The 104,062-nt window shown below is 38.6% G+C and overlaps 2 protein-coding genes and 1 non-coding gene across 4 annotated transcripts; 2 read left to right on the top strand and 1 right to left on the bottom strand.

The window, feature by feature from the left end:
• The first annotated feature begins 34,958 nt into the window (after positions 1-34,958).
• On the top strand, positions 34,959-76,868 carry LOC117301670 (adhesion G protein-coupled receptor L3-like). 2 transcript variants are annotated; one of them, XM_033785701.1, is made up of 19 exons: positions 34,959-34,990; positions 39,464-39,583; positions 40,541-40,638; positions 46,117-46,314; positions 47,611-47,682; positions 52,497-52,626; positions 58,068-58,181; positions 61,965-62,049; positions 64,124-64,285; positions 64,849-64,957; positions 69,784-69,884; positions 70,824-70,926; positions 71,652-71,744; positions 72,354-72,478; positions 73,369-73,435; positions 73,896-73,987; positions 75,016-75,142; positions 75,868-76,218; positions 76,768-76,868. In XM_033785701.1, exons 1-19 carry the CDS (start codon positions 34,960-34,962, stop codon positions 76,846-76,848), a joined length of 2,259 nt encoding a protein of 752 aa, XP_033641592.1. In that variant the 5' UTR covers position 34,959; the 3' UTR covers positions 76,849-76,868. The 2 variants fall into 2 exon arrangements, with proteins under 2 accessions (XP_033641592.1, XP_033641591.1); XM_033785700.1 differs by having other exon boundaries at positions 40,535-40,638.
• On the top strand, positions 41,998-42,070 carry Trnas-gga. The gene has a single exon. It is a non-coding gene; the product is annotated as a tRNA-Ser (tRNA).
• An 8,123-nt stretch (positions 76,869-84,991) lies between the features above and the next one.
• Positions 84,992-103,528, bottom strand: LOC117301706 (double-strand break repair protein MRE11-like). Its single transcript, XM_033785731.1, has 18 exons — positions 103,458-103,528; positions 101,952-102,089; positions 101,483-101,526; positions 100,591-100,691; positions 98,555-98,715; positions 96,596-96,683; positions 96,291-96,432; positions 95,106-95,220; positions 94,051-94,236; positions 92,354-92,519; positions 91,132-91,212; positions 90,829-90,955; positions 89,469-89,575; positions 88,248-88,415; positions 86,915-86,980; positions 86,460-86,742; positions 85,482-85,510; positions 84,992-85,042 (listed from the first exon to the last, which is right to left on the bottom strand). The coding sequence occupies exons 2-18, from the start codon at positions 101,993-101,995 to the stop codon at positions 84,992-84,994; spliced, it is 1,959 nt and encodes a 652-aa protein (XP_033641622.1). The 5' UTR covers positions 101,996-102,089; positions 103,458-103,528.
• Between the last annotated feature and the right edge of the window lie 534 nt (positions 103,529-104,062).

Genomic DNA, 104,062 nt, shown 5'->3' with positions numbered 1-104,062 from the left:
TACAGAAGCACGAACAATCCATTTTGCTTCTAGCGTGATGACTAAGTGACGACCGGTTGGTGTCCAAGAAAGTATCGTTTATGTTTCTGCTGTCCCTTTTAGCAAGAATGTTTACTGCTTTTTGTACATAGGGGCAATCTCCCATTTAAGAACATTACTATACAGTATGCGAGAACACAACCTTTTAGCTTCAAGCGTATGACGACCGGACTCGAATTGGTGTCCAAGAAAGTATTGTCTATGTTTGTACTGTCCCTTTTAGCTTCAAGCGTCTTGGGTCCAAGAAAGTGTTTGTACGCTGTCCCTTTTAGAAAGACATTTTAATTCCTTTCTGAAAGGGACATTAACATGTTTACTATTTTTGTACATAATTATAAGCAATCTTCCATTTAGGAATATTATAATAAAGTAAAGCGCGAAAACAAGCTTTTAGTTTCTAAGCGTAATGACGTCGTGTACTTTTTGCTTTAGTCGTCTGAGAATACATCGAATATACTGTACTTTTACTACACCCAAAGTACCGTGACCTCGACATTTGATGCCATTTTGTTTCAACGGTGTACCTTGAAATACAATAAACACTCGTGCTTCACGGATGATTTCTGGCTATAGATGGAAATAACTTGCCTCCAAGATTGCTCCTTGCTCCATGCAAAGACGATTTGGTTGACACTATAGACCTTTATCACGGTACAGCATATTGGATGTCTACCATTGATACCATAGTAACCAAACCGAGGCTGGAAGAACAAAATAGCATGGTTCCTAAATGCAAGATGATTATTAGCATCCATTATTGTTACTGTTACGAGGAAAATGACCAAGATGGAGGCAGCATAATAAATGTCTTTAGTAATTATAAGATGAGCGAGATAAGGGTTTATTTTATAGTGGCTCAGAACAGTGTGGGCAGTGAAGGGGCCCGTAAAAAAAAGGGGGGGCGAGGTGCACAGCAAGCAACACACGAACAACAAGTGATTTTTTTTGCCAGCATGCATTGAGGGGATGGTGTGTAATATTCCAGAAACCTGCACCATCATTAGATCAAATCTTGATGTGAAAAGAATAAACGTTAGTCAACTTGCGGGTATTAATAACCCGTTTTAATACAGCGCTTTCCAACTCGGAGGGCGTCCCACAGCGCTTCACATTATTACCCCTGGTCACTGGGCCTTAATTCACTCCCTAAACCATCTCATCTCCCTGGTGGGGAGTATGCAGCCCTGTGCAGCATTAATATGCGCTACTCGGCTAAACCAATCACAAGAACCATCTCTGCACTCCCATGTACCCATTTACCCCTGCGTGGAAAGAAGCTTGCTCAGGGAAACAAGTGTCACAACCGGGATTCGAACCCACACTCATTAGGCTACAACAATCTCTTTTGATTTTGTTTAGTGTCTGACAACCAGAGACTTTATCCCAAAGTTCCAACCTGCCTCTAACTCTGTAAACAGAATTGTTAACCACTGGCGAAATGAAAGTAAGATTCACAACTGGATATGAAGAAAGATGGTGGGGTGCTGCTGTGCCTCAAACCATAGAGAAAGGTCATTTCTCTACGCTCAAACCAAACACAATTCTTTCCCAGGGTCCTGTGTTTTGTCAACTGAACAATAAGCTAAGTAAAGTGAAACTGGAAACAAATTTACCATTTACATTTATAAAACAATAATTACCATGTATAGGGTGTGGTTACCTCAATGACAGCCCCCATCTCAGTATCCCCACCCGACATAGACTTGACTCAAGTCCAAATCCCGTGCCAATCTCAGAGAAATATTTTGTTGTTGGTGATGTTCTGCATTCTCGGGACCACGAAAGCTACATTTTGACGGCGGCAGATATGCTCATGGACCTACCGCACGAGAACGGGACTTGAATCAAGTCTACACCCTATGCACGCCGTCATTATGGGTGCGTTCGTTTAGCTTCCCTGGGTCGACCCCTGTGTGTGGCGGTTTTTTTTCTAGGACGAATGTTGGTAATTATCTGCACACGTTCGTCCTGGGAAAAAAACCCACCACACACCGGGGTCGACCTAGGGAAGCTAAACGAACGCACCCTACAATAGCATGGTAATTTTCGGTGTGAAGCGAAGGCACAAAATAGCCACAAAAAAAGTTGATTCTTGGTTGCAGGGATATGCCAGAAGAGTCAGGTCTCTCTGGCCCTGCCTATAGTTCAGGAGTTATTGTCAAACATACCGCAAAATTGATTTCAAGCCATTATTCGGCGGCTTGCTGTAGGTTCACAAGACTACGAGGTGCCCATCTCGGGTCCACATTTTGAGTTTACTGTACTATAACAGCCTTGATCGACGACCAAATTAATAACATGGCAACTTTGCCGTTTATTTAAACATAGGCCCTGAACTCAAACATGACATTATTATCTGACTGTAAGATCTGTTGCTGTTTTTTTTCCACTTTCATTTTGATTGATGTATGTTGCTTCGGTCGTAACTTTCCCCCTGTAGCTAAAGTGCACAGCGAACCTTTGCCCAAAATAAATGGGTTTTTAGTGATTTATTACAGATTAATCAATGACATTAAGAGGGGATGGAGCAGTGCTACATGATGTTTGAGGAAAACAAAATCAAAGTCTATAAAAATAATATATTTGAAGGGAGTGCTTTGTAGAAAGACCATGTGGACTATTGCCCTCTTCAAAACCACGGCTTCGGGTTTGGATTCGGCTCAGGCTAGCTAAGCCCCGCGGTTGTTTTGACGTCTGTGCGTGCTTTGCTTACGCGCTCAGGGCTTCAGACAGGAGAACGGCGCCTGAAGCCGAATCTAATGCTGAAGCCGTGGTTTCGAAAATGGCCTATGTTATCACACTGCATAAAAATTATGGTCGTCACGCAATAAATTAAAGGAGTCTGGGTGAAATCCGAGTCCACAGACAACACCGGCAACCATCATGACTTGCTGGTGTTGAAGCATGCGTATCCAACTGTAAAAAGCATATACTAACATTTACACTACAGGATGGCGTTTTTTTCGGCAGCTTGGTTTAATAATTGGACTCAGTTTCCCCACGATGCATTGCGGCAAGTTTTCAAGATGGCGCTTCCAACATTTTCGCTGCGTTCTATTGGTGTAACGTCAAATGACTTGGGTCTGGGACCAGCCTATTCTGCCGGTCCAGTCAGCCGCACGTTTTGTTGCATTATTTGAAATGGAAAGATATATTAAGATCTGACCATGAAAACAATAATAATTGACTATATCATGCACATGACGTCATAGAAATAGTGAACCCTTACATGGAGGTCAACGGGCAGTGCTCACAGCTGTCAATCATGTGCAATTAGCGCGCGAAAATAGTCACGTCATCGACCAGGGGCCTTCCTCTAATGGCGGCGGATGATTATCTCAATGGAGGTATGCATTCTCAAAGTGCATTTTTAACCTTATTTAGACACTATTGGTAATTGTCAAAGACTAGCCTTCACAGTTGATGTATCTCAACATATGCATAAAATAACTAACCTGTGAACATTTTTGCTCAATCGGTCATCGAAGTTGCGAGATAATAATGAAAGAAGAAAACACCCTGGTCACACGGAGTTGTGTGCGTTTAGATGGTTGATTTCGAGACCTCAAGTATTAAATCTGAGGTCTCGAAATCAAATTCGTTGAAAATTACTTCGTTCTCGAAAACTATGGCGCTTCAGAGGGAGCCGTTTCTCACAATGTTTTATACCATCAACCTCTCCCCATTACTCGTCACCAAGTAAGGTTTTATGCTAATAATTATTTTGACTAATTACCAATAGTGTCCACTGCCTTTAAGATGTTAATACATTGGAAATGGTATTGTGGTGCCGTTTTCAATATACTGTCATCGCGTGTGTATATCGAATAATGTTTCACTCAAATAATTAGTAGTGCAGAGATGGAACATGCAATGTAGGCGTCGATCGATTCATCTAAATTAGTGCGAGTGTGCAAACGGCAGGCGTAATTAATTATCCCGCAAGGCTCTGTTTTGGGACCGTTGTGCAACAATGCTCTCTATATTATTATATTGATGGGATCTTGTGGCTTTATTATAGTGGAGACAGACGGTGATTAAACAATGGATTACTGTTCTGTATGGAGATCAGCTTGGAATGCATTTACCCAAGCGAGGTGCCACTAAGGTATTGTAGTTTGCTGGGCACCTCGAACACCCCCCCCCCAGTGTTTCGCTACGAGGTCTCTCAGGAAAAATAAATAAATAAATGATCAAACAAATAAATGAATGCACGACTTTCAGATTATTTTGATATTTTGTCGTGTTTGATTTCACACTCTAAAAGTATCCGGGCCACGAATTGACCTGGATTTAGATCCCCTGGTGCCTGGCCCTTTATCTGGGCATAATGGCCCGAAATCTGTGACAAGATTACAAAGAAAAGAGTCGAAATAACGCAAAATCTAAGTTAACATTACATTCTAAAGAAAAACAATTTCCAGGTCAGCTTGACCCGGAAGAACAGGTCAGCGTGGCCCGGAAATAGGTCAGGTCCCTGGGAACAGGAATCCGTGTCTGGCCCCGAAGTTGTTACAGAGTGCACTCATCATGCAGTCTTAAAAGACCCCGTACATATAGTTGCTAGCGAGATGCGCAATCTTTTAATAAGTTAATTTAAGTTTGACTTAGATAATAATTTGTTCTTTTTTGGAAAAACAAAATTTGTTTTGAAGACCACACTCTTGATAAATTAACTCCATTAAAACCAGGAGCTCCAAAATGAAATCCACAGCCTACAAATTGCACTGATGGCTTTATAGTCCTATAAAAGCGGACGCATTTCCAGTGTGGAAATAAAGGTAGACGTAGTGGTTGCAACTGATCTGTTATTATTCTCCTGTGTAGTTTGTGAAAAAAGGCGCTGAATCCTTTGTCTTTATGATTTATTTTGACTTATTAACATCATTTCAAGGACAACAACGCAACGCATTATAATAATGTAGCGAACTCTGTACCAACAATCCGCATAATATTTACACATTACCTCTTTGAAACCTTTGTTTGTATTCATCACGCCATGGAGGAAGAAAAAAGATTTCTTCCTCCATGATCACGCCAACCTGTTTAATTCTCTTATAATTATGCAACATCGCCAACACTTATCAGTAACAATGTTTGTATGCGCCATAATAGACTGGCTTCATTGAATCAAGCTGGTGTTTCTCCGTTATGTTGTCTTTTCATCAAGAGCCAATTTGGAGCAGGTGGTTCTTAGTGTTTTGTCTATTGTACATGTCGTGTTGAGACAGGTGAAATTATGCAGGATTAAACGTGCTTCCCATCAATAACAATATACACTTCAATTTTAAAGTGGAACCTTGCGTACGAGGTTAGTATGTTTTTAGCTTTTAAAGGGAAGGAGTACGTTTGGCACTCAATCTTATGGCAATGGTTATGGCCTACACCGTTTGATTGTATAAAGCATTTTGAGAGGCATTTCACCTGGAAGTAGTGTGGTTATGAAACGAAAAGATGACAGTTTTTATGTTCTAATGAGGATAAAGCATCTTTGTTGAAGGGGAAGGCATACGTTTGGTAACCACTCTTAAAGGCAGTGGACACTATTGATAATTACTCAAAATAATTATTAGCATAAAACCTTACTTCGGTAACGAGTAATGGAGAGCTGTTGATGGTATAAAACATTGAGAGAAACGGCTCCCTCTGAAGTAATGTAGTTTTCGAGAAAAAATGTTCCACTAATATTTGAATTTGAGTTCGAGACCTAAGAATTAGATTTTGAGGTCCATACGTTTAAAGACATTGGACACTATTGGTAATTTTACAAAGACCAGTCTTCTTATCTCAACATTTGCATAAAATAACGAACCTGTGAACATTTGAGCTCAATTGGTCGTCCGGCCATTTTATGGAAAGAAAAGGCATATCATTCATAATTCAGGTCATATACCATATTGATCTGTTCGTATGTTTTATTTGTTTTTAATACTGCATGCGTTCTCAAAGCAATCATCATAAAAAAATTATGGTTTTGAAATTATTGCTGGTCGTACTAAACTCGTGATTAGTATCATATCAAGTTGGAAACCACCAGGAACACTGACTGGGTAATTTGCAAATAACTCGAGGTTGAACAAACGACAAAACGCTGAAAGGCAGTGGCCACTATTGGTAATTACTCAAAATAATTATAAAACCTTACTTGGTAACGAGTAAGAGGGAGAGGTTGACAGTATAACACAATGTGAGATGCACCAAGTGAGAAGACTGGTCTTTGACAATATTACCAATAGTGTCCAGTGTCTTAAAAACAACAAATACATGTACACATGCAATTATATGAAGCAGATGGGTTCAAAACTACAGAACATTTTATGATGCAGCAAGATGGTTTAAAACAACCAGATAATGAGAGATGGGGCTTCCCTGATCAAAACCGTAAAAAGCAGGGCCGCCTCCGCGTCTCCCGCGCTTTAAACTCTTCAATTATTGGTGAATCAATAATTATGGTCATTTTCGGTTTTGCTAGGAATGGCAGGGTTTTTGTTGAGTTTTACTATATGACTGCTGTGATCAAAAGTTGGGTCTGAGCTGGATCAAGAACGATAATAGCGTTATCTGTGGTGGTAAACAAAATGTCGGATCTCAATCCACCTTCGTGTGTGATAAACGAGGTATCAGGCTCGAAAGGTTGGTGTGTTCCTAGACTTGATTCAAGTCCCGTTCTCTGGCGGAAGATCCCTAAGCATACCCGCCGCCGTCAATGTAGCTATTGTGCGGAACAGGTTGGTGAATGCAGAACATCACAAAGCAATAGTTTCCTGAGATTGGGACTCGAGTCAAGTCTAGTGTGTTCCATGTAGTGTGGACGACGAATGATATACCCGTGTTTTCTGCTGGAAATTTTTCGGCAATTTGTATGAATTTGGGAAAACTGGTTCTATAATTGATTAACAACAGGTTTGCTGACGTGGTTCCTACTATAATGGTGTCACTAGGGCATGTTCCCTGTTCGCAATGTGACGGGATGCTCCGTCATTATAGGGCTCCTCGCTAGAGCAACCAGTCGATCGATGCAACACTTTTATAGCCTACTCATGACGTAGGAACAACATTGGCTCAGCTGAAATAATTTGTACCAACTGACATGCTATGTTAATAAGTGAGATTTTTAAGTGATCTAAATTGCATGTAAATGTTTGTTCTAAACCTCGTCTTTGGACTAAGTATGTGCATTTGTTTGTTGTTTTGTCTGGATCACTTTTAAGAGAGTGATTTTTTTTCTGGTTTGAAAGAGGTCAATAATGAAAACCCCCTCTATATTTAATCATTTTAATCATCACTATAATCTCGAATCAGGTATAATATAGAGTTAATACAGTTCAAATGTAGCACGAAGGCGAGGCTCTACTCGCATGACAGATCCGTGCACAGAGCAAATACTGTTTGGTTTGGTTGTACACGGACACATTTTTACCGAAAACCCTCGTGTATAATTAGCATGGTATTCGCAAAAAAACTTAAAATGCTCATGGTATATACAATCTGCAAACTGCGAACAGTAGAACAAGGGAAGTTATTTGTGTACTAAAAACAGTTGTATAATACATTCATTGACTCAATTATTACATGACTGACCAATACTGTCTTGGCTCATCAGCACCTATTATTCAATTAAGATGCAGCCAAAGAGTTTTGTAGACAAGGATGCGACAAATATACTCCTTAAATTCTTGGAAATTTATATGTCGTTATGGCACGACAGCTCGTCAAGGTCACAGTCGAGGCGGCAGCTAATTGTAGTGCCATGGAGATGAATTAATACAATTTGCACCGTGTGGGAATCTAAATGACTTCTGATATAGCTATTTGAAGACTATATAGGCATTTTAAAGTAAGCTTGCGGGTGGCTCTGGTATTGACGTTTCAAACAGTATACGATCTGCTCGTCTCATAGGCCCCTTTCGAAACCACGGCTTCGGCTTTGGATTCTGCCTCAGGCTCCGTTCCGCAATTGTTAAAACAACCGCGGGACCAAGCTAGCCTGAGCCAACCAAAGCCGAAGCCGTGGTTAACTTTTTTTTATTTTTTATTAAGGAGGAGTAAACGGGACACTTTGGAAAACAGCATACAAATCATAGTTAAAGGCAGTGGACACTATTGGCAACTGTCTAAGACCAGTCTTCTCACTTGGTGTATCTCAACATATGCATAAAATAACAAACCTGTGGAAATTTGAGCTCAATTGGTAGTCGGAGTTGCGAGATAACTATGAAAGAAAAAACACCCTTGTCACACGAAGTTGTGTGCTTTCAGATGCTTGATTTCGAGACCTCAAGTTCTAAACTTTAAGGTCTCGAAATCAAATTCGTGGAAAATTACCTCTTTCTCGAAAACTATGTTACTTCAGAGGGAGCCGTTTCTCACAATGTTTTATACCACCAACCTCTCCCCACTACTCGTTACCAAATGAGGTTTTATGCTAATAATTATTTTGAGTAATCACCAATAGTGTCCACTGCCTTTAAGACTTGCCTCTCATAATTATATTAGATCCGAGCACAATTCCAAGTCAGAATTATGACTTGTGCAATATAAGTCATATTAATGTTAGAGACAATGTTCTAAGGCCGTGTCTTCACCAAGCAATCACCATTTAGAAAGTTCGTTCACATTTCTCCTCATTATTTTCCCTTCGAATAGTGAGTTACAGTCTTATGTGTAGCTTCATTGTTCTTATATAGTACACCGTGCAGTTGGTTGCTTGCAAGTTGCCTGAATGATTTGCCCTGCAGTGCATGTCATGACATGACTTATCCATGTGACTTCATGTCATAATTACTGTTATTTTTTTGTCTTCCAATTTAGATAGTGAGTGCTATAGAAGTATAATGTGCTGCCCTATAGTATTTCTGTTGTGCATGCAGTGCAGGTGGTTCTTCCAAGATACCTTAATGATTTGCCCTGCAGTGCATGTCATGATATGACTTATCCATGTGACTTCATGTCATAATGATATTATGACATGAAATTTCCTTTCTCTTGCAATGTAGATAGTGAGTTAATGCTATATAAGTATACTGTGCTGCCCCATAGACCGTTATCACGCTGTCACCATCTTGGAAATGTTCCTTGTTTCCAATAACAGTATGCTACCATTCAATGTACAAACATGGCACCAGACTAATATTTCGTCCAGCCTCAGTTTGGTTACAATGAGTTGGAATGGAGTAAAATCAAGATGGCCACACAATGATAAAGGTATATAGTGTTTCTATTGTGCAAGTGTAGTTGGTTGCCTCCAAATTGCCTGGAGGAAATTGCCCTGCAGTGCGTGTCGTGACATGGCTTAACCATTATTATTATGACTTTATGTAATAATATTACTATAATTTGTTATTCCTACAATGTACTACTTGAAGAATATTGTGCTGCCCTATAGTGTTTCTCTTGTGCATACAGTGTAGTTGGTTGCTTTTGAATTGCATGAAGGATTTTCACTGTGTGACATGACACGGCCTTTAAAGGCAGTGGACACTATTGGTAATTACTAAAAATAATTGTTAGCATATAAACTTACTTGGTAATAAGCAATGGAGACCTGCTGATAGTATAAAACATTGTGAGAAACGGCTCCCTATATGAAGTAACGTATTTTTCGACAACGAAGTAATTTTCCACTTATTCGATTTTGAGACCTCAGAATTAGATATTGCGGTCTCGAAATCGGGCATTTGAAAGCACACAACTTCGTGTGACAAGGGAGTTTTTTCTTTCATTATCTCGCAACTTTGACGACCAACTGAGTTCAAATTTTCACAGGTTTGTTATTTTGTGCATAGTTTGTTGAGATACACCAAGTGACAGAAGACTGGTCTTTGACAATTTCCAATAGTGTCCAGGGGTCGATTTCACAAAGAGTTAGGACTCGTCTTATCTCGAGTTAGGACGAGTAACTCGTCTTAACTTAGGATTATTAATCTTAAGGATACGCATGCTACAGTGCAGGGTTGGGACTCGTCCTAAGTCCTAAGATTAGTCTTAAGTTAGGAAGAGTTTTGTGAAATCGACGGCAGTGTCTTTAATCCATAGTTATGGTAGTCATGGTTTACACGATTAGTCATAATATGAGATGTAATTTCCTCTCCCTAGAATGCTCACCAACGTCTCCGTGTTTATGTTGGGCCTATATATCCACTGCCGAAGCTGTCAGTTCGCAAAGGCTCGCTACATATAAAAAAAAAAAAAAAAACACCATGTTTTACGCCATATCTGCTTCCCCTATCTATTTTAAAGGAAGGTTACAGAATTGGTAAGAAACAAAAATCGTGAAGATTACAGATTCACATCAAACTTTCACGGTCTAATGATGATGATAGTAGAAAATACCCCTTGAAATATTGCTGTCTGAAACGCCATATTTGATGAGAAATAAATATTCTAGTTTCGCGTTTGGAGTTTATCGCTCAGTGAGCATATATTCATTTTTGTTTGGCCACGATGCAATGCAAAATTTGTAATCGGTTTTTCACCATTCTCTCGTGACCCAAATGGCCGATCGATCTCGAACTTCTACAGGTTTGTCAGTTTATGTAAATGGTGGTTTACGTGCTTACACTGCGAGCAACTTTTTTGATAGCAAAACCAATTCCGTAATATTCCTTCAAAAACATAAATGTTCATTATCATAACTAAACAAGGTTTGCGGTGACGTAAAAATCTCGCTGTGCATAGTGGTTGCTATTGAAACACATTCAAATGTAGCGTTCACGGTGGCGTGAAACTCATTATTAATTTATTCTGTGCGCAACCCTGAGTGATTTTCGAGACAATAGATGATATAACGATAAACGCGAGATGTTAAAGGCACTGGACACTATTGGAAATTACTCAAATTAATTTTTAACATGTACAAACTTACTTGGTATTTTACGAGCAATGGAGATAGCTGTTGATAGTAAAAAATATTTCGAGAAACGGCTCTCTCTTGAGAAAGAGGTAGTTTCTCACTCAAATGATAAAATACTTAAGCTGAAGTAGTTTATTGTGCGTCTGAAAGCACACAAAATAATGCAATTACCAGGGTGTTTTTTCTTTCATTGTTCTCTTGTAAACTCGATGACCAATTGAGCCCAAATATTCACAGGTTTGTTATTTAATGCATAAAAATGTTGGGATTCACAAATGAGAATACTGGTCCTTGACAATAATATTTCCAGACGTGTCCAGTGCCTTTAAGTGATGCAGTATTTGTTGAATCTTATATAAACAATACTGGCTCTGTAAAATCAGCCATAATACGCGAGAGGCAATGTTGTCGTGCTTGTCTGGGCTTGGTGCCCCCCGTGGCCCCTCGTACCCGATGGATTATACTGTCCTTGGACTTCCCTCGTTCATTAGCAGTATAACCTATCGATGTAGAGGAGGCATGATGGATCTCACCAAGGACTTAATCATAGGATCCAGTCACAATGTGACAAACATTCTGGTTGAGTCTGAGGGTAGTGTTTGTGCACGTGACGACCGAGGGATTAATCGGGAAGGGAGAGAGAGAGAGAGGCGGGGGGGGGGGGGGGTTGATGGGTGGGTGGTGTGGGGGGGGGGGGTAATTGATGGAGGCTGCAAGCTAAGTCGGGCAGGGTGATATTAAAGCTGGCTATGTTGTAATCAACATTTTAGATCTCAGTATTGTGCATTTTGCGCTATAGAACAACAGGTTGACTGTAATAGCTTTAATTAACGATGTGTGGTATTTCTGATATTGCATTCATTACAATAAATATTTTGCAGACATACTTTGAGGCATCAGAGGTAAGCTGTTATGGTAGTATAAAGCATTGTGAGAAACGACTCCTATTTAAGTAACGTTGTTTTCGAGGAAGAAGATATTTTTCACTAAAATGTTTGAATTTGATTTCGAGACATCAGAATTAGATGTTGAGGTCCCAAAAGCACTTCGTGTAACAAGGGTGTCTTGTCTTCCATTATTATCTCGCAACTTCGACGACCAAGAGTTCAAGCTTTCAAAGGTTTGTTGGTCTAAGTGCTCATGTTGAGATACACCAAGTGAGAAGACTGGTCTTTGACAATTACCAATGGTGTCCAGTTTCTATAAACATTCTATGGCGTTTAATTTGTACTCGTTGGTAACTGTATAGCTCAATAAGAACAAACTATCCGGCATGTATCGATCCTACACTGAAATGTCCTTACAACAGATCGAGCGAGTTTCTTTACAATATTATATTATTTCAAATTGGGAGAAATGAATGAAAAATATGCCCACCCCTCCGAATCAAATTACATTTAATGGATTTCATGGCGGGTGTATGTCCAACAGTGACCCCACCCTACATCGGTCAATGTTCCTTCCACCATATTGTCATGTCCCCTGACTGCACTGTAAGCAATGATTCCCGCTTTAGCACCGAAGGGACAAGACTACTTTTAAAAATAGTCACGCATGTTAAAGTTGTCACGTTTCTTCCACCATTTTGCCATGTTCCCTGTCTTCAATGAACATTGAGTCCCGCTTCAGCACTGAAGGGATCAGACTACTTCAACATTTTAACGCATGTTTGAAGGGAATGTATACGTTTGGTAATCACTCTTAAAGTTAACGGCAATTAAACTCTTTGGTTAGAAGCATACACAAGTTTTTAAACAGATAACAGTCTTTATGCCTCAAAATTTGATTCTGAGAACCGTGAAGGTCTGGCACCTTGCCTCAGTGTCATGCAAATCAATCTTCTTAATAAATTAGTCTGGATGAACAGTAGCAGTAATGCGAAATAATTTGATGGATTAGCCTGAAGTTTAGATTTGCCGTGTTAGCCACACACATCGCATAGCCCTCACCCGTGCATAAAGAATGCATTCAAATTAATTCTTATTGAATTAAACTCTCTAGTCCTTAAAGGCACTGGACACTATTGGTATCTTAGAATAATTGTTAGCATAAAAACTTACTTTGTAACGAGTAATGAAGAGCTTTCGATAGTATACAACAATGTGAGAAACGGCTCCCTCTGAAGTAACGTAGTTTTTGAGAAAGAGGTAATTTCTCTCTCAAATTAATAGTAAAACTTCACCTGAAGCCTTTTAATATGCATCTAAAAGCACACAACAGCAAGCAGCAAGGGTGTCTCCATGCCGAGACTAGTTCGATGACCAATATTGAGCCCAAATTTTCACATGTTTGTTAATTTATGCATATGTTGGGATACACCAAGTGAGAATACTGGTCTTTGACATTTATTACCAAAAGTGTCAATAACAAAAGTGTCAAAGTGTCTTTAACCAAAGCTTCTCAAAGCACTGAACTATGCAATATTATAGAACACACCACTAGAGATTTGTAATAAAGGAATAAGTTAATTTACTGGGTGGCTAAAATGAGTTTTCCCCGGGCTTTAAGTCGCCACATACCTCGATCAATTTGTCCTTACAAATTATAAACCGTCCAAATCAAACTGTGTAGGGGTGGTTGCTGTATATATCACGATTGTAATTTCTGCCTGTTACTATACGTACGGATGCAGACAATAAAACTGGCCTCGAAAATTAAATTAAAATTGCCCGCGGCTGGCCAGTATACTCTGTGTACAGTCTGGTTTAAGAAAACACAGTGGTCAGCAGTCAGTGTAGGTCGGTTATGTTGATTATAATTAACAAGTCAGCATTGTTGTTTAAAGGCAATGGACACTATTGGTATTTACTCAACACAATTATTAGCATAAAACCTAACTTGGTAACGAGTAGTGGGGAGAGGTTGATAGTATAAAACATTGTGAGAAACGGATCCCTCTGAAGTAACGTTTGTTTTCGAGAAAGAAGTAATTTTCCAGCATTTTGATTTCGAGTGCTCAGAATTAGATTTTGAGGTCTCGAAATCAAGCATCTGAAAGCACACAACTTCGTGTGACAAGGGTGTCTTTCTCTCTCATTTTTATCTCGCAACTTCATATGTTGAGATACACCAAGTGAGAAGATTGGTCTTTGACAGTTACCAATGGTGTCAGTGTCTTTAAATGCAAAGTATACCTTTGGGGTTTTTAAACTGTTTGATTGTTTTTATTTTATAGGGAGATATACAATAGAATTAACGTGTGAAAACTTCAAATCAAAACGTGGAAGTGTGCCTTTTTTGGTGTTTTTTTTGTCAGATATTGCCGACAATCTAAAGCGGTTATGACCACGCAGGACAAATTGACTACAAGATGTAAATTGACTACAAGATGTCAGAAATATTTCACGCAAAAACCTTTCTCTTTCTCCTTAGAGCCACATTCTTTTCAAGTAAAATGTTGCACATAATCAACAGCTGCAGAGTTTTTATTTTTATTTTGAAGTAGGCTTTATGTGGCTTTTGAGCCTTTAAATTATATTTTAACATGTTTTTGGTGGTTATAATATTGTTATTCAAATTCAATTCGACCTCTGGTCTTGACTTGCGCATTATAATATTTCTCAATTTATTGTCCCATTTTATAAAGAGAAACAAAAATATTTCCCACGAGTTCCAGGTTTCTTTTCTTGAATGGTTAACTTTCTGGAGCGCCGTTCAAATTGATTTGACGCTTCATTTGCCAACTAGGCTCAAAGTGACGATTTGCCGAGAATAAGCAAATAATGGTCGGGGACGAAGGGAACGTTCTACGGTAAGGATAGCGCGCTCGAATTGGCAAAACATTATATAGGCCTACAACATCTGTGACAAAACATGGAACTGTAACACGATGTTTTCGTGGAAACTTGATCAGCTATTTGCAGTGACATTTTAAAGGGTTGTCTGAACCGGGAGGTAGATTCTTTAAGGAATGAATTGAATTTCCCCCTAAAGGAATTTGTTTCTCCCGCCATAATTGCTATTCTCTGAAACTGTGTTGAAAACAAAATACCGTTAACTGGGTAAGGGATACAAAATCTTCAAAAGATAAGATTGGCATGACAAATCAAGCATGATTTTTGTGTGTTGTAAAAAGCATCATTTTAAAAGGAAGGAATTTGTCTCTCTTGCCATAATTACTATTCTCTGAAACTGGTTTGGAAACAAAATACAGTATTCTTAGCTGGGAAAGGGACACATAAGAAACGTGACAAATTAAGCATGAATTGTCGTGTTTATTTGGGTGCACGCTGAAAGCATAATGCATAAAGTCTGAGAGAAGTTTCTGACAAAGCGTTCCTCAGATTAAAACTTTGGGCGAAATAATGATCTACTTTTACATAACTTTGATTCTTACATGTAAACAAAAAAGTAATTTTTTTCTTCTTCTGTTGTTACGGGTCTTATTAAACAAGTTTCATCCAAATTTGGTTAAGCAAAGCATTGTCAAGTCTTGTCCCCGACTCCTAAATCTATTTTAATCAGCCTCGACACAAACTAATTTCCATAATAGGTCCTTTTATGAATAATACAGAATATTGTAAATGCGAGCACCCCTCATGATAATATCTGAAACTATGTCTTCTCTCCCGTCGGGTAAAATCAAGTTAAACGTTTTCTAAAACGTCCTTAATGTAATAATAATTTTAACCAACCGCGAGGCCACTTCTGTCCTCGTAAATTAGTTTCGAAGAAATAGATGTCAGAAGAAAAAAAAACCTTCATAATTGAGACATAAATAGCATGTGGCAATTTAAAGATTGAAGAACTAGGAATGGGCTTTGGATATTAAAGGAACATTACAGGTTTGGTTTTTGCTAACAAAACAGTTGCTGGCAGTGTAAGCACTTTAGGTAATCCACCATAAACAAAAACTGACAAACCTGTAGAAGTTTGAGATCGATCGGCCATCTGGGTCACGAGAAAATAGTGACAAAAACGATTACACATTAATTTTTGCACGACATCGTTGCAAAAAAAAAATCAGAAAAAAAAAACCGCTCACATCAAATGACATTTCAGACAGAAACATTTCAAGGGATTTTTCTACTATCGTAATCATTAGACAGTGTAAGTTTGATGTAAATCTGTGATCTTCACGATGTTTGTTCTTACTAATTCTGTAATGGTCTTTTAAAGGCACTGTCAATCACGTTTGGTAGTTACTCAAAATATATATTTGCATACAAACTTGCAACGGAGAGCTGTTGATAGTATAACACATTGTGAGAAACGACTTCCTCTGAAATTATAGTTTTGAGGAAGAGGTAATTTCTCACCAAAAATATTAAAAGACTTCTTACTAGAAGCCTTTTATTCCTACTGAAAGCACACTAGTTTGTACAAAACAGGTGATTTTTTTTCTTGCAATTTCAATAACAAATTGAGACTAAATTTTCGCAGGCTCGTTGATGTATGCACATGTTGGAATCCACCAAGTGAAAAGACTGGTTTTTGACAATTACCAATAGTGTCCAGTGTCTTTAAAGGAACACGTTGCCTTGGATCGGTCGAGTTGGTCTTTGAAAAGCGTTTGTGATCGTTTGTCATAAAATGCATATGGGTAAAAAGATGTTGTAAAAGTAGAATACAATTTGATCCACACAAACATGCTTCGAAATTGTACGGTTTTCCTTTTACCTCGTCGACAAACACGGTCGGCCATTTATGGGAGTCAAATGTTTGACTCCCATAAATGGCCGACCGTGTTAGTTCGCAACGTAAAAGGAAAACCACGCAATTTCGAGGCAATAATGTGTGGATCATTGTATTCTACTTTTAAAACATCTTTCCAACCATATGCATTTTATAACAAACGGTTATAAAGGCAACGTATCCCTTTAAGCAGAGAGCGATCGGTGAGGCTAGCTGATGATTATGAAGTCGAAGGCTAATTCGAGTCGATACCAATTTCAAGGGTATTTCAGCCATGCCCCGGGTGGCTGATCCATCTTTATATTCTTGTCAGATTCTTTTACGATTAACCTTCGGACTTCATCATCAGCATCCGTTGAATGAACTCCTCTCGATGCGGGATGAGTTGTTTTTGGCGTGGTTCTAAAGTTACTTCTTAAACACAGAAACAACCCGTCATCTATTGCAGATTATTGTTCTGTACGTAAGTTCGCCCCAAACAAGACTGAGAGCCGCTCTTGGTAAGGGGGTACAAAAAGAAAGCATTTAAGACAACAACATAACTCGGGGTGCTGAAGGTAGATATTGACTTTCGACGCATGATTTGTTTTGGGCGTGGTATACTGAAGTTACTTCTGCAACAACTATCGTAGATTACATTTGTTTATTTTGTATTTAGGTTTGCCCTAAACAAGGCTAAAAGGCACTCTTGGTTGATAGGGGGGCTACAAGTAGAATACATGAGCCTAATTTAGGGGTTGCTGAAGGTAGGAATTGATATTCCTCTTAAAATGGTCTAGGTTGCAGGCGTAGAGAAACATCAATTGCTGACTATGCCACAAAACAAGGCTAAAAGGCACTCTTGATAAAGTGCTACACGAAGAGCCCATTATTAGGATAATAAAAAACGTGGGTGCTGAAGGTATATATTGATATTCGACACAGGACGATTTGTTTTGGGCGTGGTTAAGTTACTTCAGAAACACTTATCTATGTATTTATTGTGTTTGCAAGTTTGCCCCAAACAAGGCTAAGAAGGCCACAACAAGAAAAAAAAACATTTAAGATGACAACACCCCGGGGTGCTGAATGTATGAATTGATGTTCGACACTGGTTTGTTTTAGGCGTGTACTGAAGTTACTTCAGAAAACAAACCCGTCATCTATCGCAAATTATATGTTTGTTTATTTTGTATACAATGTCGCCCCAAACAATACATAGTGCTCGTGGTTGGGGTTCAAGAAGAAGACATTAAAGATGACACTTGGGGGTGCTTAAGGTACGAATTGATATTCGACGCGGGATGATTTGTTTTGGGCGTGGTACTGAAGTTACTACAGAAACAACTATCACATAATATTATGTGTGCAAGTTTGCCACAAACAAGGCCAGAAGACACTCTTGGTTGGGGACTACAAGAAGAAAACATTTAAGATGAAAGTAACTCGGGGGAGTTGATTGAAGGTGGGAATTGATATTCCTTTTAAGATGGTCTAAATTGTAGAAAGGATGTAGGATGGAGGGAAACATGCATCAGACGATGACTTCATGAAGAAATGTCCGTGGATAAAGCTGCTGGGGTGGGTCTTGTTCTACTTCTCAGCAAAGTATGGTTGAGAAGAAGCAGAAGGCCGGAATTCAGTGAAACTTTGTGTCAGTGACATTCGCCATAAGACTTATTGTCTATCAAAGGCCACACGGTAAACAAAAAGTGCAGTTTTTGAGACAGTTTTACTTCAAAACTCAATGTCTGATTAAAAAAGCTATTTTAACATCGACAAACCAATACTGTCCAATGATTGAGCATTGCAACTCCCGAGACAATAAACACATAGGGCCTACATACGCAATAGAAATACATCATACAATGTTATAGTGTATCATTACCCAATCAACTTATAAAACCCTAACCTTTCACCTTTTATTTAAACGAAACCCAACCTGATACCGTCGCTAGTCTGTGTGTTCTACCAGTGTCGTTTTTCAAATTAAATACACCTGATATTTAAACCTATCCTAATTGAAATCGAGAACCTTGCCACATGGTCTCTTGTATAATATCCTGAAACATACACCTTTCATCTATGGCGTGATGAATCAAAGATGGTAAGACTAGAAAATGAGGAGTACGCTACGGAAACTTGAAAGAATGTTATCTTAGCGTGACGGGCGCGCCGCGTGGTGTCGGAATTAGAAGGTGTTAACTGAAACATAGCAGAAACGGGAATAAAATGTTGTTTTCTGTACACTGTCGTAGTGCTTTTCAATGGGGGAATTTTTTCTTTTCTTCTGAATCAATTCAAAAAGAGGGAATCCTATACAACATAAAACATCAGGAACATTTTTGAGGATGGCAATTTTGATTTACAGCAAAACAAAAATGCTGTCGGGATGCTCCATTGCGAATTTATTAGAAAAAATAAACAACGTACTCTCCTGGGCCCAATCATTCATGGCTCTGGTTACCGTAACCACAGAATCGGCGCTTACGGAAGCAGGGAATTATGTGCTTACGGCAAGCGTATTTCAAGGGTTAGCGGCAAATTTGGGCTTCTGCGCGTGCGTACTTCACATTACTAGGTAGTCCACGCTTACAAGGCTAGCGCAGAAATTCGGCGCTTGCACGTAAGCGGGGAATCGTGTTCGTAAGCGCAGAATTCGGCGGTAAGCAGAGCCTTGAAATTGGGCCCTGGTTTGTTGCCTATTATGTCGAGAGAGACGAGAAGATACGCAGTTGTATTTGTATAATCCACAATGAAAGGGTTGTAATTATCTTCCATGGAATGGAAACATACTATGTTACATTGATTTGGTCAATTGTAGATGGGCAGAAAAGCAAAGGTCTGCACCATTTTCAAATTGTTTAGTCCATTAGTTTGCCTTTCTGAGGTTGACTTACTTATTTTGTCAATGGTGTATTCTTTCAAACAACACAAATTTGGCAAAGACCGGCATTCTCACTTGGTGTATCTCAACATGTACATACAATAACAACTGTGAATTTCTCTAACTCAATTGGTCATTGAAGTTGCAAGGGAATAATGAAAAAAGAAAATGCACAATGTAGATGCCTAAAAAGGGGTTCAGGCCTGAAGTCTGTTATTATTTGAGTGAGAAATTACATCTTTCTAAAAAAAAAACTACGTTACTTCAGAAGGATCCTTTTTCTCACAATGTTTTATGTTACCAACATCTCTCCATATTGCTCGTTACCAAGTAAGTTTTTTATGCTAACAATGATTTTGAGTAATTATAAATAGTGTCCACTGCCTTTAACGAAAACCAAAACCGGAAACAACAACAACCGACCCACTATCTATTCATCGTGTTTATTACTACTCACTGTGGAAACGAACATACATGACGTCATAGGAATGACGCAGAGTGGTCTATGTGTATTAGTTTGATCCAATTAAATGGCGCCGATTTGGAAACGAGTGGGGGGGGGATGTGTGGATTGTGTGTTCTTTACTTTCTGATACATTAATGAATGTATTAACTGGGTCGATTATGGCGTCAGGATAGGGGTCAAGGTTCAAGTTTATAGACCTTTTTATTGCAATTGCCCGAGTTGAGGAGTTTTGGGTACGAGTCGGGATGATGCAGCAGAATGGTCGTGCTTTATTTTGAAGAGTTTTTATGGGTTTTGAGACGTGGAGTGCTTTGAAGACGTTAGGGCAGGTGGACAAATATTAGGGCGTAGCAAAATGTGCAAATATATTCAACACGAGCAGGATACCAGACTTCCAAGAAAGAATTTCCGGGAAGAATTGAGTGCTAAATTGCAATTATGAAGTATTGTATCCAAAGCAAAAGAGAAACTATAAAATATTCTGAGATTGCTCTGGTTGTGATACGACAAAACTCAAATCAGCAGCACTGGAAATATTGGCTGTGATGGGTGTGCTACCAGTGAGTCAAGCGGGTTACAATTTGATGAGGAGGCCATGGGCAAATGCCTAGCTCCACTAGAGAGGGAGAGAGAGAGAGGGAGGGGAGGAATGCATTTATTGTATCAAAGTACAATTAGAAAAGAAAGGTCATCCAAAAAGCCGTGGGTTGGATGTTCCCCCACCAATAAATTCTGAACAACAGCTACACTTTAACAAATTACTGTGAATGGGAGCTTTTTACATCTACGGTCGTTTGATAATTTATTGCTCGCTTGGTTAAAATTGATCATATAAATATTTTGACCGGTTGCCATGGGCACGTAAATTCAATCAGTAATGTAGTAGATGATTTTCTTCAGGTAAAAACAAAAAAGGCGAAGTCGTGCATCCGCGCCAATTATTGTATTTACCCCTCGACAACGGTCTTCTAAATTGCCTTGACAAATTTCAAATTTCCACCTCTCTGCTGACAAAGATGTTCTTGACTTCGTAATAAATTGTTTTTATTTCGAGTTTAGAGGAAGAGGCAAGGCCGCGATGAATAATGGACAATGTATGATGTATGCCGTCCGTGTGCCAGTTGTAAAGGAACAGGACCCTGTTGGTAATTACTCAAAATAATTGTTAGCATAAACTTACTTGGTAACGAGTAATAGAGAGCTTTTGGTAGTATACAACATTGTGAGAAACGGCTCCCTCTGAAGTAACGTAGTTTTTGAGAAATAAGTAATTTGTCACTAAAATATATGAATTGATTTCGAGACCTGCGCTGAGGTTTCGAATTTCAGGCATCTTATAAAAGAACACAACTTGCGCGACACAGGTGTTTTTCTTCCTTAATTCTCTCGCAACTTCGAAAAACAATTGAGTTCAAATTTGCACAGCTGTAGACTGGTCTTTGACAATACTACAAAAGGTGTCAAGTGCCTTTAAGCTCTCGTATAAAATAGTCCCCCCCCCCCTCTTAACATAGCCTTTGCTCTCATTCACTTCTTATCTATTTACTTTTGTCGTCTACAGTAAGCCTGGTACTTTATTTTATTGTATTTTGTAGCCATCATTTTCTAATGTCATTGTTCGTCTTGTCTGTCTTGTCCTTGTTTCGTAATTCGCTGATTGTTTGTTTGTTTGTTTGTTTGTTTGTTTGTTTGTTTGTATAAAGGCTGTTCTTCTACACCAAACCTAGGCCTACTCTAACAGCCGCATGCCTTCGCTCATCCCTTGTACATAATTCCTATCTATTTATTTATTATTTGCTTTAATAATTAATATTACTTTAGTAAACTTGATGCGCTTTTGATTTTTCATTAGGTCATTCATCATCCTTTTATTTTATTACTGCCCTTAATTTTTCACATTTTAACAAAGTTTGTCAAATAATATCATTCAAACTATAAGTAGTACACAGTAATACGTTAGTTAAATAAGATAATACAAGATTGATATTCACAATGATTTAGATAACTATAAATACGAAGTTTAAAACAGGACAACAATTGTGTCACCTTTGTAGTACTGATAAATTCTCATGTTGAACTATTTTCCCCAAAAGATTATATAATAAAATCTAATTGAATTGAATTGAATACATGACTTAGGCATAACAAATAATGTTATGTTGGCGTAACCCGACCTACCCTAAAAATACGGCCGACCCTGGATATTTTCATTTTTTGTTTTCAAGGAATGAAATTTAATGATTTAAATCTATTAAAGATATTAACATAAAATAATTATCATCAAGCGTTTAAAAGTATGGCCTTGTTTTCTTTTGTTATCGTGTATACTACCGGTTTAAACAATTAGAAAACATGTCATTTTCGTTGGGGAGGGGGAAAAAGAAAATAATAAAAATCCCTACCTACCTACCCTATTTTTGGGGCCCGTTACGCCATTTTGTTATGGCTTAGCACGTCACAGCGTGTCCATATCGTATGGGTATTAAACCTAGGCTAGGTGGTGCTCTATTTCTTGGGGCGGAACTTAAATGAACCCCGACTGTCAAAGATGGTATCTCTTTAGTAGTTTATCATCGTGGTCGCTCCAAGTTCATTTGTCATAATTCTGCTTGACGGCTGGAAAGCAATTTTGAATTATTTTTATCCGTTTTATTGTGAGTTAAAGCGCGCGGCCAAAGTTGGTTATAATGTCAAAGACCAGTGAGCACTTGTTTGTGACCCAACATATTTGAGGGCCTATATGAAATAACAAGCCTGTGAAAGTTTAAAGGCGAAGAATACCTTTGTCCTTGGAACCGTTTGATTGTTGTAATCCTACCAAATATAGATACAAACACAGTAGGCCTTATTAACACGTGAACATTTCGTTTCAAAGGGTGGTAGCGTTTTTGAAACAATTTTAATGTGCACGCCCAGGGTACAGGGAGATCAATTTCTAGGGAACTGTTCCATCTTGACCATCTATATACCATGTGTATAATCTCTGGATATTATGTTCATCCTTCTCAGATGCAAGGACCGAGGGTTTGTGTTTCTTCAACCGTGCGCAAGGCTGGTGCGTGCCTCTCGGTGCATGTAAAGGATTTTAAACGGCAAATCAGTCACTTATTTATTGGGGGAAATCTTTAAAGCCTACTGGCAAAGCAATTTACCAAGCACAATTTGGCTTCTTGGTCGGCAAAGGTGTACATATGGTGCACGAACAAATTTGACATTAAAGGCAGCGGACACTATTGGTAATTGTCAAAGAGCAGTCTTCTCAATTGGTGTATCTCAACGTATGCATAAAATAACAGACCTGTGAAAATTTGAGCTCATTTGGTCATTGAAGTTGCGAGATAATAATGAAAGAAAAAACACCCTTGTCACACGAAGTAATTGTGTGCTTTCACATGCTTGATTTCGAGACTTCAAATTCTAAACTTGAGGTCTCGAAATCAAATTCGTGGAAAATTACTTCTTTCTCGAAAACTACCTTACTTCAGAGGGAGCCGTTTCTCACAGTGTTTTATACTATCAACCTCCCCCCATTACTCGTTATCAAATCAGGTTTTCTGATAATAATTATTTTGAGTAATTACAAATAGTGTCCACTGCCTTTAAATGGCAAAAAAATATTGCTGAACAAATTACTGCCAAGTCACAGACGGTGTACAAGTGTTTTGGCTGGTATTACGTAAAGGATATTTTGTTGTGCTTGGTTACGTTGTGCTTATAAGCAACTGTATAAAATTGGGCAAGATTATTTTAAGAAAGCATTTTGACCGGAAAACAAGCTCACATATACGACTATCATTTGTAGTTAAATATGTGACATGTGACTGCCTCCAAACTTTGTAAAACGATCGAATGCATTTGATTAAAAGTCTTGGAGATAGACCTCCTTTAAACGAATGGGAATTATAAATCCATCTACCACACCTCGATGGATTAGACAGTCTAGATCCTAGCCCAATTAAAAGCAAGCTCACATACCTGAATATCATTATTATAGTTAGTGACAGGTCACTGCCTTGAAATAAAGACTTGTGGGTCTCCTTTACCTCAATGGATTATAGACCGTCTAGAGCCTCACCTAATGAGAGTTGTTTAAGCACTGCATATATGACACCCGAAGGCTCGTGGCTTGCAACTTCAAACCCTAACCCAAATCAAATAATGTTACTTTGAGGCTCGTGAATACCGCCAGAGAGTGGCCTCTGGTGTAGGTCAAACCTTTTCCATCTTCACCTTTCACCTAGATTCATATGCAGGTGACCGCAAGTGCAGCTGACAAACGCAACTCTGACCATTACGTCACGGCACGTTTATCCAATGAAATTATTGTATCCAATAAAATCTCTGGGTCTGAGAAGCAAGTGCCTATTTACATATAAATGAACACGTGTACGAGGTTGATGATATGCTCGCGTGCAGAAATCCATTAAACGGGATAATATGAGATGGTGTCTTTCGTTCACAGTGATTTAGCGTGATCGATCCCCCGGCATTGCAGCTCGAACACGGTTTTAATTATGGCCCAAGCCCAAGTCCAATGAGGTAAAGGTCTTTCGAAATTTGGCGCTCGGCTTTAACAGGCTCCACAGCCGGTTTGATGCCTATGGTGGAGCAAAAGCCCGAGGTGAGTCGGAGCCGGTGTTTGGCAAAAGACCCAAAGACCCCGAACAACCTGTGTGCGAAGATGGTGAATATTTTGTTCATAAATATTTAACTGGTGTATAAATATGAGTTATTATCTCAAGGTCTCAGGCAAAATCGTTTGAGAGGACAAGACAGTGTGCCTGCTGTTTTGTTCTTACCCTAATAAACTAAAAAGTAACTTATCATTATCAACCGCCATGGATAAACGATATTAACAAACATTCATCTGCAATCAAGACCATCCGAATCTCATCTCTCCAACAAACTGATTGCATATCCCCGCTACCCGATTCACAGAGCGGAAATTACCATTCCACTTGCATAGTTTGTTCGTTTGGCCGTCCGGGAAGGCTTTGTCGTTTTGCATTTTCTAGAAGATTCAGTTACAACGCATAAAGACCCCTTCATCAGTGCATCCTCGTGTATAGCCAAGGTCCTACATAGTCTCCAATTCCAGACGTTGGCGGCTTTGATACTCTGTCGGGGCATCGTGTTTCATTGTAATGTGCTGAAAGGTTTATGCTGTTAGCTGTTAACACGGTCTCAAATAGGGATTGATATTCAACGATTTGCTTTCCAGATCGGATTTATTCGTAATAGACCCTTTGCATTAGCCGCCCATCGCTCTGAGGTCAACTGATGGGACGGAAACGTGCACGTGCCACGCACAACTCTCAGCCAACGATAGGTCTTCCTTTGACATCGATGAGGGCGCTGTTTGGGCTTGTGTGACGTCATAATTATGCAAAGTGTCCATTGGATTATTTAACTTTGTTCTCTTGCAACTCAGATGACCAAATGAGCCCAAATTTTCAGGTTTATTTATGCTTGTATAGTGTGTACACCAAGTGAGGATAGTCTTTGACAATCGCCATATGTAAATTGTACCTTTAAGAATTTTTATTAAATAATAAACCACAAGGGCAACTGCCGTCGATTTCACCAAACTCTTCCTAACTTAAGACTAATCTTAGGACTTAGGACGAGTCCCAACCCTGCGCTGTAGCATGCAGACCTTAAGATTAATCCTAAGCTAGGACGAGTTACTCGTCCTAACTCGAGATAGGATTAATCATAGCGTTTCGTGAAATCGGCTGCTGATTGGGTAATTTGCTAATTACTTGGGGTAAAAGAAGACAAATTTACTTGAGCGAGATTAGACCCCCGGATCATCGTACTGGTGCTCTGCCAAAATGAGATATATATAACCGCATGTTGGCGGTCTCCCCATCTTTTTGTAAATCTTTGTTCGGGGTACCAGTCCGAAGCGGTACAACCTAATTGTAACGGTCGTGTAGCCAGGGATCACACCCACGTTTACGATATAACATGAGAAGCGGCAGCCAGGGGAACATCTTAGGGAGAAACGGTAGCCCTGATGTACACGTACACTTTAATTTTTCGAAAGTTTGTTGGCTTCGGATTGACATTCATCCGTAGCGATTAAATAATGACATGCAACTCTTCTTGATTTTATGGAGACTGCATTGACATCATCTATCTCTGGATTGACTTAACAAGATTATCTCAACCCTACACTGAGTACCCATCACTGCATATTACATGATCCTATCCCCACACTTCATGCATTTTCATGAAAGCTCGTCACCTCTAGACGGGTTGAGGGTTCGACGCAGTCTGTCAAACTCGACATGATGCAAAGCGCTCGCGGCGTGTCCCTACTTTGGGAGCGTATCGCCCCTTGCTTTCCTCCCCGGTCATTGGCTGCTTTTCCCGGCCCCGTGAACTGCGTTCTCACACCACTCTTAACCAGGGTGACAAGTCACTTCGCAAACGTTGACCCTTCGAAGAGAAGGAAGGCGTCATGGCAAATAAGTGCTATCGTTTTGACTCTTGAGTTTGACTCGTTAGACAACTTCGAATTTTATTTTGTTTTATATTTGAAAACAGACACAATGGATTATTATGTCTGACAGCGAATGTCACAGTTTCTTTTTCGATATTGGATATTGAACATTCACTTATTGTTTGTACAGAGAATACCAATGGTGCTTTTTCGATATTGGATACTGGACATTCACGTAGGTTTTTACAGTGAATGTCTACAATGTCTACCTTGTACATCGATATTGGATATTGGACCTTGGCAATATTGTTTCAATTCATGCACGGCTTCAAGTGGAGTTTTAATGTTTGTAATGTTTTCAATGACAACAGGGGGACGGTAACATTTCTAGTTGCTAAAGCACTGGTACAGTATTCTAGGGACTGCGGGTTCGCTGCGGCGCAGCAGACATCCACATTAAAGCCATTGGCCCCTTTCGGTAAACAGTATTGTCCAAGGCCCACACTTCGTGTATCACAACTTAAATATAACATTACAAACCTGTGAACATTTAGGCTCAATTGGTCATCGGAGTCGGGAGAAAATAACGGGAAAACCCACCCTTGTATCCGCGCGTTTCGCCGTGTCATGACATGTGATGTTTATAGGTTCTCGCTATCAAGAATTGATATTGTTTTATTGTTTTCTCAAAAAGTAAAGCATTTCATGAAATAATATTTCAAGAGAAGTCTTTCACCACTACCTTCTGTAAACCCTGTAAGTTATTTTTAAATCTGTGAACTTTTTTTTTCTGTACCGAAAGAGTATAATGGCTCTAACTTTCCCACTACCCGTTTTTCGTAGGGCATTATTCGCATTGTCATTATATAGCCGTCCAGAGATAATATATTGTCTTTTATGTAACACATCCATCATCAAGTTTCATTACAGTCGTAAGAACCTCATTAAAGATTTAAACGAATAGGCGAATAGTGTCACCTCGGTGTGCTTTGGATGTCTTTTTTTTAGCTACCGGGGTCCCGTGAACTCTGAATAAATTTCAAACCAAGACTCGTTTAGAGGCTTGTCACCGTTAGAGACCCCAGTACACGTCCGACGAAACACCACATAATTCAATAACACCCTTAGATTACCCGCAATGCGAAGCAACTGAAATACATACTGATGTATCCAGGGCTCACGTAGAAGTGACTCAAGTCCCAATCCCGTGAGGGTTATTTTATTCTCAGTCCCATCGCCTAGCATCAGAAAACTCCCCAAACCTGTGCCGCGCTCGGGACCACGGTAGCTACAACTTGACGGCTGATACGCTTAGGGACGTCTTACACGAGAACGGGACTTGAATCAAGTCTAGGGCTCGCGTGAAATATTGATTGCGTTATCACATTTTAGGCTTGGCGAGAAGCGCCGGTGCTCAAGGGAGCGTGAGGCTAATCGTCCCAGTGGGGGCCAGCAAGGCAATGCACGATGCATGACTTCTGGCAAGGTGACGGTAAGAATTCACAGGTGGCCGGAGGTGACGGTCATTCGACACGCGTTCGCGTTTTCGTCAGGATGATGATCATTATTTCTTTTTGTCAAGTGAGAAAACTCATCAGATATGGCTAATAATCTTTGAAATGGTGACGATTTATGTAATGGAATTTGCAACGGTGGAATTAGACCGGGTCAATGTAGGCAGGGAAAGACAGTTGTGACTTTCTGGCTTCTGGCTTCTTGCTGTAGCTTTCTGGTGTTGCAGTCAGAACCACCCTTTCCATCAAACCAATTCAAGACGGATATTGCGTGTGTTGCGCTTATAACGGTAGCATGTCCAGAAAGTAGCCCATACCACGTATTTTATTTGTACCTATAAATGTATAGTCAGAAACTTAGACCCTACTTTGATACCCACTATCCAATGCCTTGCCCGATACGCTCGAGCGTATCCAAATCCCTGTACCTATACGCGGCCCCAAAACGCACCTGCACTTTTAAAGGAATGCCTAATATCAAATACCAATGTATAAGGTAGACATTCACCGTATACGTGAATGTTCAATGTCCAGTATCGAAAAAAGCAACATTGATATTTATTGTACAAACATGAAATGTAACGCGCCCCCAAAACGCGCCTGCACTTTTAAAGGAATGCCTAATATCCAATATCAATGTACAAGGTAGACGCTACGTGAATGTTCAATGTTCAGTATCGAAAAGCAACATTGATATTCACTGTACAAACATAATGTGAATGCCCAATATCCAATATCAAACCAATATTACTATCATTAATTAGGAAAGGATGCGGCCTAAATCTTTTGATTCGAATGCCCAATATCCAATATCGATTTATAAGGTAAACATTCACTGTACAAACCTACGTGAATGTCTTATGTCCAATATCGAGAAAAGCAACATTGATTGATATTCGCTGTGCAAACATAATGTCAATGTCAAATTGTCCAATGTCAAACCAACTTAACTGTCATAAGAAAGGGACGTCTATAAGGGGAAGGTCTATATTATGTTTTGATTGAAAATACTATAAATATATTTTCAAGAACGAACAAATGCATGGGTTAATAAAAACAACACTACATTTCTTGAATTGCTCTTTCCGTTTACGAGTGGCCATGAGACAAATCCAAATAAACACAAGGTAATTGTATCGGTTGAGCCAGCGTAGGACGTTGCTTTCAGGAAAAAAAAGTAAAAGTAAATGGAAATTGAATTTCGATGAAATAGTTTCTTGGATTTAATCGGCTTAATGGCGAGCTAGTTACTACTACGTGATGCACGTAAACCCAGTGCAGTTTATGGACGAATTTTTGTATTGAGGTATTATTGGAATTTAATTGAAGGATGACATTAAGTGGATATGATCGGAGGGGGTGGGTTGGGGGATGTTTTTTTTCCGCAGGACTCCGGAAAGTATTGAGCATACATATGTTAACACACATCGGTGTAAGGTAAAACAAACGCAAAAGTATTTAAACCCTTTGGCTAATTCAAATTTTAAACCGACATAAAACAAATGGTGACTGACCAGAGTCCTCATTAGTGTCTCCCAAAAATGCACACAACAACACTGTGAAATTTGGGGCTCAATCGTTCATAGAAGTTGCAAGAAAATGATGATAGAAAAATAAAACACCCTTTTTGTACAGAATTGTGGTTTCAGCTTCCGTATGAAAGACTTTAAGCCTGAAGCCTTTATCAGATTCAAATGTTTGGGTAAAAATTACCCCTTTTTCTTAAAACTACATTACTTTAAGGGAGGTCGTCTTTTCTAACACTGTTTATATTATCAACATCTCTCAAGTGCTCTTAAACAAGTTTTTATATAGTCCATTATTTGAGTAGTGACCTAAGGTTTACCCTTACTTTAAAGGCACTGGACACTATTGGTAACTACTCAAAATAATTATTAGCATAAAACCTTACTTGGTAACGAGTAATGGGGAGCTGTTGATAGTATAAAACAATGTGAGAAACGGCTCCCTCTAAAGTAACGTAGTTTTCGAGAAAGAAGTTATTTTCCACGAGTTTGATTTCGAGAACTCACATTAGAGGTATCGAAATCAAGCATCTGAAAGCAAATAACTTAGTGTGACAAGGGTGTTTTTTTTTCCAATGTCGCAATTTCGACGACCAGTTGAGTTCAAATTTTCACAGGTTTGTTATTATGTGCATTTGTTTAGATACACCTAGTGAGAAGACCGGTCTTTAACAAATACAAAAAGTGCCCAGTGTCTTTACAAATTTAAGCGAGGTATCATTGCCAATATGAGACTTATAAGTAAACAAACACAAATCCTGCATGTAATCTCCAAGCATAATAATGTAGAAATGTTCATCATAGTATTAACATATTCTGGCAAATATTGAAGTAGAAACATCTAGAATCTATTATTAATGGTACGTGAGGTACGTGTGCAACTCTGTAAGTTCTCTTCATTGGTTGTGACGCAGCTAAAATTCGATTGTCTAAGACCGTTTGTCGGCCCATTCAAGGTTGCATCATGATACTTGCGCTCGATACCATCGGAGGCCATGGCCAAGGGTTAAACATTCCTTCCAGGAATTATACACTTCAAATGGTGAGGAGCAACATACTGAAAAAAAGAGGTATAAAGGGTCCCCATTTAGTGGGCCTGCGTGCCTAGTCGGGGTTTCCCTTTAGCACCGATGTCATGTTTTATGTGTTTGTGTAACGAAGGTAATAAAATGAAATAAAATAAAACATAAAATGAAAATAAACAACTGCCGAATCTCAGATACGAAGGACTTGATTAATGGGTAGCCTGAGCGCTAAATAAAGACTCACATTATGTTAATTATGAACCAATATTTACTTTGCACATTGATTCAGATTCATTCAGAACTTAATGTAGTCTCAGACTAAGAAGCTCATCATTGCTACACAAAGTTCACACACTGCAAACATTAACACCATGGCCGTTGTTGGATATTACATACATCTACCGAAGAGATAATCAAATAATGTTGGTAATTGTCAAAGACTAGTCTTCTCACTTGGTGTACCTCAACATATGCAAAAAATAACAAACCTGTGAAAATATGAGCTCAATTGGTAGTCGAAGTTGCGAGATAATATTGAAAGAGAAAACACCCTTATCACACGAAGTTGTGTGCTTTCAGATGCTTGATTTCGAGACCTCAAAATTCAAATCTAATCCCGAGGTCTCAAAATCAAATTAAAACATTTTAGTGGAAAAATACTTCTTTCTCGAAAACTACGTTACTTTAGAGGGAGCCATTTCTCACACTGTTTTATACTATCAAAAACTCTCCATTGATCGTAAACAAGTAAATTTCTATGCTAACAGTGATTATATAGTGTCCAGTGCCTTTAAAATAACACAAATATAATTGTTTTTTAGTTAATAAATTAATGTTATTTGAACAAGTGTTATTTCATCTTGGGAGTGCCTGGCACTGGATGCCTGTAAAATGCCGAATATGACATGTCCTATTGCATAGTCACCATAACCCACCCTTGATGCAATATGATTCTAAATGACAATTTTGCATAACAAACGTTCACCATCTGATCTATGATCCAAGCCACTGTCTATTTTCGACCTCTTTTCCCGCGTTTCAGAAGAGTGTCAAATTTACCCCAAAGTGACTGCATGAAAAGAATTAGGTCGCGATGAAAATTCGATTTGTTTTGGTGGTTATTTCCCACCACTTCATTCTCCCGCCATGAAATAGAAATTAATGCCACATTTGATGGAGGACTACGTTGGCGGGATGTGTTGCTTAGCAACGGGGGTAAACCAATGCTCAGTAAAACCTCGGGGCTGTCAGGGTGTGATGGCGGTGCGGGCGATTGCGCTTCAATAGCAAAGGTTGGGGATGTACATAAAGCGCAACGAGATGTTGATAAAATACAATCATAGATGAAGCGTCTTGGTTGCCCTAGCAACGCTGCCGTTGAATGTTGTCCGCTTAAAGGGATACGTTGCCTTGGGCTGGGCGAGTTGGTCCATGAAAAGCGTTTGAAATCGTTTGTTATAATATGCATATTGTTAGAAATTTAAAGGTGTTTTAAAAGAATATCACAATGATTAACACAAATGTCTCAAATATGCTTGGTTGTCCCTTTAAAAACCACATGGTAGGCAAAACAAAAATGTTAACATAATTATCTCTAGGACTCGAGCCAATGTTGTTTTTCAGCGTGGAGGATTTTTGAAGCGTGGGTTTGTTTTGCGGATGTGATCGTCAAGGTGAATTTGGCTGAGTTTTTCCTCCGTCGAGTGGCGGTCTTATCACCGAAGGCTGGTTAGCCGTCACATTGCCAACGGGCTCAATATTGATTTCCCGCCAATTCAACAGAAGTTATCGTCTGCTACAGCCTCTCGTACGCAGCCGTGAACTGAACACGTTTAGGCATACCACATCAATATTATTATTATTATTATTCATGGTTTATTTATTAAAACACTGCAATACAGCGGCTAAAAAGCCGAAATGCACAGTTTACAAAAAAGTCATTGAAAAACATTACTATTATATATAAATAAAAGATATAAATGTATAAACTTAAAAAGAGCACAAAAACAATTTGCCAGTTTGGTAAAGAAGAAATGAGAAAAAAAGGTCTGGTGACACTGGGTCTTTTCTACAAGTAAACATTTAAATTTAAATTCCTCTCTTCAATCCAACTCTAAAACAAAAATGTATTGTTTTTCCTTCGAGAAAGACTCCACGCTAAGGTCGAAACGTCAAGTTTCCCAAAAGGTGCTGACAACAAGCACACACAGACTAACCGTTGTGGGGGTGGGTGTGTGTGTGTGTGAGGTTTTGGTTCGTGTTTAAAACTTGCAAGAGTGCGTGCCATTTTGACTGCGACAGTCACGTTTGTGTAGTTAACGGATGGTATCCTGTTTGCCAATGGTAGAACGCACCGACCGTAACGCAGAAAAACAAACCAAGCACCTGGGACAGGCACTTAGGGGCGTGGCAGGACAAAAATAAAAAAATAAACTCGGGAAAATTAAAAGAAAATATAAAGATATAAAAGGCTCTTATGTGCAATGGTTTGCTGTCACAGATTCACAGGATAACTCATAAAACAAACCAAGCAGATGGGACTAGCACTTAGGGGTGTGGCAGGCGAAAGAAGAAAATGCGGGAAAATGAAGCAGAAACCCAAGATAAATAAGAGGGTGTTGTGGGCAATGGTTTGTGTCACAGTTTCACAGTACCTATAAAACAAACCAATTACCTTGGGCAAGCACTTGTGGGGTGTGACAGGAACAAAAATGAAATAAACGCAGGTAAAATGACGCAGACACAAGAAAGGCTGTGACGTGAATGGTTTGTGTCACTAATTCACAGTGATAATTCATATAACAGACCAAGCACCCGAGACAAATAGAAATAAACGCGGGAATAGAGTATAAAGCAGAACAAAGAAAAGGAATAAAGTTGTGTTCCGTGCATCGGATTGCATCACTCATTACGTCCCCCCCCCCCCAATAACAATCCTTGACTAGCGAAAAACAAAAACAAAGCAAATTAAACGCGGGAAAACAAATTCTGAAGAGAAAAAATAAAACAGAAGAAAATAAAAGGGTGTTACCTGCGACGAATATTGTGTCACAGGTTCATAGTGGTAACTCATTATTTTCCCGCTCGAATAATATACCTTGACTATATAGAAAACAAAACAAAATAAGCGCGGGAAAAATGCTGGAAAAAATAAAAAAAATAAAATGGTGTTACCCATGACGGTTTGTGTCACAGGTTTACAGTGGTAACTCATTATTTTCCCGCTCGAATAGCATACCTTGACTTGCGTTGAAATAACACCAATGATTAGTTTGACCCTTTTGCGTTGTGTGCCCTTTGCAATTAAGGGGTATTTCTGGCTTAGCACCGTTGCAAGTGGATATCACACCCGGTGTTTCTGTAACACCTAACGTTTTTATTGTGGTGTTATGGTTTCTTAGTGTCAAATTATACATGGAAAATTGCATCGATGTAAGGCACTTACTCTAAAGTTAAGTATGATGAATGAGGGAACCTTTAAAGGCACTGTACACGTTTGGTAATATTGTCAAAGACGTGTATCCCAACATAAGCATAAAGCATAAAATAACTAACCCTCATATTGCTGAGATGTTGAACAACGAGCCCTTCCAACATTTTTATTCCACGTACTGCATTTCTTTGGAACTCCGTGCATATTTTCCTCTATCTACAATTCAACACGGACCCAATAGTTCTATCTGTGGTCTTTGTTATGCGAGCAGTACTAAACTCTGCGCAGTTGAAATTGATTACAGCCCACATTGTATTTATGGGGGAAAAATACATCAGAGTCCGGTAATTGAAATAGAAAACTTCACAAGTTGATTTATGACATCCTTTTATGAAAGCTTTGAGTACTGCATGGATTCATGTCTCCCTCGTAAAAGCAGTACACAGGACAACGTTTTTAACAAGGTTCCACCATTAACAATGCACTGGGCAGCAACTTTAAAGGCACTGTACATGTTTGGTAATTGTCAAAGACCAGTGTTCTCACTTGGTGTATCCCATCATAAGCATAAAATAACAAGCCTGTGAAAATTTTGGCTCAATTGGTCATCAAAGTTGCGAGAAAATGATGAAAGAAAAACACCCTTGTTGGACGAATTTGTGTGCTTTCAGATAGGAATAAAAGACTTCTAGCTAGAAGTCTTTTATTATTTCAGTGAGAAAATACCTCTTTCTCTAAAACTACGTTATTTCAGAGGGAGTCGTTTCCCACAATGTTTTATACTAGCAACAGCTCTCCAATGCTCGTTACCAAGTCAGTTTTTAAGTTAATATTTGTTTAGAGTAACCAAACGTGTACCTTCCCTTTAAAGGTTGTTTTGTGTTTGATCGGAAAGGGCATCTTTTTTGGCTAAAATTTAAATTTTTAAAAAAAGACTCTCCAATGGACGAAATGTTATACCACACGTCATCTTGGTTCGTACAGATTGCAAGTGCTAGTTAATGCTTTCTTTCGCAAAGAAATATTTAAACAAAAACAGATTTCGAGGCTATTGGGTGATGAAGAAACAAAAGGAGACACACACCTTAACTGCTTTTGTAAAACTATTTAAATTAAAACTGTTTTCTTCTTTCCTTTGTTTTGTTTACAGATGCGCATGATTGTCATAAAGCCAGTGTGGTTTATTGGTGAGTAATTTTTTGATATTTTGTTTTACCAAATAATATTTTTGTAAGGTTAAAAATATCACAATAACAAAGACCAAATAGAAACAAAACCGACAACTGTTATAGCATTAACAACAAAAGGAACAACAACAACAACAACAACAACAATAACAGCATCATCAACAGCAGCAACATGAGCAGCAGCAGCACTAACAGCAACAAAAACCACAAAAACACAAAAACAACAACATCATAAACAACAACAGCAGCCAAAACATTTTGTTTCAAATAAGACCACCAAATTCTGTAAATAATCTGTCAGACTATTAGTTTACTTCTCAAGGCGTCGTCATGCGAGACAGCTTTAAAACTAGCAAGTTTCATGAATTAGCCAAGAACCAATCAAAATCATATTTCAAACTTCACACATTTTTCTTTGGGGTTTTAGGATACACGCAGGGAAAGATATCCTGTAACTAAATGCATCCATCTTCTCCCCAAACTGTGCTGTTGGCTGCCTTCAAGTGTGCCTTTTAAATATTGCCTCGTGGGACATGGGCCCGACTGAAATTGAACATTGAGCGTGTCTATGCCAAAGTGATCATCAATCCAAGCTCGGTCTCGTCTTGTGGACTGCTCCAGGCAGATACTTTGATATTCGTTTGCTCAGGATGGCAAGCAAACAAATTGGCAGATTCGCCCATAAAAAACCCAGCAAACAGGCTTGAAGGGGGAAGATGTAGTCTTAAAAATCAAGTCGGTATTAAGTGCGGTGTGGCTACACGGGGACGGTACACTCATCCTCGATCCCAGTATGTGTGTAAGTTAGTGAGAGCTGCCACGCGCTACCTACGTCTGTTGCATGAATGAATCGCACTCTGACTGTTGTATGAATGGCAGAATGTATGTTTGTTACAAATAGGCAGCGCATAACGACTTGCCATCAAGTCTATAGGGAAGATGCTGAATATTCTTGTAATAATCAGTTTGACAATTCCTTCGGAGTAATCCTATTCCAACTGACGTCATCAGAATCTACCAATACATTACATACTTTTATGTGGTATAATAAACTGCATAATTTCTCAGATTATAGCATATTCCATTCGAATCAATTCATTCAATAATAGTAAAGTGAGGGCTCAAACGGATCTGTTCCCAGGCTCTGTAAAATGATATCCATTCCTCCAATCAATTTTAATCCGATATCATCTGGTTTTACACGACCCCCTTCGTTTTCCAACCGACACTATCCAACGAAATCCCCTGCCATAACTCCAACCGATTGAACTTCACCAAATGAAACCAAAGTCGTATGAATTATACCATACTTATAACGTTGAGGTACCAGACTCATTACTCGGGAGATACCAGACTCATTACTCTTGGATATGAGACACGTAGAGATACAAGACGTATTACTCAGGATACCAGACTAATATTACCATGGATACTAGACTCATTATTCGGGGATACCAGACTAATTACTCGGTGATATGAGACACTCGGAGATACCAGACGTATTATTACTCAAGACACCAGACGTATTGCTCAGAGATACTAGACCTATTTCTCCGATAGGCCTAACGACCTTTCTTTTGCAACGTCGCAGCCCGAGTTTTTGGGCCTGGTTGGAAAACTATGGAAAGCCATAAATGCAAATCAAAAACAGATCGCTACTGTTTGTAACAATGTTTCAAATATACTCAAACATTGTGTTGATTTTGCTGAAAACAAAACAACTAATTTTGGAAGGTATTTTATTTAATTGAACGTTTGCAAAACATATTACTCAAACTATTTATTAGCATAAAACCTCACTTGGTGACGAGTAATGTGGAGAGGTTGATAGTGTAAACAATGTGAGAAACGGCTCCTTCTGAAAAGTCGTAGTTTTATTTCCATGAATTTGATTTCGAGACCTCAGATTTAGAATTTGAGGTCTCAAAATCAAGCATCTGAAAGCAGACAATATCGTGTGACAAGGGTGTTTTTTCTTTCATTATTATCTCGCAACTTCGATGACCAATTGAGCTTATATTTTCACAGGTTTGTTATTTTATGCAAATGTTGAGGTACAACAAGTGAGAAGACTAGTCTTTGACAATCACCAATAGTGTCCAGTTAGGCGGTTTGTTTATCAACAAAAGAAAAGTCTATACCCTACTTCCAGTCAGCAGCCAGTCGCCACGGATATCATTTTAAATGATATAGTTTTGTCCTCCAGCGAAATGACCGTTAACTTAATTGCGTCTTCAAGCCCTTCAGGTTAATGACTAATGGCTTTGTAAGCAACGATAAAAATGCTACCCAATAGCAGGGTTCCAGAATAAATGTCAAGTTATGTTGGCCATGATCTGACAAAAGTTGAGTGATTAATAGTGTGTCAATAAATATTTACGTTATAATTAAACCCTAACCAACAGCCGTCGTTATTGGCTGATGAGGTCATGTCAAGAATGGTTCGAGCGCCTGGTATCCTTTAAAAATAAGAAAACACCACTTTGCATTAGAACAAAAAAAAGGGACTCGCCCCCCCAAAAAAAAAAAAAAAACAAAAACAAAAACCCGGGAAAACACAAAGCTAAACTTCCATGCTATGCACAACATAGTACTGAACCATTTTCAGTAATTTTGATAACCTGTTCCCTGAGTGTTTGCCATGTTTAGCAACTTATGCATAATTCGCTTAGCGTTATAGTGTGTGTAAGACAGGACAGTAAGTTATGACCATCAATATTTATTGTCTATCATTATGAAACCACCGAAGCATGCAATGTGATCCCTCGTGCTTAAGCTTCGCATGGCTGACAGACCTTCAGAAGTTGGCGACAACAGTTTTTAATCAGTAGGCCTATAATATTCATGTTAAAAATAGTACGAGACATTTACATAAGTCAGTTATGAACATTATCATTCTAATAACACAGTCACAAAAGGGGCCTTGCTTTTCTTCTTTCATCACTTTAGTAAAGTCTGTCCCGAGCCATTTTGGTTCATCAGGCCGGTGCAGATAACCGGTTTCCATGGCATTAAATCCATTGGACGCTTTCGGTAAACCGTATTGTCCAAAGGCCCACACTTTGTGTATCACAACTTATATATAAAATAACAAACCTGTGAAAATTTAGGCTCAATCGGTCATCGGAGTCGGGAGAAAATAACGGGGAAACCCCAACCTTGTTTCCGCACGTTTCGCCGTGTCATGACATGTGTTTAAAATAAGTCCATAATTCTCGACAACGAGAATTGATAATTGTTTTAATGTTTTCTCGAAAAGTAAAGCATTTCATGGAATAATATTTCAATAGAAGTCTTTCACCATTACCTTCAGTAAACCCTGTAAGTTATTTGTAAATCTGTGAACTTTTATTTTTGTTTCTGTGCCGAAAGTGTATAAAGGCTTTTAAACGACTGAGACTATTTCTATTCCCCCTGGACAGGACGCCAGTCCATCGCAGGTTAATCCCCAGCTACCGCTGGTACCCATTTGTACTCCTGGGTGGAGAGAAGCAATTATGGTAAAGTGCCTCTCCCAATGACACAGATGCCGCGATTGATCAGACCAGGAGTCGAACCTTCACTCTGTACATCCCAATTTCATATAGGTGCTTAAGCACACAAAACTAGCTCTAGCTAAGCACAACAAAATTGTACTTACCAGAACTTAAGGTTACCGGCCATACAACCATGTTACCTGTACAACCTGTGACTTGTATCCTGCTCATTTCAGTTAAGCAAAAAATGTTAAGCTTAATTGTTTACAAAATTTTCTCACGTGAGAAAATTTGGTTGTAAAAGTCTCACGTTTTAAGCATGTACGTGAAGTTACCACTTTTCATGCAGGAATAACGTGCAGACGCCATGCGTGAGCATGCAATAAGCACAAAGTGGTGACGTCAACTAGGAACGGCACAATTTTCTAACGTTCACGTTCACGTTTTTGCTCCCGTAACGTGCAGCTAAACCTCCCTAAATTGCGCGTGCTTTGCGTGCGCGCTCAAGGCTTCAGACAAAAGGACGAAGCCTGAAACCGAATCCAAACCCGAAGCCGTGGTTTCGAAAAGGCCATAGACACCATCAAAACAACCTTGCAAACCATGCGCGACTTCCACTAAATCTATTTATAGCCGGACGTGTCAGCCTCGTCACCCATCTGATATCGTCGCCTTCGGGCGGTAATAATTGCAAATATATAACGTGTAATACCCTGGTCTTATATATTTGGATAGCTTCTTGAGACGTGGTTCTTGTCAGTGCAGGCATCTTGTATAAGGGACGTTCAGGTGATCTTATTACATAAATGATGGATTTAGTGATTGGCTTAGGGTGTCACTTATCAACATCAATGTTTGTATGGTAGGGTATGATCGGACGTCGGTAGCTTTAAGATGCTTCATGCGTGCTGGCGCATAACAATAGCATGGAGGGATCTTGATAACCGAAACTTGCCCAATATGTTTTCACATTGGCCATTATTGTTTTATATTGCAGCGTTACTACAGACTGTACACCAAGCGACTTGTCAGCAGTGTCAACAGGAGACGGTTGGAGACCTGACATGGCCTAAGGCGAGTGGGGGAGAAAACGTCACCGTGCAATGCGGTGGAACAGGTAAATAACCATCAGAGGCGTTTGCACCACTCACAATGCAAGCAGGTTTACTTTTTGCATCTAAAATTACAATTTTCTTTTTAAAGTAATTTGGTTTGACCAAAATATACAACAATGAGGCATATCACTCGGTGGGATTATAACCCACGACCTTTGCAATTCTAGAGCAGTGTCTGACCAACTGACCACCAAGATTGCCCTGTAGCAAATGTTTTGTCGAACTAGCTTTGGTAGCATTTGAGAAAAAAAAAAACACCTCCCTGTGGAGTGGGACACCTTGGTTTGTATTTTACAGCCTCCCTCTGTAATGGGAAAAGGCGTACACCTTCGTGTGTATGTGGTTGACTTATTACAAGTTGGGTACAACCGCCCTGATAAAATGTCTTCGAAAGTCCGAAAATAGATCGTCGTTTGAAACACATACCGAGATGATATTGTGTCAAAAGAGCATGACCCAAAAAACCCACCCTAAAACAAAACAATCAATCTTCTTAAAGCCATTCGACACTTTCGGTACATAAAAATAAAGTTACAGATTTACAAATAATTTACAGGGTTTTACAGAAGGTAATGGTGAAAGACTTCTCTTGAAAAATTAGTCCATGAAATGCTTTACTTTTTGAGAACACATTAAAACAATATAAATTCTCGATAGGAAGAATTACGGATTTATTTTAAACGTCATGACACGGCGAAATGTGCGGAAACCAAGGGTGGGTTTTCCCGTTATTTTCTCCCGACTCCGATGACCGATTGAGCTTAATTTTCACAGGTTTGTTATTTTATATATAAGTTGTGATTCACGAAGTGTGGGACTTGGACAATACTGTTTACCGAAAGTGTCAAATGGCTTTAAGACTAATCCAGTTCAGTGTTTGAAACGTCGAGAGAATCACCACGCTTCTCCCGGAAGAGTTTGACTATCTTATGCTTGTTTCTATATGCATTTAGGAGAAGGAGAAGCTATCCGACTTTGTAAAAGTTCTGGGATATGGCATTCCGATATAAACTACACTGGCTGCACTTCACAGGTGCTAGAAGACCTATACATAAGGGTATGTATGATCATTTCTTTCTTGAGTGTTTTATTATCTTACTTAGAGGTTCAATTACAGATTACGCTTTGTCAATGTAGTGCTGATGTGTGGGCAATATATTAAAGGCAGTGGACACTATTGGTAATTACTCAAAATAATTATCAGCATAAAACCTTACTCGGTCACGAGTAATGGGGAGAGGTTGAAAGTATAAAACAATGTGAGAAACGGCTCCCTCCGAAGTAACGTAGTTTCCGAGAAAGAAGTTATTTTCCACAAATTTGGTTTCGATGAGGTATCAAAATCAAGCATCTGAAAGCACACAACTTCGTTTGACAAGGGTGTTTTTTTCTTTCATATTATCTCGCAACTTCGATGACCAATTGAGCTAAAATTTTTACAGGTTTGTTATTTTATACATCAAATGAGAAGACTGGTCTTTGACAATTACCAACAGTGTCCAGTGTCTTTAAAAGTGCTGAAAGGACATCCTTTGCCTTGAAAACGACTAGTAGTCATGCCTACAATCAAAACTCCTTCTCCTGAATGTAACCCTGTGGAGATTTCTGTTAATTTTCCCCTCCTGCGAACCTCCATTAGACTTTCGTAATACACAATTCCCATTGGAGCAGCATGCCCCTCGGTTGTTTACAAGTCCGTATGTTACGAGGAAGTCTTTTTATCCGATCATATGCGATCCCTCAGCCGTTAAATTGATAACGCACGATTTCTGTTGTTAGACTCGTCTCAGGGTGATAATGCAAGGTTTAATTTGCTAGTCTTCTCTCAAGACCACCTTCTCCTCAGCGTTGTAATCGTTCCATTGTTGCGGTTGAAATTATTTACAGGGGGAAAGTCGACTTGAACCCTTCACCTTAGTTATCTTTAATGGAATATCCTTTGTCTGCATACAAAACGGTGCCGACAATTATTACAAACAATGGTTTCACAATTGAGAAAAATCTCGTTGAATTGAAAACATTTTTGTAATTTGTGGGTTTTGTTCTCAAAGATGAAATCGTAAAAGGATCGCAGGAACAGAGAGTCAGATATCAAAACATCTTCAAAAAGAAATTATGATATTATGGTTTTAAACATTTATTTTCCCCCTTTTAAGGGCCCTGCCTTTAAAAGGCACTGGACACTATTGGTACTTCTCAACATAAGAGCTGGTAACATATAACAATTTTACCCAGTCAGTTTCCCTTGTGGTTTATATTGAATATAAAACATTGTGAGAAATGGCTCCCTCTGAAGTAACGTAGTTTTTGAGAAAGAGGTAATTTCTTTATCCCTGATGCAAATTTAACATATATTATATCGTTGCGGTGCCCGCTGCCGAAACGTGGGATTTGAACTGCCTCTAGCTGCCGGGCAACCTCGGTAGTCTAGTTGGTAGGACACTGCTCTGGAATTGCAAGGGTCGTGGGTTCGAGTCCCACCCGAGTAACATGCCTGTGATATGTTTTCACATGACTCGGGAAAGTACTGAGTATACAGTGCTAACACACATCGGTGTATGGGTAAAAACCAAAATTAATAGGTAATTTCTCACTCAAAATACTACTAGACTTCAGCTGAATCCGTCTATTATCCATCTGAAATCACACATAGCAAGGCAACAAGGGTGTTTTTTATTTCTTTAATTATTCTCTTACAATTAATTCGATGACCATGAATTCAGCCCAAATTTCCACAGGTTTATGCATAAGTTGGGATACACATAAAGTGAGGATACTGTTCTTTGACAATTACCAAAGATGTACAGGGGTCGATTTCACAAAGAGTTAGGACTCGTCTAATCTCGAGTTAGGACGAGTAACTCTTCCTAACTTAGGATTAATCTTAAGGTCTGCATGCTACAGTGCAGGGTTGGGACTCGTCCTAAGTCCTAAGATTAATCTTAAGTTAGGAAGAGTTTTGTGAAATCGACGGCAGTGCCATTAAATGCGCACCAACATAGGCCTGTCCACAGGGGGAGTGTGTAATGTAGATGTAAGTGTCTTTGTGTACGCCCATGAGTGGCTCAGAGACTTCATCTCTTGTCACTGTTTGGTCGGATCGATGCGACCTTTGCGCAATCAGTATCTTTCGCGGCTTTTTCCCTGCGTGAATTACAAAATGAATTCCAAGATGTTTAGAGTAAAAGGCAAAGTGCATGACCACTGTCAAGGGACGAACACATTTGCCGAGTCTGATGTGTCATTGTTGCTTTTGTGCCTTCGGTTTTTATTTGAGTCCTTTCTTAAAGGCACTGAACACGTTTGGTAATTACTCAAAAACTTAAACAAATAAAACTTACATGGTGACGAGCAAAGGAGAGCTGTTGATATTATAAAACATTGTGACAAACAACAGTTCTCTCTGAAGTAACGTAGTTCCTGAGAACGAGGTAATTGTCCACTGAAATGATTAAATCTGAGAAAGACTGGGCCTGAAGCCTATCTAGTAAACACATTTTGTGCAAAAAGGTGTGTTTTCTTTCATTATTCTCTTGCAACTTCGATGACCAATATTGAGCCCAAATTTTTCACAGAGTTGTCATTGTATGCATATGGTGGGATAAACAAAGTGAGACAAATTGTCTTTGACAATATTACCAAAGGGGTCCAGTGTCTTTAATGGCTTATGATCTTCCGTTAAAAGTGCATAAACTACCGTTGCCAAGAAGCGGACTATGACCGCTTGGAGCAGTGGGGCTCTAGATCAAATACTGCCCGTACTTGGCTGAGCTATTAACGCGTTTTCGTTACGGGCATTTTGATCCGTTATCTGGGAGTTTTAAGGCTGGATGTGTTAGAGTTTATCAATCATTAAGTGGTTTTTAAAATGTCAAGGAAACAATTAAATAAAGTGCTGGGAGCACTGAAGGACTGTGACCGATGACCATAATGATTGTAAAAGAAATCAGGCTTTTGGTTTGTTTGATTTTTTTTCTTGACTGATTGATTTCTGATCAAACCGGGACTTTCTGTCACAAATGGGATTGTAAAAGATCAATATTAATTTTTTAAATGAGCAGGCTCTTGATCTTTTTTGATGACAGATTTGTTATCCTTGCTCGTAATTTTGCCCCCCCCCCCGAAAAAAAAAAAATGAAGATAATTGTCTAAATATATATGTATAAGAGAGGTTTCTGCTTAAAAGGCGCACTAATCTAAAAATTGATCAGTATATTTTATTGGATTTTCTGATACCCTTCTGTTGCATTAAGGTTGGGTTTTTTTATTTAAAAAAGAAAAGAAAAAAAGGAGTATATTATTAGCAAACAAAATAGTATCTTACATTAAAAAACTACGTTTTTAGACACATAACCTATTTTGGAAAGGAGGAAAAAAGAGGAAATTACACATTTCAGATGTAACTGAGGCAAAGCAGATTAAAATAACAGTGTCTGAATGTCCCTCCCCTAAACAACAACGACACATTATTACAAATATAAGTACATAATATAAAAAAAACAAAAAAAAAAAAACATCCCGACCTTAACTCTAAAACAAAATGAAAATATTATATGATTTGATGCAATGAGGAATTGCATCAATATACATTTGGTTTTCGTAAACACCTTGCGTATATCTACCAGCCAGGTAGAGTTTGTTCTTAGAGAACTGTCTTGTGTTCTAATCACAAATGGTATTTAACATAATGGTTAAAAGCCCACAAAACGAACTTCGCACAGACGAAGTAAATTATTTTTTACCCTCATCTTAAATCAGTTATACGGTCCTAGTTTGAAATTTAATTATAACTCCAGACTCGAGGTTTCCCTCAAAAAAATTCCAATTAATCAAGAATCAAATCCAAAATCAAATAGCACACAAGAAAGCCAAGATAATGAACACGCTCTTAGCCTTTGTGCTGGAAAATGCGAAGGACGCATTGGCCCCCAGAATAAAAGAAAATGTAGTAGGAATTAGAAGAGAAGCCGCTTTTGTTCCTTGCCCTTTGGTTTTATGAGTCGCTAGGCACTGCACAATGGATCTCTAGCGACGAACATGTCGGTTAAGAGGCATAACGTGCACCACTAATGGACCTTCGTGGACAATATTTGGTTACAATCCATCTTGTCATGTTTCATTTTTTTATGACTTGTTCCAGCTGTTCTCTTTGAAAAGAAACAAAGGTCGCTACAAATTAATTGCAAGAGCGGCTGTTTTTGTCCTGTTTTTTTTTTTATGGGAAAAAGAGATGATTACACAGACTGTGTGCAATTGCGTAACCATGGCAACGTGACCAGCCTTTAGGGATCAAACTCGGTGTGTTGGTATTACATTGATGACGTCATTTAAACCAAACCCTTGTTTCATTGTATTATAGTTTGTATTCAACCCCCAATTTTTTGGGGGAGGTGTTGCAGGGATCACATTAATTAATGCAGTAGGATATCATCAATAAAACAATGTCATCAAATATTCGCAACATCCAAGTAATAATTAAACACAAACATTGGCCACGCAGTGGGGAAAAGGGTTATGCAGTTTTAAGTCTTATAAGACTGATTGAATAAGATTAATTGATTGATTTAGGACATAATGACAGAACAAATTAACAACTTGATGGTCTCCTGACGATGACTAGAGCAAGCTAGTCAAAACGTTGAGACCTATGCAAGAACTGGCGATCTGCGGTAGTGCAGTTAATTACGATCCTTTAAGCTGAAGTTTTCTATACCTTCCGCCCGGGTAGTAGTTAAAGACACTGGACACTATACTATATTGGCTATTGTCAAATACCAGTCTTCGAACTTGGTGTATATCAACATATGCGTAAAATAACAAACCTGTGAAAATTTGAGCTCGATTGGTCGTAGGAGTTGCGAGATAACTATGAAAGAAAAACACACCATTGTCACACGAAGTTGTGTACTTTTAGATGGTTGATTTCGAGACCTCAAATTCTAAACTTGAGGTCTCGAATTCAAATTCGTGGAAAATTACTTCTTTCTCGTAAACTATGTCACTTCAGAGGAAGCTGTTTCTCACAATGTTTTATGCTATCCACCTATCCCCATTACTCGTTACCAAGTGAGGTTTTATGATAATAATTGTTTTGAGTAATTACCAATATAGTTGTCCACTGCCTTTAAAAAGCAAGACAGTTCCTTTCAGAACTGAGAAGTCTCCCGAACATTAGCCTTGATCAAGGCGCTCGAACATCTGATAAATCTACTCCGAGGCGAGGTAGTAGAATAAAGCAAGACAGTTCTCTAAGAACAAACTCTACCTGGCAAGTAGATACACACATGGTGTTACCACAAACCAAATATAAAGCAAGACAGTTCTCTTAGAACAAACTCTACCTGGCAAGTAGATACACACATGGTGTTACCGCATACCAAATATAAAGCAAGACAGTTCTCTAAGAACAAACTCTACCTGGCAAGTAGATACACACATGGTGTTACCGCATACCAGCTGTAGATGCGTCCCTAAAGCAATTATCCACAACAGTATCTAATGACAAATTGTTGTATACTAAAATGTTTAATTACAGACGTGGAACGCAAGCTCTAACGTCACTACCCTTGAGGAAATCTCGCGAGAGTTGGAGGTTGAGACCAATGGCGGGGGTAACTTCTATTCCGGGCAGCTTGCACAGTGTGTGCAGATTTTACAGGTTATTCTTAATGCTGGTGCATTGAATACGCTGTCCGGGACAGTGGATACTACAGTAGCTGATAGCCTCATCAAGGTTAGAAACATTTAGTTTGGAGAAGAAATCTAGATTATTACCACCAAAGTATCACTTAGGTTTTGCGCATGTTGGGAAAGAGGTGCTGTGTGACTTTGGAAGTTGGTAGAAGAAATCTAGATCGTTACCACCAAAATATCACTTACGAGGTTTTACGCATGTTGGGAAAGAGTTGCTGTGTGATTTCGGAAGTTGGTCGAAGAAATCTAGATCATTACCACCAAAGTATCACTTAGGTTTTGCGCATGTTGGGAAAGAGTTGCTGTGTGACTTCGGAAGTTGGTAGAAGAAATCTAGATCATTACCACCAAAGTATCACTTACGAGGTTTTACGCATGTTGGGAAAGAGGTGTGTGACTTCGGAAGTAAAGATTTGCATCAGTCGAGAGTATGACTGGGGTTAGCGAACTTTCTCATTCGTGTGAATCATGGACCGAGCACTTTGATGTACACTCATTATTCACTGTACAAAGTGGATGCCTATAAATGCCAATATCAAACTAACTTTACTGTCATTTGGGACATTAGTGTTGCAGTTTCAAAGATCTCTTTGTGGAATAAAACAGCTCTGAAGCTGGCACGTGTTGGTAAAATCATCGAAAACAGTTTCATTAAAGGAAAACGTTGCCTTGGATCGGTCGAGTTGGTCTTTGAAAAGCGTTTTGTAACCGTTTTTTATGAAATGCACATGGGTAGAAAGATGTTGTAAAAGTAGAATACAATGATCCACACAAACATGTTTCAAAATTGCACGGTTTTCCTTTTCCGTCGACTAAAAGGGTCGGCCATAAATGGCCGACCGTGTTAGTTCGCACAACAAAAAGAAACCCGTGCAATTTCGAGGCATGTGTGTGTGAATCATTGTATTCTACTTTTAAAACCATAAACTTTTTCCAACCATATGCATTTTATAAACAACGCTTACAAACGCTTTTAATAGACCAACTCGTCCGATCCTAGGCAACGTGTTCCTTTAATTGTGAAAGACCATTAAATATTTTGTTCATACATAAATCGTCTTTGACAGGCAAGCTAAAAGCTAAAACATGTTATCAAATAATATTGAACACAATCATGTTCTAAATGTATGTACTATATTGTGAGCGGCCAACAATTATTTTGTTGACACATAAATCTTCTATGACAGGCAGGCAAGCTCAAAGCATTTCCTATGTGCTTCTAGTAATAGTTCGAGACACAATGTCTATTGGGGGCGAGGCTTGCAGTGTAATTACGTCACACTTACGTATGAGACATGAATACTTATGTAAATTATGTTGTTCTATTTCACTGCAGAATGTACTGGACGCAGCTGATAATCTTTTAAATGCAGAATTATTTGCCTCAATGTGGAGCAACATCCATCAGGTAAGATGGTTCTGTTTTATCAAACTCCCATTGTTTACATTTTTGTCTTTCTATTCTGGTTTTGTTGTTGCTCTGTTAACGTATTGTTATTATTGGCCGGAGCTTTTGCCTGCCATTTATCTTTGAAAGGATAGAGTTCAGAAGCATATTGTTAATCTTGGTATTGGAAAGTTAGAATCAACTGAATACTGTAAAAACTGGAGTTGTTAATTGAGACCATGAGTGTTGTCACATATACAAAATAATAATAATAATAATAATAATAATAATAATAATAATAATAATAATAATAATAATAATAATAATAATAATAATAATAATAATAATAATAATAATAATAATATAATAATAATAATAATAATAATAATAATAATAATAATAATATAATAATATAATAATAATAATAATAATAATAATAATAATAATAATAATAATAATAATAATAATAATAATAATAATAATAATAATAATAATAATAATAATAATAATAATAATAATAATAATAATAATAATAATAATAATAATAATAATAATAATAATAATAATAATAATAATAATAATAATAATAATAATAATAATAATAATAATAATAATAATAATAATAATAATTATTCTTCATAGAGGGTGTTTGAGCGTGAAACCAGGCTTTCTGCTTGTGCCTGTTTCCACCCATCTTTGCTGAGATGTAGAACAAAGAGCCATTCTAACAGTTTTATTCCACGTGCTGCATCTCGTTGGAACTCTTTGCCTGGTGTATATTTTCCTCTATCAACAATTCAACACGGACCAACCTGTGGTCTTTGTTATGCGAGCAGTACTAAACTCTGCGCAGTTGAAATTGATTACAACCCACATTTTATTTATGGGGGAAAAATACAACAGAGTCCGGTAATTGAAATGGAAAACTTCACAAGTTGATTTGTGACATCCTTTCATAAAAGCTTTGAGTACTGTATTGATTCATGTCCCCCTCGTAAAAGCAGTAAATAAATGAGGATTTGTTTTTAACCAACCACATAGGCCTACGTTTGTACAAGGTTCCACCATTAACAATGCACTGGGCAGCAACTTTAAGGGGATACCGTTGGTTTCTAGAAGAATAAATGGTAGTCATTTTTGTTACAATGGGGGCCGTCTGGGTAAAAATTGGGGAATTGTGCATTTGAAGATACAAGCATGGCATTTGACACACACAGTCAGAGTGTGTAACGAGAAAGAAGATAATTAACTAATAAAGGGCTATTTGTTATGAAAACACAAAAATAAACAAAGCTAGTCACATTTTGATATTTTGTCACAATTGAAAATATCTGGTGGTCGGCTTGTATAAAAAGCTCAGATACATGGGCAAGGACACTTGAAGAGGAATTGGATTAGGACACTCTTACAGAAACACCAAATAACCTGTCTCTCAACTGATCACCTGGTCACCAAAACATGAACGGAGAAGACAAAAGCCAGGATATTTTACAGGGGGTGTAGTTGCCAGGGACATCGGGGTGCTTTCAACTGATCCTCTTAACTTAATAAGGGATATACAAGAATGGCCATTTCTCAACATGATTCCAAACTCGTTCGACTAGAAAGATATAAGAGTGCGTTGGTGAGAGGGGGATATAAAAACACTTTGCAATGGGCGGTCTTTTAGTTTAGGCTGATACATTTCGTTACCAGTAAAAATTGGGTGTTTCCAAGCTGATCCTACAATAAAATAAAGTGTATAAGGGATAAACATGAATGAGCAAATCTCAACATTATTCAAAACTCGGTCGACTATTACAGAGAGAAAGTGCATGAGAGCTGAGGGATAGAGAAAGATAAGTATTAAAGCTTTGCATTAAGCGGGCTTTCAGTATTAGAAAAACCGTAATTGGTAACGAGTATTGGGGATAGGTTGATGGTATAAAACATTGTGAGAAACGGCTCCCTCTGAAGTGACGTAGTTTTCGAGAAAGAAGTAATTTGATCTCGAGACCTCAGATCTAGAATTTGAGGTCTCGAAATCAAGCATCTGAAAGCACACAACTTCGTGTGAAAAGGGTGTTTGTTGTTATGCATATGTTGAGATACATCTGTGAAGACTGGTCTTTGACAATTACCAATAGTGTCCAATGTCTTTAAAGCTTTGCAATGAGAGGGCTTTCAGTTTAAACGACACATCACATCAAAAGAGAGAACCAAAAACTCGAGAGAGAGAAAGGCATTAACAATGATTGACGACCCTGTGACCTAGTTTACCCATAGGTCTCTGTCCTTACTCTATGGTTTACCCATCAGTCAAAATGTAAATCTTCAAGGATGTTGAAACACGGGCCATTTTTTGATGACACTTGACGCCCTCTTGAACGAAAGTCATGAATATAATAGTGTGTTTAGTGTCGCTGACTGCAGCCATAACAGATTGAAAAAAACCCTAGGCGAGGAGGGTACTGGTATTAGATTATTCCAGCGATCAAATTACAACATGGTATAAATAAATGTTCTTCAAGTAGAGGAGACTCGTGGACGATTAAAGGGGATGTAAGGTTTGGAATATCATTCGTAAATTTAATGGCGATACAACTTTTGGTTACACAGAAGCAAACAGCAGCGAAGCGCTTAGCAAAACTCTTCTGTGAAGTCAAAAGAAAAAAAGTGAATGAAGGCCTATTATTCTAACTCTAGAGGTATACAAGGATCTTTTCTTCCAGAATATGCCTCCGGTAAACAAGAAATTTAACAAGTTTAATTTATCAACACTAGTCTGTGGAGAAAAACTTAGGAAACAAAGTGTATTTAAATGTCTGTGTCTTATCTAGTTAAAGGTAAAAGGTTGTTTTTCTTTTAGAATGCACCTAGGTAAACAACAATGATTTCCATTACGGAAATTTTGACGAAAATATAATTAACAAACACAAACAAAACAATTGAAGGAATTTACTCAATTTAGTTTATCAAAACTATTCTGTGAAGTCAAAAAATGTATGTATATATCACATCTTATTTAGAGGTAACGGTATGTTTTTTTTCTTCAAGAATGTACCTAGTAAACAGAAGATTGAAATATCAAAACTATTTTGTGATGAAAACTATAGGAAACCAAATTTTATTTATACCGCTGCAGTGTCTTATTCTAATTTTATAGATAATGACATCCTGTTTAAAAAAAAAAAAACAAAAAAAAAAAGGAAGAAAAATCATTAATTTAAGAATGCTGTCCCTTTTAATACCATATCCTCGAAATAAGCATCATGTACGGTCGTTAATAAGAAAAAATATTATAATTTAAATGAGAATTGGTAATTGCTTCGCTGCTCATTACACTCTATTCCTTCTCATGACTAAGCTATTGTATTATTTAACGATGATGTAAAACTTCCCTGTGGCTGAATGGGCTGGGTGTGTGCAAGGCTACAGATACAGATATGGATACGGATACGTCAGCATTTTATGTGTACTACGTCATCACTCTGTGTGTAAGTTCATGTGACGCGTAACCGCGGCTTTTGTGTTTTTGAAAACTGTTTCAGAAAATATTCACCTCAACGCAAACAGCCGAGTTTGGTTGCTACACCAAAATTAAGGAAAGTGTGATGCGAGTTGGAAATTGTGCATGGTTTTTCACTATTTGCTCCTGACTAAAACAACAGATTAAGCCCAATTTTTCACAGGTTTGTTATTCCATTTGCATGGTTGATCACACAACACATGAACTGATGTCTGTGACTGTTTTGTCAGCTCTACGAATCCTTACCTTTCAGCCACTTGCGTTATCGCAAACACACATTCTTTGCAATACAGAATAATGTTTGAAACATAAGATTTGTATCTTTCTAGCCACGGAAAAGATACTCACACTACATTAAAAAAAAAAAAAAAAAAGAGAGTGTAAAACAGAAATTACTATTAATAGTGCTCCTAGAAGAATGCATTTTTTGCTCATAAAATCGAAACCCGATATCTGTGCTCTTACACAATCTAAATCTAAACTAGACTAGAAACACTTTACACCATACCATCAAGATACGTTTACAAGATACCATCAACATTTAACGGAGATGGAGGAGGGGAGTGTTCTCTCGGCCCCAACCAAAAACACCCGATCAGAAGCTCAAGTATCCCCGAAGAGTCTTGCGGAGGAAGTACGAGTCTTTCCCGCTCTCACACCGCAGGCTGTTATGTATTCTTATCGGATGTCCCCGGATTCCCAATCGGGAAAGATGAGATATCTCACGGGATTGTTTTAACGCTCGAGAGGCTTGCGGCATTTCTCCATACTATTTATTATACTAGCTATTGCTGTTACATTACACTACTAAGACTCTTTGAAGCATATTTTTTGGGGGTTCTTTTCTTCAAAGGGGGAGACATGTAAAGATTGGATGGGGGTATTTGGTGCCTGGGTTGCAAATCGTGAAAAATACCATTTAAGTATAAGAGATGGAATCGGTTAAAGTTGAGTTAAATCAAAATTGAAACGTACATTTAAATTTTTGTTTTCACTTCTTATTTTACAACATGGTTATGTAAAGAGTATGCCTTGTTTGGAATTTTAAACTGAGTGTATGAGTTGCAAATCGTAAAATATGCCATTGGGTTGTGAAATGGACTAATGGTATATGCTACCCATCCTTACCACTGAAAACTGAAATTTATCGGGGAGATAACGAGAGAGGGTTGTCATTTTGGCAGTTATTACAATAAATGCCTATCATAAAAGAGTTCGCGTTGGTCACATAAGCGTTACAAAACCTATTTTGTCCGACTTGTCCTTATTTATTTTAGCAATAACTCAATAACTAATGATGTATCTTTTATTTGTCATATTTTCTTAGTACAAAGACGGCGAATTGTTTCTGACATTCTTACAAGATCTGGAAGGATTTGGTGAGAATGTTACGTCATACCTAATCAGGGTGAACCATCAACCTCTGAAGCTGTCGTTCATGCAAACCACACACTTTAGTAAGTCTTTCAAAGTTACATTTCTTTTTAAAATATTAATGATTTTGTCTAAGTGTTCCTTGATTTAAATTCATTTTCTTTTATTTTAATTCAAATTCAATTCGGCCTCTGGCAATGACTTTTGATCTGTTTTACGCCTTTAATAAACCAATAAACAATTTAAGGATTGGGTACTTTGTGTAACACAAAACACAATGTCCACAGATTTACATTAAACGTACACCGTGAGTCAGCAAGTCATATTTTCGGGGAAGCGATCTACTATTTGGTAAACCTTAAATGCAATTTTCATTGCATTCGCTACTTCTGTCTACTATGGAGCAAGTTAGTTTGGGCATGGGATCTATCCTGGAATGACATCACACTGCATAGTTGCTGTAGTGTATGCAGACTCAGTGATCTATTTATAGAATAGGATGTCATTGTTTCACGCGAGATCTCGTTGTACGAGAGCTCCGTTGTTTTGCTTGTTGTTTACCACGTGACAATGTTTTTGACTGAGCGCCTGACAGCAGCCACTCAAATCAGCTCTGTGTTTGTTTGCTAATTTCTTAGTATATTGCTCAATTTGTGTTTTTATTCTTATACAACTGAATTTGTTACTACACCTGGAATCTACAGGACTTTTTCTGTGTATCCTGGAGTCATCTGAATTGTGAAAATAGTGTTTTTCTGTTGGAAATTTTCACTGTCTCAGCTGAGAATTCTGGTGTATAAAGCTTACACACACTTAGGTGGCTGCATCCTATGCAGTCATCCACCTAGTCCATGGACATTGTTCGCCCATCTGGGGACAATGGAGGTAAGTATCCTTTTCATTCTTTCTCTGCTTGCTAGACCATTGTACTGTACTGACTCATCTGTGGTCAGCTTTGTTCCATCAGCATCAATTGTGTCTGGTGCTTGCATCCTGCCAAAGACACATCTAGGCCTCATCCACCATCGAAGATATCTGAAATGCCCTGTTTCTTACTATGACAACTCCCCAGCCACTTTTCATTTGGAAATTGTGATGTTTGGTGACATTGCTGTAAATCCCGGCCCTGAAGGTGTAAATAACTCAAACTCAGCAGAAGCTAGTCCAAACTCTGCAAATTCCTACTCGCGGAACAAGCTTCTAAGTCTCCGCTATGCCCCATCCACACGTGCTACAACTCTGCTGCCTTCCTGTATGTTATCATTACAGAACCTTGGCCTTTTTGTAAATCCCAGCACTGTTTACCGACCTACACATCGTGGTAAAAAAGCTGGTCGCCGTAGAACTGTTCATAAACCCCCTGTACCCGAAGTTACACTCCCTTCTGTTCCAGTACCAGTGACTACAGCCAAATCTCAACTCAGCCTTTGTGTTCTAAACACACAGTCCATCTGTAACAAGTATGACGATTTTGCTGATTTTGTTCTGCAAAAAGATCTGGACCTTGTTGCCGTTTCAGAAACATGGCTTAGACCAGACGACAACTTAACATGTCGTCAATGTACGCCTGCTGGCTACTACTTTCATCACATCCCAAGACCTCACAAGACTGGTGGAGGAGTTGCAATACTGTACAGATCTACTTTATCTGTCTCTGTGAAAAGTAATGACGTCCAGTACACAACTTTTGAATCTCTTCATGCTGAAGTTTCCGGAAACTCTAAATCTGTTCGACTTGTCATTGTATACAGACCTGAAAGGGATTCAAACGGCCAACATGTGACTTTCTCAAGTTTTCTAAGGGAGTTTGAGAATTTGATTTTGGAATATCTGCTTCATCCATCGGAAATCATTATCACCGGCGACTTTAACATTCATGTTGATGACGTCCACAACACCAATGCAAACCAGTTTAAGCATCTACTTCAAGCTTTTGGTCTTACCCAGCATATCAAGGAGCCAACTCATCGTCTCGGTCATTGCTTGGATCTTGTCATAACTCGTGATATCTCCCCACCAATTGCCTCAAACTTTATTATTCTACCTGGATTATCTGACCATTATGCAGTCATGTGTAACTTGAGTCTGTGCAAGCCCAAAGTCCCAACCGTCACTATAAAGAGCCGACAATGGAAACATGTGAATTCTCCCGAAGTGTTCCACGACATAGGCACTCATTTAGCAAATCTAGAAGTTGATCATGACTGCTTGGATTCCTATGTCAGCCAATATGAGAGTACAGTCAGTGACATCTTGGATAAATACGCACCTTGGAAAACGAGATCAGTCAAGGTCCGAACTGAAGTCTCCTGGTTCAATGATGATATTCGTACAGCGAGAAAGATCTGTCGTCAACTGGAGCGGAAGTGGCGGAAAAATGGCAAATTGGCAACACAACGACAAGAATATCGCAACCAATGTAAAGTAGTTAGGAATTTGATCAACCAGGCAAAGATCATCCATTATTCATCTCAAGTACAAGAATCCTCAGGAGATCAAAAGAAGCTCTTCAAGATAATTGGTAAGTTGTTGCTCAAACCCAAAACCCCTGTCCTTCCATCCACCTACAATAACCAGGACTTAGCAAACGAGTTCCAGAAATTCTTTGTCACCAAGATTTCAGACATCCGCTCATCATTTTCATCAGTCCCTTACAACGTGCCGCAGACATTGCCACATCTTCAACCAGAGTGTAGACTATCTGTGTTTGAGCCTGCCACTGTTGCTGAGATTCAAAGGGTTATTATGAAATCTCCTTCAAAATCCTGTGAGCTGGATCCAGTATCAACATCCATGATAAAGCAAAACATTGGTATATTTGTACCCTACATCACTAAGCTTGTAAACGAATCTCTCAGTTCCGGTTGTTTCCCCGATAGCCTCAAAGTTTCCTACATCAGGCCGCTCATCAAGAAACCAAACCTGGACAAGGAGATATTTAAAAACTACAGACCGGTTGCAAACTTAAAATATCTTGGAAAAGTCATCGAACGAGTAGTGTCATCACGTATTTCTGATCACATTCATACTTTCAACCTGTCCGACGTGTTCCAGTCAGCATACAAGCCTTTCCATGGGACCGAGGCTGCACTAGTCCGTGTGAGCAACGATATTCTCTCTTCTATGGACAATGGTAACCTTACAGCACTAGTCCTGCTAGACCTGAGTGCTGCTTTTGACACTGTTGATCATAACATCCTTCTCTCTCGGCTCCAGAATCACCTTGGCATAGAGGACACAGCCCTAGCATGGTGCAAATCGTATCTCCACAATAGAACTCAGCATGTATGTATTGGCACTGCGATATCCGACCCTGTTGTTTTGAACTACTCTGTGCCACAGGGGTCGGTACTCGGCCCGCAGTGGTTTACGCTGTACACTTTACCGATTCGTGACATCATCCTCAAATTTAATCTGAATTACCATGTGTACGCAGACGACACTCAGCTATACATCACGTTTAAATCTTCTCAAGAAAACGCCAATGCATCTATCGCAAGACTTGAGAAATGCATCCAAGAGATTCGACGTTGGACACAACAAAACTTCCTGAAGTTAAATGATGATAAGACAGAGTTCCTTTTATTTGGGTCACGTCAACAGTTAACTAAGGTTTCAGTGCCATACATCTCCATCGGTGATGCTCGGATAGCTCCCTCGCTAAAAGCTCGGAACTTGGGGGTTATTTTTGATTCATCGATGACACTTCAGCCACACATCAACAATATTGTTCGTTTATCATCATATCACATCAGGAATATAGGTAAGATTCGCAAGTACTTGGATAAAAGTGCCACTGAAAAGGTCATTCACGCATTTGTTACTTCTCGTCTTGACAACGGCAATGCTCTTCTATACAGTCTACCTAACAACCAGATTTCCCGACTTCAACGGCTCCAAAATACTGCTGCCCGCATTGTGACACTGTCTAGAAAATCCTGTTCTATCACCCCCATTCTGAAACAACTACACTGGCTCCCTATCTCTCAACGAATCATCTTCAAGCTGATGCTCATTGTCCACAAAGCTCTAAATGGCAAGGCTCCCCACTATATTTCTGAACTGCTTCAAGTTTACACTCCATCAAGGAATCTTCGATCAAGTTCCATGCTTCTCCTCATTGAACCCAAGTCTCGACACTCATGGGGTGACAGGTCTTTTTCTTCAGCCGCGCCACGCATCTGGAACTCTCTACCACTTAATCTTCGATCTTGTGTTTGTACCGCAAAATTCAAGTCTCTTCTCAAAACTTATCTTATGTCACAGGTTTTCAATGACTAATTTTGTTGTGTCTGTTTTTCTTTGTGTTTTGTTTTTGTTTTTGTTTTGGTTTTACTGCGCCTTGAACACCCAGCAGGGTGGATATGTGCGCATTACAAGTCTTATTATTATTATTATTATTATTGAATAGAACCCGAGTATTGACGCAACGTTACACCCGTTTCCTTGTCTGTTATTCGGGACTTTTCGTTTTCGACGACGGATGGTTCTGCGACGGTTGTTCAGCTAAACGTTGTCGTTTTCAGCACAACGAAGATTCATCCCAAGTACTGTTGTAGAAATTGAGGGACGACCATCCTCAAAGCCGACGCATGCGCAGATGACGCCAAATGTCATATTTACCGTCGCAGAACTATCCGTCGTCGAAAACGAAAAGTCCCTATTACCTATATTGACGACGTAAGAACACAGCAGTTGCTGTAATGACAAAATCTAAAATTAGCCCACTTAAATTTTCGTCCGTCTATTCCACCAACAATAGTTAGTCGTGATGGCTCAAACAAAAAATAGATAAAATGAGAAAACCGGTAAGCTTGAAAGTGCACAAACCACTTGCTTTTTGCTATATTTGGTAAAAGGTTCATTTATGGTGGCAGATGATCTGTTTAACACCCTTGAAAACATTTCCATTTCAGAAGATTAATTAGTAACTTAGACAACTTTTTAGTCTCCCTTAAATACCCTAATGGTCTAAACGAACCTGAACTGCTCAATTGATCCGGAAATAGTTTTGTTTGCTTTTTTCCCCCGAACTTGATGACGCTCTTTTAAAGGCAGTTACTAATAATACATTGTATACTCAAACAAATTGTTAGCATGAAATCTTACTTGGTAACAAGCAATGGAGAGCTGTTGGTAGTATAAAACATTGTAAGAAACGGCCCCATCTGAAGAAATGCAGTTTTTGAGAAAGAAGTACTTTCCACGAATTTGATTTATAGACCCCAAAATTATATTTTGAGGCCCGAAATCAAGGTGTGAAAATTTGAGCTCAATATTGGTCGAAGTTGCGAGATAATAATGAAGAAAAAAACACCCTTGTCACAGTAAGTTGTGTGCTTTCAGATGCTTGATTTCGGGACCTCAAATTCTAAACCTCAGAGGGAGCTGTTTCTCACGATGTTTTATACTATCAACAGCTCTCCATTGCTCGTTACAAATTTACAAAGCGCCATATGAAGCGTGAAGAATATTGAATTTAGAAACTTTCCATTTTAACCCAATAATCATGATTTACTTTCAGAGTCCATTTACGAGGTTCTCCTTGATACAAGCATCGATGTATCACATGGATTCCCATCACCCTTCACGACAAACGTCACTATTCCACGTAGCGTTCTCCCCTCCTCACCATCAGGTAATCCGATTAAAAAAAATATACACACAAAAATGGGTTAAATTTTCTATAATTTTTCTCTTTTGAGTGATGCACGTTTCCACAACAAAAGACCGAGACTTTTTAAAAGCTTGAAGTGGGTCGTGATGACAATCCATTGTTTTGTTAAACAAAAACGTGAAAGCATTAAAATGTTGCAGTACAAAAGACGCACGTATACAGACTGTGTTCAAACAACCTCAAAGGTATAACTGTATTCCTTTTTTGATGATGTGTATGTTTAATCAAAACGTGAAAGCATTAAGATGTTGCAATACATAAGACACATGTATACAGACTATGTTCAAACAACCTTAAAGGTATAACTGTATTCCTTTTTGATGATTTGTATGTTTAACAAAAACCTGAAAGCATTGAGATGTTGCAATACATAGACACACGTATACAGACTGAGTTCAAACAACCTTAAAGGTATAACTGTATTCCTTTTTTTATTTGTATGTTAAACCAACGAAATGTTTGCAAGCTTTAGATGCTGTATTACAAAAGACACACATAAAGACTGTATACAAACTACCTTATAATTTTATAAAGGTAACTGAGTTCCTTTTTGGTGATTTGTATGTTAAAGCAACGAATAGTTTGCAAGCTTTAGCTGTTGTAGTATGATAAAAGACGCACATAAAGCATGCTTGGAAACATCCGTATAAGTAACTGAGCTCCTTTTTGATGATTTGTATGTTAAAGGAACACGTTGCCTTGGATCGGACGAGTTGGTCTATAAAAAGCATTTGTAACCGTTTGTTATAAAATGCATATGGTTAGAAAGATGTTTTAAAAGTAGAATACAACGATCCACACACACATTTGCCTCGAAATTGCGTGGTTTTCCTTTTACTGTGCGAACTAATTACATGGGAGTCAAAAATGTGACTCCCGTAAATGGCGGACCGTGTTATCCGACGATGTTAAAGGAAAACCGTGCAATTTCGAGGCATGTTTGTGTGGATCATTGTATTCTACTTTTAAAACATCTTTCAACTCGACCGATCCAAGGCAACTAAACCAACGTGCGGTTTAGAAGCTTATCGCAGACTGTGTACAAACAACCTTATTAGGGTAACTGTGTGTTCCTTTTTTGGTGCTTGGTACAGTAAACCAACCGACGGTTGTTAACATCCTTTGAACGTATCAATTATACATTAAAAGTAAGTAACGCGGAACATAACTACAGAACTTGACGAAACTCCTGAGCTCGTAGTTTCTAAACCAGTATTCGACTCATGCATGACTACCTTTCATCAGTTTGAACCACTTTCACAGAACTCAGTGAGAAACATCATTGCTGCTTCCCCCTCTTCTACATCCAGGCTTGATCCGATTCCCACATGGATTTTGAAGATGTGTTTAGACGAGCTCGTTCCTATCATCACGAATATCGTCAATCATTCTCTGCTGCATGGTCATTTCCCAGAAGCAATGAAACATGCCCACATCACTCCCTTGCTTAAGAAACCTAACCTGGACACAGAACAACTCAAGAACTACAGGCCCATTGCAAACCTGTCGTTTCTTTCAAAGACAATAGAACGTGCAGCCGCTGCCCAACTTCAAAATTACCTCACTGACAACAATCTTCATGGACACTTCCAGTCCGCTTACAGAAAACATCATAGTGTTGAGACTGCCCTTCTACGTGTTCAAAACGACCTACTCCTATCAGCCGATAAGGGGCAAGAAGCTATTCTTGTCCTCCTTGATTATTCATCTGCCTTCGACACGATCGACCATAACATCATGCTTCAGCGTCTTACGAACAGATACGGCGTGTCCGGTCAGGCTATCGGTTGGTTTGAATCCTATCTAGAAAATCGCACCCAGAGTGTCGTCATCAATGGTGCTCTTTCGAACCCTCAAGTGCCATTCTGCGTTGTTCCTCAAGGATCTGCTTTGGGACCGTTATGTTTCACTCTCTACACATCCCCCCTCGAAGACATCATCGAGGGCCATGATATCAATAGAATGTTGTACGCCGACGACACCCAGGTATACGTCATCACTAACGAGCAAGATCGCCCAACTACCATCTCACAGCTAGAACACTGCCTTAATGACGTACGAGCATGGTCTGTCGCCAACAAACTAAAATTGAATGAAGAGAAGACCGAGGTCATTCACAGTACATCTCGCTTCAGAAGCTCTACCACACTTTCACCTATCTCAGTCGGCAGTTTTCCAATAGAACCGGTTCAGAGAGTACGAGATCTCGGTGTCACTTTTCAGAACGATCTTCGAACGGACATCCATGTGAAAAATATCTGCAAATCCTCGTACCTCGCATTACACAAAATTGGACAAATTCGCAATCTTTTTGACAAATCAACCACGGAAAAACTGGTTCACGCCTTCATTACATCCCGCCTTGATTTTTGTAATAGTCTTCTTCTCGGTCTACCTGACTCCGGAATCTCCAAACTTCAGCGAGTTCAGAACTCAGCAGCCAGATTGGTCACACGATCCAAAACCTGTGACCACATTTCACCTATTTTCTCGGACTTGCACTGGCTTCCGGTTAGACAACGGATTGCTTACAACCCTTCTTCTGACATACAGCTGTATCCATGGCCACGCACCTACATACTTGCAAGAACTTGTTCACAAATACCAGCCTTCTCGAAATCTCCGCTCTCAATCACAATCTCTACTTGCCTGTTCATCCGCTTCTACTAAGTCTTACGGCCAGCGTGCATTTTCTACGTCTTCTCCTACTCTTTGGAACAAACTCCCCCGCAACATCAAAGACGCTAAAACTCTGGATAAATTCAAACGCCTTCTCAAAACTCACTTGTTAAACTCCAACTAGTTTTGTCTGTTTTTTCTTTCTGACTTTGTACAGCGCATTGGGACTCCGTGTGTAATGCGCTTTATAAGAACGGTTTATTATTATTATTTTGATGATTTGAATGTAAAACCAACGAAGGGTTTGTAAACGTGTTGTAGTACAAAAGACACACATAAAGACTGTATACAAACAACCTTATAATAAAGGTTTTTGGTGATTTTTACTGTTAAACAATCGGACGATTTGTATAGCTCCATTTACTTTAAAAGTAATTGTGTTCCTTTTTATGTTTTGTATTATTAAAGTAACGGACGGTTTGTAATATCCTTTGTGCGAATCAATACCTTAAAAGTAACTGTGTTCCTTTTTGATGCTTTGTATTGTTTATACAAACGAACTGCTTGTATAAACTTCTGTGTCCGAATCAATATAATATCTGGATTCAACAATGCATTAAAGTTAATCATGGTTATATCCTAGCAGTTTGACCTGCCGTCAATTTCACAAAGAGTTAGGACTCGTCTTATCTCGAGTTAAGACGAGTAACTCGTCCTAACTTAGGATTAATCTTAAGGTCTGCATGCTACAGTGCAGGGTTGGGACTCGTCCTAAGTCCTAAGATAAGTCTTAAGTTAGGAAGGGTTTTGTGAAATCTTCGGCAGGGTAACAGGTCAATTCGACCCGGAAAAGGGTCTGACTCACTGAACCTTTATTAAGGTTACCTTTGACTCAGAAATAGTCAAATCTTCTCATGCACAACGTTGGTTTATAAAAGCTGTAGTTCGGGCATTGTACTGATGTTTTAACAAATGTGAACAATTATTGTTGTTTTTCAGCAATTTTTCCTTTTTTATTCAAGTGTATTTAAATTAAACAATTTTTATATCAAGGTTGCAAATAAATTCTACTCTTGTACACGTAGCAGAATACTGAACTAAAATTTCCCCTACGACTGTTTGCAGATCCTGCGAAGAACATTAGCATTGCCACCCTTGTGTTTGCATCCACTGTTCGAGAGCTCTTCCCAAATCAAACACATAATAGCCGGTGAGTACAAAGTGTGTGTCCAACGTGTCTATTGTAATTATCTTTTATGAAATATGGGGGGGGGGGGGAATTAGTATGACACTTATGACTTACTACGTTTGGGTAAAATGTGTATGTGTACTTCATCAACATGTCCACGACAGTGCTCTTCTCGACCACAGTGGCCAACATACTTACAAAATTACAAATGGCTTACTTGGCTTAAAAATTCAGAATGTAGACAGTGTGGCATGGACAAGTTTTTTACTGCGATTCTGATTCGTGGGTGATGAGTAAAAGGATGTGGCGATTGAAATGACCATAGTCTGTTTTTGAAGATTTATGTATTGTATACATTTTGTATTTACATAGCATCATGTAATGGTTTACAAGGTACTGTGGCGCAATATGCTGCCAATTAAAACAGGAACACCGGGGCAAACTCCTTCTCTTTACGATTCGACACGGAACCAACGGAAGGATGGGGCAGTAAAGGTTAAGTGTCTTACTTAGAACACGTCAACATGGCCGGTATTCGAACCCAAACTCTGCTGATCAGAAACACCAGAGCTTGAATCATGTGCTCTGATCCACTCGGCCACAACACGCCATACATGTATTGATTCAAATTCCCAAACAAACACTTGTTATCCTTCTTCTTCTTCGTCCTTTCAAGTGCTGCTTCATTAATTAAAGACTACCGCATGCAAATAGGTTTTCCGTCTGTCAAAACTACTTCCTATGAAAGGAAATCTATTATCAACTACGGTTGCGGTTCCCTTTTTGAGTCACGAATTTGAAGGACCTTATCATAAAATAATAATAATAACAACAAAGGATGATGGTTCACGGAGTGGTTGCCATGACATTTGCGAAATGAAAAATCTAACTTATGAACGGATGAATTGATCTAATATGAAACCTACGGGAAATATTATCTGCGGAAAGGTCAGGTTAGGATTGGAGAAAAGTAACATTGAAGAGAACAGCTACAATTATGATACTTTGTTTATAATGTTAAAAAAATCAAGCAAGCCTCGTTTTCAATAGCATAATTGCTCAGCAAAAGAATAATTTGCTAAGTAGAAACAGGCATTCAGCCAATAAAAAAAATATGTAGTTGACAGTGCTCGTCACTGGTCTCCTTCTAATTTTTGTTTAGCAGGATAATTTGCCAGGTACTATTTTCGCCTTATACAGCTTAAAATGACTAAATTGTGCCGTGCCTGATGCACTAACCTACACGCAAAATATAAGTTTATATATTTTAAAGAATAAATAAGGGATAATAAAAAAATAAAAAACGGAGACGTCTCACCCATCAGTTGTCGCAAAGGTGAAGGTTGCATCACCTACACAATCTAAGTGATTTTTATACACTCGACTTAACACTTGAACAGCTTTAAAGAGAATCCTAAATCTGAATTTTAATCAAACAAGCGGTTGTGAAAACCTGCTTTGTTTTGCACTAAGAATTTGTTACGTACCTCAAAGCATCCCCTCCGATTGCATCAAGACAGAAAAAAATAATAATAATCCCAACAATGAATAAATGAAATATATTAAATAATGTGTTAAAGGGAATTTAGAAAACACCTGTGGAAAAAAATCATTTCAAAAAGTGGTAGTGTTTTTTAGATCTCTAAATATTATTTTTAATGAAAAATTAACCCCTTTCTTTAAATATACATTACTTCAAATGGTGTTATTTCTAGCAATGTTTGATATTGTCAACAGGGCCAAATTCATAGAGCTGCTAAGCACAACAATGTGCTTAGCATAAAATTGTTGTCTTGATAAAAACAGGAATACATTCAAACTAAATTTCTATTTGTTGCATGTTGCTTGTTACTGGTGTTCAGCTGTTGTTTGCTTAACCTGATATTCACGTCGAAATTTGGTTGGTTACCCTGTTTTTATCAAGGCAAAATGTTTATGCTAAGCAATTTCTTTTGCTTAGCAGCTCTATGAAATTGGGCCCAGCTCTCCAGTGCTCTTTACCAGGTAAATTTCCAAGGTGAGTATTATTTTGGAGTAATGACTAAAAGGTGTATTCCTCCCTTTATATAAAAATCTTAATTTTATTTCTTTTTAGGATCCTAGTTGATGACCGAAACATCTCGTCACTCTTTGTGTCTTGTAACATTTACCCACAACCCACGACGCCTTTCCAGGATTTTGTGGAGATACGAACGCCAAATAAAAATGTTTTACCCAATTCTACTTGCTCTTATCTGCAATACAACGACACAGAAAGGTGATAATTTACATCATTAAAGGCACTGCCGTCGATTTCACAAAGAGTTGGGACTCGTCTTATCTCGAGTTAGGACGAGTAACTCGTCATAACTTAGGATTAATCTTAAGGTCTGCATGCTACCGTGCGGGGTTGGGACTTGCCTAAGTCCTAAGATTAGTCTTAAGTTAGGAAGAGTTTTGTGAAATCGACGGCACTTTTTTTAATAATGGTCAAATATCAGTCTTCTAACTTGGTGTATCTCAACGTAATATGCACAAAATAACAAACCTGTGAAATAATTTGGTCGTCAAAGTGCCGAGATAATAATGGAAGAACAAAACAGATGCTTGATTTCGAGACCTCAAATTCTACATTTGAGGTCTCGAAACAATTCGTGGGAAATTACTCCAGAGGGAGCCGTTTCTCACAATGTTTTATAGTATCAACCTCTCCCCATTACTAGTTACCAAGTAAGGTTTTATGCTGATAATTATTTTGAGTAATTACCAATTGTGTCAACTGCCTTCAAGAGTGATTAACAAATGTTTATCATTCCCTTTATGTTCTTTTTGTTGTAACAGTGTATGGAAGAAGGATCTTAAACTTTGCGAAAAGCCCGTTTTCCACATCGAGGATAATACAGTCACGTGCAAATGCAAACACCTTACTACATTTGCTGTCATTGGGTCGGTAAGTGAGCAATTTACTGCAATTGTTTAAAGTTATTTGTTAATTTAAACTACTAAATGATTATTTTGTAATCTTTATAGAATACAAACATCTTGTCCATGGATACAACAGACTGGTAGGTTAAGGAAAACGACCCCGGTCTTACATTTCTCAAAATAACCAACAGTGTTTTACTTAAAGTTGTTGAATTTGCGTTCCATAAATACCTCAGTTTCGCTATTCCTATTGGTGGAGATCGCGTCACCTGGGGTGTTTAAACGGTTGATAATGACCAGTTGGAGCTCTGATTATAACCACTAGTCTTGGTGCAAGACGTGTCTTGTTACATGCGATGAGGGCGCTGTCGGTGAGTTGGCCGTCGCTACCATTTTATTCCCATTTTTTTTCCAGAAAGATACCCAAACTCACCCCACCCTTAATGGTTAATTTGTTGTTTTAAAGTTAACTACACAAATAAATAAAATACAATACAAAATATGAACAAATAAATTAATAGGTAAAACAAAACAAATGATATATTTTAATAAACGAATAGACGAATAGACGAGTAGAAATTTAAATGCACCCCACCAAAAAAATCCCACCAAAACAGAAGGCAAAGGGTTAACCTCCCGACAGGGTTATTGCATGAACAAGCTCATTGGGTCGAGTGAAAATTGCTTTGTTAAATAATTTCTGTTATTTTATTGCATTAAAACTGTGGCAGTTTTATTATATCTACAGATGCTTTTATTTAATCACCTGTTAATAATATAAAACATTGTGGCTCGCTTTTGTCCAATATATTTCATTTCCTGAGATAAATAAATAAATCGAAAAAGAAAACAAAAACATGAATAAAAAAATCGACAGAACAAAAAAAAAATCATCGTCTTCTAACCTTGAACTTGTTACTCCTTCTTAATTTATTCAATTGCCATTGATCACGTGTTATGATATTGTCAAGAGCGATCGTTCTGACGTTTCCATAGCAACGCTGGAAATGCTATAACGCTAGCTTTTATCAAAACAAACCGATTGGGCAATGGTTAGGTAATACGTGCGTATGGTTCGAAATGACATTGAAAGAAGATTGTCAATGGTCTATGCGATAGGATTGAGGGATAATAGGCTGGAAGAAAAATAAAACATGTTCCTGTCAAAAGGGGAACGTTCTCTACTCAAGTTTGCACAGGCAATGAATATTGACTTTTTTCACAGAAAAACGAGCTGTAAATGTCTTGTTCTTAAAGGCAGTGGACACTATTGGTAATTACTCAAAATAATCACTAGTATAAAACCTTACTTGGTAATAAGCAATGGGGAGAGGTTGATGGTATAAAACATTGTGAGAAATGACTCCCTCCGAAGTGACGTATAGTTTTCCAGAAAGAAGTAATTTTCCACGAATTTAATTTCGAGACCTAAAGTTTAGAATTTGATGTCTCGAAATCAAGCATCTGAAAGCACACAACTTCGTGTGACAAGGGTGTTTTTTCTTTCATTATTATCTCGCAATTTCGATGACCAATTGAGCTCAAATTTTCACAAGTGTGTTATTTTATGCATATGTTGAGATACACCAAGTGAGAAGACTGGGCCCAATTTCATAGACCTGCTTAAGCACAAAATTTTGCTTAAGCAAAACAAATCCTTGCTTAGTAAAATCAGATTACCAGCCAAGACTCCACTCAATTTTTATGCTAAGTAAACACCAGCTAAATACCAGTCACAAGCAATGTATACGGCTAGAATTTTTGCCAGTAACATGTGTAAAATAAGCAAGCTAACTTCGTGCTTAAGCAAATTTTTTGCTTAAGCAGCTCTATGAAATTGGCCCCTGGTCTTTGACAGGTACCAATAGTGTCCAGTGCCTTTACGACGTTTTGAGCTATACGACGTTTTTTTTTTTTTTTTTTTTTGTATCGTTACCTTAAAAACATTTCATATTTTCTTATTGCAGTAACATGCATGTGTAATACATTTAAAGCAGGGTAACTTACGGATATGACAAAGACCAGTATTCTCACAAGGGATATCCCAACATAAGCAAAATAAAATCAACAAAGCTCCATATTATTCTCTTGCAACTTCGATGACAAATTGAGTCAAATTTCCGCAGATTTATTATTGTACACATATGTTGGGTACACCAACTGCGAATTACTGTCTTTGACATCTACCAAAGGTGTCCAGTGCCTTTAAATATATTAGTATGTCCTTCCTCTCCTGTACGATAATGCCTGATTAGGCTACCTCGTTGCCAATGAACCCTTGACTGGTTTTGTTGCAGCTATGATTGCTAGAGACCATCCATCATGCAATGTCTACAAACAATGATAAATCTGCCCCTGCTTGGCATTGAGAAGCCAGTATGTTTTATCTAATTAGCGGGCAATACTCAGTCTTCTTTAAAATCGCTGTGGTGGACTACAAAATTACATCACCGACCCTTGAACAAAAATTTCTCTTTTGGATACAATCAATAGTGTGATGCATTTCTTTATTGAAATGAGATGCAAATTGGGAATTGTGGAAAGATTGCTCGATGTTGAACACAATCGTTATGAAGAAGCCAAGGGTGAAATTTGTTCAATTTGAATTCTAACATGCTTGTAGATTAGTATAAGGAAGAACAGAAATAATTAAATTTAGAAATTGGAGGTTTGGTCCTATACTACAATATATAAGAAGTCCTCAATTAGAAAAAAAATGTACGTCGAATTTAGCTGCGAATCTCAAGAACATGAAGGCCATGTGAAACGATGTGGGGTCAAAGTTGCTTATATAACTGTGCTCAACAGCAAATCTCTGGCGTAATTCAGCTGAGGTCTCGAATTAAATTCAAATATGTTAGTGAGAAATTACTTCTTTTGCAAAATACTATCTTAGCTTCAGAGAGAGCTGTTTCTCATTGTGTTTATATACTGTACAGCTTTCCGTTGCGCGTTACTAAGTCAGTGTTTATTCTAAAACATATTTGGAGTGATAATACTACCAATGAGTGTCGACGGCCTTGAAAGCAAAGGAAAGACAACTATGAAATGATGAAATGAAAGGCCGTATTGTTATTGGTGTTAGCAATAGCAAGACAAACTGAAGTGTGACGTCACATGTTCAGACTAGACGATATTAGAAGATTTCCCATGAGATCCACTCCGTGCAATTTCATGCTTGATTAGAAATACATCTCACAGACTGCATACATTGAAATAAATTATTTAAAAGATGAAGGGCTAAACTAAACACTCTTCTTTTTTAACTTTCCCTCTTGTGTCCGAATTTAAATGGATGGGAATTATTTTGACTTTCTTTTCTTAGTTGCCAAATTGACAATACCATGGCAGGACGGTGTTTGCAGAAAACTGTTTTCTTTAAAAACCTATTGACACCCCTCAAAATCCAATGATAAAGAAGGTTCACTTCCAGCCCGTCTTATGATTAATGTGCACTGGATACAACATCTTAAGAGTCTCAAATGTTAAAAGTTCAAGTCTTTTAGGAGTTAATCATGCTGCTGGGTTGTTCGTCTTGACATACCTGACGGCATTGATAATACCTCCAGACAGAATGGAAGGGATGTTGGTGGGTGTTGTTGTTGTTGTTGTTGTTGTTGTTGTTGTTGTTGTTGTTGTTGTTGTTGTTGTTGTTGTTGTTGTGCCCCCATAATGTCGACACGAAGCGATTATAATGGCATTGGACAATTAGGGGAAGTGTAAACCATGCGTGCCTTTAACACTGGCTAATATTAAAAGGCAACACTTACTCAAGTGTTGTGGCCGCCTAGCAGAATGACAGCTCGCTGAACCGGCACAGAGTACTGACATGGCAATGTAATTAATCCTACTCAATGCTATCATCGGTCAAATATAATTAAGTGTTATTGACCCCTAGATAATATACAGTGCCCTCTGTTGAAAGTGCTCTTTCCATGACTATCGTCTTAATTTGGCCGGAATAATAGCAGAAGTGGCTTGTTATATTATTGCGCGCATATTCGTCACTCAGTGAACTTTAACTTAACCTTGCAGGGTCGTTGCCGTGCGATAAAGGCCAATTCTCCTTCGGCTCGGGCCTTTATCACACGGCAAAGACCCTGCCGGTGTTAAACCGCCGTTTAAGAACTCGTCGCTACCCTTTTATTCCCTTGGCAGGGTTACAAACCAAATTTACATTTATTGCATATTGCTTGATACTGGTATTCAGCTGTAACATTTGGTTGCTTATTGTGAAAATAACGTGGAAATTTGGTTGGTTATCCTGTTTTTATCAAGGAAGAAATTTCATGCAAAGCAAATTTTGTGCTTCCAGGCTTTATGAAATTGGGGCCTGGTCACATTTCTTTTAAATTTGAAATCGTTGAGCAATTATTGTTTGCCTAAACAGCTCAATGACATATAGAGCCCGGCTTATCCACCGAATTATACTCTTAGCAGCCCCGGTTACTGTTCTACGGGTTTTAGCAGAGTTTGACGGTAGTCATTGCAATGACCATGGCCTGTGGCCAATTTCATAGAGCTGCTTAAGCAAAACAAATTGCTTAAGCACGAAAATAGCTCGCTTATTTTACACACGTTACTGGCCAATATACATTGCTTGTGACTGGTATTATTTTAGCTGTAGCTTACTTAGCATAACAATTGAGTGGAGTCTTGGCCAGTAATCTGATTTTATTAAGCCAGGATTTTTTTGCTTAAGCAAAATTTTGTGCTTAAGCAGCTCTATGAAATTGGGCCCAGGTGTCAAGAGAAAAGCTCTCAGCAGATATGACTATTTATAGGTAAAACAATTGGATTTATTAAAAAAAAATCTTAAATATTGGTTTTTCTTTCTTTCTTGTTTTTCAGTATAACACTCGAGGGGTGCTACCGAATGGCATCTTGGTATCCATGGTTTTTTATCTGGTCATCACAGCAGCAACCTTTTGCCTTGTACTCTATGCAAATAGGTAAGATACCATTCAATGCATTGTTAAGTTAGACCTGACAAGTCCCGTGCGTATTCGAGAACATTTGGACCAGCCGTCGGTTTCATCAAACTCTTCCTAACTTAGGATTAATCTTAAGGGCTTAGGACGGGTTCAGTTCCGTATCTGAAGACGTTAGGAAGCATTGAACTCATCCTAAGTTAGGACGGGTTACTCGTCCTAACTCCAGTTAGGATTAATCCTAGCTTTTCGTGAATTAAAGCAATGTAGGCCCTAAACGTGGGACCACAGTGATACAAAGATTTTCAATATCATTAGATGCGCGAGACTTTCTTAGCTCATGGACTATAACATTTTTCTTTTGCAACACTCCATAAATGTGCCCAAACGAAGGTTGACCGACACTGCATGTGCAAACTCTGTCCAACGGAGAGTGGCAAATAAATGTTAAGAAACATCATCATTAATCAAACTATACTGACGATTTGCAATAAATAAGGGGGAAAAATCCCCAGTGTAAACATGAAGTACACAAATCGCAATTCAAATAAAAAGTTCAGAAGAGTTGCTACACAGTTATCCTCTTATGCAAAATGTTTACACGTGAAGTAAAAACTGGGAACCTGTGGCTATATAAAGTATAGGGTCTCGGTTGGGTGAATGTCCCAATTGGAAAATATATACCAAACTAATGATAGCTTTTCCCAAAAATATTACGTTATAATAACATGAACCTTAATCACTACACAAAGAAAGGCTACTTTCCTATAATAATTAAAAAAATCACATGACCCCCCCCCCCACCCGCCAAGTAAACTACTAATAATATTACACATGCAATTCAGCGCTGCACGGCCGGTGTGGGATAATAATAGCTTACACATAGTCATCTAAAAAACATTGGCAATATTCTACTTATTATTATCTAATTGTGTCTTCTTTTTATACCCCCCCCCACAGAAACTTTGATTCTGATCGTGCCTCATTAGTGCTGTGTTTCCTAGCAACCCTTTTTACCGGTCACCTGACTTTAGTGACGGGAATTTACGCAATAGATAACAAGGTGAGAGGATAATAACAGTCAATTCGGTGTTTTCACTGATCAATCGTAGCTCCAGGAAATATTATTCAAGCCCTGAAATCCAAAATTCGTTTACGCAACAGACAAGGTGAGTGGAGAATATTACGGCTAATTTGGTGTTTTCACTGACCAATCGTAGCACCTGGATTTTACGCAACGAGCCTTGAGGTCTACAACAGAAATATATTTTTATTTTCTAATCATCGAGAAAGGGTCTCAAGCTATTAATGTGTGACGCTTTTCATAGCGGTTAAAATGTTCAGTGGTATAACTGCAACAAAATGTCATGGGAGATGAGGGAAAAGATCGAGGACAAATTAAAAAGAGGGGACGGACTTCTATCAAGACTAGGGTGCCCCATGAGGAGTTTTGTGTTCCAAGTATCTTCGAGGATATTAAGAACAGAAACAAAGTAAAGAACAAAATATGTTTCCACCGGGATGTATAAGCATTAGAAAGATTGTGTCTGTGTATGGGAGCAAGGAATCAAAGTGTTGCTGCGGGGGACTTGAGACCCCCGCCCCAGCCCCGACCCCTCCCTGGTTACACAACTAGGTATGTTAATTTTGCTTACCAATGTGAAACCTAAGAGAGTACATTTAAAGAACACAACATTAAAATAGAAGTTTGGGGTTTAACAAACGGCTTTAAAACGAGGCGTGTGTTTAATTAAAGTATTTTCTTTGGTGTGTATTTTGTTTTACCAGGATGCCTGCCGTGCCGTAGCCTTACTTCTTTATTACTTTCAGTTGTCTTACTCCTTCTGGATGTTGGCACAATCGGTGCAACTAGTCCTGAAGGTAAACTTAAGTCGAATGTTTGTTATCATGTTTATTTTTACAATATTCTGTGCATGTTTTTCTCGCGTCTTTTGTTTTTCTTTCTCGAAATCAAGCATCTGAAAGTACACAACTTCGTGGGACAAGGGTGTTTTTCTTTCATTGTTATCTCACAACTTCGATGACCAATTGAGTGAAAATTTTCACGGGTTTGTTATTTTATGCATAATGTTGAGATACACCAAGTGAGAAGACTGGTCTTCGACAATTACCAAATGTGTCCAGTGTCTTTGAGTCAAAGGGAAGTATTTCACAGAAAATGGTTAAAGTTTAACTTCACAATCTAAAAGTTTTCAGACTATAAAGTGATAATTATTCCTGTATAATATTTGTAATCTATCATTATACAAGTAATTTCTTTTGCGGGTGGAGGTGGTCTGGGTTGAGGTCGATTTGAGATAAGTAGGATTTAAAACTTTGCATGGTGCAAATACGATATATAAAGGTTTGCGGTAACACAATGTAATGACTATCTCTAATGATTGGGGTGTTCTGAAAAGCTGAGATTATTTGAGATAATTAAAAGCCCATATTTCAGTTCATATTTGCTTTGTGTATTTGGACACTTAGGTAACCTATAAAACAGTAGAGACAGGCACAGTGGCTCAGTTCTGTGCATTGGGTTGGATCACGCCGTTGTTCGTTGTGGCAAGCATGGCTGGCCTCGACCTCGAACCCTATGGCAGAGGGAACCAGTAAGTGATATATTCATTGTTTTATTTAAAGTTTTGTTAAATTTGTAGTTGGTAAATAAAAGCTAAGCTTAGGCAAAATACATTAGCCTTTTTGAGGTATGTTGGAAACTATAGACCTTTATTATGCTGCCTCCATCTTGGTCTTGTTCTTCGTATCGAATAACGAAAATGAATGTTAATAATCATTTTTTAAATAGGAACCAGACTATTTATTTCTTCCAGCCTCGTTTTGGTAAGTATCAATGGGAGAAATTCAAGATGGCTGCACCATGATAAAGGTCAAAAAGAGTGCACAGTTTGGTTTGGGTGTATATAAAGATGTTTAGTAGTCTAGAGCGACACTGTGGGCTTTCCCCATGCATTGTCTACGATCCGTTTTCTTAAATCTTTCCCGTTAAAAACATTTTTTGGGTTCACCCCACAATGGGTGCGTTCGATTAGCGTGTCATCCCCGGTGCTCATTCGGGTGTGCCCCTCACAAGAGCTAATCGAACGATCACTCGCCCTCTCGTGGTGACGTCATGCACCTGGGGCCAGCCCCAAGTGACCCGTTCCACAAGATGGACACTAGGGGATGACCCGGTGAGCCCCTGGAATGACGTCAAAACCATCTGAACGTACCGGGCAGACCGGGGCCGACCCGGAGAAGCTAATCGAACGCACCCATAGTCAAATCACCCTATAAGTACAGTTGTTTTACCTTTGACAACCAATTGCTTTTTTGTGTATATACAGACAGATCCACCGAAACCTAATGTCATATTATCAAACGTTTGTACTATCTAAACATGCTTATGGAGTTAATTTACGGAATACATAAGTGTGCATCCGACTTGTGAATTATTCATGACTATTGACTAATATTATGCATACATAATGTATTTTTTCAGCTGTGCCATTCCTCTGAGCAACGGCGTTATATTCGCCCTCATCGTTCCAATAACATTGATTGGATGCGTAAGTATTTTGTTTGAAATAATTTGCCGCAATATGTTTGTTACAACAATTGAGTTCAAACACACAAAAGTGTGTAAACACCTGCAACTGGAACCATCTATAGTCCCCGATCCTTTGTTTTGTACTCTAACTTCAAGGCAACAGCTCACTAGTACATTCTCTTCAACTGTGACATTTCCCCAACTGTAGACCCTTTTGTCAACTGTGTTGTGGTCAGCTATTTCTGTGTTTGAGCACCTCTATGGATTTTGGCCTAGGTCTTTTAATTTGTAGAATAATAAATAAAGAATCGCAATGGTACCAAAAGATATACATTTTGCATAATCGACAGGCAAGTATCACTTTTGAAAGAATTATTTTAAGTTTTCATTTTCCCTCAGCACAAAGATACGTAACAACTGTTTTTGATCGATTTTCCCCTGCTATTTAAATCACATGTTGTTTTCTTTTTATTTTGCAGACAAATTTTGTATGCTTATTCTATGCCTTCTACTGTATTTACCGTTTAAAGAAAACTGACAGAAAGTGCCTTGCTCAAATGAATATAATCTTGTGAGTATTTTTTCGTTAATTTTCAAATTTGTTGAACTTTCCGAAATTTTACAAGTTTTCTTTAAAGCTTAGTATGCCTATAGCATGCATAAGCAGGTGCAAGTTTACATAAAATATATTTATACGATTGCACTACCAATTATTGTCATTCACTTGGACACTATCGGTAAACTCTCAAAATAATTATTAGCATAAAACCTTACTTGGTAACGAGTAATGGGGAGAGGTTGATAGTATAAAACATTGTGAGAAACGGCTCCCTCATACCGTGACGCAGTTTTCGAGAAAGAAGTAATTTTCGACGAACTTGATTTCGAGACCTCAGATTTAGAGTTTGAGGTCACGAAATCAAGCATCTGAAAGCACACAACTTCGTGTGAAAGGGTGGTTTTTTCTTTCATTATTATCTCACAACTTCTACGACCAATTGAGCTCAAGTTTTCACAGGTTTGTTATTTTATGCATATGTTGAGATACACCATTCCAAGTGAGAAGACTGGTCTTTAAAGCTTAGTATGCATAATAGCACAAGCAGGTGCAAGTTTACATAAAACATATTTATACGATTGCACTACAAATTATTGTCATTCAATTTAAATACTGCATTGTACGAAACAAAAAGGCCCCAATATACTTGGATTTTTATTTCGGCTTGCCAGACCAAGTAAGTAAGGTAGAGAAATTTACCCCCCCCCCCCCCAAAAAAAAAAAAAAAAAAAAAAAAATATCCCTCGCAAGAACAAGCAGCACCGCCCGGAAAGACGCAGTGATTCCTTGGACTTTTGTAAGTCAGATAATTAAGAGGCGTCTTATACGCAAGAAATCATCGGTATGATTTGGGGGGTTGGAAGAAAACAAAAATTACTAGAGCTGGATTTTAACCAACTGAGTTATATAGCGCCATGTTGGCGGTCTCCCTATCTGGTCAATAACTATGGTATATTATTATCATCTGTCATGGATTTTGTTCTGATTTTTGTTTGTTAATTCTAACTGAAAATCCTGATTCTCGGGTTCCTCTTTTCCAGACCCAATATCCGCGCATGCCTAATAATCATTCCATTGGAGATCATAGAATGGGCTTTCACGTCGCTCTCAATCGACTTTGAATTCACAGTCTTCGATGTTCTTTGGGCGCTGTCAGTTGTTATCATGGTAGGTTTTTATCTTACATATTTCAGTTCGAGATATGGACTTTAGATTAGAATGTCACAGTTTGTTACCCAAATCACCAGTGGGAGATGACACCCACTCTGCAGAAGAATCCCCCACTCCCTCCAAACTGCAGTTTCCACACGAAAAGACCAATAAACATGGTTCCTTTTAACCACGTGTGAAAGAGGTTAACAAGCGTCAATGTGTAGCTAACAAGCGTCAATGTAAGCTTGCCAGTTATGACAGTCTGACGAACTCGACGTACTATTTATGCACATTTTTAAGATTAGGAGTATACATTAGCAGAAGAAAACAAGGTAATTGTATTAAAGATCCAGCGCAGTGTGTCCGTTTTTTTATCCTGGTGCTGCAACGCGTTTTTGCAAGTTGTCGCAATTTATTGTCATGAAAGCACAAATGTGTCATAACGGGCATGCATCACCTAATCATGGCGGTAAACAAAAATATTTAAAAATATGACGTCATCACTGTACTGGAGTGTCTGAAACACCGAACCTTGGGGGACTTTCGGGACGCTTGGTGGCAGCAGACTTACTAGGTAAAATCCATCGTCTCGGTTGCGCGCATGCTCAGAACTGTAAACAATGACCATTTACCTGGTATGTCTGCTGCCACCTAGCGTTTCAAAGTCTCCCATTGCATTAACTATAATAATCATACAATACTTTTGTTTTGTTTTAATACTTTCTCTGTATAACCTATAGGGCATCTTCGTCTTTCTGTTTTATGGGATTGGAAGCTCAGAGGTTGTGGTGGAATACGAGAAACATTTCGGACCTTGCTGCTGGCAGCACAAGAAAAGTTCCGCCGTTCACGACTCGCCGCGCCCGGGCTGGCGAGACGAAATCAGCCAGATTAGCCAGTTCCGAGAGGCAAGCTCTATCATGCGGGACATGGACAGTATCGCTACCGTCACCGGCAACGGGGCAGTGGCCGGCTGTAGCGGGGTGAACAACGGCGGGCTGGAACCCGATGATGTCCTGGCAAGAGGGAAGGAATTGAATGAACCGACTGGACTCACGAGTTCGTCGTTGACGTCTTCTTTTATGCTGAAGGTATTGATTATTGATAAACTTTTATAAATTATACAAAAATAACACAGCCAAAACACATCTTGTTTCTATCCCTGTTTTGTTCTTGTCTTTGTCCCCGTATTTAAGATCCTCCCATAGACTGTGTACACACAAATCGTTGTAGAGCACCAAAGTCTTCACATTGAAACTTTCCGTACGGTCCCTATTAATTGTTGTTCTCGGTCTCCGTAAGGTATAGCAATATAAAAACACAAACACATCAGTCTTGCAGTTCCTGTGTGTTGTCTTCTTAAGGAAAAACACTTTGAAAAAACACTGTTATATTGTCCCTGCATGTGGAATTATTTTGTTCTCATATGCATGTGGACTTGTTTTGTGACATTTTCTCGGATGGGTGTCTGTCCTTTGTTTTACCACGGCCTCAATTCGGAAAAAGGAAAACAAAAAAAACATTTATTTTTCAAAAAATGGTATGTTCTATCAACCGCAACCTCCTATGTAGCAGACCCATTCCGTTATTTTGTATACTGGTGTTTGTATCTCTGACACGCGCAATTAACTCTTTCATAGACGAAGCTGAAGGTGTTTCCACTGCGGAAGAACAATAATGACCAGCCAGCCAAGAATCATCATCAAGACAACCCCAGATGACGACCACCAGACGCCTCATCGCCCACTTCCAAAGACGACGAAACGACGACAACACCAGAAGCAACGTCCCCAACTCCCAAAACGCTGCGTTCGGTTTCATTGGAGGTTCCACTCGAAGATGCAGAACGAACGGGGCATTTTGACGAATCAGTGGTTGAAGGAACGCTTGCCGAAGGAACGCCTGCTAAGGGAGAGCCTGTCAAGGGAAAGTTGCGTTCGGTTCTCACCTCAAAAGGAGCAGCAATGACCAAACAGACAAGGCGTTCAAGAATCCCTTTAAAATCAACTGAAGCAAAATCAACCAAAGGAACGCCGAGTTCCGTCACTGCGAACCCCTCATTGAAAAAAGGAACGGCCGCTAAACGAACACCGCGTTCAGGGGCTTACAACATATCAAACGAAGAAACATCGGCCAAACGAACGATGCGTTCCATGTCCCAGGAGACACCACCACGAACGCTGCGTTCCGTGTCACAAGATCCACCCGCATCTAACGGTGCACTACCATCTAAACGAACGCAGACGCGTTCTAGGTCCTCCGACAAGGCAACGTCATCATCGAAAGAAGCAAAACAAACGGCACAGCGTTCGGTGACCTTTGACCTGCAGCCCATCATACCAGAAGAGACAGTGGCGACTGAGGTGTCTGTGTTTGCACTAATTTGAAGATGGAAAAAATGCACCGATTGTTTCTTTGCACCACTGTAGACTATTTTTCCATTTTTGTTTTTAAGTTTACACCCGTTGTTTTTATGTACATGTGTAAGGCTCCTTTAAGTGGTCAGTTAAACTATAAATTGAACCTCGCTAATGTCCCGTGTTTAAAGGCAGTGGACACTATTGGTAATTACTCAAAATAAATATTAGCATAAAACCATACTTGGTAACGAGCTACGGAGAGCTGTTGGTAGTATAAAACATTGTGAGAAACGGCTCCCTCTGAAGGAACGTAGTTTTCGAGAAAGAAGTAATTTTCTACGAATTTGATTTCGAGCCCTCAGATTTAGAATTTGAGGTCTCGAAATCAATCATCTGAAAGCACACAACTTCGTGTGACAAGGGTGATTTTTTTCTTTCATTATTATATCGCAAGTTCAACGACCGATTGAGCTCAAATTTTCACAGGTTTGTTATTTTATGCATATGTTGAGATACACTGTGAAGGCTAGTCTTTGACAATTACCAATCGTGTCCAGTGTCTTGAATGGGCTAACAAGTTTGTCACATGATCTTGTCACGTGGCTTAACCCAATCTATACCCAAACTGTCTTAAAGGCAGTGTATACTTTTGGTAATAACTCGAAAGGTTAATGATTATGCAAACCTACTTGGTAATGAACACCGAAGGGTCGTTGATGATAAAACATTGTGAGAAACGACTTTCTCTGAAGTAACGTTATAGAGAAAGAGGTAATTGCTCGCTAAAATATTTGAATCTCTCTGAAAGCACAACAATTTTGTGCAACGAAGGTTTTTTTCTTTCTTTCATAATTTTCTTGCAACTTCGATGACCAATTGAGCCCAAATTTTCACCGGTTTGTTATTTCATGCATATGTGAGGATACACCAAGTGAGAATACCGGCCTTTGACGTTTACCAAACGTGCACAGTGCCTTCAAATCGCACAAGTAAAAATATATTAAAAAAATTATTATTTACCGGCTTGTGTCTGCGACGGAAATTACACACCCTACGCATTCAAAACCTACGTAGATTCAACCGATGTATATACATTTAATAAAAATAAAGTGAGTTGATTAAGATAAAGTTAGTTTTACAATTTTTTTAAATTGTCTTGTTTAAAATGTCAGTACTACATTTTTTCTTAATAATGTCTTTGTATATTTTCTCTGCACGGAACCTTTTTCATGCTCTTAGGTCATCATCGGTCTTGCTTGGCACTTTTAAGGATTTATTCACTCTTTCTGTTTCTACTTTTGTATTAGTCTTGGTGCAAAACGTTGTTGTTCAACTATGCACACATACGTAGGCCCTACTCAACAAGTACGTCTTGCACCTAGACTACCTTTGTATTTACATCGTGTGTCGGTTGTGTTTAACCAGGCTAAAAGTGGTTTTCAACATTCTGATCATCAATTCTGGAATTATCAGCATTCCCGTCTGGAATTTGTTTTCTTCGTATTTTTTTGGGTTCATCTAGGAACATGCCACAGTTTGGTAACTCCGTTTACTCAACTCGCAAAACAGCCGCATAAACACAAATTAAACAAATGATTTTTCAACTTGATTTAATCTCCCCCAAGTATAAACAAGTTATAATTAAGTGTTAAAAGTATTGATATGTAAGTATAGGATTTGAAACTTTGCATTTTGAAAATACAATCTAGTAGGGTTTGAAAAAATCACCATGTACAAGAGTGGGATTTTAAACTTTGCATGATGGAGATACAATCATGGTTAAAATCAATAAGTATACACCTTAATACAATAAACATAAGCTAAGAATGTACAAAAAGAATATGTATAAAAGCTGTTCCAAATATTTCTGAAAGCATATCAGATTTAAACTTGAATCTCTTGCTGTCATATCTATTTTTGTGTATACATATTTAAGAACTATAAACTTTCACCGTTTAATTAGTGTGATCTTAAACAAAAATGTGGTTATGGACAGCTATGTATACCAGTTCTTATCTGAATCTGTAAAACGTTTATCAGACTGTGGACGTAACTGTTCCGTATTAATCATAAAGGCAGTTGCTCCGTTTTTTCGGCAATTATTATCTCGAAAACTCTACCACCTTTTGAAAGTTTTACAGAGTAGCGTCAGTGTATCTTATATAAATTTATAGAATTAAACAACCGAACGGTTTAAAAAAGGTACACGAACAGAACAATGTTTGCAAATTGCGAGTATGCTGCCACCTAGCGTCCACAAAAGTATCCGTTTAGGCTTCTGCGGTACCCTGATTATCAATGATGCACACTAGCTTCGATTATTTATCGATAGCTACTAATTTTGTTCAGGATCAAGTCTTAATCGCAAAAGCAGACAATTTTATACAGTTTATGTACGTAACAAAAACAAACGAGTATGGCAAGCAATAACAAAGGGAATACTATTTTAATCTTTTTATCAAAAATTCCTATATAAAAATGAATACAAAGTTTTTGGCAGGACAGCTAAGTCATTGAAAGTGTATTACTCCGTAGAAAAAATATGGAATTCCCATAACTATTATTCATAATGTATTTAACTGTAACATTTACAAATAATATAAGCCTATGTAGTTTTAGTATCAGGGAGCTTTGGCGTTGAAAATGACCATGGCAAAATGTCATAAGGCTGCTTAGCAAGTTTCTATGCTAAGCCAAACATTGTTGGGACACCTTTAACCGAAATGCCACTTTCTAATTGCAAAAACAGAGGAAATGACGATCACACTAAATTTGTGAACAGTGTTTTCAGTTTTATATGGCACTGTTTTGAAAAGAAAAAGCGAAAATCCCGATCAGCCGAAAAGTTGCATACCTGTTTGAAGGCAGTGGACACTATTGGTAGTTACTCAAAATAACTATTAGCATAAAACCTCACTTGGTAACAAGTAATGGGGAGAGGTTGACAAGTTAAAACATTGTAAGAAACGGCTTCCTCTAAAGTGACGTAGCTTTCAAGAAAGAAGCAATCTTCCACACATTTGATTTCGAGACCTCAGTTTTAGAATTTGAGGTCTCGAAATCAAGCATCTAAACGCACACAACTTCGTGTGACAAGGGCGTTTTTTTTTTCATTATTATCTCGCAACTTCGACGACCGATTGAGCTCAAATTTTCACAGTTTTTTTATGCACATGTAGAAATACAGAAGACTGGTCTTTGACAATGACCAATAGTGTCCAGTTTCTTTAACTATATTATTTAATTTATTCTTTGGTCAAAGCTACTTCAAAGTCTGCTGATTCTGAATCATATAATTAGGGCATGTGAGGAAAAGGAAACATTTTGAATGCATTTTATTAAGCCATTCCTATAAACTTTGTCATCATAAAAATTAAGTATTTTCATCTTCATTTTTGGTAGTTCTACAAGACTTTTCTCAGATGCAAGTACAGGCATGGCAAGTGCAAAGACTTTTAAAGATCTATGTACTTTTTGCAGGACAAAACACAATGTCTATAGATTTACACTACATGGTTTAAAGATGATAGTAGAAAGCTCCCTGGAAATATTACTTGGTGAGATGCTGCAGTTTTTGAGAAACGAGTAAAACAATGTCATGAAAACAATTTTCGTCTCAGTGATCATGAGACGAAAATTATTTTAGCATGTAAAAACGTATTTTCATGACATTGTTTTACTCATTTAAAAAAAAAATACAGCACCTCAGCAACTAATATTTTAAGGTAAGCTTTCTACTATCATTATCTTCAAACGGTGTAAGTTTAATGTACATCTGTGGACATTGTGTTTTGTGTTACAAAGAAGTACCCAAATCCTTTAAAAGACATTTCACCATGTTATCTACATGTAGGTGCATTTTCAAAGAACTGCTTGAGCACAAAACGTAGCTAAGCCTACTAGGATACGGTTACCAGACAATATCATGTCATATCATATTTTTCATGAAATATTTTTGTTGTTTGAATATCAAGTGCCTGATGTATTTTTTTTTTTTTTTACTTTTGTTTGGTTTATAAATACCGTTAGTTACACAATGATGTAATGTTAATTTAATTAACTAAAAAACAATTGTGATTAGTAAAACTAAACAATTGAGTTCAACTTTATGGTGAGATCGGAACCGGTTCTGAACCGGAGATTTTGTTCACAAAGCACTGAGATTCATTTTAAAGGAACATTACATAATTGGTTTTTGCTAACAAAACAGTTGCAGGCAGTTTAAGCACTTTATGAAACAAACCATTAAATAAACCTACAAACCCGTAGAAGATTGAGATCGGTCGGCCATCTGGCTCACTAGCAAAAAGTGACAAAATCGATTACACATTTTGCATGACATCGATTAACAAATAAATTGAAGAAAACGCTCGTGAGGAAGAAAACGCTGGGAAATGGGAAATGAAGGGTTTTCTCCCCCACATCAAATATATGATATTGCAGACTGTAATATTTCAAGGGATGTTTTATGCTATAACCATCATCAGACCTTGTAAGTTTGATGTATTCTGTGATCTTCACTATTGGCTTTTTATACCAATTATCTGTAATGTTCCTTTAACTTCATGGTGAGGCATTTGATTTTACCATGTTTGTGTAAAGGTTTGTGTATGTGAAACGAAATGAATCTGAATTTAAGTTTCGAACCAAATCATTTTCCTATCATTTTTAACTTAAGTTTTCCTATTGTTCTTTCAATGCATGCATTTTAAAACGTTATTTAGAAATTTTCATCTTCTTTTGTAACAAAATAATATTGTCAACATTTTGTAGAAAATCATGCAGCATTTAAACAGATGGCCCTCTACCATTCTGTAATGTTCTTTGTCATTTTTCGAAGGAAGTTTCTTGAAGCTGTTAAAGTACATGCTAAGCAGATTACATGTACTACAGTGTACCAGTTACCAGCAAATGTGCATTAAATGGCATTTTGGCTGGTAACCATTTCTATTAAGAGAAAAAGTTCCATATTATGCTTAGCACCTTCAAGATCTGTTGGAAATATTATACAGATATACATGTACAAACAAATTATAAAGACAACATGGAATGTTATATTTCTTATTTATCAAAGGGTTTAATAAGAATTGAAACTGTTTTAAAAACGGAAGCTTGAATTTTGTTTAGTTTTTGTTCGCTTTTTATGATCTGATTAAGAAATAAACCTTTTCTTCTGATTTTAAAGTTAAATGTCGTCACTTTCTTTTGAATGGTGCGTATTGGTCAAGCATCTGAGGCAATAGTGAACATTTTATGCACTCGCAATCTACAGCACCGGACTCAAATTCTAGGCCCAATTTCATGGCTCTCCTTCATCGTAAAGTCGGCGCTTCTGAGCACGGAATTCCCCACTACATCAAGTATACTTCACAGGTAAGCAGGGAATTTATGCTTGTGGGCATGCTTACTCTATGTTACATGTACTAGGCATTCTTTGCTAACACAGCCCTAAAAAAATGTGCTTAAGCCTTAGCATATTTCACAGGTTAGCAGAAAAATTGGGCGGCTATATTATGTTGCGTGTTTACCGTGGATTTGCATTGTGAGGTCATTTATTTTTGTGTGGTAAGCACCGGAAGGTTAGCATGCCTTTGCGTCTGCTTAAGGTTAGCAGCGCTAAGAAATCGAAATTGCTAAGTAAGCACAAAATTGGCTGCTTAGTAGTGCTAGTGCTATGAAATTGGGCCCAGTTGGCGACAACACACAACAATCTACACAGTAGAAAGCTTCTAATTTCTTGGCAAACATCAGGCATGGGCCTGATTTCAAAAAGCACCGAGATGCATCTTAAAGGAACATTACATAAATGGTTTTTGCTAACAAAACAGTTGCTGCCAGTGTAAGAACTTTACGTAATCCACCATTTAATAAACTGACAGACCTTAAGAAGTTCGAGATCGATCGGGCATCTGGGTCACGAGAAAATAGTGAAAAACTGATTACACATTTTGCATATGACATTGATTGAAAAACGAAAAGAATAAAACGCTCACAGCAATAAACTCCAACCTGGAAACTTGTTATATTTATTTCTCATTAAATATGACACTTCAGACAGAAATATTTCAAGGGATGTTTTCTTCTATCATCATCATAAGACTGTGTAAGTTTTTAGAAATCTGTGAACGAGTTTTTTCTTACCAATTCTGTAATGTTCCTTTTAGATGAGTTTTCAGTATCACCATAGTGATTTGTATTGTGACATCACGTTTTACTTAGCAGTTACGACTGATTGGCAGTTAAGATCAATTTTAACATTGAAATCAAGCCCTTGTGAAATCACATGGAGAGCTGGGCTTAAGAGGGCATGGCCTTCTTTGCCCCGCTCTTGACCTTTGTGCCTCTTCAAGGTTCCCGTACATTTTCAAATGGAAGCTCCCTTGGGTGACTTCTAGTTTCTTACAAGATTTCAGCTGCTTGGATGAGATTACAGTAGATGACTCAGTACTGTCTTGCCTTCTTGGCCGCTGTTTTCCTAATGCTGGGCGGCATGCTAAACATATCCTCACCATCCTAAACAGTCAAACAAATAAACGTTGTTATACATATTATTTTTAAAGGATTGGGGTACTTTTTGTAACACAAAACACAATGTCCAAAGGTTTACGTTACTTACAAACTCACACAGTTTGAGGATAATGCTGGTAGAAAGCTTCCCTTAAAATATTACTAGGCGAGGTGCTGTAGTTTTTGATAATTGAGTAAAAAAAAACACAAGAATAATTTTCGTCTCATTAATTTCTCAAAAACTATAACACCTTGCCAAGTAGTATTTTCAGGTAAGCTTTCTACTATCATTATCTTCAAACAGAGTAAGTTTAATGTAAACCAGTTGACATTGTGTTTTGTGTTACAAAAAGTACCCAAGTCCTTTAAAGGAACACGTTGCCCTGGATCGGACGAGTTGGTCTATAAAAAAGCGTTTGTAACCGTTTGTTATAAAATACATATGGTTAGAAGGGTGTTTTAAAAGTAGAATACAATGATCCACACAAATATGCCTCGAAATTGCTTCGTTTTCCGTTTTCTTTGGGAGTCAAAAATTTGACTCCCATAAATGGCCGACCGTGTTAGTCGCCGAAATAAAAGAAAAACCGTGCAATTTTGAGGCATGTTTGTGTGGATCATAGTATTCTACTTTTGCAACATCTTTCTACACATATGCATTTTATAACAAACAATTACAAACGCTTTTCAAAGACCAACTCGACCGATCAAAGGCAATGTGTTCCTTTAAAGGTATAGGGTCATAGATCAGTAAATTCTCAACAAATTAACTAACACAACATTTTACATAAGTCTTATAAATTTTTTTTTTAACAGTGAAGGATATGTACTTACGTCAGAAACAACAGCACTTGCCTTGGCATTCCTGCAGTAATAATAAAAATAAAATAAAAACGAGAAAAAAAAACCGAATGTAAACGACTGTAAAGATTAGTTTTATTCAATACAAAGAGTATGTACATACTTTCAGTCTCTTAACTTGTACCAAGCAAACTGCTTACCTTTGGGTTGAGCGGGAAGACAAACTTTCTTCATCAGAATCATCACTCTGAAAAAAAATGTCATCTGTTTAATGACTACGTGTTATGAGCTAGAGAATCAAAATACTATGGAAACCCAAAACAATAATCAATAAAAATACTCCTTTCTACGACAATTGGCGTAGACAACCCCATAACCAAAATGCAAAATGCAAAATGGAAAACCAAAATGCATTTCACCGTACAACTATATTTTACATGTGACAAGAAAACATAAATAAAAAAAATATAAAAAAAATTGGACTCTGATAAGATCTGTTAGGTGATTTTATGTACAGTAACAAATCCATACTAATATGGTAACTGATATTGAAGATTGGTATGTCTGATACATGTCTGTTATTTTGGTTTGTCTTACTGAATCCTACAAACTAAGATTGAAGAGGATTTTGGAAATGCTAATAGGTTTATCTTTTAGGAAGTTAAACTTAGAAAATGTACACCTACCCATGGGCTTTGGCTCTTCTTTTTCTTTGCTGAAAGGATACAAAAAAGAAACACAATGATTTGTTAATCAAAAATGATGATTTTGACAAAATGTATTCAGAAACATAGGCCTACGTGTATATCTGTGATAACTGCCGTTTAGAACAATAAAGAAACAATATTAACCTTAGAAATATAGATACAACTAATACTTAATTAACCTTATGTCATATTTTAATGATTGCAATATCTTATGCTGACCTGATTCTAAAGATAGACTACAGCCTCATCAAGTAATAAACCACAAGGGAAACTGACTGGGTAAGTTTACAAACATTTTGGGGTTTGAACAAAGAAAATTTTATGATGACCTTAAGTGATAAATAACAATAACTAAAAATTGTAAGGATCATATCTTAAGTTCCCCTATAAAAAAAGGAAGGAAAAACCTGTGGATTCAAACAAGCAAGCATAGACATAATACGACAAATGATTTAGTAAAATACACGTAGTAGCTGAAAATCATATTTATGACATAAGAAAGATAGGCAATTATCAATATTATATTAATAAAAATGCAAAGTATTTTATACAGTACAGTGCAATACGCAGGAGCACAACACTGAAAATACCGAAATGAAATATATAAAGCAATTTGTTACAAAATGAAAACAAAATTAGTATGACACAGCAATACAAATAACCAGTGCATCAATTGTACAAAAATAGCATTAAGAAAAGTACAGGTTTTTTTTAGAGGGGGGGATGAACTACCAAGATAGGAAAATCCAAAGGGTGGGGTACAAAAAAAACATCCAAATGCAAGACTCCGGTCTGGGGCAGGATTGGAACGGGGGTCCACAGAGGTGAAAGGCTGGGAGAGGAAACCACTGAGCCACTCTGACTGCCAACCTTAATTTAATTCAGAAATGCAGTGTATTGAGTGATGCAAGTCCTTAGGGTACAGATTAAACACGAACGGATACAAATTTAGCTTACCTTCAGCAAAACTATTCGTAACCAATTTCTCCTTGGAGAGAAAATGCTTTAAGGTCCCGCCGCTTGACACTTGACCTTTGGCAGTTGACCCTTTGGTAGTTGACCCTCGACCTCTTGCAGTTGACCCTCGACCTCGTCCGCGACCTCTCCCTCTACCTCGCCCCCTGGTTGTTGAGGTGTTGGAAGATTCACTCTCGTCGGAGTCTGCCCTGCTCTGGTCGTCGTCGCTGAAACCTGTCGAGTCACCACGCTGTTGCCGCTTCTCCTTGGCTTTATCCATTACCTTAGAATAAAACAAAAAAATTACAATTTTGTTTTAATACTTGCTAGTTTTGCATCGCGATAAAGAATAGAAGTTGTTTTTACCCTTACACCAAGTAGTATACTCAGTATTGATCACAGCAAATACAATTTTTTAATATTAATATTATACAAATCTAAAAAAAGTTTCTTACCCCTCGTATTTCTTTTGCTTCATCAGCGTCTGACATCTTCTTCCTCTCATCCTTAAAATGCTTCAACTGAAAAAAAAAAAAAAAAAAGGAAAAAAAAAAAAAAAATCTTTGTCAGGTGAGGTTTGTGGTAGCACTACGTGTCAAATCTCTACTGGTTCAGAGAAGAATACGAGGTTGCCAACTTAAAGGGAAGGTACACGTTTGGTCTTTGAGAAAGACTCTGCTAGGGTCAAAATGTCTGGCCATTAACTATTTTTTGCAGGTATCTCAGAAGCAGTCAAGTGAAAATACATGAATAGAGAGAGAGAGAGGCAGGAAGCTCACAGAAAAAAAGCAGTTTATACTAAAACTATTCATGTTAAAGCCATTGGACCCTTTTGGTACAGAAAAACAAATTAAAGTTCACAGATTTACAAATAACTTAGAGGGTTTTTTTTAACAGTAAAACAATATCAATTCTCGATAGCGAGAATTACAGATTTATTTTAAACACATGTCATGACACGGCGAAACGCGCGGATACAAGGGTGGGTTTTCCCGTTATTTTCTCCCGACTCCGATGACCGATTGAGCCTAAATTTCCACAGGTTTGTTATTTTATATAGAAGTTGTGATACACGAAGTGTAGGCCTTGGAAAATACTGTACCGAAAGGGTCCAATGGCTTTAAAGACACTGGACACTATTGGTAATTGTCAAAGACCAGTCTTCTCACTTGGTGAATTTCAACATGCATAACAAAAAAAACCTGTGAGAATTTGAGCTCAATTGGTCGTCAAAGTTGCGAGATAATGACGAAAGAAAAAACACACTTGTCACGCGAAGTTGTGTGCTTTCAGATGCTTGATTTCAAGACCACAAACTCTAAATCTAAGGTCTCAAAATCAAATTCGTGGAAAATTACTTCTTTCTTGAAAACTACGTTTCTCACAATGTTTATACTATCAACAGCTCTCCAATACTCATTACCAAGTAAGGTTTTATGCTAATAATTATTATGAGTAATAACCAATAGTGTCCACTACTTTTAACAGCAGATCATAAAAGGTTCAAAACAAGAATGTTGTTTACAAATTAAACCATTCATTAACTAGCTCATCACTCGTCAATCAAGGCTCAAGACACTTTCACTAAGAAGCTCACCAGGACGAGCATCGGATAAGATTAGACAAAAAGGAATATAATATTAGGCTCTAGCGTCCAGTTGTTCTTGTGTTTTGTTTGTCCTTTGTCCTTGTCTGCCTGTCTGGTGTTTTTTAAGTCGTTATTAAAAAAATTGTGTTTGCAAATGAAAAAAAAAATGAAAAAAAAAAAAAAAAAAAAAAAAAAATCACCTCTTCCAAAATAAAAGTGTCCGTTGTCTTGCGACTCTTCAGATGGCCCTGGGTCCTCTCCAGCTGGAACTTCACAAGCTCCAAGATGGCGTCCTTCTCCTCTTTATCCACAAACTCCTGGACGGCTTGGCCGAGACCTTTCTCCGACAGAAGACTGAGTTTCTTATGCTGCGGATCGGGACAAATGCTTAGTAAAAAAAGTCAACAGATCTGACAAGAATTGAGCTTTCAACTTCCAAAGGGATACCTGAAAAACTAAAAACGAGGAAATCAACTGGGCTCAATTTCTTGACTCTGCTAACTGCCAAACTCTGCGCTTATGATCACCGTTCTCCGCTTACTGTGCAAGTGCCAAATTTCTGCGCTGGCTGTGTAAGCAAAGATTGCTTTATAGTCACGTGGAGATTGCACACGCACAAAAAACATTCTCTGTTTACCTGTGAAACACGCCTGACATAAGCATGGATTTTCTTGCTTCCGTAAGCTTTTGATAAGCAGTACCATCAAATCAGGTCCAGATATGCTTAGAAGTTGCCCTGTTTTACAGACCATTCATATTTATTTAATAATTAACATACTATGCCTTCATGCCTATGAAGAAGGTCACGTTTGGTTCGAAAGCTAAGGCCATCTACCCTACTCATTATAATTACCATACTATAATATTGCTAGTTTGGGACAAAATTTTGCTCTAGTAAAAGTTCCTGAAAATTTGTTTCATCTCACCAATTGAATCAGAGAAAAGGCTGCAGGAATGAATGCCCCTTTCTCACTAGTCTTGGTTCAAGACTCTCCTGGATTTGTCACAAGAGGGCGCGCTATCACCCCCAAACGCGCTATCAACCACGAACCGCTATCACCCGAGAACCACTAACACAGGAGAGTCTTGGCACATTCGTTAAATCTCCCCCTCAAAATCGGGGAAAAACATAATGCGCGTGCGTAGGTTTCCCGCAGAGCCCGCCCCTTCATTTTGGGGGGAGATTTAACGAATGTGCCAAGACTCTCCTGTGATAGTGGTTCTCGGGTGATAGCGGTTTGTGGTTGATAGCGCTTTGGGGGTGATAGCGCGCCCTCTTGTGACAAATCCAGGAGAGTCTTGAACCAAGACTACTTTCTCACTTGAAAGCACACAGTTCTATGCCACAATAATGGTGTTGGAAAGGTGAAACAGACGGCTGCCAATCTACCAGAGAATAGGAGGGCTAGTGTGTTACTCACCTCATCAGCATCGGTGAAGTATTGTTTCACAAGATCCTCTACTCTTCCTGCATCCAGAGCGTCTGGCCTCAGATAATTGTCCATGTCCTCCTCACTGGGTTTTCTTTCTGTGAAAAAAAGAAAATGTTTGTCATTACTCCATTGTGGTTCATCATTTTCTTTTATATTTGGTTGAGTGTTTTTAATGGATGTATTTGTTTCCCCTTTAATTTTCTTCGTCCTATTTAAAAATGTTTTTTTTTTGTAGTTTATGTGTGCTTGGATCTAATGTTTTTTAAATGAATGTTTTACTGTGTAAATTTTAATCTTTTATCTTAAGTGCACTTCTGTAGATTGTTATTAGCTGGGATCCATGGGAGATCAGTGAGTTTTTCTTACTGAATGGATTTCCCAGAATAAACAAGAAATAAATAAATAAATTAATAAATAAATAAATAAATAAATAAATAAATAAATAAATAAATAAATAAAATGAAATTGTGTCCTTCCCTTGAACTTTCACTGCAACAACATCCTACACCCAAGTGCAGTCCTCTGTCAAACATCCAAATATCCCAAAGCATTATCCCAAAGCATAGTCAGTTTAATAGTGCAGTCTCCAGTCCAACACTTCAACTATTCAACTACCAAACAGATGGACTCTGATTAATGATGGTACTCCTGAACCCAAAGCGAAATCAGTTTACTGTTGTAGTCCTCAACCCAACGCTCAACCCAACTTATCTATCTTTGTGGTACCCGTTGCCAAAACATAGGATTCGAACTGCCTCTAGCTACCGGGCAATCTCATCGGTAGTCTAGTTGGTAAGACACTGCTCTAGAATTGCAAGGGTCATGGGTTCGAATCCCACCCAAGTAATATGCATGTGATATTTTTTCACAGGACTCGGGAAAGTACTGAGTACACAGTGCTAACACACATCGGTGTATGGGTAATATTAATATTCTTTATCACCGATGCCAATTTAACATCTTTTATATATCATTGCGGTACCCGCTGCCAAAACATAGAATTCAAACTGCCTCTAGCTACCGGGCAATCTCGGTCGTCTAAATGGTAAGACACTGCTCTAGAATTGCAAGGGTCGTGGGTTCGAATCCCACCCGAGTAACATGTCAGTAATATTTTTTCACAGGACTCGGGAAAGTACGGAGTATACAGTGCTAACACACATCGGTGTATGGGTAAAAACCAAAATTAATAAACACTCAAACTGTTGGACTATGGAGGTGTGCCTGATCTCACGCTAAGCATAATCATATTTGCTCTGGATTTTCCGCGATATCTCAAAAACGTGACCACCTTTTAAAAGAATCGATCGGTTCGAAAAACAAAATGTATACTTTGCCTGTTACTCACCCCTCTTTCCCGCTTGTAACTTCCGTTTGTGGAACAGTACAATGTCCTTTGTGTTGGCTAACCTGTTGACAAACTTCTGGCCGAAGCGGTTGATGTTGAAGGTTTCAAACCCACCACTGTAATCCACCTGAAATTAGGAAAGAAAGAAACACTGTAACGTACTGCCAAGGGGTTCTCAATTGCTTTGCAGCCAAACGCAGACAGAAAACAAACAAAATAACTCAAAAGCGGTTCGTCAACTTGATGGAAAATAATTCCAAGTGTACGAGGTTGCTCAATTTGGATAGGACACCCAATGCTTACCCTTAATCTGATGAGGGGTAGTTTGGGTTGTTTGGGGTGTCCCGACATTTCATCCTCAGCCTGCGAAATCAACGCCTCGACCTAAAACAGTCAACAAATAAAGAAACATTGTAACTACGGTTTACAGTAGGGAGAAATTCAAGCTGGCTGCACCGTGATAGAGGTCTATTTCGTAGAGCTGCTTAGCACAAAAATTTGCCAAGCATGAAACTTTTGCCTTGATAAAAACAAGATTACCAACCAAATTTCCATGTGATTGTCAAGATAAGCAAACAAAAGCTGAAAACCAGTAACAGGTAATTTGCAACAAATAGAAATTCAGTTGGTAACCCTGTTTTTATCAAGGAAGAAATTTTATGCTAAGCAAATTGTTGTGCTTAGCAGCTGTATAAAACAGGCATGAGAATGGGTGATGATAAAAAAACAGGAAAAAAATTCAGTTGATCGGAAATGTCAATATTCCATCATTTTTGTGTGTGAAGCGCGCAGCGCGAAGTCCCCTACGGCCGGGGTCCAGGGCCCGCTTAAGGGCCCTGGGAGCTCTGGGTATTTTAGAAGCTCTGTGGTGGTCTCTGATGCATTTCTGACACCTATTTTTCCAGGTAGAAGTGAGCTACTTTTGTGTGATTTTTCCATTTTTTTTTAATAAGGAATGTAAAGCTCAAACAATTCAAACAATTTTGGGTTCGCCTGCGATTTTGTAACAATTCCGGAAAAGAAAGGAAAACATTGTCTGACTAGAGAAGAGGGATTAGAGAAATCCAAATGTATACCCCCAAAAACCTACCCCCCGAATTTTATAGCAAATTCACATCGAACTCGGAGACCACAATTTTGAAAGGAAAAAAAAACGCAACTCCGGTTTAAACCGGAAGATTCTCATGCCTGATAAAATTGGAGCCTGGTCCTTCGTGGCAGACCTCAGAAATTCTTTACTTGGGGTGCATTCGATTAGCTTCCCGGGTCGACCCCAATCTACCCCCGGTACATTTGAATAGCTTTGACGTCACTCCAGGGGGCTCACCCGGGTCAGCCCCAAGTGCCCTGCTTGTGGAACGGGTTACTTGGGGCTGGCCCGAGGTGCATGACATCGCCACGAGAGGGTGAGTGATCATTTGAAAAACTCTAGTCAGGGGCTCAACCGAATGGGCACCACGGGGTCGACACGGGGGCGCTAATCGGACGCACCCCTGGATTCTAGGATCAGATCCTGGGTCTTTACCTTTTCGGCACAGAATGCCTCCACATGTTCTGTGGCCGAAGCGTGGTTAGGGTTCATGTCTGTATCCATTAGGGTGATGTCTCTCATGTAGAACGGACGAACCGTCTCGAGGCGTATCTTGGTACACTTCATCGCTTTGGCTCGGATTTGCAAAAGACAGACATGTCTGTAAGAAAGACAACAAGTTCATATTTATTCAATGTTAAATTTGCATCAGGGATAAATAATATTAATAAGGTTTTTACCCATACACCGATGTGTGTTAGCACTGTTTACTCTGTACTTTCGAACTGCCTCTAGCTACCGGGCAATCTCGGTAGTCTAGTTAGTAAGACACTGCTCTAGCATTGCAAGGGTCATGGGTTCGAATCCTGCCTCTAGCTACCGGGCAATCTCGGTAGTCTAGTTAGTAAGACACTGCTCTAGTATTGCAAGGGTCATGGGTTCGAATCCTGCCTCTAGCTACCGGGCAATCTCGGTAGTCTAGTTAGTAAGACACTGCTCTAGTATTGCAAGGGTCATGGGTTCGAATCCTGCCTCTAGCTACCGGGCAATCTCGGTAGTCTAGTTAGTAAGACACTGCTCTAGTATTGCAAGGGTCGTGGTTTTGAATCCCACTCGAGAAGTTCATAGTGTTGTTATATATTTCTGGTAAGGAAACCAAGATGGCCTTGAACTTGATCGCAGCTCACAAGTCTGAGGAAACCTATAGACGATGTGACCTCTGACAACACTTACAAACCATAACATGATTCGCGCGCATACCGCCGGGCAAAACCTTTGTGCTTTGGCAGCCAGCTAGACTATGACTACGTGTCTTTTTGCCCGACGAAACATGACGCGTACAGTGTTTTGTCAAAAGAGGGCAGTTTGAATGTAAACAAGGGTGCTTGCCAAACAAACCACAAAACACTCGGGTTAGCCCCTACTTTTTGCATGGAAGTTATTCTGGTTCTTTCAAGAGCACTACTAATCCTAGTACATTGGACCATGTCCAATCTGAAAAACAAGGCAATTTATTTATTTCTCATGGACACCAGTGTTGAGACTGAGACTCAAACTCATACTCTGCTAATCACAAACACCAAAGCTTGAGTCTGGTACTCTTCATACAGCGGCACGACACGCCAATTCCTGCTGCAAAATGTTCTTATTCATGTTGAGTTAGTTAAACCACAAAACCTTGCGAACACTCAAACTATACACTATTCAACCATCAGTGGGTGCTCTCTGGATTCTCGAAGCCAAGAACCAGTCAGTGTGGTGGGTGAAGTTTTCCCCGACATCGCCCGTTAATCTATGATATTAGGGAGGTTTTGCTGCACGTTATGCAAGCAAAAACGTGAACGTGAGAAAATTTTGTTGGAAAAATCTCATGTTCTTAGCATACGTGAAGTTACTACTTTTCACGTCAGGTACATATGTGCAGACGCCGTACGTGAGCAAAAAGCCCAAAGTGGTGACGTCACCTAGCAACGACACAATTTTCTGATGTTCACGTCCACGTTTTTGCTCGCCTAATGTGAAGCTAAGCCTCCCTAGTGATGTGCGCAGGACATAGCCGAGAATCCAAAGAGTTGTATTGAACAACAACATCTTGCACCAAAAATATGACACGCCACAAGTTGGACTTCAGTTTGGAATGAACCCTAGCAGTCAGTGCCCTGTATAAAAACATGTGTACAAATTATATTTACTTCTGAACTGCTTCTCCCTGGGAGAGTGATGTAGCGATGCTGCTCCCCGGCTGGGTGACAAAAAAATTTTGCCGATCGTTCCAGACGGGTTCCACCTTACACTCGTGTTCATGACCCCACAAGACGAGATCAAGGAAATCTGGAAGAAACTGCTCTGGAATGTAGTTTGTCTCTCCGTGCTTTGTCCTGAAACAAAGAAAATTTAGAGGAACATTACAGAATATGTTAGACAAACTTATCCCAGATCACAGATTTCCATAACACGGACTTATGATGATGTTAGTAGGAAACATCTCTTGAAATATTTCTGTCTGAAATTTCATATTTGATGAGAAATAAAGAAAGCTAATTTCCCGTTTGAAGTTTATCGCTCAGTCAGTGTGTTTTTTAATCGATGTCATGCGAAACGTTTAATCATTTTTTTCACTATTTTCTTGTGACCCAGATGGCCGATCGATCTCAAACTTCTACAGGTTTGTCAGTTTATGTATATGCTGGGTTACAATAAGTGCTCACACTGCTAGGAACTGTTTTGTCAGCAAAACCAATTTTGTAATTACATGATGTTGGGGTATTGAGAGGTACCAGATAGCAAAAGACTCACATCAGGGCCAAATTTCAAAAAGCTTGTAAGCACAAAAACTTGCTAAGCATGGAAAAGCGTTGCTTAAAAGAAGCAGATTACCAGCAAAAATTAGTTAACATTGTTGCAACTGGTGACCCACTCACCCAGAATCTTGCTAAGCAGTTTTTACTATGCTTAACAGCGTTATAAAATTTAGGCCTAGGCCTTGCGCTTCAAAGCTGCCCATCGGAGAAACTGTGCGCCCTTACTTGCCCCCAGAAAGTTTTAGTAGCCCTGGGGTTGATTTCACAACGACTCAGGACTAGTCCTAACTTAGGACTAGTCCTAGGAGATATTAAAAACGTATGGCTAGCGAGATAAGACTAGTCTTAACTCTTTATGAAATCTGCCCAAGATTTTAAATGTGTATTGGCAAGAGGTAAGGGGTACAGGAAGGGTTAGGGGAAGGGATGTGCCAAGGGGGTAGTACCTGTTCTGGTGTAGGGTCAAGAGACTAAACCATGGGGTACTCTCATCTTTGGGCTGGAAGAACCTGATCTTTCTATTGACAAAGATACGATGCATTCTCTCATCACGGACTGAGCCTAAAAACAAGACAGATAATGTATTCTTATCAATCAATTAGTAAATAAATCAATAAGTAGGTCAATTATTCAAAAAATCCAATATCTAGTTTTCAAAACCCTTCTTTATTTAAAGGAACACGTTGCCTTGGATCGGTCGAGTTGGTCTTTGAAAAGCAGTGGTAACCGTTTGTTATAAATTGCATCCGAGTAGAAAGATGTTGTAAAAGTAGAATACAATGATCCACACAAACATGCCTCGAAATCGCAGTTTTCCTTATACCTCGTCGGCTAACACGGTCGGCCATTTATGGAAGTCAAATATTTGGCTCCCATGAATGGCAGACCGTGTTAGTTCGCACAGTAAAAGGAAAACCACGCATTTTCGAGGCAAGTTTGTGTGGATCATTGTATTCTACTTTTAAAACATCTTTCCAACCATATGCATTTTATTTAAAAAAACGGTTAAAAACGTTTTTTAAAGACCAACTCGTCCGATCCAAGGCAACGTGTTCCTTTAATAGCCTGGTTGTTATTTATGTTTATTGTACCCACGGTACTGAGTGGCCTACAATCGGAGAAACAGCTTGACATTCCCTTCTTTCATCATTATCTTCCCATAGTCTGTCAATAGGTCAGGGTACAAAAGCCAAGGCTTCACCCAATCCTAAGTTTTGCCCTTCTGACTTGTTAATAATTTTGGCTACTGTTTACAACTGCCACTGTTAATATTTATGAAAAACCAATGATGTATTATATCATGTGAGGGCAATACCGAAATAAATGTTTATTGAATTGAATTGAATTGAATTGAATATCATCCCACTGTGGAAAAAAAGCCTCTGCCGAACTGTGCCAAGTATTTCTGTTTTGTGTTTGTCTAACTCTTTGCCAGGCTATTGATGCCACGTGGCTGAGTATCTCGTCTCTCCACAAGATCTGCCGCATTTGTTCTTATTTTTGGAAAGAGGTTCCCTTCTGTTGTAATTTTGCTTGATCTTTCTTCTTTTGTGCTCTTCTCCATGTTATCCCTTTTGCTGTTGCTAATGCATTTCTGACTGGAGGTTGGGTCTTTTAGTCACTTTACTCACCTATTCCATAAAGGGCCAGCCTCGTCGTTCCCTTCTGTATCAATAATGGAATCACATCTATTTTCTCCAGTGAGTTACACTTGCCGAAGTAGTTGACCAACCCGGACACGCTAAGTATGTCTAAGGCACACAGGTTACCCAGCTAAAATACAAAGGGAAACATTTTAGGCACATAAAAGGGGCAAGCTGTATAAATTACATAAAAAAAAAAATTAAAAAAAAATTTGTTCAGCATTTACATGAAATATTTTAGAGAAAAAAAAAAAGAATCTTAGAGTTGTCATCAATGATTTAGATGGACTTACTCCTGCTGGGTCGTCATGATTACCGTGGATAGAGAAAACAGGTGTGTCCACATTGATGTTTGGGTCCTCGTAGTTCACAACAGGAAACCTGGGGGAAGAGGAGCAAACATCATAAGAGATGAACAGAAGTAAGTTTTTCCATTTAGAAAAAAAAATACCTCAAGCTGGAAATTTTGCATTTTTTTTTTCAATTTTGGTAGAGCGCTGGTGTGGCAGGAGATTCAGTGTAAAAACTTCTTCTGATAGTGCCCTCTTTCACATCAGTCTCCTCAAGCCCAAGTTAATTGAGATTTCCCTGGGACACCGGCACGCTTGTCTGGAGGTCGTTGTTTCAAATCCTGTTCAAATAAATTTGTCTTTGTTCGAACCTAAAGGCAGTGGACACTATTGGTAATTACTCAAAATAGTTATTAGCATAAAACCTTACTTGATATCGAGTAATAGAGAGCTGTTGATAGTATAAAACATTATGAGAAACGGCTCCCTCTGAAGTACCGTAGTTTTTTTGAGAAAGAAGTAATTTTCCACGAATTTGATTTCGAGACCCTCATGAATTTGAGGTCTCAAAATCAAACCTCTAAACGCACACAACTTCGTGTGACAATTGTTATTTTTCTTTCATTATTATCTTGGAAGGTCGACTACCGATTGAGCTCAAATTTTCACAGGTTTGTTATTTATGCATATGTTGAGATACACCAAGTGAGGAGACTGGTCTTTGACAATTACCAATAGTGTCCACTGTCTTTAACACATTGTAGTTAAAAATGTACCCAGTCAGTTTGCCTTCTTGTTTATAACTTGACTTTTAATAAAAAAGCTTCAGCCCCTTATGGTGATACCCTGGCTGCCGTCTCCAAGGTTTGGAGGTGATCACTGGCTACATGGCAGTAACAGGTTGTAAGGCTTGTGAGAGATTGACATTAAAGGGAGCTCAGTTGGTAGAGTGCCAAGCTGTTAATCTTGAGGTCGGTGGTTAAAATCCCGTTCCAGTTACTTTTTTGTTTTCAACCCCAAACCCTGAAATAATTTCGCTAAATGTTTATTACCATTACCATTTTACAACTAGCAAGCTTTCGAATCTAGACATTACACAATTCCTGCTTGGGTTTATGACACTACCTTAATGGGTTGTCCTGACAATTTATTTTTTATTATTACTGGTTTATTCTAAAAAACATCTGTTTGTAGCAGTCCAAAGACTAAATTACAATACAGATTTAGATTTTTTATTTAAAGGCAGTGGACACTATTGGTCATCGTCAAAGACTAGCCTTCACAGTTGGTGAATCTCAACATATACATATGCATAAAATAACAAGCCTGTGAAAATTTGAGCTCAATCGGTCATCTAACTTGCGAGATAATAATGAAAGAAAAAAAAACCCTTGTCCCACGAAGTTGTGTGTGTTTATATGGTTGATTTCGAGACCTCAAGTTCTAAATCTGAGGTCTCGAAATCAAATCCGTGGAAAATTACTTCTTTCTCGAAAACTATGGCACTTCAGAGGGAGCCGTTTCGCACAATGTTTTATACCATCAACCTCACCCCATCACTCGTCACCAAGAACGGTTTTATGCTAATAATTATTTTGAGTGATTTCCAATAGTGTCCACTGCCTTTAAAAATTAAAAAAGCACAGGAGAATATTTATACACAGGAAACACTAAAAAAGCGAAAGGGAAAAGAGACGTTATGAGAACTACAATTATATAAAATGAAGACATTTTGACTTACAAGTCCAACAGCGCAATTACCGCCAAAACAGGATGAACAAAAAATGGAAACAAATGCTCTTGGAGGAAAATGGGCGCAATCAGGTAGGGGCTGAAAACCCAATCCACATGCAAGGCTCAGGTCCGAGGTGAGATTCAAACCAGGCTCAACAGAGGTGAAAGGCAGGGAAAGAGATCACTGAGCCAACCTGATTCCAACAATTTAATAACAAAATAACTTACGGACTGGCGGCAAAATTCAGACTCTGATCGCTCAGAAACTGTATTCCAACTGGACGATCTCCCATACAGTATTTACGAATCAACGCCATGCAGCCATGCAGGGACTTCCTGGATGGTTTATTCTCGTGGAAGAGGTCACCACCGAGCAAGATCATGTCGACCTGCAAAGGTCAAGGGTCAAATTAGAGGTGATGAGTAAACCTTTAAAAATATATTATTTTTGTTAGTTACTGTCTGCTGTTGTAGTAGTTTAACCGGTTTAAAGCAATGGCACAAAATCGATTAACAGTATTGTCCAAAGGCCAACACTTTGTGTATCACAACTACGCTTCGTGTATCACAACTTATATATAAAATAACAGACCTGTGAAAATTTAGGCTCAATCGGTCATCAGAGTCGGGAGAAAATACCGGGAAAACCTACCCTTGTTTCCGCACATTTCACCATGTCATGACACGTGTTTAAAATAAATCCGTTATTCTCGATGTCGAGAATTGATAATTGTTTTAACGTTTTCTCAAAAAGCAAAGCATTTCATGGAATGATATTTCAAGAGAAGTCTTTTACCATTACCTTCTGTCAACCCTGTAAGTTATTTGTAAATCTGTGAACTTTTAATTTTTGTTCTGCAGAAAGTGTCCAATGGCTTTAACAAGGTGTTTTCATGGCAATATTTTGAAGTGGGAGTACAACCATGGACTGCAAAGTAATAAACAGAGGGCAAATTTCTCAGGTCTGTTCAACAACTTTCTGCTCAGCAAAAATGAGCAGGATAACCGTTACAGGAGACATGAAATTTTTAATGGTAACCTTATTCTGGTTAGAAAAATATTATGCTGTGCTTAGCAATTTTTCTAATTGATCTATTTAGGCAACATAGGGCTAGAATAGCCGAGTGATTATTATTAGTATTTGGTTTGCAGTACCACCATGTGTGTATCTACTTGCCAGGTAGAGTTTGTTCTTAGAGAACTGTCTTGCTTTATATTTGGTTTGCGGTAACACCATGTGCGTATCTACTTGCCAGGTAGAGTTTGTTCTTAGAGAACTGTCTTGCTTTATATTTGGTTTGCGGTAACACCATGTGTGTATCTACTTGCCAGGTAGAGTTTGTTCTTGGAGAACTGTCTTGCTTTATATTTGGTTTGCGGTAACACCATGTGTGTATCTACTTGCCAGGTAGAGTTTGTTCTTAGAGAACTGTCTTGCTTTATATTTGGTTTGCGGTAACACCATGTGTGTATCTACTTGCCAGGTAGAGTTTGTTCTTGGAGAACTGTCTTGCTTTATATTTGGTTTGCAGTAACACCATGTGTGTATCTACTTGCCAGGTAGAGTTTGTTCTTAGAGAACTGTCTTGCTTTATATTTGGTTTGCAGTACCACCATGTGCGTATCTACTTGCCAGGTAGAGTTTGTTCTTAGAGAACTGTCTTGCTTTATATTTGGTTTGCAGTACCACCATGTGCGTATCTACTTGCCAGGTAGAGTTTGTTCTTGGAGAACTGTCTTGCTTTATATTTGGTTTGCGGTAACACCATGTGTGTATCTACTTGCCAGGTAGAGTTTGTTCTTAGAGAACTGTCTTGCATTTATTCTACTACCGCGGAGTAGATGTTCGGGGGGTTGGGAGACTTCTCAGTTCTGAAAAGAACTGTCCTGCTTTTTTAACTATTACCCGGGCGGATGGTAGAGAAAATAGGCTGGGACTACTAATTTAGCTTATATGATAGTGATGAACTGTACTACCGCGGAGTCAGTTCTTAAATATTGGTCTCAACGTTTCGACTAGCTTGCTCTAGTCATCGTCATATCCTATTATTATTTATTTGACCACTACAAACAAACCAAAGTTACAAGAGCACACGAATGAGCGTTAACGGAAAAACAGTATTACAAAAAGCAAGTAATAAGAAAGATAAATACAAAGTTGATAGATGTCCGGCACATTAATCTGGAGGTCATTGGTTTGTACCCCGCTCTGGTAATTTTTTTTATCAACCCCAAATCATTAAGATTTATTACTCAGGATGTACCTTTTGTTTCTGGGCGTGTTGAAGGATCTCTTCAAAAGTGTTGAGGGAATCGCTGTGTCTGACTCCATCCTTTTCAGCATATCCGATATGACAATCCGTTGCTATGACAATGGTAAACAATAATGGTGAATTAATGGGGCTGAAACAGGGTTACCTCATTAACAGGGACTGTAAGGATGTAGGTTTAGGTAACATCCACTGGGAGCCTATTTGGTCGAGCAGAATGCACTACCTTCCCAACTTTTTATGATGCATGGTTAAGTCACTAGCTCAAGGGCACAAGTGTCACGACCAGAGCCCAATTTGATAGAGCTGCTAAGCACGAAAATTTGCTTTGCATGAAATTTCTTCCTTGATAAAACAGGATGACCAACCGAATTTCCAGTTGTTGCATATTGCTAGTAACTGGTATTCAGCAGTTGTTTGCTTATCCTGAAAAACACATGAACATTTGGTTGGTAATCTTGTTTTTATCAAGGCAAAAATTTTACACTAAGCAAATTTTTGTGCTTAGCAGCTCTATGAAATTGGGCCCAGGTATTGAACCCACACTCTGCTGCTGACAACACCAGGGGCCAATTTCATAGAGCTGCTTAAGCAAAAAATTTGCTTAAGCACGAAAATAGCTTGCTTATTTTTACACATGTTACTGGCCAAAATTTCATGACATATACATTGCTTGTGACTGGTATTTAACTATTGTTCACTTAGCATAATAATTGAGTGAAGTCTTGGCCGGTAATCTGATTTTACTAAGAAAGGATTTTTTTGCTTAAGCAAAATTTTGTGCTTAAGCAGCTCTATGAAATTGGGCCCTGATCTTGGGTTATACAGCTCAGTCATGACACACCACTATATTTTCCTACATACGCCTAATAAGTTTAGTCCTTACCAATGAGAATTTTGATTGTGTTCTCCTTATCTTCATCGTCATTTCTGAAAAAAAATAAATGAAAACGATTTTAACTTAACCTTCAGAATACCCTATAACCCTCATCGCTATTGAGATGGGGGGTTTGTCTTGATGCTTCTGGCAGTGGCTGCTGAATGCATAGCAACACCCTTGAAACCCTAATTTTAATTTTGCAATTTTAGGGCACTTCCATTGGAAAATCTAATTAAAAGTCTGACTTTTTATAATTTTTTTTATTTTTATGGGGGAACAGACTAAGGACGAGCAGCTGAGCAGGGACAACAGAGGGGTCATGACCTCTGTGTTATTCCAGGTAAGACAATAAATTATATATCACTAGATATTTTGTCTCTTACCATCATCCTCAAGAAAACGCTACGATTGTGAAAATAGCAGACCTTCAAGTTCAATAAATCGTTTGGAATGTGTTGCCGTCTTGAAAACGTACCTTGGTGGTGAATCATTTCCTTGGTCTGAAAATGAGTACGACATCTTTGAGTTTCTGTTGTCTCACGGATCTTTATAACATAAAATGGTCTGTAGCTTCAGTTGACATTCAATACCTTGCAGTGTCCTGTCTGTCTATCTATAAAACAAATCGGTGCACAAGTGAAACATTGGTGAGGAGGTGAACTAAATGTGGCTGACCTTCTGATGACTGCCACTAAACATAAAAATAAATAAAAAATAAACTGGTCACAAGCATGACTCGTGAAGTAGATGTTAAAAAAAGAAGTGAAAAAAAGAGTACATACAGCGCCCCACTTTCTGTCTGGGCAGTGGGTCTTTATTTTAATACCATGCGAGTGTATCTCAGATCAGATTCAGAGTAGAGCAGGTAGAGTAGTTAGTGGAGAGCCGCCCAGGCTGGAGCCGACTCCATTGCTTCAGAAAAAAATATAATTCTTAATTGTTTGACTGAGACACAGCACAACTTTCCCCTTCTCTCCAATCCAAGTCCAAGTCACTGACACAGTGACACTGTCCATCATGGTCCATCCAACCAGGGCCCAATTTCATAGAGCTGCTAAGCACAAAAATTTGCTTAGCATGAAATTTCTTCCTTGATAAAAACAGAAATTTTCATGTGATTTTCAAGATAAGCAAACAAAAGCTGAATACCAGTAACAAGCATTATGTAACAAATGGAAATTTGGCTGGTAATCCTGTTTTTATCAGGGAAGAAAAGTCATACTTAGCAAATTTTTGTGCTTAGCAGCTCTATGAAATTAGGCCCTGGGCAAGGCAGTGTCGTCTGCAGTTCCAGTGTCAAGCATGACAAGATTCTTGTCACGCATGAATCCAGGAATGATGAACTGACATTACTGTCAATGTCATCAGGTCATTGTCATGGCAAGACTGTTGAGGAAAGTTAGGACAAAATTTAAATAAGTTGAGCTGAGGGAGAGGGGAGGCCGTGGGCCGGCTTGCTTGGGTGCAGTGTCACTGCCACTCAGCTAACCAGGTCTGTCATCATCATTCAATTTCAACTAGCTCATTCAGCTAGCTCACTGTTGCCCATGTTGCCTGTGCTGTGTGTGTGGTCAGCATGGTCAGTGTCTGGATGGTGTATGTTATGCTGTCAGTGTCAGGAAAGACAGACACATGGCTTCTGACACCAGACTACCTTTATTCGGTCTACCTTTATTCGGGGGGCCCACTACTAATCCACTACTAGCCACCACGCGCCTGCACCATTGATATCCCGATAGTGGAGTTTGTGTGCAGTACCATACAGATACAGATAGACACGACAACGAGAACACTAACCATGCTTACTTTTGAGTTTGACAAGGCAATCAACACAAGCATGACATGTAGTTTAATATAGCATAATACTACCATGGAGTTGGAGGTAGTTACCTCCATGATACTACTTAGCAAGAGTGCCAAAACAGCTTGAACTTGTACTTTTAACAAAACGATTAAAAACGGTCAAAACATATCAACTTACCTGTCGTTACTGAGCATTTCATTGGCACCAACAGCTCCCGCTTGTCACATGAACACACTAGTTTCAAAGGTCATGACACCAACCTGTTTCTGGTGTAAGAAATTCCCCCATTCCCGCAACGTCCGTGTGAGTGCAATCGTGAACGGCGCGCCGGAGCACGCCCTCTGTTGTCGGAAGAATCCACAGCAAAACAGTAGACGTGTACTATGTCGTTTGCTTTGTACAAAATTAAAGATCTATTTATTCGGGTAATTTTTTGATCGTTATGACCCCGAAAGTTAACATGAATGTTGAAGCTTACTGGAGGTTTATTTAGCAGATGGCATTGTACGAAATAAATTCACCAAAATGATGAAGTGGTAGTTTACTCAAAAACCGAAACTAAATTGCCGCAATGTGTCATCATAATACCACGTCCGTTACCCTTGGACAAACAATGCTCTTTGTATTAATTTTGGGTTTTTTACCCATACACTGATGTGTGTTAGCACTGTATACTCAGTACTTTCCCGAATCCTGTGAACAAAATATTACAGGCATGTTACTCGGGTGGGATTCGAACCCACCACCCTTCCAATTCTAGAGCAGATACCAACTAGACTACC

This window comes from Asterias rubens, chromosome 17 (assembly GCF_902459465.1).
Source record: "Asterias rubens chromosome 17, eAstRub1.3, whole genome shotgun sequence".
In the NCBI taxonomy this organism is placed as follows: Eukaryota; Metazoa; Echinodermata; class Asteroidea; order Forcipulatida; family Asteriidae; genus Asterias; species Asterias rubens.
Note: the sequence above shows the minus strand (reverse complement) of the source record. Positions and strands in the feature narration are given on the sequence as shown.

Coding starts and splice junctions, on each gene's coding strand:
- LOC117301670 (XM_033785700.1), top strand. CDS start 34,960: ATGATTGTCATAAAGCCAGTGTGGTTTATTG. Junction 46,315..47,610: donor TAGCTGATAGCCTCATCAAG/GTTAGAAACATT, acceptor ATTTCACTGCAG/AATGTACTGGACGCAGCTGA. Junction 75,143..75,867: donor CGCTGTCAGTTGTTATCATG/GTAGGTTTTTAT, acceptor TATAACCTATAG/GGCATCTTCGTCTTTCTGTT.
- LOC117301706 (XM_033785731.1), bottom strand. CDS start 101,995: ATGTCGTACTCATTTTCAGACCAAGGAAATGATTCACCACCAAG. Junction 94,237..95,105: donor TTGACCCTACACCAGAACAG/GTACTACCCCCT, acceptor TCTTTGTTTCAG/GACAAAGCACGGAGAGACAA. Junction 90,956..91,131: donor TACCCCTCATCAGATTAAGG/GTAAGCATTGGG, acceptor TCCTAATTTCAG/GTGGATTACAGTGGTGGGTT.